The sequence below is a fragment of the Nelumbo nucifera genome, chromosome 2 (genome assembly GCF_055504915.1).
Source record: "Nelumbo nucifera cultivar China Antique chromosome 2, China Antique-T2T, whole genome shotgun sequence".
NCBI lineage: Eukaryota > Viridiplantae > Streptophyta > Magnoliopsida > Proteales > Nelumbonaceae > Nelumbo > Nelumbo nucifera.
The window spans coordinates 254,411-374,756 of record NC_142650.1 but is presented as its reverse complement, the minus strand read 5'-3'; the positions used below and the strand labels follow the sequence as shown (position 1 = coordinate 374,756).

At 38.7% G+C, this 120,346-nt stretch overlaps 3 protein-coding genes and 1 long non-coding RNA gene across 5 annotated transcripts; 1 reads left to right on the top strand and 3 right to left on the bottom strand.

Moving 5' to 3' along the window:
* The first annotated feature begins 15,345 nt into the window (after nt 1–15,345).
* LOC104588378 (large ribosomal subunit protein uL16-like) lies at nt 15,346–26,476 on the top strand. Its single transcript, XM_010246281.3, has 4 exons — nt 15,346–15,505; nt 22,114–22,615; nt 26,024–26,105; nt 26,202–26,476. The coding sequence occupies exons 1-4, from the start codon at nt 15,496–15,498 to the stop codon at nt 26,268–26,270; spliced, it is 663 nt and encodes a 220-aa protein (XP_010244583.1). The 5' UTR covers nt 15,346–15,495; the 3' UTR covers nt 26,271–26,476.
* A 10,563-nt stretch (nt 26,477–37,039) lies between these two features.
* On the bottom strand, nt 37,040–39,070 carry LOC148801855 (uncharacterized). Its single transcript, XR_016082085.1, has 2 exons — nt 37,399–39,070; nt 37,040–37,217 (listed from the first exon to the last, which is right to left on the bottom strand). It is a non-coding gene; the product is annotated as an uncharacterized LOC148801855 (long non-coding RNA).
* A 2,718-nt stretch (nt 39,071–41,788) lies between these two features.
* LOC109114073 (AP2/B3-like transcriptional factor family protein) lies at nt 41,789–43,894 on the bottom strand. The gene is given in 5 exon segments (XM_019196144.2): nt 41,789–42,558; nt 42,976–43,010; nt 43,013–43,181; nt 43,295–43,454; nt 43,545–43,894. Coding segments are annotated over 5 exon segments (627 nt in total). The 5' UTR covers nt 43,595–43,894; the 3' UTR covers nt 41,789–42,345.
* A 6,450-nt stretch (nt 43,895–50,344) lies between these two features.
* Nucleotides 50,345–105,253, bottom strand: LOC104588379 (cycloartenol synthase 2). 2 transcript variants are annotated; one of them, XM_010246283.3, is made up of 19 exons: nt 104,956–105,253; nt 104,477–104,687; nt 83,718–83,903; nt 83,542–83,631; nt 83,163–83,357; nt 82,953–83,037; nt 81,108–81,274; nt 75,520–75,708; nt 74,521–74,634; nt 74,254–74,376; nt 74,019–74,141; nt 73,839–73,937; nt 67,336–67,392; nt 57,958–58,004; nt 57,732–57,875; nt 57,279–57,456; nt 53,173–53,253; nt 51,390–51,473; nt 50,345–50,603 (listed from the first exon to the last, which is right to left on the bottom strand). In XM_010246283.3, the coding sequence occupies exons 2-19, from the start codon at nt 104,672–104,674 to the stop codon at nt 50,490–50,492; spliced, it is 2,274 nt and encodes a 757-aa protein (XP_010244585.1). In that variant the 5' UTR covers nt 104,675–104,687; nt 104,956–105,253; the 3' UTR covers nt 50,345–50,489. The 2 variants fall into 2 exon arrangements, 1 of the variants encoding a protein (XP_010244585.1); XR_016082958.1 differs by lacking the exon at nt 57,279–57,456.
* Between the last annotated feature and the right edge of the window lie 15,093 nt (nt 105,254–120,346).

The following is a 120,346-nucleotide window of genomic DNA, read 5'->3' as shown; positions in this document are numbered from 1 at the left end:
TCACAAAGACTGGATTTGAAGATGTTCACGTGAAAACGATTGGTCCAAAATGGTACCATGGGGTCTATAGGCTTGGTTGCTCATGGATAGGGGTGTCAATGGACCAGTTTTGGATTGAATCCAATCTGATCCAAACCTTATCAAATCGGATTTGAACGATCCATTATAATTATTCAACTGGGCCAATTCAAAATAAATTGATTCGAATTCTTATAGGTCTGAATTGGATCTAAACCAAATTTTCAATAATCTGATCTTGGGGCCAAACCCTTGTTCAATTTGAAACCGATCAAAATTGAAACTGGTATAAAATCACTTTTAAGAAAGTACATTTACAAAAACACTTTTACAAAAGCATTTTTATAAAAGTAATTTTATGAAAGCACTTTTACAAAAAATACTTTTAATGAAGCATTTTTACAAAATTACTTTTATGAAATCACTTTTACAAAAGAACTTTTATGTAAGTACTTATCTAAAAGCACTTTTATGAAAGAACTTTTACGAAAGCACTTTTATGAAAGCACTTTGATGAAAGCACTTTTACAAAAGTGCTTTTGTAAGTACTTTTACAAAAGCACTTATATAAAAGTACTTTTGTAAAAACACTTCCATGGAAGTACATTTGTAAAAATACTTTTATGAAGTACTTTCTTATCAAAGCACTTTTACAAAAGTGCTTTTTCAATGCCAAAAGGGTATATTTTTGTAATTTTCAGATTTTCTTCATGTTAATATATTTTTGTAATTTTTATATGTTCTGTTTTTTATATAATTTTTGATATTTCATTTAGTTTGAATTGGATCCAATCCAATCCATTTACATTTTAATGGATTGGATTGGATTTGGACTGGATTGGGTCCAATCCATTTGTAAGTGGATTCACAATCCAGTCCAATTTACACCTCTACTCATGGGATGCTCTGTGACAGGAGTGAAGACTAAGGCTGGGGATCACTCTCCCCAGCAAGTAATTTCATCTTTTCATCCTGCGTTTCTAGTATATACTGGCTATTAAAAGAATAACCCGTATCTGTTTCCTTGTCATTTTCTCATATTTCTTCATTTCTTTCAATTTTCTTTGCATGAAAACCCTGTTCATTCCTGTTGACTCTTCCTTCCAACTGCTCCATTTTGGCAGCTGGGTTTGGCTTTAAGATTTCATATCATTATTAACTTGCACTTATAAGTTCTTGGTCAATTTGATTGAATCTTTAAGTTTAGATAATTTGTAAGTACTTAATGAACTTTCACAAAGTTTTAAGTGTCAAATCTAATTATATTTATATTAAAATCAGAGACAGCAGAACTCAATGTAAGACTAAATACATTGAATGGAAGATGATATTTGAAGTAAAGGCAATGAACCCTACTAGATACATTCGATGCACCTTAAATAATGCTAAACGATGGCCAACCTCTCTCTCTCTTATTTCCTAACTCTTTTAATTATCATTCCTCATTAACTATTCCATTAATTCAATCCTTCCACTAATTCTCTCTCATTTCCATTACTCCATTAACTTGCCTAAGATTTATTAACTTTATCTATATCTAATATATAATTTTATATACATTTCAACAAGGTTTTTAAAATCAAATTGGACAACGAACTGGTCAGGGGTCTAGTTCATGGGTTGAATGGTTCGACCATTCGAACCAAAAGGATGGCCCATTTTGACAAAAAAAAATAAAAAATGGCCAAAACCATTGGATGGTTCGAAAGGTTTGACTGCCTAGGTCAACGGTTTGCTCACCAAATCAACAGTTTTTGGCGAAATAACGGTTCTAGGGTAAAACGGAACCGGTCACTTGACCAGTTCCCGGTTTTTCCAGTTCAACCATCCGATTTTGAAAACCATATATTTAGATATATTTACATTAAATTCTAATTATTAATAACGATTAATTATATTCAAATGGAGATATTCAATGGTATATTATTAGGCTAAATAATATATTTCCATTCAAAAATTGACTTGGAGGCTGAATAGTTTTTGCCTCTAGGTCCCAGGTCAGCAATTCAACTATTCAGGTTGGACGAGTCAAACCATGGCATGTTATCCATCTATATATGTAGAATATAGGGTTTATTTGTTTTTAATTTTTTTATAAATATAAGAGCCAAAAATTAAAATTTGATACCAACAAATAAGGTTTTTTATATGGTGGAGCTACAAAGATCATGAAAAGTTATCCAAAATTAAAAAAAAAGGATTACTCTCAATCAAATAACTTAGCACAAAGTTAAATTCTTCAAAAGTTTTCAAAACATTGCATATTGTAACATGTGAGTATGTGACCTAATAACTGGGTCAAAGGGGTCAATGGTTCAACCACCCAAGTCTTTCACCCAAAAAAAGACCCACCTAAGTCGAACATGATGGATTTTCGAAAACTTGAAATTAAAAATTGGGTCGAGTGATGGTTTGAATGGTTAAATTGTTTGAGCCAGTGACAAGTTAAAAACATTGAATAAAACATCATAAAAATTATAATCCATTTATATTCCACATGAAAATAATAAAAATAATTTAGTAAGATACTTAAAATAGTATAAAAATAATCATTAATCATTAATTATTATTATTATTATTATTATTAATTTTTACTAATTTAAAACCAACATAAGTTCTATTGAAAAAATAAAAACTTAATATAGTTAATTAAATTTAATAAGGAGTAATAAGAACAAAATTAACAAAAATAGTTAATTTAAAATCAATTTAAATTCCACTTGAAAATAGGGAAAATTATAAAAAACTCTTTAGCTTTTCTAACAATCCTATGAAATTCCCATATGTTTTGACCTTGGCAAAAACTTCTCCTATTGTTTTGAAAAAAAAGTGCAAATGCCTTTCTTTCGCTAGCATTCTAAATAAAAATGCTAATGTAATGCATTCATTTTTTAAATACCAAATTTACCCTTAACTAACTCCATTCACATGTAAAGTTGCTAAAATATTTAAAAAAAGATTTGCTTCCTTTTACTTTACTTCAGCCTTTTTACCTTATTTTGTCCAAAAAGATTAGGGAGAATTGCTCTTTAAAAGTTATCTAGCAAAATAAATTAGTGGAGGGTAAAGTTGAACTTTAAATTTTGTATGATAATGCCTCAATAATGATAAGGATGTTTTGGAACCTCAATGTCTTTGTTACTAAAAAGCCAAGGGTAATAATGTATTTGCACCTTTTTTTCAAAACTATAGGAGAGACCTTTTGTTAAGGTCAAAACACAATGGTGGTTTATATAATTGTTATAAGAGGAAGTTTTTATAATTTTACCTAAAAATATTATGAAAATAATAATTAAGCAATAAAATTACCATTAAGATACAGAAATAATACAAATATATCTAGAGCATATCAAATTGACCAATTTCACTAAAGCGCAACTTAGATTGTAATCAGATAAACTAGACATAACCCAAAAAGTAATACTTGAATTGGACTTAAATGGACACCACTTAATTGGGAATATCATATTCGTCCTCAATTTGCTTATAAATAAAGGTCACAGATTGCACGGATCTTGACCAATTAGGTGGTATTCATCAAAATTCACAGGGTGCTTTGATTAATTAAAGCTCTTATGGAACCATGTCTTTAGGATATCATAGGTTTTCCCATTAAACAAAATACATAAGAATAGTTGCATGCATGTTCTCGGCAGACTGAGTTCTTCCTTGAGAGAGTTGAATCAGTGTGGTGGTAGACTTCGACTCTGAGAGAGTTGAATCGGCAAAGAGAAGTTAAGGTGCGATTGAGTTCTTCTTGTTCGTTCTAGAATGAAAATGAGCGGGTAGAGAGAAAATGCGTGCGGGAGGAAGAAAATTGCATCCCTGCCTTTTTTCTTTCCTCTCATTATTAGATTTTTCATTTGCATTCTCAACCATTGATTTTAATTCAAATCAATGGTTCAAAAAAATGATATATCTTAAAAGTCTAAAATTACATTAGTGGCGCTTTAAAAGTGTTTTTAATGGCAAGTTTATAAAAGTCACTTAAAACAAAGATATAGCGGCATTTTATACATGCATTTTATGGCAATTTAAAATCAGCCACTAAAAAAATATATTTAATAGCAATTTTTCTGCATATATAATGGCAATTCTTAAAATCTCCACTAAAACTAACATTTAGCACTTAAATAAATGCTATTATAGAAAACTCCTCTAAATAATGATTTTCTTATAGTGTAGGGGTGATCATGGCATAACACACAGGCTTGGTGTCGAAGTAAAAGCCCGTGCCTAACTCTACAAGAAATCTGGTGTTAACATTACCGGTAAAGTGCATGTAAACTGTGGTCGTAGAACAATTCTGGGGAAATGCGTACGTTGATGTTAATTGAAATCGTATCACATTATCTGTAAACTGTGGTCGTAGAACAACTCAGGTTCCCTGTGAAATGCGAATACGTCGATGTTAATTGAAATTTTATCACATTAGTTAATTTTTTATTTCAAATACAAACATGTTGACATTTTACCAGGGTTACTGAGTTATCGCTTGGTATTTTGTTTGGAAAGGTCGTAATGATTATTTCTTTAATAATGCCAATAAATCAACTGGTTGGGTTTTGAATTCAGTTAACAAACAACATGTCAAATGATATAAATTGTGATTTTGCTGGAAACTTTATTTCATTAGATGAAAGATTACGAGATTCAGGTCAAAGTATGGTTATTCAATGTGATAGGAGTGTTGCTAACTTAGGCAAGATTACTATAGCCTTTGTACTTTTGATTGCAATAAGAATTTTATTATGGCTACAGGTAGTATAGGAGGCACGATGAACGATCAGTGGTGGCTAAATTAAGATCTAGAACAATTTGGAAAGCTCTTCTTCTCGCTAAGGATAATCAATGGACATTCATTTTAATTTTATCTAATGCAACGAATGTTTTGGATTCTCTCTGATGGTAGACACATAATCCGGTAGAATTGCAGCCTGGAAAAAGAAGTCTTGAATAGGATGTTTGCATGCATTTAAGGGTCAGTTTGGAAGGAGTACAAATACAAATTTGTAGAGTGCTAAACCTTATTATTTTATATATATTTGTATTTGCACTCTTTGAAAGAAGTATAAATAGAAATATATACAATGCAAATACATAAAAAATAATACAAAATACAAGATCTTGCACTCTGCCCAAAGAACAAATATTTTTTTGTGAGGGTGAATTACAAGCAAAGAAGCATCAATGAGGAAAACAAAAGTACCCATTCCTCCTTGCTCCTCCCTTGCTTACTTTGGAAATCAAAGTTTTGGCTTAATGTAGCATACTATACCAACATCTTAAAGTGTAAAAGCCATCTAAATTAAATCATCTCACGTCCACCTACAATAACCATCTGGCAATCCCTTACTAGTTACCACCATCTTGCTCAAACTCCAGAGGATAGCCTAAGGTAAAAAAATGAGAGCAAATATCTCTATTCTTAGAGCCATCGTCCCCAAGTCCAAATGAAGCAATATAAACAAGAATGATCTAATCCTCCAACCTACATAAGCACAACCAACTTCTAAGTGTTGAGTTTCCTAAAGAAACCTCTTCATACTGTTAGGTTTTATTTGAAAATTTAAAGTACAATAAAGCGCAAAAAAGATAGTTCTGGAACTAAGAAAAATTACACAAGTCACATGGCATCACATGGTACACTAATGGTAGGAGAGGATTTTGTCCATTATCAAAAAACTTAAGAGTCTTTAAATTATTATTGAAAACATTAGGATAAGTTTTTGTCTATTTATTAAACCATAGGGATACTTTAAATATTTAACCCTATTTAATATGTATTTATATGATATAATTTATAATATATAATATTTATTACATGCGCCACAATATCAAGTAAAACATATAATCATCATCATCGTTCGATTCCATGAGTCCTGTTTGACCATTTCCTTTTGTTTAATTTTATGCATTGTTAAATATGTAATATTATAATATACATATATTGTGAGCCAGACCGGGTTTAAACTATTGGGCTTGGGCCAACCCATGAAGATAGGATTTCACATCTGCGCCCCACCAAGGGCACCCCAAAATGCCCCATGACTATTCTCAACCGTGTATTGGGAACATCTTCCAGTGACAACTTCAAGAGATGTTTCCAATACACCTTGAGATGTGCATGTGGAGCACAAATGTGATATCATCATCGTTAACCTTGTTGATGTAACCGTTTCTGGTCACGTACCAATTTTTTCAGATGTACCAATTTTTTGGCTAAGTACCTCGTCACTTGACCTGCTCCCAGGTGGCCTGTGACTCAGAGGATGGTGGAGCTCCCTAGTGACAAACTGCCTGGTGATGAGCTACTTGGTGGCGAACTACTTGGTGACGAGCTCCCTAGTGGAGAGCTACCTGGTGACGAGCTCCCTGGTGGAGAGCTACTTGGTGACGAGCTCCCTAATGGTGAACTACCTTGGTGGACTCGTCATTTGACCTGCTCCTAAGCGGCCTGTAACTCAGGGGATCGTAGAGCTCCCTGGTGTAGCGCAACCCGACTGCCCTCTGCATGAGGTGATCTCCTCTCCTTTGTAGGCGGCGGGAGCCGAGGGACCTGCAGAACTGAATCAGAGGACCCGGGGGTATTTTCCCGGCGGGGACTCTCCGATGCCTAAGTTAGCATTCTGATTGTAGGGAGCTTGGAGAGAAATGAGAGAGCTAGAGAGCAAGGATTACCTCCATTTTTTCATTCTCTCCCCATTGTCTTTGGGGGTCGGAGTCCTTATATAGTGGTGTCTTGTAAAATCAGGCATAACAGCCTCTGTCAAGTCAGGCGTAACTGCCTTTGTCTCTCTGCCGCAGTCGTTACTCTCAGAGCTAAGGTGGCGGGTGCAGGCGGTTGCTACGGAGTACGGCTCTGCTAGTCAAGGGACAACTCTCAGGATTGGTAGGCACGGCGCCGCCTAGTGAGAGACGTGGGCGCAGGTCTCCGGATCTGTCAGCTACAGTTGTCAGGCAAGAGATCTTCCTGCGATACGTCGAGCTGCCCCTAAGTGCCGAGCTGCCTGTAAGTGCTAAGCTGCCCCTAAGTGGCGAGCTCTTCGTAAGACGTCAAGCTGCCTGCGGAGTGGCCAGCTGCCTATGCCGAGCTACCTATAAGGTGCCGAGCTGCCTGAGCTGTACCGAGCTGCCTATGCCGAGCTGCCCGAGCTGCCCAGTCGTCAAGAGGCTGCACTTGGTTTGCAAGAGGTGCCAGGTGTCACAATTTCACTAGAGGGCCAAATCCACCCTCATCATTTGCCCCCCACTCCCGAGCTGAGAGTAACTCAGCGAAGGGAGTAGATTTTTTCTTTTGGCCCATAAGTCGATGAGCTAGTAAGTGTTGATCCAATTCCTTAGGCTTTGGGAGCTGCCTGCCAATGGCGAGCTGCCTGTAAGGTGAGGAGGTCTCCGCCAGTTCAGTAGTGTAGCCCTTAGCCTTGGAAGGCTCGACCGGTAAGGGCGCCTATGTAGTTTGTTGGCCGCCAACTCCCGCGGAAGCCACGAAGAGCTCATCTTTGTAGGGGGGACCTTGCAAAGAGGACCGATGAGGCTTTATCCAAATTGAAGGTAAAGTTACTTAGTCTGTTAGCTCCCTGCATGGTTTTGAGTTCATAAAAAATGTAAACTATAGAGCGAGAGCTTCATTTCTAAAAAGTGAGGACTTAGCTTTCTGGGAGAAGAGGACTTAGCTTTTGTAAGATGAGAACTTAGCTTTTGTAGGATGAGAACTTAGCTTTTTGTAGCGCGTTCCCACAGACGACACCAATTGATGTAATCGTTTCTGGTCACGTACCAATTTTTTCAGATGTACCAATTTTTTTGCTAAGTACCTCGTCACTTGACCTGCTCCCAGGTGGCCTGTGACTCAGAGGATGGTGGAGCTCCCTAGTGACAAACTGCCTGGTGATGAGCTACTTGGTGGCGAACTCCCTGGTGGTGAGCTACTTGGTGACGAGCTCCCTGGTGGAGAGCTACCTGGTGACGAGCTCCCTGGTGGAGAGCTACTTGGTGACGAGCTCCCTGATGGTGAACTACCTTGGTGGACTCGTCATTTGACCTTCTCCTAGGCGACCTGTAACTCAGGGGATGGTGGAGCTCCCTGGTGTAGCGCAACCCGACAGCCCTCTGCATGAGGTGATCTCCTCTCCTTTGTAGGCGGCGGGAGCCGAGGGACCTGCGAGAACTGAATCAGAGGACCCGGGGGTATTTTCCCGGCGGGGACTCTCCGATGCCTAAGTTAGCATTCTGATTGTAGGGAGCTTGGAGAGAAATGAGAGAGCTAGAGAGCAAGGATTACCTCCATTTTTTCATTCTCTCCCCATTGTCTTTGGGGGTCGGAGTCCTTATATATTGGTGTCCTGTAAAATCAGGTGTAACAACCTCTGTCAAGTCAGGCGTAACCGTTACTATCGCACTGTCGCAGCCGTTACTCTCAGAGCTGAGGTGGCGGGTGCAGGCGACTGCTACAGAGTATGGCTCTGCCAGTCAAGGGACAGCTCTCAGGATTGGCAAACACGGCGCCGCCTAGCGAGAGACGTGGGCGCAGGTCTCCGAATCTGTCAGGTATAGTTGTCAGGCAGAAAATCCTCCTACGATACGTCGAGCTGCCCCTAAGTGCTGAGCTGCCCCTAAGTGGCGAGCTCTTCGTAAGACGCCAGGCTGACTGCGGAGTGGCCAGCTGCCTGTGGCGAGCTGCCTATGCCGAGATACCTGTAAGGTGCCGAGCTGCCTATGCCAAGCTACCCGAGCTGTACCGAGCTACCTATGCCGTGCTGCCCGAGCTGTACCGAGCTGCCTATGCCGAGCTGCCCGAGCTGCCTAGTCGTCAAGAGGCTGCACTTGGTTTGCATGAGGTGCCAGGTGTCACAATTTCACTGGAGGACCAAATCCACCCTCATCACGTATATACATCTAGGGGCTTCAGTGAGTTTTGAGTCAGGGAAAATTCTTGATTGGTACCTTGTACTCTGGGCCTATTGCTACTTTGGTCCTAAAACTTTAAAATGCGACAATTCAGTACCCAAACTTTCAAAACATGCCAATTTACTTATTGTCAACTAACCATTAAGTGGCATTTGAAAAGACACAAATACCCTTCAAGTGTTATCTAATTTTCTTTATCTATCATCTAAACGTTGACGAAAAAGGAACAATCCCAAATCCTTGGCTCTTTTATTTAAGAAAGTTGGGGTCACTAGAATGCCCATTGAGATGTTGACAAACATAAAAAATTGGGACTATTCCTTTTTTGTCGGTGTTTTGGATGGTTAATAAAGAAAATTAGAGGACATTCGAAGGACATTTGTATTTTTTCAAATATCACTTAATGACTGATTAACGGTTGTACTAAATTAGCACATTTTGAAATTTTAGATACTTGCATTTTAAAGTGGCAATAGGCCCAAATTACATGTTACTAATCGAGAATTTTCCCTTTAATTTATTTATGATTGTAAGTCATGTCCAAGATTCAGACCAGGCTGTTGATTTAAATATGATTCCAAATTTCTAGTGCCTATAATAAAAGATGTAGCTTGAAAAGCGATTTCATTTTTTATGGAATACTAGTTCATGATTCATCAAAGATGGAGAGAATCCAATACAAACCAACGCAGACTGAACATAATACTTATGTAGATGTGGAAGGGATTGATCACCGGTGGAAATAGTTGTCGGTGAAGGCATTCGTCGCCGGAGAAAGTCATAGCAGAGGTCCATACTCAAGGGTTTGGAGGTTTTGAGCGGGAATAGAGAAATGAAATGAAAACGGATTGGGGACTTGGGGAGGCCGAGGGGGAAGAGGATTGCTAAGAAAGGACGATAACGTGACATCCGTCTCATTGCTCTCAGCCTCTCATGCGGAACGGGGTCTGCTCCACACACTTGGGCGCCTCACATGCACATCCACCGTGCACTGGGAACATCTGCCATAATAATAAGTACGGGAGATGTTCCCAATGCATGGTAGGATGTGCATGTGAGGCGCCCTGTGTGAGGAGTAGATTCGGCCTCCTCTCATGCATGGGTAGGGTAGGTAGGTCGGGCGCGTGTTATTGGACACGCGGCACTCAGTGCCCTTGCAGCATGTTGGGATGGCATTGGTAGTAGATCCAGACCCAACAATGACTGGCTTGGAATCTTTCTGTTAAACTTGAACCCATATCAGTGACAGTGATGCAGCATTCTCTCTGCGTCTTAATAATGAACTACATCTATAAAGATGAGAAATCTCTGAGCATAAGATGTTCTAGAAATGACAGAAACAAAGATTTCGGGGCAAAACCATTTGGGGTGTAACGTCTTATACTTCTAGGATTTAAGATCTCCATGGTGCTAAAAACCTTGGACCTTATAGGTATGCTGAGAGCCCAACATCGGCCAACATAAATGCAAGTGCACCGAAGTCTCTGAAAGAATGATCCATCGTATGGATGCCAAAAAGATTGTGGAATGGGTGGGCGAATTTCAAAAATTTTCCTACCTTCTTCAAACTGGGAATCATATTCCCTAAATTTATAATACAATATTCAAAGATCCTACATGAACCATAATCGAACCAGATCTGAACCAAAAGATAAGGGAGGAATTATACCTGATCCAGAGAAGTAGTATCTCCCAAAGTTGGTGTTCACGCCCAAAGAGAACACCAAGATCCGCTCCTACTGAAGATGACATAGCAATCTATGGAACGGAACCAGCAAAGTGCGTTCTATACACTGAATCCTTCACAAGAATTCTCTGGAAACACTAAGCACCGAATCTTCTCAGTTCCTTTTGCAAAACTGATATCAAGAACTGATTTCTTGATTTCTTTTCAAAGATCGAATCTTTTCAGAGAATGGCAGCGGCTGGAGGAGAACTCCTGAGATGAAGATGGCGAAGATTGCTTATCTTCTCTCTGGAGTGTATGAGATCCTATCTCAATTCGCAGTAAGTTTTCTTGCTCAAAATCCTAGGTTCGAATTCTGTTAATCCTCTGAGGATTTCTCCTCTTTCTTCTTGATTAAGAAATCTCCTAATCCTATTAGGAGTTATCCCAATCCAAATTAGCATCTAGATAGGGGATGATCTTAATCATATCTGCAGATTAGATTAGCTTATTCCTGTTCTTATCAGGAGATTACCATATTCAAATCTGATTCGAATTTGGTCTCCTGGAGTGGATTAGGTTAAAGGCCCAATTTAATCTCAGATCTGCCCCATAAGTGGGTATCATATCAGCCTAGTCCGAAATGGGCTTTTGGCCCATTAAGTAATCAGTGCTCAATTGGTTTCCAATCTGCTGCCCAGTTGGGCTTCTTTGTATGGCGTGGGACCCAAGCATTGATCTACACACCAGCCACATGGGTTCGGCCCAGCCTTTATTACAAGGCCTAGCCAAATTCACTGAGAAGCCCAGTGAACCCCTGAGCCCATCACGTGGACCCTATGGGCCCAACACTTACATTAAGTGGTCCCTAGGCCAAGCCATCTTATAAAAGCCCAGGGACTGTGGGCAGGTACAAGATTAGTCCATCAGGTATTATCCTAAATGGCCTTACACTTAACCTCTCAACTCATAATGATCAAGCACTGCCCGACAAGAGAGGACCTCTCCCTCGGCTGCAAGGAACAGTACTACACTCTCTACTCTCATGGATCCCGGGAATTAAAACCATTTGCAAACATTTTGAAACCATACTTAAATATATATCATATATATAAATTTTGCAAAAGCAAAATTCTAACGATTGAAATAAACTGCCGGCAGTTTGGTTTCCTTGGGTCTTACCCTGGTGGCCGAGACAGACCATCCCAACACTTGGCAGCACACCAGTATCAGCCTTGGTAGGATAAATCTCCCCAGACTTATCCAATGGCTGTGAACATTTAAAACTAACACAAACCGAAAAAATATACTTTATTTATTTATAGTAAATGTCAAAAATACATCAAATCAGATTGAAACTAAGGACATACAATACTCTCTAACAATCTCAACTCTCAAGTATTGAACTACCATTTGTCTCAACTCTCAAGTACGGAACTACCATTTGGACAACAGTTCGAGCCGAAGTCATAACTCATAAAAAAGCAATACGAAGCTCCCTCGGAGCATCGTAATACTGGACCACTGTAATTGCCGCTAGCATCATAAAATGTCCAATTAATCAGGCTGGACGTTGACCTTGGGTGCAGCCGTGCGGCTACGCTAACAGAAATCTACAGCTAGAGGTCAATTGATCAAATAAAGCCCGTACCAAGTAAGTGATCTCCGATTAGCCATCAACTTTTAGAACTACCTGCACAAGACAACGCCATCCAAACGAGAAATATTTCATCCCTGTTTCGAATCTCCTATTCATATGTTCAGTTAGTAACGCCTTGAGCAGAGATATGGAAAACCAATACAGCTAAAATTTTCAGGCCATGGACACGTAACAGAGGTGGCTCGGTGTTGGTTGCAAATTCAACCAACGCGGTTGACTAAATCGACGAACCGGAGGCGCTAATGCCCTCCTCAGAATCTCTCGGTCAGCACAGCAGCGACACCTTCTCATCTTCTCCCCAGCTACTGCGAACTTTATGATGACTACACTAGAAGGAGCCAGCATGATTGGACCGTGGATGGTGAGCATGTGCATATGGGCCGTGGTCGAAGAGGAGAGGGTTTTTCTGCCGCTGATTTGGAACGCTTCAATGAGGTAGACAACACTTCGACCTGCCCTCTTCCGAATCTCTGTAGCCCTCCACCTTCTGCAGAGGAAATTACGGAGAAATTTGGCCTTAAATCCGGTCTCTGGAAGGTATTAATTCAGGGTTGTGTTTAAATTAAAATTTCTAGTTTCAATAATACAGAGAGAAGTCGTAACCTCATATGATAAGTCAACATGCCTAGGGGAATCAATGAGGTTTATAAGATACTCATTCCCTTGTCTTTTCACCCTTGTAGTTCTTTATAGATTCATCATTCATCAAATAATACAGAGAAATACTAGTAGTTCTTTATTGATGAAGCAGAGCGTATCATCAATCATCAAATAATGATACGCTCTGCTTCATCTTTGCGTGTATATGTCATCCGAACATCTCCTGCAACTTCCTGAGCAATGATACTAGCTACAACCACAAGTGAATAGGTGAGTGTAAACTTCCCATGATCAACACGAGCAATCACAAGCGCATTAGGGATGGTGTGTTTCGGCCTTTCAGGTCCATAATCCTGTGAAGCTCCTGTACTGTAAACTTCACCATCTTGATGGATTTTTGTTATCACCCTTTGAAGAATCTGGAAGGAGGACTAGATTTGCTCCTCGGAACGATTACACCTAGACGACCATAGGTAAGAGAGAGAAAAATAGAGAGAGGTAATAGAGAAGACAGGAAGGGGATGAGGGAGGGGGTGATATTAGGTTTTAAAAGAATTTTAAACAGTCACATGGTCTCACGTGTATGTGAGTTTTGACGGAAATTAATAGGGTAGAGTTAATCAATTGTCAAAAATAGTAAAGTTAGTGTTAGTCAATTTTCAAACAGCAAGAATACACTTATCAATTAACTAAACCATAAGGGTAATTTAAAAAAGGGCAAATTTTTTAAATTACCCTTATGATTTAGCTAATTGATTAAGTATACCAATATTGTCTAATGCTACCTCTACTGTTTTGAAAAATTAATATTACTGTGGCAAGGCTGAAATACCCGTTTAGCCCTTACATGAGAGCTCATTTCTTCTTCATCTTCCTGGATGCCTAAGCCCCTCTCGCCCCTGTTTCATCACCGCCTCTGCTGTAACCTGTAGCAACCAACGGTGGACCCCCCCACATGCTCTCTATCTCTCTCTCCGTCCCCTTTGTTCCCTCTCCCTCTCGCCCCTGTTTCATCACTGTTGTTGTTGTTGCAACCTGTAGCAGCAATGGCAGACCCCTCTACACAACCCTCTCTATCTTTGTCTCTCTCTCTCTTGCCCCTATTTAATTATCTTGAGCTTAATCCGCCCACCACCAGCACCACCATAGTCCTCCTTGGTAGTTGTGCCACCCTTACTACCATAACTCCACGGAATTGTGAGTGATGACCAAGAGTAAGCATCGCCACCCCACACATCATCTGGAAGACTTATTTATTAAGCAGCAAGCGCCTCTGCCCCCATGCCCTCCACCAGCCCCATCAATACCTTACGAAGTGCCACTTGTTTGAGCAGGGGAGCTCCAACCGAAGCTGTAGTATTGATTTTGGAACCGCCAAGTAGGCTCACGTTGTTTGCTTTCAAAATAAATGTTCCGTCACAATAGATGCATTCTTGCCTAAACTAAAATCTCCACTAATGTTGATGGTAATTGAACATCCAGCAACCAGACAACTGAAGGATTTTTAAACTGCCATTCCCTTCTTTGTAGACATCATCCTCGAGCTGCAAGTCGGTAACGAGCTACAAGTCAGAACTATTAGAAGTAACAACTGCATCTAAATCTTCTCTCTGAATTGTCGGGCCCCTCAATGTCGGTTCACCGCTGCTGCGCCCATTTTCGTTGCAACAGCGGTGGACCAACTGTGACAAGAGAGAGAGAGAGAGAGGGAGAGGAAGAACGAAAGAATAGAGATGCATTTGAGCCGCCGCTGCTAGAAGTTGCAGCTACAGTTCTTTGTTCATCGTCAAGACAGAGATGCATTTGCAGGTCCTAGAAGAGTTCCATTTCTTTGAGTGGCTGAAAATTTGAGAAGAGCAGTGAAACAAGGAGCTCTGCAACTCCCAGATCTTCTTCTTCCTCCACCCCTTTCCCCTCTTCGTTCTCCCTCTCCATCTCTCTGCAAGCTGGTAGATTAGTTAACCTGACTTGCATTCGAATCTAAGGAGCAAAACAAGGAGTTCTTCTCAAAAAAGCTTCCGAAAGAACTTGCAGATTCTAAGTAGAGGTAAACATATTTTTCTTTATGTTATTAAGAGGGTTAATCATCGTTTTCTCTTCACCACATAGGAGCTTCAGGATTTTAATCGACAGATTGGCAAGAGGTGCCAATGGGTCTCTTGAAGAAGAAGGTGAAGAAGGAGAAGAAGGGAAAAGAAGAGAGATGAAAGGTAAAATTGCACTTTTAAAAAAATAATATATCCCATGTGACGAAATACAAAAGTATACTTAATGGTCGTCCGTGAATACGTTCGTCGCCAGAGAAGAGTCATATCAAGCGTCTAGGATTTGGAGGTTTCGAGCGGGAATGGAGAAAAGGGATTTGGCAGGGGAGAGGATAGCTGGCGGGAAGGACGATAGCGTCCATCTCTTTGCTCTCGCACATGGGAAGGTCGGGCGCGTGTTATTGGACACGCGGCACCTCTCATTGCATGTTGGGACGGCACTGGTAGCCATCAAGTTGGTAGCAGATCCGGACCGCCATTTCGCATCTCTCTCTCTCTCTTCGATCGTATATATAACGGCAACAGGCCCCTTTACTAGGGCTTTATTTTCGCTGTTCGCTTTCGTTGCAGAACCTCACCGACCTGAAGATTTGACCATGGGCAGAAGTAAGTATCATGCCACCATCTTTTTTTTTGGCTACTTTTTCAATCCATTCTTACAGATCTTCCTTTTTCTCATCTTCGCCGAATTTGGGTTTTAATTTCCATTGGCTCTTGGTCGATTTTCCGAATCTTTTATCCTCTTTGTAGGTGATCATTTATCTCGGATTCGAATAGAGTACGAAGTGAACTATCTATAAGAATTAGGTTCTTAGATATGGAAGCCGTTGTTTTATTTTTAACCTATCAGGGCTCTCTTCCTTCAGGATATAGCATATTCATGATTCTCCGCTCCTAACCAATTATATATATTTTGATTCTTCTATGGATATTAGCGTTCTTTTGTCCTAGGAACAGATCTCCTTGTGTTTCACCAACTTCTTGATAGCCTCTTTGGTGAAGATTGTGTTTCCAAAGAGGTCAAAGGTGGGGAGGTAGAGAGATCTGCTTGTGGTTTTTGTAGGTAGAGACATCATACCATACGTGGAAGTTTTACAACTCGTGGAGTCTCTGAAATCCTGAACTCTCGATATCTGCTTGTGGATCTGCATGACTGGTTTGTGGTGATGCATGTTGCAAGTTTTGTAGGTCGACACATTAAACTTACGTCAAGGTTCTACAACTTATGAGATTCTAATTGAAAACTGGAATCTTAATATACGTACTTGTAGTTAATGATGCCCTGTAGGTTGGTCTTGAATTGGCATATTTGTGACTTTCTGTACGGTTATTTGCTAATATTTTTGCGGGACAGGATGATAGGGAATAGAGGTTAAGTTTCCATCTTAAGAAGTCATTTTTTCTTGGATTTTTGTAATATAAATAACATAGTTCCCTGAATTAGCAGATTCTGTTATGGTTAAAAAATAATGGGTAGTTATCGATAAAGAAGTATAGGTGGTAAGAAATTGGGGTTATTCTTTGTGGGAGGGGAGGAACGTGCTAGCAAATGTACTTATTCTGAACTAGAACAGGAGAGGATAAGAAGTCTTAAAACTGATTCTTTGGGGCCAATTAACAGAAAGGAAATATGTATTGAAAGGTTTAGAGATGAGAAGTTGAAGATTATTAAGGTAGAATGGTTAATTGCAAATGTATTTTATTGTGAATATGCTGATTGCGTGGAGAACGTGCAGGGTGGGAGTTGTGTTTTTGTGTTTTTTGATGAAGAATTAGGTTTTAAGGGATGAGTGGGCTCAAGGTTCAAGGTTTTTCTAACTACTTTCTGTTGGGCTTAGGTATCAGTAGGGCCGTAGGGGATGATGAGATTTGAAAAGGGTTTCATGTGGGGCTGTGCTTGTGAAGTTGTATTTTCTTTCCTTTTTTCTTGTTAATGAATTTTCATTTTATATACTGTAAAAAATAAGACTGGTTATCCTATTAATAAAAGGGGGATCCACTGTCCCCGTTTTTTTGATGAATGAATAAAAATTTATAAGCCAAATAGATAAGAATTACAAGCAACCCAAGGAAAGGCACGAGATGCGGATCTTCCTTCAAGATTGATCACAGATTCTCAAACTCAATTGGAACATGAATTACATGTAGCCCAAAATAAAGAATCCCGAGAAACTCATTGTTTAGAAAGTGAATCAGCCATCACATTTGCTGATCTGCCCACCAACTGAACTCTAACTGTCATATTCCTTGTTAGCCATTTAGCTTTTTAAAGGAGGTCCCTATAGCTCCAAACCACAAAGTTGGATTCAGCAACCACCCCACAACCACCTGAGAATCACCTTCAATAAGCAAATGCTCTATCCCTATCTGGTTTCCAAGTTGCATTCCTTGTACAACTAGTGGTTTAAAAGTGCAAGGCGCAAAAAAAGCACAAGGGCCAATTTGCGCTTGAGGCACAAGGCGAGGCACAGACCTTTTTAAGCAAGGCATAAATTACAAAAAAAATCTAAAAAAATAAAAAAGTCGGAAAATTTAAAAAAAATGCCAAAAAATTTTAAAAGAATGCAAAAAAAAAAAATAAAAAATATTAAACATAATGTTATTAAAAAATATAAACTTAAATATCTTCTTAAAAGGCAATGAAAGTTATAAAATCATTGAAGCTTTGAGGCAAGCCTGCGTCGCTCGCTCACTGTAGCTCCGAGAACCCCCTATTTGCTAATGTTGTTCATTCATTCATTGCAATAAAATATCTTCTTAAAAAGGCAATGAAAGTTATAAAATCATTATTTTTTATGTGAGAAATAAGAATTTTAGACCCTAACATAGACTTATTCGAGCTTGCCTCAAGGGGCGTGGTCGGGGGTTTGGGGTCTCCGCCACCGACCCAGCCGTTAGACTAAAAAAAAAGCAAAAAGCAAAAAGCGCAAAATTTTAAAAAGGCACATGCTTGAGTTGAGGCGTAAGGCGCATTAGGCGCACCAAGCGTGTGCCTTTTGAAAGGGGTGCACTTAGGACCTGGGCGAGGTGCATACCCCAAAATGTGCCTTGCCTGTGCACCTAGGCACACCTTTTAAATCATTGTGTACAACAACTAGTATCTCAGCCCTTTAGGGTCTCCCAATCCTATTGGGCCTGAAAAAAAAAGATATGATTCTACTACCCTTATTTCTTAGAACTCCTATGCACAAAGGTCCTGGGTTACCTTGGCTACTCCCATCAAAGTTCAACTTAATAACATCCTCCCTAGGTGACATCCACTCTACCATAATTCTGTTCTTCCTAATAGATGTATTAGCCACTGGTAACCATTCTCCTCCAAAGATCATCAAAGGAGTAAGTGTCAAAAAGGTTTAAGGTTTTCATCCATTGAGTTGCCCTTGTTAGAACACAATCCTTAACTTTAGAAAAGCTTCTTTCCTTTTTTTTTTTATCAATAAAAGCTTCTTTCCTTTCCTAAGAAGATTCTGACATTCCTTTCTTCCCAAATGGTCCACAAAAGAGTTGCTATGATACACTTCCATATAATTCTCCCTCTTTGTGTGCCAATCAAAGGTAAGACTGATTAAACAGCATTCTAATATCAGATGGCAAGTTCGACCTACATTCAAACAGCATAGAGATCCATTTCCATAAAGTTGCATCCAAGGACAAGAATAAGTGGTAATAGTCCTCATTCTAAGCTTTACAAATTACAAAGAACAGAAGTAGGGCCGAGGGGATTTAAAAAAAGAGGAGCAAGTAAAGGTACTTTTTAGAAAAGGGGTCTAGACTCTTAAGTCAAGTTTGACGGGATCCAAGAAAATAGACTCAAGTGACAATAACAATTTAGAAACACAAGCAAATTCGTCATCCTGTAACCCTCCATGGAAACCGAAATTCTAGTTTAATGACAAAGGAAGAATCAGAGAACAAAGAAACTTATAAATCAACTTTTTTTTAAAGGAAAAGAGAAAAGAGAAAAGAGAGGGAAAATGGTTTATAAGAGGTTAGTTGTCCATCCAAATGTTTTCTCAAAAAAGAACATTATTTCCAAAGTAGACATCATATCATACCAATATGAGGAAATGAAGAAGGATCCCATGTGTATGTAAGAGTCACCCATTGAGATACCTTAGCATTCCAACCATTCTCTAGCCATGAATGCTAGTCACCACCTTGTGCCACAACCTCTCTCCAAAGAATTTATAAAAAAACCTTTCTCTCCAAAGGCCATCCCCATAACCACTTCCCTAGTAAAGCTTCATTCTTATGAACTAGGTTTCCTAATCCTAGACCCATATTTTCCTTACTTTTGCTAACTATCTCCCACCTAAGCAAATGATCCTTCTTTACTTCTTCGTTTTCAACAAAAAGTCTCTCATCATCTTTTCTAACTTAACTTGCCTTGGAGGTATCCTTAACACCTGGAGGAGATAAATTAGAAGATTGGCATGTGTAGCCCTAATCAAGGTCACTCTACCCCCCAAGGAGATGTAATTCTTTTTCCAAGTTGCCAGTCTCTTTTCAAATTGTTCCACAATTGGATACTAGAAGCGGCTATCTTTTGGCTTTAGTACCTAAAGGAAGAGCTAGTTAGGTGAAGAGTCAAGGGGATGTGGAACGGTCCAAGCAATTGCAATAGCCTCTACCTCTAGATCCTCCAAATTGGTTCCAACCACAACATTTTTCAAAATTAAGTGTCAAATTGGAGGCACACTCAAAGGAGTTTATAAGATTCTTAAGATTTTTCACCATCCAAAGGTCACTCCCCTCATAGACAAATTGAAGATGGGTCACCAGAACACTATTCTTGCCTATCCTCTAACCACTTATTAAATCCTCCCTATCCACTTAAGAAATCATTTTACTAAACACATCCCCCACAAGTTTAAACAGGAAAGGTGAGAGTGGATTACGTTGTCTTAACCCTATACAAGTTGGGGAAAAATCCTTGACCACTCCATTAACTAAAACTAAATAATGACAAGAAGTTAGGCTTCCATTCACCCAATTGCACCACTTATCCCCAAACTCGCACCTTCTTAACACTTGAAGCTCCAAATCTCCAATCTACCAAGTCGTAGACCTTCTCAATATCTAACTTGCAAACAAAGCCTTTATTGCTCAAACAACCAATGACATGTTTGTTCTCAATCTTTGGGATGTCTTCTTTAATGACATTCTACAATCATGAAAGAAGTTGTGAAGCCATTTGGTCCAAGAGCCTTAGATCTATCCATGGAAAAGACAACTTGTCTTATCTCCTCTTCTTTAAAGTTTCTTTCCATCCATCCCCATCTGAATCATTTAAACTTGGCCACTCCAAATCCTCCACTCTCAATCAACTCTCCAGAGGTCTTTTTAGAATTGGTTTGAAATGGGCTACAAAACAACTAGCCATCTCTTTTTTTCTTTTGATCAATACTAGCCATCTCCTCTTGAGAATCAATTTCTACTCCATCAACTTCATTTTTAGCCACAAAATTTGTTCTTCTCCCATTGGCCACAACATTAAAGAACTTGGTTATCCCATCTCCTTAAATCCATTTATACCTAGATTTTTGTCTCAAAGAAATCTCCTCTCTCGAAATGACCTCTTCTAATTCTTTCTTCCAACTTCCATCTCAATTCTCTTTCCTGTGCACTAATAATCCTTTGAGACTCCTTTCAATCTAAATCCTCAATTTGGGTTGACAAAAGTGGCTTTTAACTCCTCCAGTCTTCCGAATTGCTTCCTATGCCAATCTTTTTATTTGGATTTCAATCTCTTTAATTTTTTGTGGAACACTTCACATCCCTCAACAGAAGGTGGTTTGAGTCCCAAAGGGACCATTACTTGCTATGGTAAACTCTTGTGCTCTCAAGCATGAGAAGGTGGTTTGAGTCTGAGAGGAGCTACTTTGTGCAAAAAAAAAAAAAGCCCAAGGTTAGGACTGTATCCAGTCCACTCCTCCTAAAGCCCCACATAGTTGGGACTCAAACCAACATTGGGTAATGGCCATTCCAGTGCATAGGCCTAGTTTCTTCCTTGGACATATGGTACATTTTTTTGATAGCAAGAAGAAAATATCATAAGATACAAATTCCTACTTGGATTTCTTTATCTATAATCATATTTATCTCTGCCTTTTTATCTGAAATTGTAGTTTTATTAAACATAATATCTTTGTCAACACCTTATTTTTATTAAGCTAGCTTTAAGCATTCTTCAATCTAATCCCAAAATCTCCCTCAACTTCATCAGGATCCCTTCTATTTGGTATGGTTCTGTAACTCCTTTTCCTGATCAAAGGTTCTATCCTTAAGATGAAAACACTGCTTTGCATGCAGTGTCTGCCCTTCATTTTGCACCTGTTTTAGGATTCTCATCTGTCTTATAGCCATTCATCTCCTCAAGTGCATTTCTTCTTGGTTGCTTCATCTCCTCAAGTGCATTTCTTCTTGGTTGCCTTTAGGATATGACACAATACCCAATATCACCCCTAGCCTCTCTGTGTCTGCAGGGGTAAGGTTGCATACATCTATTCCTCCCCAGACCTTGCATTGGCGGGAGCCTCCTCGTGCACTGGGTTACCCTATGTTGATACCTTTATCCTCTGATAGATATTCTTTAACTGTTAATGCCAAACTCCCTTGTTTAGCTTGTATTGATAGAACCCCCATCATCATTCCTAGTTCTACCCATCTCCATGCATAATCTATCAATATTTATATCAAAATAACCTTTGCGATCTAGGTTTTGATACCCTGACTGTTGCACATTGATAATTTATATCAAAATAACCTTTGGCACTAATGTTACACAATAAATTGAAGACTTTTATCATTGATAATTGATTGGTCTTCTATCTTTCTATCCTCTTGTCAGTCTATATTTTATAAGAGCCCTATGTTACAGTTAGGAGATTTGCAATGCTTGAATTATGAATGAAGTTTATTTTTCTATTGTATTATTTCCTTTTCCTTTTCCTTTTCGTTTTCGTTTTTAAGTATATAGTCACACTATGCATCTTAAACATTATCTTAGAAAAAAAATCATATTACCATCTAATTTCTTCTTCACATTAAAATCCATTTAAATGATCTTTAGTAGAATTTCTAGGTGTATGCTGAGGAAGAACTTGTCTTTTTAATTAATAGTCAGAAAAAAGATATAGTAATATTTTGTTTCTGAATGCAATGCATATTTGTAATGGCAAATTGATTGAATTAGCTTATTTCTGCCCATATAGGACCAGCAAGGTGTTATAGACAGATAAAAAACAAACCATACCCAAAGTCACGGTATTGTCGTGGTGTTCCTGATCCAAAGATCAGGATATATGATGTGGGAATGAAGAGGAAGGGAGTAGATGAGTTCCCCTTCTGTGTCCACTTGGTGAGTTGGGAAAAGGAGAATGTCTCAAGTGAAGCTCTGGAAGCTGCTCGGATTGCATGCAACAAGTATATGACAAAGTATGCTGGCAAAGATGCTTTCCATTTGAGAGTCAGGGTGCATCCTTTCCATGTTTTGCGGATCAACAAAATGCTTTCATGTGCTGGGGCTGATAGACTCCAGACTGGAATGAGGGGTGCATTTGGGAAGCCACAAGGTACTTGTGCAAGAGTGGCCATTGGTCAAGTCCTTCTGTCTGTTCGCTGCAAGGATAGCAACAGCAGTCATGCTCAAGAGGCCCTCCGTCGTGCCAAATTTAAGTTCCCTGGTCGCCAAAAGATCATTGTCAGCAGGAAGTGGTAAGCATACATTCTTTTTGCATAGTTGTTTAATGCACTGTATTTGCGTCTCTTAAGTGTTGCATTTCCTTTCAACATGCATAAATCCCTGGATTAAATTAGATTTTGGTGGTATCAGGGCATTTGGTTGCCATTGCATTTGAGGCACAATCAGGAACACAACTCCTTTATTCAATGTTTGAAAAACGTGTTTATAAAAGCATATGCTGACTAGGCAAATATTTTTCAATAGTTTTTTTTTCTTGCAAAAACAATAAAACATTTAGAAGCTAAGCTCCTTTTTCAATTCACCAATATGTCACCTTTCTAGGGAGCATTATTGTAAGGCCCTAGAGTGTAGAAATGTCAATTTGATGATTCTACAATCGTTAGGGTTGCAATTCGGTCGGGCAGACTGGTCCAAGTTTATGGTCAACATAGGCCCAACTCTAAGAATTGGGCCCAAGGCCTGTGCCTGGACCAAAGCCTGAGACCAAGCCTTATCTACTAAACTAAGGCTCGTCTCAAACTAAATATTTGCACACGGGGGTTGGGCTAGGTTGGTCAGGTAGGTTCAGACAGGCTTATTGGGCTTAATTTGTTAAAAAATGCCCCTAAACCTATTTATCATCGGTAATATAAACCATTAGATTGCTATATTGTCATGCCAGGTATGGGCCATGCTAGGGATAGTCTAGGTTCAGGACAGGCTGGAGCCAAGTTTCAAAGTATCTACACCCCCGATGCAGCGGGAGGGATGTACTATGAACCTTCTGCCTTTACATTTTTTTTTAGTTTCTTTTTCAAAATATTATAAAACTATAACAGTATATAAACTTCATTTATTAAAAAATATTTCTCAAAACTCCCTTTAAGTAGGTGTATCGTATAAATACTCTGAACCCTGGCTGGAGCTACCTAAGGGCTATGGGCCATGGTAGGGATAGTCTAGGTTCAGGACAGGCTGGAGCCAAGTTTCAAAGTATCTATACACCCCCGATGCAGCGGGAGGGATGTACTATGAACCTTCTGCCTTTACATTTTTTTTAGTTTCTTTTTCAAAATATTATAAAACTATAACAGTATATAAACTTCATTTATTAAAAAATATTTCTCAAAACTCCCTTTAAGTAGGTGTATCATATAGATACTCTGAACCCTGGCTGGAGCTACCCAAGGGCTATGCGCCTGAAAATCTTAAAAACTTAGGGTTTTGGGCCCAGGTTCAAGCCATGTAAATTTTTGGGTTGGGCCCACCCAAGTTGCACTCCTAACAATTGGCCTTCTCCATGAGACTCCCATGGTTTGGTGATGTCAGTGGTTCTGCATAAACAGGCATATTCAAACATCAAATGTGCTCCATGCCTGTTTAGTGTTTATGCAGAGAAACTCAAATGGCATTAACTGATGAATAAGTGGTAGATTATCAGCTTGGTACCAGACATCTTGGGATGTTGATTTCCTGATTATTCTTGGAAGCAAGGTTCAAAGTATTGACACGTATCAGGCTGTATTGGCTGATACGTATTGTATTGGGAGCTTCCCGATACACCCCTACAGAGGTGGTATTGGGGTTTCAACCGGTTCAGGGGGTGGACAGTTCTTAAACCGGCCCCTCTGAACCAGATTTGAAAAAAACTAAAAAAAATAAAAAAAGCTATTGATACTACTGCGTATCGATATTTTGAACCTTGCTTGGAAGAAAAAAAATCACAGGGCTTGGACTAACACTTAATACTCTTGATCTCTTGACTAACCAGGTAATGGAAAATTTTGTCCATCTTGCAGACCCTTAAATGGTGTCAGTTTAAATAAATAAATGTGCGTGTATCAATTAAAATTGTTTATAGAATTCCCTACAAGATTCATTAGCAAAATTGGGGGTTACAAAGGATGGAGGATATCCTGAGCTGGGTGCTGAGTGTTAATATTATTTCTGGTTTCTTCAGGTTTCTTCAGTTCATGGGGTTGAATAGCTAAATGCTATCTCTTTGTGCCCTGCTCGTTAGTTTTTGTTGGGCAAGGATTTCTTTCTTAAAAGAAGTTCTTTTTCTTGTTGATGAAAAAAATTCAAGTGATTATTCATAAAAAAAAATTCAAGTGATCTGATCAACAAAAAAAACCAAGTAAAAAAGAACATACAGATCATTTTTTTCCCGGTTTTCTGCACTTCCACATTTGTATGTAAATTCTCCTTTCACCCTTAAAAAAGAAGAAAAATTAAAAACAAAAGTGGGCATCAAAGGATCAGACTGTTCTGGACTGGTGGTCTGGTTTTAGTGTTCTGTTGTCCAACAGCTATTGCTACCCTGATCATCCACTGGTTTTCCTTTGTTCTTTTTCAATATCTTGGATTATCTCCATTGTCTAGTTTATCCTAATAATTATTTATTGGTTTTGCATATTCATGAGAACTGCTTCACCTTTTTGCTTTGAAAGACAGGAAACGGGGACCTCCTTTTGTAGTGAAACTGTTGTGTGAATGCTTATTCTATATGTTTATCCTACATTAATGTTATGTATATGATAAACCAGTTTGCCAGGTATTGGTGCATGAAACATGGTAAAGTGCATAGAGATCAAATGAGTTCTTGCACCTGCTTTGGTTATTCGAGCTTTGGTTCACAGAAAGTGTTAGGATCAACCTTGAGCTCGAGCTCAATTCGAGCTAGAGACTTGAGCTCGAGCTTGGCTCGGTTCAAAAGCTTGCAAGTTAAAGCTTGGCTTGGCTTGAGCTCGGTTCAAAAGCTTGGCTTGGCTTGCAAGTTAAAGCTTGCAAATTGTACATATAATTTTTTATTTTACATACAAAAAATAATTATAAAAATTATTTTTACCCTCCCCTAGTTTAATCTACCATGTACTTTGAGAAAACAGGAATATGTAGGCCAGGTTTGGGCCCACAAAATCAAACCAGCAGTTTTTCTGATCATTACCGGAATATAAATTTTCTTCTTACCCTCTTTCGTCAGGAAGAGAATTCTGGTGCAGGTTCAAATTTCCCCAGACTATCACGAGCTATTCAAGCTCGACTTGTGATTGAGCCTATTAAAATATAATAATAATATTTTTATTTTTATTTCCTGACGAAAGAGGGTAAGAAGAAAATTTATATTCCGGTAATGATCAGAAAAACTGCTGGTTTGATTTTGTGGGCCCAAACCTGGCCTACATATTCCTGTTTTCTCAAAGTACATGGTAGATTAAACTAGGGGAGGGAGATAATTTAACATGCACTAAAGCTCCTGTCTCCCTTCCTAAAAAGCAGCCCCTGAGAGCATGCTTTTCGTCCAAGGTCTGGTGCAACTCTGCCTAATCGATTAACTCAAGTCCCAATTTTTTACTAGGTTACATTCGCATGGGTGGTACTCGTATTAGCGTTATCATTGAAATTTCTATTATGACTTGCCTTATTTTTTGGTATTTCAGGGGTTTCACAAAATTCAGTCGTACAGATTATCTGAAGTGGAAGTCAGAGAATCGAATCGTGCCAGATGGTGTCAACGCTAAGGTCTGTTTTTCTGCCAATATTATTTTTCTTTCTGCTAACCATGCATGAACCTACTTAAAAGTCCAAGACACTAATGAAGTCTCTTTGAAATTGCAGCTTCTTGGTTGCCATGGACCTCTGGCGGATCGTCAACCGGGAAGAGGCTTTTTGTCAGCAACTGCTTAGAAATTCTTGTTGCTTAAAAATATCCAGGACGTTTCTTGAAAATTTTGATGGCATCTCAGTTCGTATTACATGTTCTACCACATACATTTGTAGGCTTTTTCTCCTGTTCAGTAATATCCTTCGGAGTGTGACTGACAGTTTGAGTAGGATGTGTACTCTGGTGGTTATTTGGATCTTGTTTAAATTGAATACTTATTAGTAGCTTACGTGTAGTACCATTTAGGGCCACTAAAAGATCGGATGGAATCGGATGTAGGCAGATCCAAATTTGATTGATTTATATTAGATTCGAATATATTCCAATCAGAATATTATTTATGAAATAAACTGAAATATGAATTGAAAATAACTTGTGTGAAACTTGATTCTATGACTAATTAGTGAAGGTACAATTGTTTAACAAACTTCACCGATAGATAAGATATAAATTTGGCTAATACATAAAAACCTCTACAAAAACCTACCCTGATCTCAACAAAAACATTTGACTGATGCATTATTTGTTTTTCAAAATATCCATTTTATCTTATTGTATATGATTAGAGATTGAATTTTACTAAAATAACCTTAAAAGAAAATTTAACTTGAATAACTTATTTGTTGTCCTCATCTCTTTCCATCTCCTACCCCCAAAGCTCTATTGAATCAAGAAAAGAAGAACCAATCAGCCACTGTAGCGTAGAGTGGTGTGGCCGTCAAGAATAAGGGAAATTGCAGTCACCTTGATGCACTTGCAAGTAGAAAAGTGTTCGCTGCTCATGTAATTTTATGAACCGATCAAACTGAATCAACTTGATCCAAAATATTCGGTTTTATAAAAGAGTTGGTTGGTTTTGGTTTGTAAATTCTAGAAACCAATAAATTGGTTTGGTTGTGGATATATATCTTTGTAAACCTAGAATTACATAAAAAAAGCATGGGATGCCAAATGTGGGATTTGTGGTACATATCCCAAAAAATTTTAATTTTTCCCATGATTAATTTTCTCTCTCGTGTCTGACACCTCTTCTCCTCCCCACTTAGCGCATGTTTGTTTCCTCTTAATTCTTTTCTCTTAAGAGGAATCTTCTAACTTTAAGAGAAAAATGGTTGTTTGTTTTCTTTTAAAGTGCAATCATGCAACTTTTTATTTTTCAATGATACATCCAAAAAGACGAACAAAAACTCTCATATATGGAGTCAAAATGGATATTTGGTAATTTCAAAATTCAGAATTCAGAATAACATTCTTTGCATTTGTAGAGTTCAAAGGAAAGAAAAGTTCATCAATACCAATATACCTCTTAATATAATTATTACACTTTCAGATGTCATACTTTAGAGCAAATGAACATGCCCTTATTGTCATCTCAATTAACACGTCTTAAATCTCTCATTAAGTAAAATGTAAAACCCAAAAGCCACAATTAAAAAGTGGTCTATTGATGCTCTTAACTCTAAAATCTTAATTAAATAAATTACTTGATTTAAATTTGAATAACAAATACTTTTGGTCGATAACTTTTTAATTGAAAGTAGGACCAACAATACTGTACCATCATTATTACAAACGGTCAAAACAATTTCTTGGGAAGAACAGACATCCATCTCCCTTATTCGGTTAACAATTAAATCGACTAATGTGTAAAACAAAATTTCAATCAATTTTATCTCTTTTTTGATCGGTTTCGATTGATTTAATAGTCAAGCCTATAATAGCAGTTCGGTTGGCATAAATAAATGAAATCAAACCGAACCGACCCATGTACAACCCTAACACTTGTGAAAGTACCATGCTTGGATTTGAGTGGAGAACCAGGGATTCATGGAATTGGGATTCCTTTCAGCCACCAAGAAGCCACTTCTTCACAACCAAATTGGCGGGTTTTTGGGAGGTAGGACCAAAGGTGAAAGAGAGTCTTCTCCTTGTGTAGTTATTCCGAAAGCATTATTTAGAGAAGAGGAGCTATGTTAAAGCCTTTCAATTTCCATAGTGGAATCTAATAGTAGGGACTCCTCAACTTATTGATTTGAAGCTGGGAAGGTTGCCTGACCATAGAGATGCACAAAATCGCGAATCTTCCAAAGAAAAGCTGATCCTATGCACAACAAGTTCAGCTATACCTACAAAAGAGCTCGCGTGATGAATTTGAATTCTTAGACTCCCTGTTCCAAGTTCATGGTTGTGAAATGGATATCAGTTCTTCAAACTTCAAAGGACTACCAGAAGGGACACAAAGTTAGTGAGGCTCACTCTAAAACTACTAAAGCTATCATGAATGGAGTTGAACAAAGGTTCTCTTGTAGCAGGTTGGTCTTCTTCCCTTCTGGACTTCAGTTTGAAGTAGCCTTATTTTTTCCTAGTTCATTTTGAAGTTACTTTCAGTGAAATGTATTTTTTGCTATTTACCTTTGCTATATTGAATTTTCTTAGATCAGGCTCTTTTAACTAGTTTTCATTTTCTTTCTATTTGTATGTTTTCTTTTTCACATTTTTTTCTTGGGGGTGGGGGTATTCTAATCACTGTTTTTGGGGTAGGGGGTATTTTAATCACTTCACTTCCAAATTTTGATAATGAATTTTGCAGAAATCAGTTATTAAATTTGATCAGAACATAAACTCTTTTGGCGTCAAAAAGATTGAACCTCTGCAGTACGGTGGCACAATCTACTTTTTGTTAGTTCGATTCTTATTAACGGCATAACATAAACGCAGCTGTAATCACAGTTGTTGTGAGAAGATCTTTTTGTTATCCAGGTTTCATTTGCTTTCTAAATTCGACGATAGTAATAGCAATTGTTGTAAATGCCTTGCAAGCCAGATTGAACGTCCAGGTTTCATTTGCTCATAGCTGAATGCTTCCTCTTTTCTTCACTGGAGTTTCAGGGGTGGGAGATTGAAAGAGGACAATAAATGGGTTATTCAAATTAAAGTTTCTTTTAGGGTTATTTAAGTAAATTTTTATGTAAAATCATATGCAAAAGGATAAAATGGGCATTTCGAAAAAATGCATCAGTCAAACGTTTTCCATTTGAGTTAGTGATGGAAGAGAATTTTTCGTTGACTTTTGCAAAAAGTTCAAGAGAGGTTTTTGTTAAGTGAAACTTGAGGGGTGGTTTTTATATTTTTTCTATAAATTTTAATTATATATTATGTATATTTAAATTGAATTGCTTGATTAGCTTTTTTGCTGAAGGCTGCAATGTAGATCAATGGAGTTCAATGCCGATTATCAATGGAAAACTCAACCGATGAGAAGGTTTACAAACCTTACATTGAAAAAAAGCGTGTAAAAATACAGATTGGATTTGGAGTTTTATATCGGTCTACATTCACTGAAAACAAATGCGATCCGACAGTGGAATTTTACGCCGATTTGCATTTATACGAGAAACAAACACAGCCTAAGGTTTTAGATACAACCTATTGCCGAGGTTATTCTACATTTTGGTTGTCGTGTTTCCTTTAGAGAGAGAGATAAAAGACTTAAACCTCCCTTCAAATTTCTACCTCCCCTCATTTTTCAACATAGATTAGGACTTCCCTTGTAAGATGACATCCTCAAACAAATACCTCTCCTTTGTTAGCAATTTGTGAAGAATCGTTTGTATATGACATCATCAATGGGTGAACTTTTTTAAATCCCAAATTACCCCTTCAGGTTATATTGGTTTTTATCTCTTGAGTTTCTTCCTTCTGAGATACCAATCTCTATATTTTGTTTCTCATTTGCCTTCTCTACTAAAAATCTAATATGAGGGAAATTTTCATTCACGGTTTTTGTAGTTGGAGCTACCTCACTTGTAGGTAAGAGAACCAGTGTTCTTATTAGTCCACTTCTTGGTAGCAGGGTTGAAGAAGTTTTCACCCCAAAGTCTCTTCATCGTCTTTGCCTAAAAACACTGATTTCAGATACAGAGTTAAATAGAAATCGCACACACAATGAGCGAAGATTGTATTGCTTATATAGGTTTACAAGTGATTGAGTTTGAACTAGATATTTACATCAGATAAGGAATCGTTGTACAATAGTTATTAGTGATAAGGATTCTAAGGATAAGATATCGATGGCCTAAGAGTTATCCGAGAACTCTTCAGATTTATCCTTTACATCCCCCCGCAAGGTCAACGGGGTAAGGTTGAGCCTGAAATGCAACTGAGTGAAACGGGAAGAGGACAACCCTTTGGTGAAGATATCTGCCACTTGATCATGAGAGTTGATATACCTAACATCCAACTGTTGATTGAGGACCATATCACGAAGAAAGTAGAAGTGCACTTCAATGTGCTTTGTGCGGGCTTTAAACATGGGATTGGCAGCAAGGTACGTGGTGCAATCATTATCACACTAGACGGTGGGAGCCGATGAGAGAGAGAACATGAAGTTCCTTCAGAAAAGAGGTAAGCCATATCAGTTCTGTAGCAACATTCGCAAGCGCCTGTAGCTCAGATTCGGTGTTGGAGCGAGCCAACATCGGCTGCTTCTTGGCACTCCAAGGTAATAAATTACCACCAAGTAAAACACAGAAACCTCCTATAAATCTTCAGCCATCTCGGCAGCTAGCCCAATCGGCATCAGTGAAGGCAGTGAGAGAGGAAAGATAAGAGCGGTTGATGACAAGGTTTAGTGAAATGGTGTGCTTCAAGTATCGTAAGATCCATTTGACAACCTGCCAATGCATCAAGGTGGGTTGATGGAGAACTGACATACCTTGTTGATCGCAAATGAAAGGTCTAGTCGTGTTAATGTCACATACTGCAGTGACCCAATAATGCTCCAATACAAGGTAGGGTCATCAAGAGATACACCATCAGATGACGACTAGGAGGCATTTTGGGGAATTGGTGTGGAGATAGGCTTAGAGCCGAGCACTTCATCCTTGTCAAGTAAGTTGAGGATATAGCGCCGTTGAAATAAGAAGAAACGATCACCATTGGCATGTGGACTGTAGTTGGGCTGTAGTTGGGCCAACAAATGATCAATGGCTGATTGAGAGTTGGATGTAAGGAGTATGTCATCCACATAAACCAAGGCAAAAATGGTGACAAAATCCTTATGCAATATAAACAGGGATCTATCACATGTAGAAGTAGTGAACCCTTTCTGAAGCAAGGAGTATAGGTGAAAAAACCAGGCCCGATGAGCCTATTTCAGTCCATAGATAGCCTTGTGAAGACGACAAACATGGTGGGGATGATCCGGGTCCACAAAACCTGGTGGCTGGTACATGTACACCTTCTCACGAAGTTCGCCATGAAGAAAGATATTCTGAACATCAAGTTGGCAAATGGGCCAGCCATGAGAATGGGCAATGGTAAGAATCGTTCCGATGGTGGTGGGCTTCACAACCGGGTTGAAAGTATTAGTGAAGTCAACACTGGATTGTTGAGTAAACCCTTTAGCTATCAAACGAGCCTTGTACTGTTCAAGGGAGCCATCAACCTTCTTTTCAATTTTATAGACCCATTTGCACCTAATAATGTTACCATGAGAGGGTGGAGGTACTAAAGACCATGTACCATTGTGCAATAAGGCGTTAAATTTTGTGGACATGGCATTACACCATTCAACAGATCTGTTAGTTTGAGAGAAACAACTGAGTTCAGAGAGGGCACCAGTGTGTTTGGCAAGCAATGCACTAGATAGGGGATGACGAGTGGAGAGTGCATGCTGGTTGGAGCAAACAGATATGTGAGAATGTAGTGGAGATAGAACAGGTGCAATATGATCTAGGAGTTCCTGAACGGAACACATGCCATGTGGTGGTGGTGGTGAATATCTTGCATCAAATGATGATGGAGAGCTAGCAGCTGAAGTAGTACCCAAAGGAAGAGGAGAGGTAGAAGAGGCATCAGTCATGTTTTCCTGCGACATAGTAGTACTCCTACAAACACTCATGAGAGCCATTAGTATCTGAACCAAAATCAGATGTGAGAGGAGGAAGAGGTTTGAGTGGAATAGCAACATAAGTATCAGTGGATCATGCAGGAGGGGAAGAGGGAGGAGGAGGGAGAGCATAGGGAAACATTGTTTCATCAAAGATGACATGGCGAGAAATAAACAAGCGGTTAGAGGATGTATGATAGCACTTATACCCTCTATGATGTGGGCTATAGCCAAGAAAAATGCATGGTTTGGAATGACAATCCAATTTATGCTTATTATAAGGACGGAGGAGAGGATAGCAACGACAACCAAAGACTTTCATAATGGAATAGTCTGGAGCCGAGCCAAGGAGCCTTTGAAAGGGAGAAATATGATGGCTTATTGGTGAGGGAAGACGATTGATGAGAAAAGTGGCGATTTGGGTAGCATCATTCCAAAAATGGAGGGGAAGAGATGCATGGGCTAGTAATGCAAGAGTTGTCTCCATTAGGTGCCTGTGCTTCTGTTCAACACGCCCATTTTGTTGGTGGGTGTGAGAACATGAGAGACGATGTTGGATGCCAAACTCACTTAAGTGTTTAGTGAAGACACGATATTCCCCACCCCAATCACTTTGGAAAGCCTTAATGGTAGAAGAGAACTGATTCTCAGCAAGTTTCTTGAACTATAAAAAGGCATTAATAGCTTGAGATTTATGAGTAAGTAAATACACTTAAGAGAAACAACTATAGTCATCAATGAATATAACATATATAATAGCGAAAGCCATTGCGAGAAATCATAGGGACGGGACCCCAAACATAAGAGAAAATGAGATCAAGCGGTGCTTTAGAGCAATGTGGAGAACGAAGAAAAGGTAATTGCTTACTTTTGGCCAATTGACATGACTCACAAATTGTAAAATATTCATTAATAGAAGGCAAACCATAACAACTAAGGACTCTTTTAACAATAGACAAAGTTGGATGCCCAAGATGAGCATGCCACTTAGACAGGGACACTCTTTCACCAATAAATGTCTGAGGTGATTTATTGGAAGAAAAGGACTGAGCATCTTGAACGGAAAAAGAAGCAGGCAGCTGGTAGAGACCATGTGCACTAGGTTCTCAAAGGAGCTCCATCCCCATAGGATACTTCACAACAAAATAAGAGGGGTGAAATTCAAAAACCACATTGTTGTCATGAGTAAACTAAGAAATGGATAATAAATTTTTAGAGAGAGCAGGAACATGCAGAATATTGTGTAAATAAAAGGTAGAACTATATATTATGAGAGAAGCACAAAGAATTGATATGTTGAATACTCAAACTTGTACCATCTCCTACACGGACTTGGTCAGTATCAAGTACAATGAGCGATATTGAAGATTATTGACATCGGGAGTCATGTGATTTGTCGCATCGAAATCAGGGTACCATGCAAGATCATTTGATGAAGAAGCAGTAGAGGCTTAGTAGGCTTGCATGGGAGTAGATGCATCAATTTCACTGGTATAAGAGATGTCAAAATGGCGACGACAAGTCTAAACTGCATGTCCTGGCTTCAAGCACAACTGACAAATAACTTTTGGTGTATTATTATTGGAAGTACCAGGAGAATTGGAACCAGAACGTCCACCTCTACCACCACTGCCACAACCTCCTCGAGGATTGTATCCACCACGCGACTAGAAGGACTAATTCTGATGTGGACGTTGCTGCTGCTATGGTCGAAGGGCAACCATATTAGTTGAGAGCAATGAATCAGAGGTTTGATTCTGCTTCAACCAGATTTCATGACTTATCAGAAGGCCATGAAGGTCATCAATAGAAAGATCATCAACATTCATATGGGTAGTAATAGATGTCATGAATGATTCATATTCTGGCCCGAGGCCAGCAAGAAGATAAAGTAAGAGATCCTGTTTTGCGACAGGTTCAAAAACTGTAGCAAGGCATTTAGCCAAGGATTTGACATTTTGGATGTACTCATTTATTGATTGAGCACCCTTTTTTATGGTCTGTAGTTGACGCTGAAGTTGCAAAATACGGGCCCGAAAAGGAGAGTCATATGATCGGCTAGGGATTTCATGACTTATCAGAAGGCCATGAAGGTCATCAAGAGAAAGATTATCAACATTCATATGGGTAGTAATAGATGTCATGAATGATTCATATTCTGGCCCGAGGCCAGCAAGAAGATAAAGTAAGAGATCCTGTTTTGCGGCAGGTTCAAAAACTGTAGCAAGGCATTCAGCCAAGGATTTGACATTCTGGATGTACTCATTTATTGATTGAGCACCCTTTTTTATGGTTTGTAGTTGACGCTGAAGTTGCAAAATACGGGCCCGAAAAGGAGAGTCATATGATCGGGCCAGGGATTTCCATACTGCTGCAGCTGTAGATAAGCCAACTACTTGTGCAATAACACTTTCACTCAAAGAGGAAATAAGCCAACTGAGAACTAATTGATCATACCTATGTTAGTTAGAGTAGGCCGGATTTTGTACCGTTCTTGTATTATCTAACAGATCAAGGATCTCTCTTAGTGGAGGAGTGATAGATCCGTCCTCCAAGCCCATCAATTCACATGAGTTGAGGAGAGGATAAAACTGAGCACGTGCACCAAATGTTGTAATTGTCTCCATTGAGTTTGATGGAGAGTAGCTGAGTTATACTGGGTATTGAAGTGAGATTTAGCGAAAAACCAAAGGTTGATGCAGATGCTACCAAGGGGATGTTGCTGGACATATTGGTGTTGTTGTTGGAGGCCATGAGAATTGAGCTTGGATCTACCAGGAGCTCTGATGCCATGAAAACACTGATTTCAGATATAGAGATTAATAGAAATCGCACACACAGTGAGCGAAGATTGTATTGCTTATATAGGTTTACAAGTGATTGAGCTTGAAGTGGATATTTACATCAGATAAGGAACCGTTGTACAGTAGTTATCAGTGATAAGGATTATAAAGACGATATCGATGAGCTAAGAGTTATCCGAAAACTCTTTGGATTTAACCTTCACATTGCCTCATCTACACCAACTTGGAAGCATACATCTTGGCAAAGTTGGCAAGTGTAAAAGCCCAGGCAGAAAGTGCAATTGTTCCTTTCTCTGGGTAAACCTAAACATCGCCAAGGAGAGGATCTTTGAAAAGTCTGATAAGCCATAATCACATTGGCATTCTCAATCACTCTTTGAAAAGTCTGATAAGCCTCTTCCTATCAACCTGGAGCTCAAGGAAGCACCTGTACATCTTGTTTACAGTCACGAGAGGACTAATCCTCTCACCAAGAGCCTGTCGGAGGACAGCACCTGGACACATACACCCTCAACACAATCATCCACCCCCAGCGCACCGTATGGAGAGTAGTCGTGACCTAAAATGAGAAATCAACATGCCCAATTGGTGGTTCTACTTGAGGCAGGGAGGCAGCACAAAAACCAGATGATTAGTCCTAAAAGTAAAAATTCCGTGTTGAATTATCAAAATAGATTTCTTTGTGTCATTCAGTGTCATTCAGCTTCAATGGAGGTAACCACCCATTCCCATCCTCTTGACCCCCTAAACTCTGATAGCAACAGGATTTGATCCTACGTCTCTACTACGAATTAGAGATCCTCCAACTTGGTGATAGTTTCACGAAACCAAAGCCTTTGATATATTAACAAGCCCCATCTTGAATGAGACAAAATCCGTATCCAATCATAGCAAAAGCAATGTGATAAAAAAAGGTCCATATCCAATTGTAACCAGCATCATATTAAACGTTTTAGTTTATTTCTCAAGCTCAGTTGTTTTAAGGACATTGGATCCTAATTTTAACAAGGAACCAAGACAAATTCGTGAAACTATGTTGTAGTGGAAAAAGTGATTTTTTTTTTTCTTTAAAGTGGTCCTTTTAATACTTTTTTATTTTTAATATCTCACATCATGTCAGGAAAATCGGCAGTGGCCAGTGGGGCAGAAAAGGGCTCGCGCAAAGAGTCATCGGTGCCCTTATTGGAGACTTGCACCGACTGAATCCGGTTTCCACCTACCCATATTTGCAACATTTTGAATCATCGCATTATCGGCTATATACAGATGTAATCAAAGCATATGTTTGACTTGGAAATAAATATTTGCTTTGGCTTTTTGCTAATAATTCTGATAAGGTGCCCAGCGTACCGCACATTTTAGATTGCATTGGAAATAAATATTTTTAATACTTACTATTGGAAGATGTTATCAATACATACTTGGATTGTGCTGTGGAGCACGTGTAGAATATACTTTGTGACGCGCTCATGCGAATTCTACTAATAGCAGCCAATTCCCCTAAAGTCTATGATCTTCGGTTAAGGTTGCCACCAGAAACGTAATCAAAATATGATATTATGCTACTCCAAATTTTCAAAATTCCTAATTTCTCCTTGGATTAACGAAGCTTGAGGGATGAACAAGGCGGAGAAGAATTGGTTTCATTCTCCAACTTGCAGCTATAGGTACTCACAACCGAACCGTAGGCTTATTTTTAAAACTAAATCAATATTATCAATTTTTGGAAAATCAGTAATCAAAACTAATGAAGCTGGTTGATCGATTTGGTTAACCGTCAATTTAGTTCATTGGTTTTTCAGTTTTGTTATATTTATAATATATTATAAAATTTATATAAATATATAATAAAAAGCTAGAAATATATATAATATTATATTTTAAATAATAAATAATATTATATATATATATATATATATATCGGTCAGTTCAATTACCATTGGTTTTTTATATTGGTTAACCAAAATCAAATCGATCAGTTTGGTTAATTAGGCCTTCTCTTTTGTAACATATCCAAGGTGTTAAACTTCCCATGTACTACTTCCCAACACAAAGCTCTCACTTTAGGTGGAATGGATCTACACCAGAACTCTTTAAAGGGAAAAGAAGGATGATCCCACGGAATGCAAAGAGTCTTGAACAAAGAGGTACAAGAGAACAGACCCTTAGGGTGGGGAGCCCAAATATGCTTTTCAGACTTCTCAAGGTCCAAACTAACATTTTGAAGGATTTGTAACAGATCTGAGCAAGCTGAGATTACACTATCTCTTAGACCTCTGCAGAAAGCAAAATCCCAATTGAGGTCCATAGGGAGTACTAGAAGAACAATAAAATTCGAAACACACTCTTTTATACATGGAGACTAAATACAAAGAAGAAAAAAGATCTTTCAACGGACAAGAGACGCTCCATGTATCCTCCCAAAATTTAACAGAGATCCCAAAGCAAACATCATACCTGATAGACCAAAGTAAAAGAAACAAGGTGCAGTGGATGGCTTTCCACGGAGAGGTCAGTGTAGCCCTGTTAGATACTCCTACATCCCAACCATTTCCTAACCTCCCATATATGCTAGCAATGACTTCGTGCCACAGTCTATCCCTTTCTTTCAGTCACCTTCATACACAACCTCTCATTTAACCAAATGGTCTTTCTATTCATCACCCGGATCCCAAAGGAAACCTCTCATGATTTTTTCAATTTTTTTGTCTCCTTTTGAGGAATCCTAAAAACTGACAAATATAAATTGGTAGGATGGCAAGAGTGTATTTGATCAAAGTAATTATTCCGCCCAATGTTACATAATTTCTCTTCTTAGCAGCCAGTGATAGGCTCTAAGTGACGAAGCTTCTTTGAGGGAGCTCTTTCCTCCAAAAACAGAGTTACGAGAGGGAGAGAGAAGATGAAGAAGAAGAAGAGAGAAAACTAAGTGGTTATGCTTTTTATGCTGATTCCGTTCCACCCGTAGGCCTTATATAGGCTTTTCTCCTAATAAGCTCATCATGACCACACGCTTATGCATGTGGGTGGTTAAGACGTGGCCTGCGGTTGTAAACGAATCGCAGGGGAGGCTTGCAATGCTTTGCATGTGCCGCTCCTGCTGCTGCATGGACCTCACGACCCACATGGGCCTGGCTTTCCTGACCTACATGGGCCTAGTGACCCAATGGCGAATTACCTACTTAGGTTCTATCATCCCCCCACCCTTAAGAATGACCTTGGCCTCAAGGTCAAGATGGGGAAACTGCTCCTGCAACTTACTGAAGTCTTCCCAAGTGGCATCTTCTGTGGGCAGGTTCGTCCACTGAATAAGGGCTTGCTTCACCACTTTGCGACCAATCTTTATCCAGCGGATATCTGAGATGACAGTGGGCTCAACAATCAGCTGCCCTTCACTACTAAACTCAAGTAATAGTGGCTTCACCAAGGCTGCATTTGTTCGACAAGGCTTGAGAAGCGAGACATTAAATACTGGGTGGAGGCGGGCAGTACTCGGCAAGTCTAATTTGTAAGCCACTGCTCCCGCTCTCCCTGAGATGTAGAAGGGACCAAGGAAACGGGTGATAACTTCTGCCGGCTTCTTTGCACACCTTTTGACAACTGGATTCCAGAATCTGTTTTCTCTAGGGTTTGCTCCTAAAGAAAGGCCAAAGTAGGTCAAGGACCAACTAGTTATGGAGCACTATAAGATGTCGGCAACAGAGTTTGTTCCCCTTCCTCTAAGTTGATGCCCGCTACAAAGCTTTTCTTAAGGTTGAATTTCAGGTTAGAAACAAACTCAAACGTCACCGCCTCCTTTAGGTTCCTCGCTACACCTCCCCCCCTCCCCCCTCACAGATAATGAAAGATAATTTTATCAACAAAAGATGAGAGCACTTACAAGCAACCTAGAGAGAGGCACAAGGTGTGACTTTCCTTAAAGTGCAAAGATTATATCAAAGCACTAGAAGAAGAACATAACAAAGTAGCCCAGTACAGATGTTCCCTCATAACCGCTTGTTTGACAAGATAATCAGCCAAAGTGTTTGCTGATATGCCCACCCAATCTAAGCTAACATTCATGTTCTTGTTAACTAGGTAGCTTTCTTTAGGATGTCCTCATTGCACCAAATGGCAAAGTTCGAATCTGTTAACCAACTCACAACTTTAGAGTCTCCTTCAATTAGTAAATTCTCCACACCAAATTGATTTGCAATCTGAATACCTTGTAAAGCCACTAGTAACTTCCGTCCATCCACATGATAAACGAATAATTTTATGGGAAACCAATTTGAAGCTAGGTCCCAATTCCCAATCTTCTTACAGATGTCAGCTTCAGAGGGCACCTCATTGCTGTCATGACAAGGGAGTGTTCTCAGTATAGCACGCCTCTTTCTACTTGAAAAGAAAACGAATAAAAAAAGCCTATGTTGGGATTCACATGCAAAGGCCCATATTAGAAATTGGGTAAATGGTGTGCATGTGTTTGTTTTAGTGGTATAAAAGAAAGTCAAAAAGGTATAGAAAATGGTAGTAAGGAGCACTTTTTTTTAACATTTGTGCTTAGAGTACAAGTGTGGAGGTGAAGACAAGTTAGATGGAGGACAGCTGCTTGTCGCTTCTTTCAACATGATGAAAGAAGGTATCAGTGGTCTCTCTCATTTTAAAGCAACTTCCTTTTTGTTCAATTATTTCCTTAGTTATATGTGGGTAGTCATCAATATCAATCCTCGGCAATGCTACTTCTATCTCTCAACTTAGAAAGGAGCATGTTCGACACTCAAAGCATTTTTATTATTTGGCATAAAGTTTAATAGAATTCAGATAAGTATATTTAAAAGCTAATTTATTCTTTGCAATATCTTGAAAATGTTGTGATTCCCATTATTATTATTAAGGGTAGATTTTCTCCTTTCTTGTGAAAGCCTCATACGTTGATTGCACATTCGAGCCTGTACTGGATCCAAAGTTTGCATGTAAAAGAGGTTTATCTTTGCTTTCTTTGGAATGTTAAGCTTGCTACTTCATTAATCCTTTAAGCGCTCTAAGTGTTTTCCTTGTCTTCACAATCACAACTAAATCAGTCAGTCAATGTTTATCTCACCTCAAAATGCTAAAATTGTAACCAAAGACCATGTATTTTGTTTCTTTGCCTTGCTATACTCACAAGACATCCTCTTAAAGCCATTTGGAACTTTGAATCACGATAGCAATGCAATGTTCTCTAACAAAATTATAAGACCTAGTGAATCATACCACTTCAGCTGCTCGGGCTGTCGCCATAGCTACCTCCACAACTACTACGGTTGCTATTTGTGGCAAAGTGGCAATGGCATGGTAGTGGCTGCAGCTGCTGTTACAGCAACAAACTTCTAGTGGGTTTAATTTTGTTTCTTCATCTCAAGCAGAGTAGCTCTGGAAATTTGAGAGCACTGTTAGCATTGTAATTGTTAGCGTATTCTATCAAAATTAGTATTCTATCATTATCTTCTTAATTCTGGGAGAGATATTTCTAATCTAATTAGTTGTACATATCTTATTTCTTTCCTTTTTGTATTCTAATTTAGGTCGCCAACCTTGTTTCCTGATTGTATCCCTAGCTCTATTATAAATAGGTTGTAGCCTATTGAATTCAATATCAATAAATATTATCTGTCTCAGGCCAAGTATACCACTGATTTTGTTTCTCGTGTAGGACTCACTGATACTAAGACTGTTAACACTCCGGTTGAGCCTAATGCCCATTTTTCAACCACTGATGGTACTCCTCTTAGTGACTGCACCTTATATCGGCAACTAGTTGGCAGTCTTATATACCTTACTGTTACTCATCCTGATATTGCGTATGTTGTCCATATTGTGAGTCAGTTCATGTCTGCCCCTCGCACTACTCATTATGCTACTATGCTTCGTATCATCCGTTATGTCAAGGGCACTTTGTTTCATAGACTTCACTACTCCAGTTATTTCTCTCTTCATTTGATCGCATATTCTGATGTTGATTGGGCCGGTGATCCTACTGATAGACGCTCCACTACTGGTTATTGTTTCTTTCTTGGAGATTCTCTTATATCTTGGTGTAGTAATAAGCAAACGGTTGTCTCTCGTTCCAGTACTGAAGCTGAATATCGAGTTCTTGCTGACACTACCTCCGAGCTATTATGGTTACGATGGTTACTCCATGACATGGGAATTACTCATTCATCTGCAACCCCTCTTTATTGTGACAATCGTAGCGCCATACAAATTGCCCACAATGATGTATTTCATGAGCGCACTAAGCATATTGAGACTGATTGTCACTTTATTCGTCATCATGTGCTCGAGGGTACTGTTCGCCTTATTCCTGTCCCTTCCCATGATCAGTCTGTAGATATATTTACCAAAGCTCACTCTCCTCTTCGCTTTCGTGTTCTAGTTGGCAAACTCCAGATGACTGATGCATTACTATTTTGAGTTTGAGGGGGGATGTTAACGTATTCTATCAAAATTAGTATTCTATCATTATTTCCTTAATTCTATGAGAGATATTTCTAATCTAATTAGCTGTACATATCTTAATTCTTTCCTTTTTGTATTCTAATTTATGTCGCCAACCTTGTTTCCTGATTGTATCCCTAGCTCTATTATAAATAGGTTGTAACCTATTGAATTCAATATCAAGAAATATTATTTTCTCCATTTATCTTTTTTGTTTTTTCGTATCAGTAATGTTGGGAAGAGCCGAAGAGGAGCACCATTTGGCGGAAAAAAAAGGAATAAACATAAGAAAATGGGTATTTTAGTCATTTTCTCCTTCCATCATTGGATTTTAATTTAGACGTGTCAATATGTTATTCAGCTTTTTAATTGGGTTAAGCCCAATAGAATGGCTCAAATCATATTAAAAACTGGACCAAACCATGATAAAACGAATGATTGACCCACTTAAATTTCTATAATGACAGGTTTTGACTTGGTCTAAGAAAATTCTAGACTATAATTTATCGGTTTGATCTAATATATTCTCCAAATTGAACCAAACCACGCAAACATCCTCATATTCAACAATAAGAAAATGGTCAGGCAATCACATCCAAAGGTATCATATGATTTTGTAGGCAGTATATCAGAATTAGACAGTTGCTATGGTTGCCAACCATGTTAAGAAATATGTAAGGTTTTACAACCAGTAGGTATAAAAAATCAGTAAACTCTTGCTTTTCTTTCTTCTTTTTTATCAAAACAAGTAAACTACCTAAAAAGCTTTTTTTCTAAATAACTTTGTCCAAGGACCTCTCTTCCTAAAGAGCCTTGTAGGACCACCTTGTTGGAGACTCCGAGGACTCGAATCTTTGTCACTTGCAGCAACCTCTAACCAGTCTTCTGCCTGAAGCCTTCTAGAATCATATTCATTGTCACTCTTGAAAAATCCTACTTTCTTTGCTACTTCTTTTGGAAATTCTGGGGAGAAGATTGTGCACCATTCTCATCTACTTCTTCGGCTTTCTTCAAGTTTCTTGAATATTTTGCCTTAGAATAGACTTTCTCATTTACTTTCACAGCATTCTTTGCTGAGTCTACTCTAGAATTAACTTTTCTATCAATTTCTGCAGTGTTTTCTTGCTTCGGCTGCTTTGAGGCTTTCACAATGTAAACCTACAATAAAACCAGTAAAATCCTATTGATAACTGAAACAAAACTATTAAACAGCAGAGATAATAAAATGGACAACCATAGATGAGAATCTATTTAATATTGTTTTATGAATATTGAAACAGTAGGAAAGCTTCCAATAAAGAAAATCTTAGCATTCTACAAGGACATGGACTGTTCTTGTAACTCAATTCTTCTATAACCCACAAACTTTTATGTAATACTACAATGGTTGTTAAGTTACCAACATCATTTTATTCCATGCATTATTATTTTCCAGAGAATAACGTTTTTGCCTTTTGACAATACACTGTTCTACTAAACCAAGAAAGCTACCAAGTAACTCAAGAAAAGTAACCGAGCAAAAACCAAATGGCAAGCATAATCATTTTTGAACGAATATATTTGATAGGGTCTTGCCTTGAATCTTGTTGGCTCAATCAATTCAAAGACAAAGCATCTCCGTCATCCAATTTATGATCCAATGCAAAACCTCTCCACCCACCACTAAGGCCTGATCTACTTCCAATGTAGATAGCGTCATACTCTGAGCCTTTCTCATCCTCCAATACCATCTTCAGCTCCTTAGTGGGAAGATGGTTCTTGCAAAAACTTGACGGAAGACCCTAATGATTATATCAGATTTAAGCAACAATTTAGTAAAAGTAGTCTCACATGTACCATCCAAAAATAAACTTTTACCATACATTATATATATATATATATAGCAAAAACTCACCAGCCAAAAGCAGCTATACACATGAAACCGAACCATGGATTTAACAAAAGATGGACTTCCCGATGGCAAATTAGTTCGAATCTTTTCTGCAATTTCAATAGCATGGAATCGTTCCTCATACGATGCCATTTTTACTTCATCAAAAGGTCTAGCGAGGTAGCTGAAATTAAGTTGGATTTAGCAAGGTGTAAAGAATCCAACCACCAAAAATCAAATTAGTAGACAGAAATCATTGAGCAAGAAGCCAAACCTCTTCCAAGAATTTGACCTTGATCTCTTAACGCAAATTTGGAGTGACATCGCCGACCTGATATAAGTAAAACAAATTTCGGAAAATAGAAACCTCTAACACTTGGGTTTGTTTTGAACCAAGTCATGAGCAAAGTAGCCAAACCAAGAATTAATGCTAAGAAAGTGCAAAGAGTCAAATGTTATATCGTCATAGCAGTATTTTGATTGTGTGTACGAGCAAAATGCATAGATGGCACCTAAGAAGCAAAGAGATCAATATATGGTGTGGTATTGTTTGAGGGGTGGGCACGTATTAAAACCAATTGGCATTTTCTTATGCTGAAAAATAAAAGAGAAACGCTAGGACCACGACCCTGTATCTGTTGTAGACCTTGGAATCAGAAAGAACAGATATAGACACCGACGAAATCTCTCATTATACCTACCCCCGTAATAGACGCAAGGCCAAGTATTGCAACACTAGTACTAGATTGATATTATAAATCCATCCAACGAAGCAATCCGAGCGCTTGATTTAGTTTCGAGAATTGAAATATCAGGAAAGGCGTATTAATATGTCATGTCATGACAGTTAACTGATTACCAAACCTAGGTCAAACCATGCAATCAATAAAACACAAAGTGCCTAATGCTCTTTTCTCTACTATTCATTATTACCCCCTTTTCACCTTGATTTTTCGTCCCAGCAGAATTTGAGTGATATTCATGCTTACCTCTGAATACAAATATCTAGACAGGGAAGAAATCCCTATTTATTGGCACAAGATTACCTTCATGGATTACGATGATTGAACGAGTGGCAATAGTGTTAAGACAGTTGTATGCCCTTAGGTTCAATCAGAATGATGTATATTATGAATTTATTGTAAATGAATAAAATACATATTTGATTCATGTTCCTGTGGTGTGTTTCTGTGTAATACCCTTAAACTTGACACTTATGAGACTTGTGTTAGTTTAGAATGTTCACAGCCGTTGGATAAGTCTGGGGAGATTTATCCTACCAAGGCTGTCACTGGTATGCTGCCAAATGTTGGGGTGGCCTGTCTCAACCGCTAGGGTGAGACCCAAGGCACATGCAGTGTGAGATTAATTGAATCTTTGAATCAGACCAGATTTCCAGTATTGCCCTGGACCTTGGAGATTGATGGGCAAAACTGGAAAGTTACACCTGACCCCTAGACTCGATTATGATACTACACTAGGTGTCGGATTTGGTTGTCTTTGATATGCCAATCAATGAGATCCTTAGCGGGGGTCAAAACCTAGGTATGTTGGGACAGTCTGAGAATTCATCTGAGTGGATGATCATAGTGACAGGATCGGCTCCTTTGTCGGACAAAGGTAATGATTGGGGATGCACTCTCTCTGACGGAAACCAAGACTACCGATAGCCGATTTCAATCGTTGAGATTTGTTTTGCAAAATATATTTTATATGAGATATAAAAGTATATATATTATGGTTTCCAAACGTTTGCAAAAGGTTTTAATTCCCGGGATCCATGTGAGTAGAGAGTGTAGCACTGTTCCTTGCAGCCAAGGGAGAGGTCCTCTCTTGTCGGACAATGTTTGATCATTATGGGCTAAGAGGTTAAATGTAAGACCATTGAGGGTAATGCCTGATGGACTAATCTTGCATCTGCCCACAGTCCTTGGGTGTTACAAGGTGGCTTGGCCTAAGGACCACTTAGGGTAAGTGTTGGGCCCATAGAGCCCATGTGATGGGTTTCAGGGGGTGCACTGTCCATAACAATGTATTCGTCCAAGCCTTGTAACAAAGGCTGGGCTGAACCCATGTGGCTGATGTGTAGATCAATGTTTGGGTCCCATGCCATACAAGGAAGCCCAACTGGGCAGCAATTTGGAAGGCAAAGTGAGCACATAACCTTAATGGGCCTAAAGCCCATTTCGAACTGGACTGATTTGATCAGTTAAATAAGGGGCGAATTCTGAGTTTGGATTAACTGATAGGGTAGGGTCTTAACCCTATCCACTCAGAGAGTCCATATATAATGTGATTCAGATCTGGAAACCTCCTAATGAGATTGGGAGAAGACTGATCTAATCTGCAGATAAGATAAGGGTCTACCCTTATCACTTAAAGGGAATTCTGATCCAAATCATATTTGGATCAGCAACTCCTAATGGGATTAGGAGCTGATCCCTTTAAGGTTATAAAAGGAGGAAGGGGCAGCAGCCTTTATACACACAAGATTACCACCTATCTTCAGAGCTAAAATCACAGAAGAGAGAATTCAGCACATCTGCGAAAATTCTCTCTTGCCACCTCCTCCTGCCGTTGCCTCACCTGCCAATTCGATCTCCAGTTCAGTTGGAGAAATCAAGATTGGATCTTGATATCAGTTCCTTCTAAAGGGACTGATAGGAAGCTGTGCTCACGTGCCGTTCTGCTAATTCTTGCGAAGAATTAGGTTCTTGGGAAGAACACTGTTGATTCTGCTCCATCCTGCGCTACGTCATTTTCAGTGGAAGCAGTCTTTAGATCCTTCCTTGGGCGTGAACACCTTCATTGGGAGATATTATTTTTCTGTATCAGGTATATCCCTCTCCTACTATTTTGTTCAGATCTGGTTCGGTTCTTGGTTCAAGATTGATCATTGAAAAATATGATTTTTCTAAAATAGGGAATTCGATTCCCAGTAGGATGTAGAGAAATTTTTGAAATTCGCCCATTGTATTCCACAAGATTTGGGCGTCCATACGATGGATATCTCATCCCTTCAAATAGAAAACTATTCTAATCTGACATCTCTGGCACAAGATTACTCTTTGGTGTCATTCAACGCACTATAGATGGATCAAGCATTGTCCCAACTTGACATTCCTGTGGGAAGGGATCCAAGACTTCACATCACTAAAACAGTTGCACATTGAAGATTGTCCCCATTTAACAACGAGATATAACAGAGACAGGTGAGGATTGGAACAAGATTGCTCATATTCCAGATGTCCACATGGACATGGATTAATCCAAGGTTAGTCCATATACATATATCGTTTCTCTTTCTCTTTATCTTTCTGTAATTAATTTATTTGTATGTTCTAATTTCTTTTATTTCTATAAACTTTTTCTAATTTAAACAATATAATTAATTAATTAATCTTATTGTTCAAGGTGACCCGACTTTATCCCTTCCATGTAATTTTATTTTTTAGATGAACTACCTTTTTCTTTCTAGATACTCCCTCCCCCCCCCCCCCCCCCCCCCCCCTCTCTCTCTTTCTTTATTTTCAGCATCTTAATAAATTAGTAAATTGCAATCATTTCGCCAAATCATTACTTTACTAGCTATATCTGCCCAAGTATCATGATTAAAAAATAAATTAGAGTTTGGTTAATTAATTTAATCATAGTCTTGGTTTTTTATTTTTTTCCTTTAGTAGTAGTATATGATATTACCATGCATTGATGGTAGAGAGCAAAAACTAAACCAGCGTTTGAAATTGAAACCCCTCATCAACTTTATGACCTTAATAAATAGGATTTAGGAGTCACCAACACACCAATCCGATCAAAAAAACTCCAACCTTAATTAGGCCTACTTAGTTTTTGGTTTTCTCAAAGGTTCTGTTTTTTTTTTTTTTTAAGCCATAACGCAAGAGCACGAGTCTTCAGTTTAGAAACAGGGTGCAGACTATAGGCCTATTTATCTGCCTTTATCTGAGTTTATTGTGGAATCCTTCATCTAAATATTCACTTCACACTAATAAATATTTGATTTTCCTAACATAATTTTACATCTGATGTATCTCCAGGGCAGAGTTAACTCGTGTTTGTTGTGTAATGTCTATTATTACTATAAGTAGAATTGTGTTGTGTTGAGAGACTTCGATCCAATAATTCAATAAACTTAATTAGTGGAATTTTCAAATTTCAAGGTACTATTATTGCCATATCATCTCCAAATTGATAGCACCTCCATATATATTGAAATACACAAATTAAATCAATTTCTTAAATCCAATTAAAGCTATGCAACTCTCTATCTATACTATCAATAAAAGAGAGAATGCTCATTCTTTATGGAATTTTCATTGGACACTTTCTATTTTCCTTGTCTAATAGTATATAAATGTTAGTAACTATATTGTATGCAAATGCACATACATATTTTCTCGTAATTGTTTTTTGGTGTACATCAGAAATAATGAAACTGCTTCTCTCTTTTGCCTTATAAAATGAAAGAAAGAATTAGTGTGGCTACATATGTCATGTATCAGTACCATGGAGGAAATGAGGACAGCTTGTAATATAATGCATTGATTGTAATAGTAGTAGAGGTTGTATTATGTGTGAATGTATGCTTGCTTTCATACAAGACTTGAAGATCATCGTCAGGTTAATAAGCATCATTTATATTGACCATGCAAACCCAAAATCTGTTTGATCTTCTACCTATGTACCTAATTTATTATTTCTGTCCTGTATTCAGTCAGAATAATCTTGATGATCCATCATCAATCAAATACATTTTAATGGGTCTATTGTTGCAATGGAGATTCAGTGATTCAATATTCACTGGGTGCCTTAAAATTAGCTTGGAATGTGATTATAGTTATATATGTTCTTAACTTTGCTGAATATCTATGATATGGATAAGACAAGTTATTAATTGTTTTTCAATTTCTATTAATACAATAACACCCATGTGATGATTTTCTTTTGGTAAAAGACTTAAACATACTCCGAGTCTTCATAAATCGACTTAAACATACTTTGAGTTTTTTAAAAAGATTTAAAATATTTTATGACTCTTTTATCTTTTATTTTCTTTTAAATTTTTAAAATATATCTTGAATTTTTCAAATTTGTATGTGATGGATAGATCGTCTCTCTCCCTTCATCTCAACATGATTCTTACTTGTATCTCTAAAATTTTGGTTAGACAAAGCCATCCCCACATCAAGGGGGTGAGAAAGGCACATAAATCCTTTTTTTTTTGTTCTGTGTGAGTGAAGAACTACCGTTTTGTGAGGTTTCTGGTTCAGCACTTAGACCTATTTTTCCTTTCGATTTAGAGTTTCGTAGCTACTACCCCCAAAACCCATAAAAAGTAGTAAAAACTAAAACGAGAGAAGCAATGAGGGCAAATAATTGTATAAGGCTTGCTTCTTAATTACAGCGCCATCTCTCCCAAGAATCAAGTAAGTTCTCATCCATTACAACAGCAATCTCATTTTAGTTTTCAATGAATTTAGTAAAACAATTTCATATTATTTTTAACTAATTTTCTTACTTTTGACACAGTATGCTGTTTGGATTTTTTTTTTTTTTGAAAAAAATGTTATTTCATGCTCTCATTCTGAGTAAGCCCCACAGTGAAGAATTAAAAAAAAAAAAAAAATCAGATGAGGCCCCTCTTGTACTATAATTAATTTCCCTTTTCAGACGATAATTATAACTAGAATGAATATTTGCATCAAGTGAGAAACCTCCATGTATAAATCAAGGGAGAAAAAAAAGAAAGGAAAGAACAAAGAAGATCATGAGAGTGGAAAGATTATATATATTTGTTTTTTGCTCAATCACGTTTCAGTCAAAAACCATTGATATGACAAGTTAGATCAATGAATCAATGAAATGAATTTTTGTGGCAAAGGAATTGTGAGGCCACCCAGTGAAGGATGGAGTCAATTTTTGTGGCAAAGGAATTTTTGTGGCAAATGAATCAATGAATCAATGAAATGGTTCAAGTAGGAATGTATGATACCAAAATATATCATGAATTCTTTTGTATCTCTTTGCTTTCCTTTGTGGGGAATTGGGGCTTAACCCAAAAGGGCAAAATTGAATTTTAAAAAACTTAAATGAGTTCACATGTGTCACTTTATTGATAAAGGGTATTTTTAAGTCCCATGGAGTCAATTCATAAGGTATGTTTAAGTTTATTCGAAAAATCCAGGGTATGTTTAAGTTAATCTATGAAAACTAGAGGCATGTTTAAGTCTTTTACCCTTTTTTTATAGAAACCCTTTTTCTATTGTGTGAGCCCTCAATTTGTACTTTATAGTTTGTGTACTTTGCAACGTAGGAATTTTGCAAATAGCTCCCCCAGATTTTTTACCCTATTTTAAACCTTGTGTGAAACTATTCACAAGCAGTAGCATACCTGGAAGTCTAGAGTACTGATTTATATGAGCATGTAAAACACTATGGCTGCATTTGGCATTTTTAACGACTTATCTCCTTTTTGCACTTAAAAACTCAGTATTCCTTAAAATAAGGACTGCCAAATGCAGCCTAAGAAGAAATGCCTCTAATTGCATCTCCGAATATACATAATGTCTTTTATTTTCTTTTCCTAAGACAACTAAGAGATATATTCCAGAATTGTAAGACTTGAACCGGAATGCCCCACAAGATCCCAATTTTACTGGTTAACCGCTAGTTTGCCCATTCGAACTGTGAAAACTGTCGTCTAACCGGGACCTGAAAAAGTGAAAAGGCCATCTTTTCCTGGTTTTCACGGTCAAACCATCCAGTCCAGGCCAAGTCTTAAAACGTTGATATATGATGTATCCCATCTCATATGGGAGAGTGAATTAGGCTGTATTTAGATCAGATTGGAAATGGAATTGGTAACAGAACTTGATTCATCGATTCCACAAATCTCTAGAATCTGTAGTTTGGCTCTTTTCATAGCTCCCTTCATGGAGTGAAAGTGTGGGATTTGGAAGATGCACACAGGAAAAGGACAAGGGGTGTCATTCAATTCCAGGGAATCAAGTGGGAATAGAATCCAAATCCAACCTGCGATCCAAATTAAGCCAAGAATTTGTCTCAAACGTTACGTAAAACGATGGTTATTTTGTAGAAGTAAACAGAATGTTCACAAAAAAAAAAAAAATGACATATATAAAGAAAATTTAAAATCCAAAGTGGTCACAAGTTGAAAATGGCATTCATAAATATAGATATTTCAATGAGCCTGAAGTACACGAGAGCGGTATTCTCCTAGTGCCCATATTGGGAAAATATTCCTGTAGGCGGCATAGGTGATCATGCAATTCCGATTGAAGACACCCATGATTTCCTGTAAGTGAAAAAAGGGAAAAAAATAGTTATATACCAGCAAATATCACCAGGGGTTTTATAATTGCTAAGCAGAAGATAGGAAGACATACGAAACTCAATAGTCTTACAATGGCTTATTCATTTCAACAAGCAAATGTGCTATAAAATATCGTACCATAAGGATTTAGGTATTAGGTAGCAAGATCAAAGAAGTGGAAAATTAAGCTACACTATTTGTGTATAAACAATTACGTAATTGATACTTGATACAGTGGAGTGGAAGTATTTTCATGGACCTAAACACTGAACTAGCTGTTTACCAAAAAAAAAAAGAAAAACAAATGAACTAACTGGCACTGGGTTTCTGTTTTTGGGACAGTCTCCGTATTGTGAGGCCAAGGTAAAGTATTGGCATTAAATATTAAAGATATCGAGATTCCTATAGGAATTGAATGTTACACAAATTAGTTCAGAAAAGAAAATCTATTGGTCCATTCTAACATACAAAAGTAGAGATTTCAAATTAAATGGCTGAGTTACAATATGAGAATTAAATAAAAAGTAAATAATCACAATCTTAAAAGTAGCATAGGCGGAAATATGGCATCATATAGATGCACGTAAAACCAAACTGCAATTGGAACACATTCAAGAATATCAGATATTGCATTTTAGACTCTACCAATATGACCCTATCATAATAACAGTATGCACAAATGAAAATTCAAAAGCAACATTTGAAGTAGAACTTGATGTAGGTATTAACCAAATCATGCATGCTGCATGGTATGGCTCAGAGAATTACCTCCTGTGGAAAATCACCATTCTCCATTTGGGAATTTATCAATGATCTTGCTGCATGGTGCAATGGTATTGGGTCTCTCTCAGCCTACTCAAATTTCAATTTGAAGAGAAATTAAGAGGATGTCCAATGCAAGAAGTACAAGATCATAAAGATGTATGAAGCGATGCTTGAAAAATTCTTTGGCACAATAATTTCTCAGTGTCCTTGGAGACTAATGTTGTAAGACTCAGACCTGACTGAACCATGGGACCTCAGACTTGGGAACCGATGGGGAATCCAGTTTTTAGTTTTCTTCAAAAACTGTCTGACCCACTATTAATCTGGCTAAACAGTCAAAAACTGTCCAGATTTAGTAACCCAGCCAGTTTTCAACAACCTGATCGGGCCATTGCTTCATTGTATGTTGTAAAATGACACTGAGGGGAATTGAACTCAATTGTATGTTATCAATGTTACCAATAAGCTGCAACACCATTTATTTCTTTTTTTTAATGTCTATATTGACAAAATGTAGAAACTACTTGGTGTAATGGTAAAACCTTGGGCTGGGAAGCATGAGAATGCGGGTTTGAGTCTGAGAAATGCCAGATAGCCAGGACCAACATTGGGTAGTGTTTATTTATTTATTTTTTTTTGTATGACTTGAACCTAAACCACTTAAATTAAAATCAGCAAACTTACCATTAAACTACATAGTATATATATGCTAAAATATATAATAATAAATATATGATGTGACAGGTCACTAAGTCAACCCAGTGCTCAGACTGCTTGACCTGTGATCAGTGGCCCCTCCAGTTTGGTATACTATCTGAGTTTTACAACACAATTTGAGACTAAAAAACATTAAACCATGCAAAAAATAACAGACTGAAATATCTAAATACCTGTTAATTCATTTTACCTTTTATTTTTGAATTGGGGTGTTTGCTTAAATTAGAATTAGAATTGAACTTCCAATAACCCCCCCCCCCCCAAAAAAAAAAAAAAGCAAGAATGGAACTTCCCACTCTAAAATAAAGTTGCACAACTTTTCACTGACACATGGATGGCATTGCTTGAGTGGGACCAAATATGATTGCCAAATGGTCGCTCCAAGGCAGGTCATTTGGTGAACAGAGTACCAACTCAGGAACTTTCTACATGGTTTCCTGTTTACATTCCTGTCTCCAGCCAAAAAACTTAGCCACGTGTTGTAAATAAAACCTTCTTTAGTTCTTTATGGGCTTTTCCTAACTAAAAAAGATTTAAAAGTTTGATAGGTGGGCCTTGGAACAACAGTTGGGTCGCTCCATTGTGACCTGGGTGACCAGGGTTCAAATCTTGGAAACAGCCTCTCTGTATGTCCAGGGGTAAGGCTCCGTATATCTGTCCCTCCCCAGACCCCACATTGGTGGGAACCTTGTGCACTGAGCTGTCCTTTTCTTTATGGCCATTATTACCCGGTGGACAGTTTGAATCAGCAGCAAGGTGCTCATGTTGTAATGTTTGGTGGGGTTGTCTAGCAAGGTGCCCTAATTGATTTATCTAGGAAATATCTTAAGAAAATAGATTCCCCAAGCAGCACATAAATAAGCAAAAAGTTCTTCTGCAGAGGATAACTACATTTTTCTACATTTTTTCCCTTTTAATATTCTTGTTCAGTTCCATCTCCTTTAATATAATGGCCTTGGAGAAAAAAGAAGATAAGATTCAAGAAGCTATAAATTTAAAACTTTAATGGTTCAGGTAAAAGTTTTATAGCTTAAGATCACATATTGCAAAATATTGTACTTGTACATACCTGGCCAGCATCGATGAGAGCCAACATGGCCCATCCAGTATTTACTATGTGTGCTTTGTTTCCCCCAAGATTTGTGTACACCTATATGAGCAACATTGAATTGGTCTTTCATACAAGAATTGAATGATAGTAAAGCATCAAACTTTTCATTAATATTCTATAATTCATTAACATAATTGAACAAATCTGCTTTTATGCCATCACCTAAATTCATGCCCAAAAATAGTAGCACAATTCTTTGTCATCAACATAAAACTTAATTTTCTTAACTGGCATAGTCTAATCCTGTGATTAAAATCATAACCATCATCATTATTGTAAGAAATTGATAGACTCTTGTGACATTGATGACAAGCAAACTTGATTAGCCCTTTTTTTCTGGACTAAGGTTATAAAATTTGGATGAATCTGGTAATCTATACAAAAAATGGAGCTTAGTTATTCGGGGACTTTGAGGAAGTCTGATGACTTAAGCACGTTGGATTGTCTTGGGGTAAAGTTTGATTTTAACTAGGAATCTTCTACCCACTTTCTACAACTCTGATTTCTCCACTGAGTAAGTTTTAGTTTTGGTACATTCTTATAGAAGTCATGTTACAGTTAAGTGCACCTAGTTGGATATTGTTTACCTCCTTATTGCAAGGTTGTTCCCTTGTTGGGTCATGCCAACACCATGGCTTGGTGTTTGTCTTTTTCTTCTTTTCCACTTGCAGTAGATCACTTCTAACCTTATCATTGATAAAAAATGCAAAGGGCAAAGAAATACGTGTATTTAATTGAAAAATGGAAGTTGTCTAATGCATGCATTAAAGTCTAAACAACTTCACTGTTTTGAATAGAAAGAATGAAACTATGTTTTTTTTTTCTATTTTATCTTTTTTATTTTCCGATAGTGAAGTTTTAAGCAGCATATTTTGTTAAAATGGTCTCTTTATGATTGATTGATCCCATCGGTTCTAATGATAGAGAGGCTGTACTCTGCTGCCTGTATTTCTGCCCTTCCTGTTGCACTCTTTCTGATTCTTTCCAGTATTTTAAAAATGGAACCAAACCTACTGCTAGATCTAGTGTATAAGGTCCGGAAGATTGATGTTCAAGCCAAGAATTTAGAATGATATATATTATTGGTAATTGACCTTCTTTATTAAATTATTTGAAAGAATTTGTGATATATACAATGTAAATGCCAAGCATCCGATGTTGTGGGCTAGCCATGCTACCAAACCCATATTCCTTTGTCCTTTTAAATTACAATGTAATCATTTCCCCTAGGAATGATCCCCCAATGTGCTCTGGTGATTCCTTGTATAGCCAGACATCTGCCATAAAATTACATATCTTTGAATCTAAGTGAATCTAGCTTCCAAATTTCTAGCTAGATGTCTGGTTTCTCTCAGAATATGACTATATTGCCAATGCCCCTGACTATTGCCTTTTTTTTGTTTTTTAACCCGCTAAACAAGCACAAAACTCTTGGTTATTGCTTTTGAGCCATCCTACCATAACCTTTGAATCCCCCTCTACCTGCAGCTAGTTGTAGTTGAGGTCTCTCCCTATTCTTAGACCTTGGAATACAGCCAAGTTCTGCTCTTTATCGAGTTCCTGTACCCTATTGTTTTTGAGTTTAATGCTGCTAATATGCCACATGGTGTCTAAACACACCCCCAATGCCTGATTAAAATCTCATATTAAGAAAAATTAAAAGAACTTAGAATGATATGATTAATAAGAATTGTTGAGAAAGCAGTTATTATTTATGTTGTTTGTATGTTTATTCTAATTTAGATCTCGGGTGTATACATATTTTCATTATTACTTAAATGGGGTAGTTTAGGAAACACAACAATTTCATAAACAGAGGTATTATTTCATTTAGATCTCAGGTATTTACATCTTTTTATTATTATTATTTTGATCTCCTTTTATTTTGATATTTTCTTCTACCTGTTTCTTCATACCATATACAGAATCTGTACATGGTATCAGAGCAGGGAACTTACCAGACTGTCTGGACTCATCTCTGCTGCTGCTGCAGTCTACTCTTTCTCTATTTTTCTTCATTTACCTAGAAAACTCTGAGAAGTAGATCAGACCTGAGTGGCTCTCAGAGCAACCAGTGATGGTACTATCCATCACTACAACTGTTGTAACTGTAGCCAAGTGATGTATTGCCCTCTATTGGTACAAATCGGGAGTGATTACGAAGTTATTTGTTGAAAGACTTGATTGTGAGGGTTGATTTTGGTGAAGAGTAGCAGGCAAATAGACCTGTACATTGATCTTTCTTGATTTGGGAACATGTGAGGAGAGTAGCAGGCAAAGACTTGATTAGTAAACATTACTTGTGTTTACTAATTATTTCAGTCATTCTTTAATCTACAACCTAGAGATAATGAGAACTAGTTAGAGATGATGGGACTTTGTCAGGAACTAAATGTCAATCTATCTATTATCTCAGACATTATAGTTATGGAACAGTAGGAAAAAGATGTGGCAAAATTTTTATTTATGAATTAAGTCTGAAACTCTGAATATGAACTGGTATACTCTCAGTCTCTCAGATCTAAGGCAGCCTAGCTTTGCCACATCTACACAGCTCAAAGATGGCATAGTTACTATTTCTAAGGAGGAATATAAATGTCACCCTTTCAAAAAACTCTCCACCGATTCCGGATAGCAACCCTTGTGAGCAAACAAACTGTATACTTTTACCCAAATGCTATAAGAGAATTTACAATGTAATAACAGGTGATCAACTGTCTCCTCCACCATATTACAGAGGACACAAACTAAAGAATCAACTCCCAAACCTCTCTTTATGAGATTATCCTTAGTCAGGATCTTATTTGAATAAGCTAACTGTAAGTACATGGACTTAGACCCAAAGGCACTGGGACAAGCGCCTACAGCGCACCACCCAACACTGCCAAGCTCCAGACTTCTGCACGAATAAAAGAGGGACACACAAGTCTGTGCATATGATAAACTCAGGCATCTTTGTAACCCACGCCAGCGCATAGCTTTGCGCTCACACAACATTCGCACCTGGAATGGATGTGACTACAAGCATGGGTGATCTATCTTTAGTTATGGCTCAGCAACGAGGGGTCCCTGAGATCAGAGTTGTAGCTAAGTTTGTGCTCACAAGCAGACCTTGGAGAAGAGGCATAAGCCTCTGACCCTGAGACCCCGTGGCGAAACTCTACTCATGAGACCCCTCTTCTTATCCAACCTACCCATAGACTCACCCTAACAAAGAAGATCTCCTTCCTTGACACAATTACCTTCCCAGTCGAACAAGAGACTCTACACCTATAAATAAGGTGAAGACCGAGCTTCCCAGGCGCTCACGTCTTTCAGAAGAGAGTACCGTCATTTCACGTTTCGGCACAACCTTCATCACTCTCTACCCACTGCAACTTCCTTGCATCACCCCTCTTCCTCCCAGGAAGGCCATCCTCTGTCCTTCAGGAGGACCATACTCCCATTGCCTTAACCCCCCCCCCCACTGACCACACGAAAAAAAACTTTATATCTATCCTTTTTGTTTGATTGATGACAAATCTCATTAAAAGTCAATAGAATACAAGAGGCATGCAAAGAGGGATACAATGAACAAGAAATTTTGATTAAGGGTTGCTACTGCCGCTCGTTGTGGGTTATGCTGGAAACCATCTTGTGAATGATTTTGTACAGTGTATCATGCATAGGGCTGGGGTTTGGCTAACTTTTTTTTTTCTTTTGATTGGAAAAAAAAATCACTTGTATGCATGTTGTAAGTTTTCTTCTTCCAAAAAAATCTTGAATGGAGTATAAAAAATTACAACACAATGGTTTTCTTTTCAAATCCCTCTTCTTAGTTGAGCTATGATCATATCAGTTATTTGCTAAAAATTTTAGAGAACTTGTGGATTTGGTTAAAAGGCAGTTTCAGCATCTGAGAATTTCCCAAGATAAAAACCAAAGATACATCCTTACAATGCAATATGCTGGCAATTCACAAATTAACAAGAAGGGAACCATTCACAATTCACATCCAACATTGAACATATCTTGGATATTAAAAAAAGGAAAAGGATATTGGCAAATAACATGAATAAATTAACCTTGTTCTGACAGGAAAGGTAACTCTCTCCCCAGCCACCTGAAGCAAGCTGTTTAGACAACAGAAAATCACAAGCTTTACGAATACTAGAGTTATTTTTGAAGGTTCTGCCAGCAGCTATCAACCCTTTTATCCCAAACCATGTTCCATAGGTGAAGCAGACTCCCCAAGAACCATACCTATTGAAGGATTCATCAAATGAATCATGTAATCTAAAATTGGAACAACCTAACTTTCATAGGACATTCACGAGAATAAAAAGTAATCAAGTTTTAGCCACTTGAGGAACTTAACTAATCAAACTTGATGGAATAAATAAATAAAATAAAGATAGCATCCTTTCTTTTTTGATTGGCAAGTATAACCTTTACTAAGATGGAAGAGAGCAGCCAATTACAGCATAGAAACTAACAACCTCATTTTATTCAGCTAAAGAAAAGAAAGAAACACAGACCATGAACCATCACTTGCTTGTATCCCTTCAAGGAAGTTAGCAGCTCTTTTTATACAAATTTCTATTTCTTCTTGCCGATGCCTTGGATATAATTTCTTGAACAATGTCAATGCTTGAATTGCTGCTGAGGTGCATTCTACATAACTGCAATCCAACATGAAAACTCTCCATCAACACATAATGAAGTTTACAGATAAAATTAGAAAATGAGATACTGGTGTCTTACGGGTAATCAATAACAATGTCACCAAAAGTTTCAGCTGGGTTGATTAACTGAAATTACAAAAAGAAACAAAGTAGGATTACATTCCCAGTAAGGTAACTGTAGTAAGCTGCAACAATTTCAATAAACAAAAAGAAGATTTAGGACATTTTAATCAATTCACTTTCAGAATCACAACCCAACAAGAAATATTAATTGGGATAAGGCTCTGAAGATGGATTTGTTCAAAACATGGATCTTGATAGAGCAAAATGGCAAGATAGGATTCGTATGCCCAACCACAAATAGTTTGGACCAAGGCTGAGTTTATTTGAATTGGGTTGATGAGGATATGAACATGACAAGTACATTGTTTTCTTTTTTTTTTTTAATCAGTGACTTGACAAAATTTTATTAATAATAATTATTTCAACAACAAAATCTCATGGAGCTATCCCAGCACTGCTCCCCGCCTCCCCCACTGCAAACCAAAGAGACCAAGTAAAAGTTTAAATTAATGGATATCCAAGCCACTTCAACCAATGTCTGCTTACCTTGTTATGGACCAGTAAACCAACAAGAGAGTAAGCAAACCAAGGGATCCAAGAAGAATCAGCACCCGATGTATGAGACAGATATCTTGTCTCTCCAATGTGATGTCTGACATTCCATGGTCCAGCCATTTCACTCCACAATCAAGCTATTATGGTAGTCCTTTCAACAGTCAAATCACTAAGACCTGAAGAGTTTGCTAATCTCAATCAACTTTTTATTCTGGTCTGACTCACTTTCAAATTCCTTTTAGCCCTGAAAATGCCAATATAATGTTTCCTTCATGTTCACAGAAGACTCTTTGAAGACACTACCAATGCCTGATTCCCCAGGATTCCTGATGCTACAGCTATCAAAATTCAATTTTATCCTGTTCCGAGGAAGGAGACTTCATGATATATAGTATTTCTGTAACTAATGTCAAAGCCATCATTTCTCATCCTTTGATAATGTTGTTCTAGTAAAACAGGAGAGCTCTTTTGTCTTCACCCAATGGACAATACCAATTTCAATGATTCCAATAATTGAATATCTCGATTGATGTTTATTTATAAGATTCTGAGTTCCAGTTTTCCCAATGAAGCTCTGTTGGCATAAGTTAACACTAACTTCAAGCTAATGGATCCTGTGAGTTTGGGTTGAAGATGGGAGCAGTAATTTACTCAATTCCCAAACCATTTTTGATTGGCTACCCACTTTCTGAATTTCACAAGTAGGTCCTTGTTCAGTTTGAGATGTGAACACCATAGTTTGTTAGCTTAGTTCAAAGTAAAGGGTCTTTCATATCTTTGACGGAATACTTTGGCAAGGATAGGAAGCATATTGTCTGTTTCCCAGAGGGAAGGAAAGGTCAGGGTTGAAAGGAAGTTCATGGGGTATTAAGTGAACTGCTGCAATAGTTGGGTGCTAAAAGAGGAGAAAACTCAACATTAAAGGGAAAGACAAACAGTACTACTAGCTAGGTAGAGGATAGTAAGCAAGAGGCTCTAATAATGACAACTGGGGTAGGAAAACACAGAATGGGAGCAAATCTAAAGAGAGAAGACTGGTGAAATAAACTGATAGTTAAAACATCAACCTGTTATGAAGACTGGAGGAAAGTTGCAGAGTTGTTAACAACAAGGTTGAAGTTGAAGAGAATGTTCATCTTAACCCTCTTTGAGAAGGGTAAGGCACTGCGGATTTGCTTGAGAACAGAGTAGAAGTTGAGGCTTTAAACATCCAAGCCGAACTTGGGAATTTCACAATCTCAAGATGGTGTCCAGGGTCAAATTCCAGAGATTTCACTTGTGGAAGCAAGAAACTGCTGAAGCCATTGCACTGATGTGTGGAGGGTCACTTGGTGATGTTTTCTGGGGAGACCTCTACTCGGCTGCTATTTTACTAAATGGAGTAAAGCCAGAGGAGATACCACAGAAGATAAGAGGTGAGAGTCAAAGGGCAGTTCTATTCAGTTTGGCTGGCTTCATCCATTGAAGCTTTGCTCTGGAAAGAGGCTTATAGGGAGGGAGATAAGAAGGTTGAAGAAGAGCTGCGTGGCAATAAGGGATTGGCTAGTTCAAACAAGAATAGCGCTTACACTAAAATGAAAAAACACCCGTTGAAGAGACAAAAAGGTAGTAAACAGGGGGAAGGTTTTATGTATGCATGCAGAAGAAGAAAACAGATTGAAGGGTAGTTGGACTTTTGCACAGGTCATAGCTGGTGCCAATATAGAAGATTTAAACAACGAGGAGGTGTCGGTTCAGGGAAGAACCAAACCCAGGTCTGACAAAAACCAAACCGGGTGAAGGGCTGAACTCGTATGACTCCTTTAAAAGTCACGTGGCATCGCAGGTCCTTAAATCCAGGCCAGGAAATAAGCAAAAACCCATAAATATATTTGGGTTGAAGGCCAAAGGATTAAAAGGAGCCCACGAAAGCTCGATTAAAACGAAGTTAGAGGAACGCGTTAATCACTTAAAACTCACGTGTTTGAACAGGGGGGAGCTTTGCTAGACAGGACGGTGAGTCTATCATCGTCCTCCTCATGCCCTTCTGCTGGCTGCCACTTCTCAGGAGTGAAATCTACTGGAAGATTTTGTTTGGGGTGGATCAATTAATGATGATCTTAGAGGGGAAGCATACATTGTTTGGGATGGATCAATTAATGATCAGCAATCAACTGGGGGTTATTGTGTGTTTGACAGTGGGAACTTGGTTATATATAGAAGTAAACAAATTGTAGTGGTGAGATTCACACTGAAGCAGAACACAGGACAATGACACATGAGGTAGCTGAAGTTTCACGGATTTTCTTTCTTTGACATAGTTAGAAATTTGCTAGCCCTATGTCTCTCTGCTATGATAACAGGGAAGCAATTAACAATGCTCATAGTCTGATCTAACATGATAGAACTAAATGCAATGAATGGACAAACATTTCTTTCATGAGAAGCTGTAGAGGGCTAAGATTTTCTTCCTTTTGTAGCTCCAAAGGAGCAATGACTAATATATTTACTAAAGGGGTGTCTGCCAATATGTATGATTTTGTTTTTCAAAAGAAAAATAACTTAAACAAAATCATATTGTTTTTTCCGATATGAAAGTTGTAAAACAAAATCATACATATTGGCAGACACCCCCAAAGTGTAAATGGCTTGCATCATGCTAAATGTTGTGACAACTAGGATATGTATGATATATATACCCCACTTGAGGGGGAGTAGTTGTAAACCTTAGTGATATAGATGCAGAGATATTCCAGTCACTAGACCTTTTTTGACATTAATAAAATATAGTGTGTGGATCTGTAGGGCTCTGTCACTCACTGATTATACCCCAACTTTTATATCCTTTCACTGTTCTCTCTTTCTCCCCTACATTTTACATGAATACCCATAACATCAAACAGGTATTATTGATGATAATAATCAAGCTTAGGCTCCTAACATTCAGCTTAGTTGATTTGATTCTGCACATGTAAATAATTGCATGTTGTAGAAATGCAGAGAAATAACTTGTGCTGTTAGTAATTTATTGTGGTCCCCACTGCTGCTGTTAGTTGATTTTATATTTGTTGTCAGGCTGTTGTTAGGATGCTGTTAGCAAAGTTAGTTTATTAGTTATTATTTGTTATTTACCTATGTAAGCAGTAGGGACTTAAATGTGATTATCATCTTTTAATGTTATTATAAATAGATGAGTGGGGCGGCAGATATAGCTAATCACTCATTCTCTCTTCTTTCTTCTTCTTTCTTCCTCTTTCTTCTTCTTCTCTCTTCGCCAGTTCTCTTTCTTTTAAATCTGCATCAAGAATTGGACTGATCACAGTCCAGAATTGTCTACTTGGTATCAGAGCAAGATCTCGGGCTTGTCATGTGAGTCTAATCCAGACGACCACATGAGAATTGGCTAAGGCTGGAAGTTTAGAAAGATCATTCCTTTCAGCTGATTCTTGGAGGTTACCAGAAGTTTTTAGCAGCTGTCCAAAGATTGGAGAGTGTTCTTGGTGATCAGGAAGAATCAGAGAAGGTTAAAGGGATCAAGATTGAAGGTGGCGATCAGATTTCTGGGTAAGTTTTTCATCTCTTCTTGAGGCTGGCAGCAGTAAGAGATAAGTTGAACCTATTTAGAAGGGGCGGTTGAGCTTCCTTTTATTTTCTTAGTTTTTTTTAGGGTTTATTCTTAACTCTATGACCAGTTTTGACTGTGAACATTATTTGGAGGGTGCGGCTGAAAAAAATCTGATTTTGAACCTTTTTTTTGGAGGGTGCGCCTAAAAAAACTGACTGTGAATCTGTTTTGGAGGGTGCAGCTGAGAATTGCTGTTGTTTTCACAAGGTTTTCTCCAAGTGTCCTTAACCCTAAGACCAGACCTGATCTTTGATTGGTTCCTAAACCTGTTTTATCATTAAAAATTGTCTTCTGAGTGAATTCTAGACTTGTTTTCAGCCTCCGAATCTGTTTTTGAGGAGTCCCTTTACTGAGAACTAGTTTCTCTTGGTAAAACTACTACAGAAATGGCAGGAGCTGAGATTAAGACTCAAGGGGAAGGTTTTTTGGGGGCTGGAAATGTGAGGGAAAACAATTTTCAGATAACTACTGTTAAGTTTGATGGTTCTAACTACTTGGAATGGGCTCAGTCAGCCATGATGGCAATTGGGGGCAGAGGGAAGTTGGGCTATGTGAGTGGAGATGTAAAAACACCAGCCAAAAAAGACCCTTCATATGCCAAATGGGTTCAAGAGAACTATTTGGTCATGACTTGGCTGTGTAATTCTATGCAGCCTCATATTAGCTGAAATTATTTGTGGGCAAAAACAGCAAAAGAAATTTGGGAAGTGATGAAGGAAACCTACTCTTAGCCTCTCAATGTTGCTAGGGCCTATGAACTGAAATGTGAAGTAAATAATCTCAAACAAGGGGAGAAGCCGATTTCAGTTTACTTTTCAACTTTGAAATCATTATGGCATGAAATTGACCATCTAGAAACTATTGAGTGGGAGAGTCAGAAGGATGCACAAACCTATAGAAAACAAGTTGAGACCAATAGGGTTTTTGAATTCCTAGCTGGTCTGAATTCAGATTGATATTGTGAGACAACAATTACTCACAAGGGAGAGTGTGACCTTATCTCAGGCCTACTCTTTAGGGCATAGTGAGGAAAGTAGGAGGAAGGTAATGTTGCAGTTTCAGCCCATGGAATCAGCCTTGACAGCCGTAAAACCGAAATTTGGGGGTGACAAGGAAAGGGACACAAAGAAGAAAGATAAGAAGGACCTAGTTTGTGACCACTGTAAGAAGCCGAAGCACACCAAGTATACTTGTTGGAAACTTTATCCTCATTAAATACCAGCAAAGATCATAAATAAAAGGGGGAATGCCAATATGGCTATGACTACTGATGGTGCTTCCTCTTCCAGCACAAAAACCACATCCCTAGACACTCTAGCTGCTGTCCGGGCTGCTCTGACTCAATTAGAAAGTGAAGTTGGTACTTCAGCTCCGTCATCTCAGCCACTGATTACTCCCACCTCGGCATTTGCTCATTCAGGTACACGGGCATCAGCATATCATCTTTCAAGCCCAGGTAATAATGGACCTTGTTGGGTCATAGATTCAGGTGCATCTAACCACATGACAGGATTATCTTCTCTGTTTACTACTTATTGCTTATCCTCTGGCAGAGATAGAGTATCCATTGCTGATGGATCTCTTGTTCCCATTTCTGGGAAGGGAGACATTAGATTATTGGATGCCATCCCCTTGTCCTCAGTTTTGCATGTTCCTAAACTTAGTACTAACCTATTGTCAGTTAGTAGCATCACTAAAAATCAAAATTGTTTAGTGACTTTTTTCCCTAATCGATGTGTTTTTCAGGATCTAGAGACAAAGAAGGTGATTGGGACTGGTCGTGAGACAAATGGAATCTACCTGATTGGAGGGTGTCTACATGGGGAAGATAAAGAAGTTGGAAGGTCGTTTATTTCTCACTCTATGAGTCAGATTATGCTTTGGCATGATAGGTTGGGTCATTTGTCTTTTAAGTCTTTAAGAAGTCTGTTTCCCAGTTTATTTGAGTCAGTCCAGATGTCTAGTTTAAAATGTGAAAGTTGTGAACTCGCAAAGCATTGTAGAACAACTTATTCTTTGAGCAATAAAAGTACTATTCCTTTTGAAACTGTGCATACCGATGTTTGGGGACCATATCATGTCACTGCTATGGGTGGGGTACCGATACTTTCTACTGTTTGTTGATGACTACACTCGCTTTTCTTAGGTTTATCTTATGCGCTCTTGAGATGAGGTCCCTACTCTGACTCGGAACTTCCATCAAATGGTCCTAACCCAGTTTGGAGTCAAAATCAAGGTTTTCAAATCAGATAATTGCTAAAGAGTATTTTGCAAAACCCTTAACCTCATATTTCCTTGACCATGGGGTTGTTCATCAGAGCACTTGTCCCCGCACACCTCAGCAAAATGGGGTTGCTGAGAGAAAGAATAGGCATATATTGGAGGTAGCTAGAAGCATTATGCTAAACTCCAATGCACCTATACACTTCTAGGGGGATGCCATCCATACAGCTGTGTACCTCATCAACAAGGATCCTTCTCGGGTCTTAGACATGAAAGCTCCATTCAGCCTTTTGTACCCTGATAAAGACTTATTCACTATTCCTCTTAAAACTTTTGGATGTACTTGCTTTGTTCAGATTCTTGAACCTCATCATTCTAAGTTTGACCCTAAAGCTTCCAAATGCATATTTCTTGGGTATGCACAAAATCAAAAGGGATATTGCTGTATGAACCTACGTCTGGGAAACGGTTTGTTTCTATGGAGGTGACCTTCTCTGAGGATGTTCCCTACTATCACAGAGTTTCTTCTCAGGGGGAGAGTAGTGAGATGGGTTTACCCACATCAGAAATTCCTTTACTTGTCCCAATCATTGAAGGGGAGTGTAAAGAGGAGGATTGTCAAAAGTGTAGGGAGTTCAAAGTGTTTCATAAAAGGTGGAGACAGGTTGATTTCGGTCCTCAACAGTCCAAGCCAGCTCCAGTTTCCTCTACGGCTCCAAATCCAGGTACCATAGCTCCCTTACATCCTACTTCAAATGAGATGCCTCCTACTACTAAGCCTTCACCTCCTTTGGAAGATCTTGATCTTCCAATTGCTATCCGGAAAGGGAAACGCCTTTGCACTTCATCTACAACACATTGTATTTCTCAATATCTGACTTATGATCATTTGTCACCATCCTGTAACTCCTTTTTAGCATCTACCTCTGCCACTCCCATTCCTAGGACAGTGCAAGAAGCCTTGTCAATACCAGAATGGAAGGATGCCATTAAGGTATTGGTTGATCTTCTAAAAAATAATACATGGGAATTGGTTGATCAGCCAAAAGGGAAGAAACCGATTGAGTGTAGATGGGTGTTTACAGTAAAACATAATGTTGATGGTTCTATTGAGAGGTATAAGGCCAGGTTAGTTGCAAAAGGGTTTACACAGACTTATGGTATAGACTACTTGGAGACCTTTGCACCGGTAGCCAAGATGAATACTATCAGAGTGCTATTGTCCATTGCAGCAAAATTCTCTTGCCCATTGTTCCAAATAGATATTAAAAATGCCTTCCTCAATGATGATCTGCAAGAGAAGGTTTACATGGAGTTGCCTCCCGGATTCTACAGTATAGAAGCAGGGAAGAAGATTTGCCGATTGAATAAATCCTTATATGGACTAAAACAGTCACCAAGAGCATGGTTGGACAGATTTAGACTAGCTCTTGGAAAATTCGGCTATGCCCAAGCCCAATCAAATCACACCCTTTTCATTAAGAAGACAAACTCCTCCTTGACTTTATTTGCTATTTATGTGGATGATATTGTGGTGACAAGGAGTGATACCCATGAGATTGAATCTCTTAAACAACTGCTTCACAAAGAATTTGAAGTCAAAGACTTGGGAGAATTACGTTATTTCTTGGGTATTGAAGTAGCTCGGTCCAAACATGGAATTTTTGTCTCTCAAAGGAAGTATGTTCTTGACCTTCTTGAGGAAACTGGAAAGCTAGGGGTTAAACCAGCTAACACACCAATTGAACAGAACCACAAGGTTAGAGCTTAAGGTGGAAAGCCTCTTGAAGATAAGGCTATGTTTCAGAGATTGGTAGGGAAACTGCTTTATCTATGCCTCACCCGACCAGACATTTCTTATGCAGTCAGTGTAGTTAGCCATTACATGCATTCTCCCACAACCACTCATCTTCTTGCAGTTGAGAGAATCCTTGCTTACCTAAAGAGATGTCCAGTCAGAGGCATACTCTTCAAAAATAATGGTCACATGAAGATAGAAGTATACACGGATGCTGATTGGGCGGGGTGTATTGATGACAGGATGTCTACTTCTGGGTATTGTGCTTTTGTAGGGGGCAACCTAGTTTCTTGGAGTAAAAAACAAAGTGTTGTAGCTCGTTCCAGTGCTGAAGTAGAATACAGATCTATGGCACATGGTATGGCTGAAGTATTATGGTTGAAGTCCTTGTTTGAGGAACTGTGAATTACTTATGAGAAACCCTTGATGCTATATTGTGATAATTAGGCTGCTATCAACATTGCCCACAATCCATTACAGCATGACAAAACTAAACATATTGAGGTGGATCAACATTTTATCAAAGAGAGAGTTGCCTCCCAAGAAGTGTCTTCCATATATTGCCTCCGATATGCAACTTGTTGATCTCTTCACCAAGGTAGTTACAAAAGCTAAGTTGGAAACAGATTTACACAAATTGGGAATGATAAACATCTATTCCCATCTTGAGGGGGAGTGTAGAGATGCAGAGAAATAACTTGTGCTGTTAGTTATTTATTGTGGTCCCCACTGCTGCTGTTAGTTGGTTTTATATTTGTTGTTAGGCTGTTGTTAGGATGCAAAGTTAGTTTATTAGTTATTTTTTGTTATTTGCCTATGTAAGCAGTAGGGACTTAAATGTAATTATCATCTTTTAATGTTATTATAAATAGATGAGTGGAGCGGCAGATATAGCTAATCACTCTTTCCCTCTTCTTTCTTCCTCTTTCTTCTTCCCTCTTCGCCAGTTCTCTTTCTTTTAAATCTGCATCAAGAATTGGACTGATCACAGTCCAGAATTGTCTAGTCATGTGATAGATTAGATGATGCTAAAACATACTAATTGTTAGCATCTGAGTGTTTCCATGTGTTTGAGGGTAGGTGAGCAGCTTGTGACGAGTGTCACCTCTGTTTATTAAGTAAACCTATGGAGCAATTTCTTGCTAAGATAGGTAACAAAAGACAATAAATTAATGACAAGCATGGTAACGTTAAGTATTAAAAGGAAAAGCTACCTCCAACCAAGGGTAAGATCTTGTAAGCTCATAGGTTGCAAAGCCACCATGTCCATTCTGCAGCATTACCAAAACAAGGAAATATCAGTGAAATAATTACATGTTTTTACCTCAAAAAAATGACTGGAAGCTCAAGAAAGTGACATGACATGAGGGAGGTAAGAGAGAATGCAGGAAAAAAATAGAGCAAATTAACAGAATTTCCACTATAATATATGTATATGTACAGTTGTAAACATGCACTTAAATCCTATTAGTAGAAGAAAAGAGGAGAAATAAGGAAGAAGAAGAGAAGAGAAAGGTTTGGAGAGTTCTAAATCTGTTTGGTGGTGCCAGCTTATATTATTATATATAGGGTGACCATAATAAAAAGGGAAAAGACCCTTATGCCCCTATTGTAATCAAAGTACATAAACAATGATAAAAAAACTATTTTAACCAGACCAAACAGACCCTAACTAAGAAGAATAAAAGCATAAAATGTAAAGTAACATTCCAACACTCCCCCTCAAGTTAGGACATAGATGTCAATCATGCTCAACTTGTCACACCAATTATTATGCCACACATGATGAAGGCCTTTGGTGAAGATGTCTGCAAGTTGTTCTTCTGAACTGACATATGGAGTTCACACTTCTCCATTCACAAGTTTTTCTCTAATAAAATGCTTATCCACTTCAATATGTTTTGTTCTATCACGGAGGACTGGGTTAGCAACAATGTTGATAGTAGCTTTATTGTCACAATAGAGTGACATAGGTTGTTAACTGCAAAACCCAATTCACCTAACAAGTTTTTTATCCATATGATTTCAGCAACTCCATGAGACATAGTTTTGTATTTTGCTTCAGCACTAGACCTAGCCACCACACTTTGCTTCTTGCTTCTCTAGGTGACTAAGTTTCCTCCCACAAAGGTACAATACCCATTCGTAGACTTTCTATCATCGATTGCTCCTGCCCAATCAACATTTGTATACACTTCAACCTTCAAATGCCCATTTCTGGAATAGGCAATATTAGGCCTGGTCATAGACAAATATAAAAGTCTCCCTACAAGTCTCTGGAACTTCTTCACATCTTTCAAAAACTCCCCATGATTGTCTCCCAGCTGATGGTTGGGTTCAATGAGTGAATCAATTGGCTTCACCCCTAACTTGCCTACATCCTCTAATAGATCTAGTACATATTTTCTTTGGGTCCTTTTGAGAGCGGGCGACTTCAATCCCAAGGAAATAACATAAGGGGCCTAGATCTTTCACCTTGAATTGAGTGGCTAAGAATTTCTTCAGCTTATGTATTTCACTCTTCCAGTCTCTTGTGATCTAGGTCATCAACATACACAATTAAAGCTGCAATTTTCCCTTCACCTTTCTTCACAAATAGATATGATCTGGCTGGCATTGTTTGAACCCCATATGCTGTACAACTAAGTGAAACTTACTAAACCAGGCCCGAGGAGATTGTTTCAACCCATATAATGATTTTTTTTAACCTGCACACCTTCTACTCACTACCTTTGACACAGAAACCTAGAGGTTGAGTCATGTACACCTCCTCCTCTAGGTCACCATTCAAGAATGCATTTTTAATATCCAACTAGTGAAGTTCCCAATCAAGATTAGCTGCCAATGAAAGGAGGATTCTAATAGAATTCATCTTGGCTACTGGAGCAAAGGTCTTTGCATAGTCTACTCCATATACCTGTGTAAATCCTTTGGCCACCAATTTGGCTTTGTACCTTTCTACCATACCATCAACCCTATGCTTCACTGTGAACACCCACTTGCATAGTCGACATGTAAGGCATTAATTTCTTCCTTCATTGCATATATTCATTCAGGTTTGGATAAAGTTTCTGCCACATTCTTAAGAACAGAAACACCGTCAACGAAGGAAAGGAACACACGATATGAAGGTGAAATCAAGGTTCAAAGTATTGACACGTATTGGCCCGTATTGGCCGATATGTATCGTGCTGATGGCTTCCCGATACACCCCTACAAGGGTTGTATCGGGTCAAACCATGATTTAGAGGGTAGCCAGGACTTAAACTAAACCCTCTGAACCGGTTTTGAAAAAATAAATAAATAAAACAATAAAAAAAAAGCACTGATACATGTCGATACGCCCTACCGGCGTATTGGCCTGTGTCGATACTTTGAACCTTGGGTGAAATATGATCATAGGACACAAAGTGAGAGATAGGATGATTAGTAGTACAAAATCTAACACCCTTTCTCTTAGCAATAGGAACATCAGGATCATTAATAACAAGGGGATCAATATCAAGAGGTTCAGGCATATCAATGGGAACAAGTGTACCTAGCTGATGAGGAGGATCTGCCTCTAGAGAGTTTGATGATGTTGGTTGCATAGTTTCAAGTTCCACGGCTCATGAACTCCGTTGGCTCTTATGGTGGCGGAGAAATATACGAAATGGAGGAGGATCAAGAAGAGGAGGTAATTGAGTCTGAGCCTGGGTGTGTTTCTCCTCCTCAACCCTACTCCCCCCTGAGGAGAAACCGAAAAAAAATGTTGACTCTCAAAGAAGGATACATCCATGGAGACATAGTACTTGCGTGAGGCAAGATCATAGCAACGGTAACCCTTTTGAGATAAAGGGTAGCCAAGAAAAACACAAAGAATGGCACAAGGACCAAACTTACCGAGAGTAGGGGACAAGTCATGAACAAAGCAACAACACCCAAAGATACGCATTGGAATAGGGGACTGAGGAGCCATAGAAAACAAAAGTTGATGTAGGGCCTTATACTCTAGTAACTGAGATGCATACGATTGATGATATATGCAGCACACATAACAGCATCCATCCAAAAACATTTTGAAACATTCATATGGAGTAATAAACCACGAGCTACTTCGAGAAGATAACGATTTTTCCTTTCAACGACACCGTTTTGCTAGTGTCCTAGCACAAGAGCTCCGATGAAGAGATCCACACAAAGCAAAGAACTCTATGAGATCACTATGGAAGTAAAAATATGAATCTCAATTTGGAATTGAGTAAAAATCATGCATTGAAAATCTTTCACCATCTTTGGCACTTCATCTCTAGATCGCATAGGATAAACCCATGTATATCTAGAGTAGTCACCAATCAAAGTAATGAAATACTTATATCTAGTCTCAAAAAGTAGAGTAACAGGGCCCCAAACATCAAAATAGACAATATGAAAAAGAAATTTAGATCTTTTATTTCTTAAAGGAAAAGAATTTCTACAATGTTTGCTCAATTACATGTTTGACACTGTAACTCACTAACTAACAAAGACTTAAATAACTCAGGAAACATAAGTTTTAAAGACTCAAACGAAATATGACCAAGACAACTATGCCATAATTAGGCATGACATCTCACTAGATGAACTTAAGGACTCTATAGCCACAAGATCGGCTTTATTCTCCAACATGTAGAGACCATCCACTATGCTTCCTCTACCAATCGTCTTCCCCGAGGCCAAATCCTGAAACACATGAAGGAAAGGTCACTGAACAATTCAATGAGTGAGTAATACTATTAATGGAAAGTAAATTGATAGGTAATTTAGGAACATGCAACAGATTAGAGAGGGTAAGACCGAAGGGAAGGGAGATGGTTCCTTGACCAACTATGGTGGAGAATGATCCATCAGTTGTTCTCACCTTATCTCTCCCGGAGATGAGGTTATATGCCTGAAATAAAGTTGACTTACCAGTCATGTGGTTTGAGGCTCCAGAATCAATTATCCAAGGGGAATTAGATGTATGAGATGACACATGGAAAGTAGTGGCAGTGTTACCCATTTGGTGAAGTGTCCTACCATATAATTCCAAGTGGTCATGAAAAGAGTTGATAATCTCTTCCTTGGGGTCAAAACTAGAGTGTCGCTCCTGGGGTACCATGGGACTAGTCTCTTGAGATGCCACATTTGTTGAGTCATATTTCTTTTGACTCTGTTGGGTTGGCTTCTTACTCTGATCAAATGCTGGTTTTTTATTCAATTCCTGAACCCATTTAGGCTTGCCATGGAGTTCCAAACATGTGTCTCTAGTGTGTCTGGACTTCTAACAATGAGGAGTGCACCAAAGCTTGTCTTTGTTATCCACTCTCTACTATGAATCACCCTTCTTAAAGGAACCTGTGACATTTGAATTTGTACCTCCTCGAACTGCTAGTGCAACCGGCTCCCCCTCTGTACAAATCATCACACTTCTACTCTCTTCAGACTGAACTAAGGCATAAACTTCCTGAACTAAAAGGTAAGTTCTTACTTCCTAAGATTTGTACCCTCATGGACTCATATGTAGGATTCAGCCCCAAAAGAAAAGCAAATACTTGTTGTTGGAAGGCAAGTGATTTGTAGGCCTTTGCATCTTCATCACACTTCCAATTCATATTTTGACAATGATCCAGTTCCTTCCATATTGATGTCAGATCTAAGTAGTACACTGAGAGACACTTCTCCCCCTACTTGCAAGTGGAGGATTCAGCTTGTAATTGGTATATCTTTGCATAGTGCCTCTGCTCTGAATATGTAGGTTTCACTTGTTCTCATCATAGTTTTCAAGGTGCCAAGGCGAGGCTAGGCGACTGGGGGGCGCCTTGTTGCCTAGTCGCCTAGGCAATGGATTTTTTTATGTTAAAAACATAGATCCTAAGGTAGTTCCCTAGGTACCATAACCATATTTCTTTAATAATTATTCATGATTTTCATAAGTATAAATTTCATATTAAAGTATAGAAAATCAACATATTCATGAGAAGAAAAGGAAGAAGGAAAATAAAATTCAAAAAAATAGGGGCTGAACCCTTATTTTTGTTATAGGAAAAGAAGGAAATAAAAAGTATTGATAGTAGTAGTAGTAGTAGTAGAAGAAGAAGAAGAAGAAGAAGAATATATGGAAGAGGAAAATGTGCTGATTAGATAAAATTTTTAGTTCTTCCTTACTTATTGGTGCAGGTTTTTAAGTCTTTGAGGTTTCAATACAGCATTTAGCAATGTTTGTGTTGATTAAACCCTAATAAGTAATAAAATAATAAAAAGAAATTAGTATACAAACACACAAAATGATTATTTTAGTTTAATAATGTCTATTCTATAATTATAATCTCAAAAAAGAATGAATAAAAAAGTATTTTATAGTAGGAAGTAGAAAATTGTTAGGCGATTAGGAGAGGCGAGCCTCAAAGGGCATCTTGTTGCCTAGGCGTCACGTTGACAACTATGGTTCCCATATTTCACAAGCTGTTCCAGCCCGCATAAACGTCTTCCTTACTTGTGGCAGCATGGAAACCAAGAGATATGACATCACCATACTATTTTCTTGGTCCCCACCTGTCATGTTCGGCACTTCCAATCTTTGGTTCCTTCACTTTACCATTAATATACCTTATTTTCTCACTAGAAGTAATGTAAAGTTTAATTCCCCTAAACCATTCAAGGTAGTTTAGTCTATCAAAGGGAATTATAGCCATGGGGAAATTCATATCCACCCCCCCCCCCCACTCATTCCATTTTGACCTCCTGAAATGCCAAAAGTTGCAGAATTCTCAAAGGACATGATTCAAGCACGTTTCAGTTTCAACACACACCTTACGATCTATCCTGATTCCTGACACCCAAAAAGGTCTTAAAAACACATTAGAGATGCAGTCCACATGCACACACTCTGGTCTGGACACAATCTGAACAAAGACCAGCCCCAATTCTCCAAAAGCAAAATATTTTTTAGGTTGATTTCAGCACTGCACAGGTTTAACAGTTGAATCACAGTCACAGTCTACCAATTTTCCAGTCATCTAAACACACCAACTACTAGGAGAGATCATAAAACAGTTGAGTCACACCAAAACAAGGTAAAAACAGGTCATTTGTGACTTACAAGTATCCCATTTTCAGGTACAGGATCACACAATCCACAGAAAAAAGGCCTGAACTTCACAATTCCTCTGACAGCATTAAGCAGTTTTGTTTCATAGGGTTTTTTTTCTTGGTACACGACCAAGAGAAAAGAAAAAAAAAAAGGTAAAACAACCTTGTACCAGTTGTAGGTCAACTTCTCTGATATCGTTGAAGAAGACAGCAAGATAAAGAAGAAAGAACTTGTTCAATCTGCTCTCAGACCCAGTAGAACTGCTCTAATACCATATTAGCAGAAGAAAAGAGGAGAAATAAGGAAGAAGAGGAGAGAGAGAGAGAGAGAGGAGAGGAGAGAAGGGTTTGGAGGGTTCTAAATCTATCTCGCGGCACCAGCTTATATTATTATATAGGGCGACCATAATTAAAAGGGAAAAGACCCTTATGCCCCTGCTGTAGTCAAAGTACATAAACAATGACAAAAAAGCTATTTTAACCAGACCAAACAGACTCTAACTAAGAAGAATAAAAACATAAAATGTAAAGTAAACATTCCAACAAATACATATTAAATAATTTTTATGCATTTACAATTATGCTGTTAATAATTCATTGCATTCTTATGTACTGGAGCTGAAATCACCTGTAGGGAGAGAATGACATTTACAGCATCATATAACCGCTTTGCATTTAATGGTTCACCAACAATTTCAGGTGGAGATTTTGATAATAAGAGAGCAGCCTGGAAGAGTAGAGAAAATAGATAAGGAAAAGGGTCAGTAAATACAATATTCGTTTTTCTTCATTTTGTTAAATAGTATACCTTCAATCCTTCTGCTGTGCAGTCAGAGATGGGCCATCCATGATCAGCAGTTGAAAAAGGCCATGCACCTTTAGAAATATGACGATACCAGTAACTTAGATCACCAGGGCAGTCTTCTAGAACCTTTAAAGAGAAGGAAAATACTGATAAGACAAGGGGGAAGAAAAGGAAAAATGAGGAGGGTTATGACTGAGATATTAGGAAGTGCTGTCTGGAGAAGAAATGCACATAAAACCTGTGAATTTTTAATGTATTCATGTGCTTTTTTAAGGGTTGGACCATATTCTTCTATAAGGCTAGATGAGATAATTGCTTGAACAGCAAAAGCGGTGTCCCATAATTGACTTCCATTGTAACCCTGTTTTATAATAGACATAGCAGTCAGAAACTAGAATCTTGATATTCTCTAAAAAAGCAACAGTACATGGTTATAGATTCCAAAGGCTTTGAATTTCAGCCATCCTAGAAGGAATGGGCACTCCTAAATAAGTCATGCCTACACCTGCATTTTCATTCCGTCCTCAGCAAGCCATAAATAATCATAGATTCTCAGGAGGTGCAATTTGAATGCCTCTGAGTTTGGATCTTCCACCCAGCAGCAAAGCATATTTAGCACCTGCATATTGCAGGATATGGGGAAAAAGCTTAATGTAATAGGACTGTTCATATCAATTTATCAAATAGATGGGAGAAGAAAATATATTCAAGAATTATTGTTTTGCATGCTTAGGAAGAGAAGTGGAGGATCTTCAGAACATATGACGTAATGATTAACAAAATAAATTTATCTAATGCTACTTCTTAAACAAATCAGTTGTAAGGCCAGCTATGCTGTATGGAGAGTGTTGAGTAGTCAAGAAACAACATGTCCAAAATGAATGTGGTAGAAATGTAAATGGTAAGATGGATTTAAAGGAAAATTAAGAAGAACAGGATCAGAAATGAATTCATTTACCAGAACCTAGGAGTAGCTCCAAATGAGGGAAAGTAGACTAAGATGGTTTGGTCGCATAAAGAGAAGACCATCTACGGAAACACTAAGAAGAATGATCTGTAACAAGTTAAAGGGGCTAGAAGAGCTGGGGTGCCAGGGGCAGGCCGAAAAAGATATGGGTTGAAGTAGCCCAAAAATGATTTTAAGAGCTCAAAATTTTTACAGTGGATATAACACTGAACAGAATTGAATGACAAAAGAGGATTCATGTGGCCAACCCCATATGGTTGGGAGTTGGGACAAGGATTAGATGATGATGATTACAACTTCTTAACCAAAGCAATCACATTGTTCAGATAGTAAATGAACAATATATGAATACTCTCATTTAATAAACATAAGTAAACAATAAACAAGCTATGATACCCAAATACCAGTACATAGGTGTCATGTTGTATTGAATACTTCAATTTTTAGTCTGAATTTCAATCTTACACCTTGTTGTGCCCCAACTGTATCTGTGTAATAATGCAAAGAAATACAGCATAAGTAGCTTTCCATGCATACCTTGTTTACAGGTCCTATACATACATATCGTGTATTATCATCTTCATAGTGTATATGTTGAATTGCAGTCAGAAGAGCCTTCTCTCTCAACCTTTTTCCTGGCCAACACTTGAGAATGGGCTCAACAACCTTGTGAAGAGATGCCCATAGAATGTCTTGTACTAGTGGATGTGGGTAGTACAGATCCTCCTGCAACATTAATGTAATGAACCCTTATGTATAAACAAAAAGAAATCAAGAATCATGAAACAAACGTGAAATTAATTCTTATGAGGAAACATATGATATCAATAACTATAAAAGAGTGTGTAAGGTCTAGGGACAGAGGACCTGTTGACAGGGGGCCCCATAATTTTCTACCTGTCCCATGTTACAGTAATCAGGAAAAAGCATTAAATGAAAACATTGGGTATGCTCAAATCAACATAATGTGATCTACAACCATCTGATTTCAGCTAGGGATGCAAACAGATCGGATCAGATCAGATTTGAATCATGGTATATCCGAATCCAGTCAGATACTATGAAGAGCAGATCCAATCCGGTCCAATCCGATCTCACAAACAGGGATTTGAATTCGAATCCGATGATGAAGTCAGATATTCGGATCTGATCCGATCCGATTAATTTTTTTAAAAATTAATAAATTATTAAAAGAAAAATAAAATATAACAATTTAAATAAAGAAAAACAAAAAAATACAAGTACCTTTTCAAATATTTTCATCATATATATACATGTTTTTTATAAAAAAATAAATAATATAACAAATTTACAAAAATGCAATATAAATAATATATTTATAAATAAATAACATATATATCGGATCAATAGGGGTGATCCAAATTCGATCCGCTTTCTGATCAGATCCTATTATCTGATCCGATCCAAAGATCCAAAATGGGGATATCCGAGTCCAACAAAATGAATTCAAACTTCAGGTTGGATCAGATCACAATCTGATCCATTTGCACCCCTAATTACAGCATCATTGTTCAGATTCCTTTTAAGTTTGAGAGTAACTTATCTCCATTTTACAATCAAAATGAGTAAAATTTGAAAGTTATAATCTTCTCTTCATGCCAATTTTTGGCCCAAGTGTTCTACCAGGTAGAATCCATCCATAGTAGGCCTGAAACATGAAACAGGGGCCAGGACCCAGTCATGGAGCCAGACCCATATATGGGTCCTATGTTCCCAAGCCCAAATTTTGGTCTTTCCTCAAAGTATATCAAACCATCAAAAGAGAATGAATATTATTTTAGATTGCAAATAGAATTTTAAAAACATTCATGTAATTATGTATAATTGTAGCTGTTTAAAGGTGTTAAAGTGATTGCCTAGCCAACAAGGCATCCACCAAGATAATATTTTTATGTAAAATACCTATATCAGCTGTTTTCATAGTTTTTTCTGAAGCTGCAAGTGGCAAACATTGAGAAAAAACTAACATGAAATCAAACATTATAAGAAATAAATGATAATTTGGAGGATTGGGATAACGTAAATAACTTGGATGAAGATTAAGTTGGTTGGGAGTGTCCAGCATCAAGATAGGTCGAGAGGAGATGGATGGGAATGAAGTACTTGTGGACAAGTTTTGTTAGTTAGGGAAATTGTGTTCCTATTGGAGATTGAGATAAGGCATAAATTGGAAGGGTACATTCACTGAACAGGAGGATGTAAGAATAGTGTTGACAAGAAAAAGGCAATATGTTATTTGTAATTTTGTACATGGGCTGCTAGTTAGGCACCTAATTAAAGGAACCTTTGTAATTTTATCATTTAAGATAAAAAAGTTAATGAAAGAAGGGTATGAAATGAGTGACAGAATTCTGACACCCTTTTATCTCTTCTTCTTTCTCCTTCCTTCATCTTTTCTATTATTTTCCAACTAACTTTTTGCAAATATTTCACAACTAAAAGGACAGGAGGAGGTAGAACAGGAACACAAAGCATTTCAATAAGTTTCATTTCTTTATTATTTATAATGAATTTCAAGGAGATGTTGAGGAAGAGGGAACTCGAAAGGATATTTTAATGATTCTTGACAGTAAGGCCGACTAGAAATAAGAGAGAAAGAGAAGAGAAGAAGAGAGAAGATAGAAGAGAAGAGGAGAGATTGGCGACAATAGAATAGTGCTGGCAGCGCCAGCTTCTATTAATCTTTATAGGGCGTCTAAAATAAAAGGGAAAAAGACCCTTGTGCCCCTGCTGTAAGTGAAGTACAATAACTGAAAATAAAAAGGCTTTAAATCAACCAAACAGACCCTAACAAGACAGAAAATAATAAACAAGACATAAAATAAACTATTTCAGCACTCCCCCTCAAGTCGGAGCATAGATGTCAATCATGCCCAACCCCAACATGTCACACAAAACATTATGCCGCACATGTTGAAGACCCTTGGTAAAGATGTCTGCGAGTTGTTCCTCTAAGCTGACATATGGAGTGCACACTTCACTCACAAGTTTTTCTCTAATAAAATGCTTGTCCACTTCAATGTGTTTCATCCGTCCTATCATGGAGGACTGGATTAGCAGCAATGTTGATAGCATCTTTATTGTCGCAATAGAGTGACATAGGGTTGTTAACTGCAAAACCCAGTTCACCTAACAGGTTTCTTATCCACATGATTTCAGCAACTCCATGAGACATAGCTTTGTATTCTGCTTCAACACTGGATCTAGCCACCACACTTTGCTTCTTACTCCTACAGGTGACCAAGTTGCCTCCTACAAAGGTACAATACCCACTGGTAGACTTTCGGTCATCGACTACCCCTGCCCAATCAGCATCAGTATATACTTCCACCTTTAAATGTCCATGTTTCTGGAACAACAAACCAGCTCCTGAAAATTTCTTGAGGTATCTAAGGATTCTCTCTACAGCTTCAAAGTGAGTTGTCCTAGGGTTGTGCATGAACTGACCAAGGACACCCATTGCATAAGCAATATCAGGTCTGGTCATAAACAAATATAAGAGTCTCCCTACAAGTCTAAAACTTCTTCACATCTTTCAAGAACTCCCCCTGTCTGTCTCCTAACTGATGGTTAGGTTCAATTGGTGAGTTAATTGGTTTCACCCCTAACTTGCCTGTATCTTCTAGTAGATCAAATACATATTTCCATTGGGAAATAAAGATGCCCTTTTGAGAGCAGGCAACTTCAATTCCAAGGAAATAATGTAAGGGTCCTAGATCTTTCACCTCAAATTGAGTGGCTAAGAATTTCTTCAGTTTTTGTATTTCGGTCTCCCAATCTCCTGTGATCACTATGTCATCCACATACACAATTAAAGCTGCAATTTTCCCTTCACCTTTCTTCACAAACAGAGTGTGGTCTGACTGGCATTGTTTGAACCCCATCTGTTGAACTGCTAAGTGGAACTTACTAAACCAGGCCCGAGGTGATTGAGTCATGTACACTTCCTCTTCTAAGTCACCATTTGAGAAAGCATTCTTAATGTCTAACTAGTGAAGTTCCCAGTTAAGATTTGCTACCAATGAGAGAAGAATCCTGATAGAGTTCATCTTGGCTATTGAAGCAAATGTCTCTGCATAGTCTATTCCATATACCTGTGTAAAACCTTTTGCCACCAGCCTGGCCTTGTACCTTTCAACAGTTCCATCAGCCTTATGCTTCATTGTGAACACCCACTTGCATCCCACTGGTTCCTTCCCTTCAGGAAGATCCACCAATTCCCAAGTGTCATTTTTGTGCAATAATTTCTTCCTTCATTGCATCTGTCCATTCAGGTTTGGATAAAGCTTCTACCACATTCTTAGGAATAGGGATACTATCAACAGAAGAGAGGAATGCACGATATGAAGCTTCTGCCACATTCCATGTCTTTCATATCGTGTCTAACCTAGGCAAAGCTGGCAATCTCTTCCCACTTTCTCAGCAAGTCATCTAGAGTGAAATCAGTGAATAAACCTGAGGACTTTAACCATTGTTTCGCCCTTAAGTGGATCAAAAAGAAATTTCATTAAAATGAAAAAAGAAGTACATCTCAACATCATTGGTTGTCAAGTTGACACACCAAGAACACATTAGAAATCAAACAAAAAAAGAGTCTTCAATACAAGGTTGTAAATCAAGGGTGCTCCAGAATATTTCCACCAAGTCAGCTTTGGATCTTTTTGAGCTATTCTATTACCAATTTGGAATCTCCTTCAATGATCAAACAGCTAATGTTTAGCTCCTTAGCCCTTTTTACACCTTCCATAACAGCCAAAATTTCAGCTCAGAGTGAGTCCCCTTCCCCAATTGGGCCTGAAAAGATAGCAATAACCCACCTTCTACACCATAAAGTATTTACTAGATGGTTCTATTGAAAGGCTTAATGATAAACTTGTAGCAAAAGTGTTTACTCAAACATATGCTGTTGATTTGGCTAATATTTCTTGTGGCTAAAATTTCATCTGTGAGTTGGCAGATTTGTTGTCTAAAGCTCTAAGTAAACCAAGGCTGGAATTTATTGCTAGCAAGCTGGGATTATATGATGTATACTCTTCAGCTTGAGGGGGAGTTTTGAGAATAGTTGGTAGATGGGACAGAATAGTATGGGCCATGGGTAACTAAGTCTTTTATTACTGTAACTTAAAGAGGGGTGGGTTAGTCACTTTATATTCAATTGCTAAACAAGGGTCCTACTGTAATTTCATCATGATTCTTATGATCCATGAGTTTAATATAAATAATACCCTAGCCAACTGGGAGATCATTCTTTTCTCTCCCAATCAGCAGTGGTGTTTTTACTCTAAACCTGCTGCCACTTTTTCTCTCTATTCTGCACAACCCATTTTTTGCACAAATTATAAATTCACAATTCATGTCAAACTTTTTTCTTAACAGCTCAAGGTTCTTTAGTCACATATTACGAATCTGATAGTCATGTTGATTTTGGTGTTCAGACACATACAAATGGGTTGTTTACCCATTTTAGAGTTCCCATGTAGCATAACTCCAACCTGAACTTTATACAAAAAAGGTAATTACCCAATTTTGGTCCCAGCTAACTGGGGCCTTGGGAGGGGGATTGTATAAGAACCTAAACTTTGACAATTTTTTTAAAACAAATTGGCCATTCTGGGACACAAACCTGCAATTTTATGCTTGTCAACCCAAAATTTTACCATTACACCAAGCATTGGCCCCTACCCAGAGATGTTACAAAAGGCCATTATCTATGAAGCACAATGATGAGCAATCAGGAAATGTGACAAGCATGACTAAGTTGACAATGTTGATATAAAAGTCTATAAAGATATAAAGGGATAATAATATCAGAAATGAATATTGTGAAGGCTAAACGGTTCAGTAAATTAAGATGGTGGCCATGTGCGCAAAGATATCGCACTGTCAAGTTTGATTTGGAACAAGTTGAATGCTCTAGGACAAGGAAAATCTGTAAAGGACATGGCATGAGACAGTGAAAACAGTTTTAAAAGAAATATTCTTTGACAAAATTTATGAACCTATAAAGACTAATATTGTGAAAGATTTATTGGAAGACCAGAAAGAAAGATATAAAAGCATTAAGTTATAAACCCTTGCTTTTGCATGTGCTAGATATTACAAACCTTTGCACATAGATTGCATGCTTGATTCCAATCTACTTCATGATAGGGTACAGTATATAACTCTTTTCTCAAAGATAAAACTGTTGGTGTTATTGGACCAACAAATCTCTTCCCATATAAATATGACATTGGCAAATAAACCATCCGGCAGTGACACCACATTCTTCCTGAATAACATAAAAAGACAAAAAATAAGAAAAAGAAAAAGCATTTAAAACTGGTGCTATAAATTAGATTGTCAGATTCACGTATAGAACTAGAAGCTAGTGACCAATTAAGACACCACGTTTGGTTGCATAATACATGAGCAACATGTCTGTTGAGGACAACACAATGAACGCTGCAATATTTCTTAAAGGAGAAAATTGCCACCACTACCAAACCCAAAGCTTCTGTATATGTGGTGGCAGTTTCTGTATCTAAATGCAATAATCTCAGTTACCCTGTCACATTCCCATTGGATAGGAAGAGTTCGCTCTTTCTAAAATCAGTATCAAACCAACTGATTCAAGCAGTACTTTAAATCATCCAAGGAATGGTTAGTGCTCAACCACAACTAATAGGCAGTGATAAGATTAGTTTATGGTCATGAAAAAAAAAACTCCAGTATTCTTTATTTAGGGACCTTGATGGGATGCTTTAAACACCTATTTGTTTCCAGTAAAGCCATCGGGCAAATTTGCCAAAGGTTTTTGCTCAGAGGTTGCACACATGTGAAATTAATTAACATCATGACATGCTGCAGTACAGGTGAATGACAATGACAATTATTTCCATACATGTGCATAGTGTCAAGAACAGCTTCATCTGCTTTAAGTAATTAAGCTACTGAGATAGAGATGTATTGATGCTTTTATTTTACAGAGTGGGAGATGTATTCATGCTTCTATTTTACAGGAGCTTCCGGGTTCTTAATTCATGATTTACTCTTAGCAGGTAATATTTCCACTTTCCAGTTTTTTTTATTCGTAACTTTGAACTTTATTAAATATGTAAAAGAATGACATATACAAAGTGTAGGGCAGATTAATTAGGCTAGCAGAGCTGCCACCTACCCTTTTCCAGCTGAGTAGATAAATTCAATTGCATTGTTGTCCCCAGTAGAGATTATCCCTATTCACTCTGTCTTGCAAGTAAATCAGCTAAACTACTTGCTGCTTGTGTCCATGGCCGTGCTACTTCCAAATCTCTAGCCATCACAACTTGGCTTGTCTTAAGGTATACTTGTGCTGCCATGTTACATTGAAGTTGTTTTTGAACCATCTTATCACAGATTTGGAGTCTCCTTCAACCTCTGTATTATGCAGAATTAGACTCTTGAAAATCTTTAAACGTTGAAGGACAGCTTGCATTTGAGCTCTTGTGGCTCCCTCTCCTATTGGGCCTGAGTAGAGAGATAAGAAAAAAACTGAACTATCTCCACTTTCCAGTTTCATTTGATGTAAATCATTGCTCTTGTGGCACATTTCTAGTTATTTGGTCTTGCCTGTTTCTTAATAATTACCTTTATTTTTTCCCTCTTTGATTATTATCATGTCAAAATTCACCATTCTAATTAAATCCTTTAGCTTCATAGTTTACTGAACTGACATGATCAACTATCCACTTTTGCAAACTCCTGACCGAGTACAAATATAATTGACATGAAACACATTGTATACTTTGAATTCTCCTTGCTGATTTCTTATGACCAATTCTTGTATTCTCTTTTTTATTTTTTAATGAAATTTTCATTTACCATGAAAAAAAGAAAGTGTATATTAGATATTTAAGCAAAATCTCTGTTTACACTAGATTCAAAGAAATGAAAATTGAATGCAAATCAGAGAAAAATTCACTACACACCTGGATGGAAAGGAAGAAAATAAGGGAGCAGCCATATCTCAGGAGGTAGTGGATTGTTCCCAGACCATTCAAATGCTCCAAGTACCTAATATCATTATAGAGAAAAAATATACATAAATGCCCCAGAATACATGCTAGCATGAACACAACTGCTCAAGACAAATATCACCACCACCACCAACGGCAAGAATAAAAGGTTTAGTTTTTTACAGAGAGCCACATTTTCCCCCATGAAGTTATTGCAGTGACACCACCATGGTCAAGAATCCATTTGCGCCCTTTTTCCATCGCTCCTTCTCCATCATCAGTCCCTTCACCAAGCAACCTCAAAGTAACATAGTTCAGAGCAGTACCAAACATGGTGCTTGGGCCCTCAATGTGTAAACCCCAACCACCATCTTCATTCTACAATTCACAAGTCCCAATGTTTAGAAAGGGTTTTGTGCTTCAATGTACAAACTGTGTGTGTGTGTAAGAGAGAGAGAGAGAGGTAAGAACCCTAACAGACACTAGAAACCATATAACATTAAACAGGTGTGTAAAAGAGATGCGCAGGTTGCAACTTCAAAACTGCAGGAGTTTATCTTGCCTGATGATTGTAAAGATAACGGCACATCTCACGTTGATGTTCTTTTGACAAGACTGCATTCAGTGCTCCTGTTATATATAGGATAATTATCTGTTCCATTAAATGAGAAAAACAGCATTAAAAATTTACAAGAAACCAAGGAGAGGAAAGAAATCTGTTTAAGGTTCAATACTTACCAATCCAGGTAATAGAAACATAGGGCCACCATAGTCCCCTGGCCAGTGTCCATCATGTGCCTGGATGGTCGAGTAGAAACTGATAGCCCTTTTCAAAGTGATTTTCACAGCCTCGTCAGTAACATCTTCTGAATCTTTTACTTTAACTTGAGGTAAGATTGTGCTTTGCGGATTCTCCTTTGCAAACTAGGGTTTTAAAAATCAAAGGGTCAACATGAGAGTGTAACATGAAACATCAGAAACATTACCTAGTCTCTTTTCCATATTTTACATTGAGTGAAAACCGTAATAATATATCAAGAATGTAAATTCCTTTTTCATTCCTAAATCTGAAGAGATGTGAATTCTAATGCAAAATGAAGTACATAGGATAAATTATGAACACAACTGCTTGCTATTTTTTCCTTTCTATTTTCTAGATTTTCCTGTATTTGGGCAACAGGATTTTTCTAGTATTTGGACATCAGACCCATGTGGAATCCATGGGTATGTTTCTTTTTTTTTTCTGAACAAGTATAGTATTTGATCATTATGGGCCATGTACAGTGAGAGACTATACATGCATATATTAGGTCTGTACATTAGTCATACCAAAAACTGAGCTCCTAGAACAAACAGCAAGCCCTCTAAGAAAATACTAAACTTTGTTCAGAAAACTTATGTCAAGGAATGCCCCAAAACTTAACAACATCAGATAGCCAAGAATGAAGAGTTATAACAGCCCTCTGTACAATCTCTTCGTGAGATGCAGCCTTGTACTCAAAGGTATTCCAGAGGATTTTGTTGAAGTATGTTTCTTTTAGTTCATATTTAATTGTTTTTGAGTCACTGTATCAGCTGTCCAGTTAGCAGGCCGCTTACATGTCACTAGTTATTACTGTAATGAGCAGTTTAGTAAGTTTACTTGCTAATAAGGCAAGCCATGACCATGAGTCCATGACTATAGTGCTTCCTATTACAGAGATGAACGAGAATTTGAGTTTATTGCTGCTGCACCACCTTGGTTTTTGTGATGTTTTCTAACACCTAACAGTAATTCCTAGTCAAGGTTATTTTCCATTTTATGCTTCTTTCTATTACTTCATTTATGGTTGCTGCTTGCTACCGAATACCTGTTTGTTAAACGAAAGCCTAAGGATGTTGTGAAACTTCCACCACATTTATCTCAACTCTGGATATTTTTTATTGTTAATAATGGTAGCTGTGGCTAGCCTAACAGTGTTGTGCCTAGGTTTTGTGTCCAGACCCAGCCCAGGCCTGGTACAGTATGCATAATATATATAAGGTTGTACCATTGTAGGCCCACAGTCCATTCCTGCCTGGCCCATGATCCACCCTACTGCAACATTGAAACTCCAAAACAGTTTGGAAAGTCTTTCTATATCTTTTCTAGCAGACTCCCAATGAATGCAGGTGTCTGTTTTATTTTTGACCTTTAGTCCTTTAAACACATGTTTGAAACCCTTCAAGTCCAATTAAGGGGCCGTTTGATAATAACTGAAGTAGTTGAACTGAATGGCTCATTGCTTTGACTTTAGTGAACAAGATGGTGATTTTTTTATAATAAATAAAATTTCATTAAAAACAAAAAGAAAGTACAGGGGGAAGGTAATGAGAAATCATCCAAGAGAAGAAATAACAAACCCAACAACAGGTACAAAACGCTCACACCCAACACAAGACCCACACAAACAGAAATGACTCGGAGAAGCAACAACTCTCAGCCACTCAATTACAGAACAAAGCAAACAAAACAACTCCAGAAATTCCTCAGAAACAAGATCATTCCCCCCTCCCATCGAGTTCCTCTTCCTGACTGTTGAAGATTTAGTCAATTTTGTGTTGTTTTAGGAGTAGTTGTTTTATGTTAATTGTTAGATAGGAAGTGGGGACCACAGTAGTTATGTTGGGTCCATTATTTATTATTAGTCTTTTATGTGCTTTTTAGTGTTTTCTGCCCTATAAGGGCATATTAGTCATTGTATTCTTCTTATATTTCTTTATAAATATTAAGTGAAGGGGGCAGCAAGATATAGCCCTCTTTTCTTTCTCAAGTTCTCTTCTTCTTTTCTTCTTCTCTCTTTCTTCTCTTCTTCAAGAAAATATTTTTTTCTTTCATAATTTTTTTAATTCAGCAGATTTCTACTTGGTATCAGAGCTTCAGCTAGATTTCTTGGACTTTTCTCCTGCAGTCCTAGATCGGCCGACTGCATGAGGTGATAAAGGGCTGATCAATCTACTACAAGTTGCCCAGTTCTTGGATTTTTTGGTGAGATTTAGTCATCCGGAAGGTGATCTACTTTTCGGCATCAAAATCAGGAAGAACTGGAGTACAGGGAAGAGTCCTAGAAAAGTTGGACTCTTAATTTTTTATCTGATCTTGGGCGCTTAGGTATCGTTGGATTTCTCTTGTTTTTCTGTAGGGGGAGGTTAGGTTTCTAGAGTTTTCTGGCCTCCTGGAGTGGTCGATTCACTTTTCTCTCTGGTGGGAGACAATGGGAGGAGAGAGATTTCTCTCCGGATAGGGTTTTCTTCTTCTGGAAGGGTTTGTTCCTGTGTGTATGAGATCGAATTGCTCTTGGAGGCTCTCAACCTACTTTTTTTTCTTACTGTTGAACTGTTTGAAGTAAGATGGAGAGTTGGTGTACCGAACTGAAGTCCACCGGTACCATGGGGTTGGGCATTGAAGGTAGTAGTGATATTTTTTGGTCTAGAATCATTACTATAGTGAAGCTTGATGGTACAAATTATTTAGAATGGGCACAATCAGCCAAGATAGCTATTGGTGCCCGTGGAAAATTAGGGTACATCACTGGGGAGGAGAAGAAACCTGATACAGATTCCTCTCAATGGGTACAAGAGAATTACATGGTGATGTCCTGGTTGTGTATTACCTCATATTGGCAAAAATTTTTTATGGGCTAATACTGCAAAGGAGATTTGGGATGGAGTGACTAAAACCTATTCTCAGAAGCAGAATGTAGCCAAAGCCTACCAGTAAAGGAATTAGGTGATTAGTATAAAACAGGGAAATAAACCCCTTGCCATGTATTTCTCCATGCTAAAAACCCTTTGGCAGGAGATAAATCACTTAGAAACCGTGGTGTGGGAAAGTGTAAATGATGCAGCAACCTATCAAAAACTAGTAGAGAAAAATAGGGTTTTTGAGTTCTTGGCATGGTTAAACCCTGAATTCGACATCGCTAGGCAGCATATCCTTTCTAGAGAGAGTGTGACACTCTCTCAAGCCTATGCCTTTGTTTCTGGAAAGGAGAACAAGAGGAATGTCATGCTGAGACAGCCTAGGATTGACTAGTCTACTATGGTTAGTACAACCAAACCTAAGCCAAATGGAAACAAGGGGAGTAGTGAGACTAGGAGGGAGGATAAGAAGGACTTGGTGTGTTATTATTATAAGAAGCCTAAGCATACCAGAGACACTTGCTGGAAGCTCCACCCACATCTCATACCTGCTCGAATCAAGAACAATAAGGGAAATGCAAATGTGGCCACTACAGGAGACTCTTCGGCCCCCTTTCCTAAACTGATTGGGAGTCTATTGCAATAGCAGCAGTTAGAACAAAATTGGAAAGGTTTGGACAGCTTATGAGTAAGAAAGATTCAACTAGTTCTAGCCCTTCAGATGGACAACAAAGTGTAGGAGCCAACTACACCACCTCTTTTGCTCATACAGGTAGTTCATATGCAACTACAAATCTTGCATCCACTTTAAGTAAGGAGGGACCTCCTTGGATTATAGACTCGGGAGCATCTGAGCACATGACTAATATACCTACCCTTTTTAGTTCTTATCAGTTGTGCTCTGGTAGAGACAGAGTCTCTACAGCAAATGGTTCACATATTCCCATTGTTGGGAAGGGGATAGTTAGAGTGACCAATTGCATTACTTTACCTTCTGCCTTATATGTCCCTAGACTTCATACCAACCTTCTTTCTGTTAGTTCTTTGACAAAAAATTTGAATTGTTTAGTGACTTTCCTTCTTGGTAATTGTGTTTTGCAGGATTTGGAGTCAAAGAAGATGATTGGGAGTGGTAGTGAGGTGAATGGAGTCTACCTTCTAAATGAGATCCCGAGAGATCAGAGCTACCATGTTAGCAGCAACAGTAGTAGTGGATCAAAGTCAATGAGTTAGATTATGCTCCAGCATAATCGGTTAGGTCATCTTTCTTTTAGTTCATTAAAATTCATTTTTCCAAAGTTGTTTGAGTCTGCCCAGTTATCTACCTTAGAGTGTGAGAGTTGTCAATTGGGAAAACATTATAGACATTCTTTTAAACCAAGTAATAAAAGAAGTGCTTTTGCTTTTGATGTTGTTCACACTGATGTATGGAGACCATATCATATCCCTTCCATGGGTGGCTACTGTTATTTCCTCTTGTTTGTGGATGATTAGACACGGTATTCTTGGACATATTTGATGAGATCCCATGATGAGGTTCCTAACTTGGTACGGCAGTTCCACCAGATGGTTCTCACACAATTTGGAATGAGAACTAAGGCCTTCAGATCAGATAATGCCAGAGAATATTTTGAGAAGGATTTGACCACATTTTTTGGAACATGGTATAATTCATCAGAGTAGTTGTGCATATACACCGCAATAGAATGGAGTAGCAAAGAGAAAAAATAGACACATTGTAGAGGTGGCAAGAAGTCTTATGGTGTGTGATTCAGTTCCTATTCATTTCTGGGGAGATGCATTTCTTACAGCCATACACTTGATTAACTATGTTCCTTCATGTACTTTGGGGTTTAAGGTACCATTCAATCTTCTTTTTCCGGATAGGGAGATGTTTCACATACCTCTAAGGGTTTTTGGGTGTGTTTCCTTTGTTCACATTCTTGGCCTTCATCGCAAGAAGTTGGATTCTAAGGCCAAGAAATGTGTTTTCCTTGGGTATGCTCAAAACCAAAAAGGGTATTGTTGTTATGACCCTATATTGATGAGCAGATTTGTCACTATGGATGTTACTTTTTTTGAGCCTACCTTCTTTTTCTCGAGTGGTTCTCCTCAGGGGGAGAGTCTTGGGGAGGAGAACTCATAGTCTGTTCCTCATCCTGTTTCCTTTATGCCCCCAGTTTTACCATCAGCACCTCCATCAGTTCCATTACTTGAGCCACTACGAGTAGCCTCACAGCACTACCAGCGCCACCAGGCGATGGTTGACTCCACACATGCTCAACCAGTAGAACCCGCACCACTCTCCAATTGTTCTTCTGAGGCTCCAGATTCAGCAGATACAACTCCAAGTATTCCCCTTGAGCCTGCACCTGTTATTTTTTCTAATGATAATGTTCTTGTACCTAACACTATTCTTGTAGCTGATCCCATTGACCTTGATCTTCCCATTGCACTTCGCAAAGGGAAGAGAAAGTGTACAAGCCATTGCATTTCACACCATCTTTCCTACAATGCCTTATCACCCTCCTACTGAACTTCCCTTTCTTCCTTGGATTTTGTGTCTATAACCAGGAATGTTACTGAGGCTCTCTCCAAACCTGAGTGGAAAACAGCCGTGCAAGAAGAGATGGAAGCCTTGGTTAAAAACCAAACTTGGGAAATAGTTGATCTTCCTCCAGACAAGGAGACAGTCAGATGTAGATGGGTATTCACTATGAAGATAGGGCCGATGGCAGGATAGAGAGGTACAAGGCAAGGTTGGTTGCAAAAGGGTATACTTAGACTTATGGCATTGATTATCTGGAAACCTTTGCACCTGTTGTTAAAATGAATTCAGTCTGTACCCTCTTGTCTCTAGCAACCACCTATTCATGGCCCCTATTTCAGCTTGATGTTAAAAATGCATTCCTCAATGGTGATATGCAAGAGGAGGTATATATGGACATTCCAACATGTTTTTATGAAAATGTTGGTAAAGGAAAGGTTTGTAAACTGAGAAAATCATTGTATGGCTTGAAAAAATCACCTAGGGCTTGGTTTGATAGGTTCAAAGGGGCACTTACACGTTTTGGGTATACACAAACCCAATCTGATCACACCCTCTCTATGAAGAGGAGAGATGCACTTGTGTCAATTCTGATTGTGTATGTGGATGATATAGTGGTTACAAGAAATGATCTGAAGGAGATTGATGCTCTCAAAAAATCATTGCAGCAAGAATTTGAGGTCAAAGATCTTGGTGAGCTCAAATACTTCCTGGGGATTGAGGTTGCAAGATCCAAGCATGGGATCTTCATTTCTCAGAAAAAGTATGTACTAGACCTACTGCAGGAGGCTGGGAAGTTGGGAACCAAACCAGCTAACATTCCTATTGATCCTCATAGAATTAATGTTGTGAATGGTGAGTGGCAAAGGATGTGGGGAGATATCAAAGAATGGTGGGTCGACTGTTATATTTGTGTATGGCACGACCAGATATTTCCTATGTTGTCAGTGTTGTGAGTCAATACATGCATGCACCTCGGGTTCAGCACTGAGAAGCTACTGAGAGAATACTTGCATACCTGAAAAACACCCCAGCGGAGGTATCCTTTTCTCAGATCATGAAAATCTGAACTTGGAATCATATACAGATGCAGACTGGGCAGGTTGCTTAGATGATAGGAGATCTACATCAGGAGTATGTACCTTTGTAGGTTTGATCTCAAGAGTAAAAAACAGGCAGTTGTGGCTAGGTCAAGTGTAGAGGCTGAACATACATCCATGGCTCATGGTGTCTCAGAACTACTTTGGGTTAGATCTTTATTAAGCGAGATTGGGGTAAAAGCAGAGGAACCTATGATGCTATACTATGACAACCAAGCTGCAATCAATATTGTCCATAATCCAATTCAGCATGACAAGAGAAAACACATTGAAGTTGATAGGCACTTCATAAGAGAAAGGGTAACAACTAGAGAAGTTTGCTTACCTTATGTTTCTTCAAAATTGCAGTTGGTTGATGTCCTCACTAAAGGGGTTGCTAAAAACAAGCTTGAACATGATTTACGCAAGTTGGGAATGTGTGACATTTACTCCCGACTTAAGGGAGAGTGTTGAAGATTTAATCAATTTTGTGTTGTTTTAGGAGTAGTTGTTTTATATTAATTGTTAGATAGGAAGTGGGGACCACAACAGTTATGTTGGGTCCATTATTTATTATTTCTTTAAGTCTTTTATGTGTTTTTTAGTGTTTTCTGCCCTATAAGGGCATATTAGTCATTGTATTATTCTTATATTTCTAATATAAATATTAAGTGAAGGGGGCAGCAAGATATAGCTCTCTTTTCTTTCTCAAGTTCTCTTCTTCTTTTCTTATTCTCTCTTTCTTCTCTTCTTCAAGAAAATATTTTCTTCTTTCATAATTTTTTTAATTCAGCAGATTTCTACTATTCTCCTTCAGTCTTCTCACCCCCTTCCTTCATAATTGACTTTTTACATCTCTCCCTACTTTTCTCAAATTATTTGAAAGCTCTTGTAGTGAAGGCCTCACCACCCAAGAAAAATAATCCTAAAGTCTTACTAACCCCCACATCCCTATCTGCGAGTATCTTCACATACAAACCTCCTTCATGCTTTGCTTCCAAAAACTTGCCAACCTCTAGTTCCTCATCCACAATAAAATTAAAACCCACACTACCTGAACTCCTCTTCTCCATTCCTTGAACCAAACCACCATCTCTCCCCAAAACCTCATTCCTTTCCTCCTTTCCCTTATCCCAAGAAACCAAACTCCTTTCCCCCTCATCTTCAAATTGATTCTTTGCACACACTTCCTTGTTGCTATTTCCATGCGAGGCTAGAACCTCCTCAACCTCACCCCTTTGACATGAATTCTTCAACTTTCTCCCCTTTCTCTTTTTTTTTTGATAAATCTTTCTCCCATTTCTCTTATATAATCTTTTATGTTTATTACTTAGACCTACCCCAACTAGGCCTTCAATCAACCTCAAACCTTGGACACATGAACAATTTGAAATTTGTTTGACACTCTATTTTTAGATCCTCTTCAATGTCATAGTGAGCAACTTTGTCAAGCTCCTTCCTCCTTTGACCCAAATCAATCCCAAGCTTTCCAACAACAACTTCGGATACCAACAATTCATTCCTTTCAAAAGCATTTACTTCTAAGTTTTCCACCCCTCGATCTCTTTGGTTGAAACACACTTTCCCTCCTCCACATCTTCATTTTCAACAACAAAAACCACCCCCTCTTTGTCCTCCTCAGCCACCATAATGCCACTTTTGATAGATAGACCAACGTTTGATACCTCAACTTCCCCTTTTTCACCTGTCTCACCCTCCCTAAGTAGAAACCCGCTTCTGCATTTGTCAATATCTCAAACACCCTATCTTCTTCCCCTTTCACCATGCCATCCCCTTTATTCACTTGTTTGAGAGTTGCCTCTTTTCCCTTACCCCCTCCCCCTCCAAATGCTCAGGAGAGACAAAATCTCTACATAATCAGTGGCTGGGGTAGGACCACAACTTATTTAGCTTGTTCCAATCTTCACCATTTGCAATCTCCAACCCTTCAATCCTCACACCTGACTCAAACTCTTGCCCATGCCGAGGCTCCTGCTTGTCTTCACATAAATCAAAATGGTCTTCAACCCCTTCCGAGATTTTCTCGACCTGAGCATCTGAATTAGGCTTCTTGTCTTCACATAATACAACAAAATATTCAGCAATAAGGATCAATAAAAAATATTTTAAGAGAGTAGACATTCAGGACTGCTATCAGTCTTGAACCCTAATGGATTTCAGGTTCGAAAATAGAGGAAAAGGTATAGATAAGAGAGGAGAAAGAGAGAAGAGAGAGCAATAGAACACAAAAGTTGAAAGGAGGAACAGAAGCATAATGTTCTGTCGCCGCCACTTTATTTAGTATTTATAGGTTATGCTCATTACATGGAAAGGACAGATCTGTCCTTAGTATTTACATAACAAATAAAATAAGATAAGACTGAAATAAATAACAACCGACATAACTAACTGACCACCAGCTAACCCTAGAAAGACAAGAACACCTTCTACCCTACGAACACAGTGGGACCGTAGCTGTGGGGCCCACATCAATGTTCTTTACACTCCCCCTCAAGTTGGGAATAAATGTTTATCATTCCCAACTTGGATAGATCCGCTTCTAGCTTCTTCCTTGGTACAGCTTTGGTGAGGATATCTGCTAGTTGCATGTTGGAGGTGATGTACGGGAGACACACTTCTTGTGATGAGACCCTCTCTCGTACAAAATGTCGATCAACTTCAATATGTTTGGTTCTGTCATGCTGCACCGGATTCTGTGCTATATTAATAGCCGCTTGACTATCACAATACAGCATCAGGGGCTTCTCATACTCAATACCCAACTCCTCAAATAGTGATCTCAACCATAGAATTTTAGCCACTCCGTTAGCCATTGACCTGTATTCAGCTTCAGCACTAGATCGGGAGACAACACTCTGTTTCTTACTCCTCCAAGAGACAAGGTTAACTCCCACAATGGCACAATATCCAGAGGTAAACCTTCTGTCATCAACACTCCCAGCCCAATCGGCATCTGTATAGACCTCCACCTTCATGTGGTCATTGTTCTTGAATAGTATACCTCTACCCGGGCATCTCTTCAAGTATGCTAATATTCTTTCTGTTGCAAGAAGGTGCGTGGTTCTAGGAGAACGCATGTACTGACTGACAACACTAACTGCATAATTGATATCTGGCCAAGTGAGGCAGAGATATAGGAGCTTTCCCACTAATCGTTGGAACATAACTTTGTCTTCAAGTCCCCACTCTCTGCACTAATTCTGTGGTTCTGTTCAATGGGTGTATCCGCAGGCTTGACACCTAACTTTCCAGTTTCCGCCAACAGATCTAGAACATATTTCCGCTGAGAGACAAAGATCCCCTGTTTAGATCTAGCAACCTCAATACCCAAAAAATATCGAAAAGCACCAAGATCTTTCACCTCAAACTCTTGATGAAGGAGCTGTTTGAGGGACTCAATTTCATGGCTGTCATTTCCTGTCACCACAATATCATCAACATATACTGCAAGTAGTGTCAGAGAGGACTCCACCCTCTTGATGAACAGTGTATGATCTGACTGGGCTTGTACATAACCGAACTTCCCAAGGGCTAGTCTGAACCTATTGAACCAATCTCTAGGTGACTGCTTCAACCCATACAATGCCTTAATGAGTCGGCAGACCTTCTTACCTGTCTCTGTATCATAGAATCCAGGAGGCAACGCATGTAAACCTCTTCCTACAGGTCTCCATTCAGAAAAGCATTTTTAACATCCATTTGGTACAAAGGCCAATTGTGGCTTGCTGCAAGAGATAATAAAACTCGAATGGTGGTCATCTTGGCTACCAGGGCAAATGTCTCCAAGTAATCTATACCATAAGTCTGGGTGAACCCTTTTGCAACTAGTCGAGCTTTGTACCTCTCAATTGAGCCATCCGCATTGTGCTTCACAGTAAATACCCATCTGCATCCAACTGGTTTCTTTCCTTTGGGCAAATCAACTAGCTCCCAGGTATTATTTTTCAACAGGGCATCCATTTCGACTTGCATTGCACCTCTCCACTCCGGGACTGATAGGGCTTCTTGCACTGTTCTTAGAATAGGGACATTAGCAATGGAAGTAAGATAGAACCTGTAGGAGGGAGATAGGCGATCATAGGATAAAAACTGGGAAATGCAGTGGGCTGTAGATGTGGTGCAATGTCGTTTTCCTTTACGGATGGCAATGGGAAGGTCAAGGTCGTCTGCAGGGGGTGAAGTGGAAACAATGGAAGATGTCTCTATGGGACCTGGGACTGTAATACCTGGACTTGGAGCTGCAGAAGAGGTTGGATTTGGCCTGGACTGCTGATGATCGGGATCAACCTGCCTGCATCGCCTGTGATAGACTCTCAACTCCTGATCCCTCTGACCACCCTCACTATTGCAGCCCTCATCACCCAATGGAATAGGTAAAGGAACAGCCCCAAAAGTATTAACCCTGCCCTCACTGCGCTCCCCCTGAAGAAAAGGACCCAAACCCCCACTCTCACTGCTCTCCCTACAGGGGGTGAAGTGGAAACAATGGAAGATGTCTCTATGGGCCCTGGGACTGTAATACCTGGACTTGGAGCTGCAGAAGAGGTTGAATTTGGCCTGGACTGCTGATGATCGGGATCAACCTGCCTGCATTGCCTGTGATAGACTCTCAACTCCTGATCCCTCTGACCACCCTCACTACTGCAGCCCTCATCACCCAATGGAATAGGTAAAGGAATAGCCCCAAAAGTATTAACCCTGCCCTCACTGCGCTCCCCCTGAAGAAAAGGACCCAAACCCCCACTCTCACTGTTCTCCCCCTGAGGAGAAACCCGAGAATAGTAGGGTGTCTCCTCAAAGAAAGTGACATCCATGGAGACAAAATTCTTCCCTGAAACAGGATCATAGCAGCAATAACCCTTTTGAGTTTGTGCATAACCAAGAAAGATGCATTTGGAGGCCTTGGGTTCGAACTTGGAGTGATGGGGTCCGAGAAGCTGAACAAAACATGTACAACCAAATGTTTTAAGGGGAACAGTAAACAACTCATCATTTGGGTATAGAAGGGAAAAGGGAGGTTTCATATCAAGAACCCAGAAAGGAACCCGATTAATAAGATATACCGCTGTGAGAATAGCATCACCCCAGAAGCGAATAGGGACATTGGAGGTAAACATAATACTTCTAGCCACCTCCAAGATGTGCCTGTTCTTCCTTTCTGCAACCCCATTCTGCTGAGGTGTATGAGGACAAGTGCTCTGGTGGATAACCCCATGATGAAGAAGGTAAGATGCCAATGGCTTAGCAAAGTACTCCTTTGCATTATCAAATCTAAGAACTTTGATCTTGGCATCAAACTGAGTTATGATCATTTGGTGGAAGTTTTGGGTCAAGGCGGGTACCTCATCTCGTGAACGCATAAGATAAACCCAAGAAAACCGATTATGGTCATCAACAAATAACAAAAAATATTTGTACCCACCCATAGAAGGGATGTGATATGGCCCCCAAACATCAGTATGCACAATATCAAAAGAACTATTACTCCTTTTATTACTCAATGAATAAGAGTTTCTACAATGTTTAGCAAACTCACAACTTTCACATTTCAACTGGGACAACTCAACTGACTCAAACAAAGTAGGGAACAGACTCTTATCCACTGACTCTTCCCGATAAGAACTCTCCCCAAGCAGATAGATCCCATTTGTCTCACGGCCAGTCCCAATCACCTTCTTCGTCTCCAGGTCCTGAAAAACACATCGGTCAGGGAAGAAAGTTACTGAGCAGTTCATATGTTTGGTAATACTACTAACTAAAAGAAGGTTAGTATCAAGTTTAGGAACATGCAAGACAGAGGACAATGAGATAGTATCTGATAGTTTGATGTCACCCTTGCCAGAAATGGGGACAAGAGAACCATCAGCAATAGATACTTTATCCCTACCAGAAAATAAATGATAAGTGGTAAACAATGAAAGCAAGCTAGTCATATGGTCAGATGCACCTGAATCTATTACCCAACAGGGTGCAGTAGCACCTGGAGCTGAGGCATGGTAGGCTAAGGCTCGAGTACCTGAATGTGCGAAAGCAGATGTGGCAGGGGCTGATGGTGACTGCGGTGACTGAGCTGAGTTGCCAACTTCCTTTTCCAACTATATTAGAGTAGCCCGAACTGCAGCTAAGGTCTCTAAAGGTGTGCCTCTTGTACCAGACGAGGATGTTGAATCTGTAGTCACTGCCATATGAGCATTACCCTTCTTGCTTCTCAACTTTGTCGGGACCAAATGAGGATGCAGCTTCCAACATGTTTCTTTTGTGTGTTTAGGTTTCTTACAATGCTCACATACGACATCCCTTTTATCTTCCTTCTTCCTGTCCCTCTTTGAATCACCCCCTGATTTGGGTTTAACAGCTACAAGGGTCGGTGTAAGAGGCTGATGTTGCATCATGACTTTCCTCCTAGTCTCTTCACTATGCACTAAGGAGTATGCCTGAGAGAGGGTCACACTATCTCTGATCAAAATCTGTTACCGCACAATATCATACTCTGAATTCAGGCCTGCTAGAAACTCAAACACCCTATTTGTCTCGATGTGCTTTCTATGGGTCTGTGCATCTTTGGGACTTTCCCATTCAAAAGTCTCTAAGTGATCAATCTCATGCCACAGGGACTTCAAGGTAGAGAAGTAGACCGAAACCGGTTTCTCACCTTGTTTAAGGGTATTCACTTCACATTTCAATTCATATGCTCTTGCAACATTAAGGGGTTGGGAGTAAGTTTCTTTCATAACATCCCATATCTCCTTGGCTGTCTTTGCCCACAAGTAATTGCGGCTAATATGAGGCTGCATAGAATTACACAGTCATGTCATAACCAAGTAGTTTTCTTGGACCTACTTGGTATACATGGGGTCTCCCTTAGAGGGTTCTTTCACATCTCCCAAGAGATACCCTACTTTACCCCTTCCCCCAATAGCCATCATGGCTGATTGGGCCCATTCCAAATAGTTTGATCCATCAAATCTTACGGTTGTAATCTGAAAACCTGTCTCAGAAACACCACCATTACTGCTGTTCCCAAAACTACCTTCTGCCTGATTCTTAAACTCCATTTCGGTCAAGAACCAGTAGTCTCAAAATTAGGGTTACTACAGTCAAAAAACTGCACTTGGACTATCAACCACAATCACAAAATCAGTATAGAACCAATCTGTATTCACGGCAGATGTGCATAAAACAGGTATAAGTCTGATCTGAAACCAATTATCAAACACAACAACAACAGTCCGTACAGTTTTCACCCCTTACAAGAGTTCGAAGTCCCCAAAAAGAAATCTGAAAACAGCTTGGAGAACAATCTGATATGCTGAAGCAGAATTAGGGTTTTAACCAATCCTTAAAAGCAAATTCTCAGCCACACACTCCAGACAGTACCGTACGGATCACACTTGTAGTAGGGTTAATATGAAACCCTAAAACTGATCACACTTAAGAAAAGTTTCACAGATAGATCACAAGGTTCAGCCCAGTATTAGGGTTTGCCACAGGGTTAAGACAAAACCCTAGAGAATAGAAGGAAGAAAACCCTAGAGTGGTTCGGCCACCCTTTCTAGATAGGTCCAGCCTATCTTCTCTGATAGTACTTCTCTCAGAAAATAAAAAACTTACAAGAGAATGTTGTTCGCTGCCTTCCAAGGTTACCCGAACCCTAGCCTTCTCTGATTCTTCCTGATCACCAACACTCTACAACCGTGACAAATCTTCAAACAACTGCTAAACTCTCTGGCGATCTCCAAGAATCAGTCAACGAACTCTACTTTCTCAGCTTCCAGCCTTAGATGGTTCTCATGTGGTCGGCTAGATTAGACTCACATGAGAAACCCTAGCTTTGATACCAAGTAGACGTTCAAGACTGCTATCAGTCTTGAACCCTAATGGATTTCAGGTTCAAAAATAGAAGAAAAGGTATAGATAAGAGAGGAGAAAGAGAGAAGAGAGAGCAGTAGAACACAAGAGTTAAAAGGAGGAACAGAAGCATAATGTTCTGCCGCCGCCACTTTATTTAGTATTTATAGGTTATGCTCATTACATGGAAAGGACAGATCTGCCCTTAGTATTTACATAACAAATAAAATAAGATAAGACTGAAATAAATAACAACTGACATAACTAACTGACCACCAGCTAACCCTAGAAAGACTAGAACACCTTCTACCCTACGAACACAGTGGGACCGTAGCTGTGGGGCCCCACATCAGTGTTCTCTACAAAGGGTATAGCAATAAACACAAAAAGTCATTCAGCCATTAAAGATCTCACAACCTACTTAATGGCTTACTCACTAAAAGACCAAGCAATAAGCCATTCAATTAGCCACTACAACCATTATCAAGTGGCCTCTAAGATGACAGAGATGACAGGCTTAAGCAAATCTCATCCACAAAGAGAGAGCCTCTCTAGTGGAAACTGCCTACTAGAAAGGCGTTTTCAAGAACACCACAGAGAACACCTTGCTTATATCAAAACAGTAGACCACCAAAAATTTTATTCCACAATAACTATGTAAATGGAATAGAAGGATATTTAAATAGTATGCTTATGCACCATGCCTTTTCTAAAATCCTGAAGCACTTTAAAAATGCATGTCTGTTGTGACTGGCTCCGTGGTGTTGCATTCCCATTTTGACTCCACATAAGCACCACATAGTCAATTTGATTTTAAACATATTTGGTTGGGCATATTTAACTTCAGATGGTCCCACCACACTTTGTATTGGGTTACGTGCATGGGGGTGCTGGGGGAAATGTCAAAAAGATGTTTCTTGTTTTTGAGGGGTATTCCCAGTTTCCCACTTCTATTGTCCTATGTGGCATCTAATGGTTCCTATACATTTTTTTGAGAAAGAGGTAAAATATTGTATTAATCTTTACTATAGAGATCAGAATTAGAAGTGTAACCCATGTCTGCCTCATGTACAGCCAACAACTATACAGAAAAATGAGCAAGCCAAGAAAACAAGTTCTCCAACCAAAACAACAAAACTTCCAAATTGTGTAGCTATTTAAAAAGGATGCTGTGTTCAAAAAACCAATGATGCGGGATTTTTCTGAACAGGTCCTTGGTTGACAACCAAAAATGAAGCATTACAAGCATCCCAAGGAGAGGTGCGAGTTGCAGCCTCTTCCAAAACTCTATAACAAAAAAAATTACAATTGAGCCCAATATAAGCAGGCCCTGTTCACCCCTTGTTTGGCTAGTGTATCAGCACAAGAATTAGCCAACCTTCTCACCCATCATATTCTTAATGTCATATTTCTTGTAAGCCATTTAAGTATCTTCATTTCATTTCTATAACACCAGATTGCTGATTCTAGCTCTTTCAGCCATCCTACCACCAACTTAGAATCACCTTCAACTACCAAATTCTCCATATTTAGCTCATGTGTAATCTGAATTCCTTGCAAGACCACCATCATCTCAGCCCTTATGAATCTTCCACTCTCATTGGTTCCAAATACAAAGCAACAATGTGTCTTTCAGCCATCCTACCACCAACTTAGGACTTGTGTTGCTTTGGCTGCTACCATCAAAATTCAGTTTCATGAATCCTTTGGAGGGAGGCATCCATAAGGTTGGTCTTTCCTTTTTGGCAAAACTCCTTGCCACTGCATACCAATTCCTCCAAAGATCATCAAAGGAGAAGAGTGATAATGAATCAAAAGTTCTGATCCAATGTATTCCCAGAGTAACCAGACACTCTTTTATCATGTCCTTGCTTCTCTCTTTTTTTTGGGAAGGTTCATGCATTTCTTTCTTCCCAAGCAATAATCAAAGCTGCTCTTATATACCTCCACATTATTCTTCCCCTTTTTCTTGGGCCAACTGAACACAAACAGGTTAAACAAAAGGCTTACCTCTGTTGGAAAAATCCACCTGCACCCAAATAAAGAGAAACACCAATTCCAAATGTCAGCAATAAAAGGATAGGAAAGTATTCCTTAAATTTTAATGGAAGTTACCGTTTCCCATAAAAAAAAAGGATAGGAAAGTAGGAGGTGAGAACAACTCTCACCATTAGACCAGCAGAGGATGCACCAATTTGGGGATAAGAACATCTCTTTTTCAATTCCCAAGGAAGAGCAGCCAACAGAGGCAGCTCTTCCCTGGGATAAGAACATCTCTAAATCAAATAATAAACTATTGCTAAATCTAGTGTCCTGCTTTTCTCCAAGAAGATCCTGTTATTCCTTTCTTCCCAAACCACCCAACAAATTGCTGCCTTCGTAGCTCTCCACATTATTTTCCCTCTTTTCTTTCACCTACAGTCAAATAGAACACAAGAAAAAAAAAAAAACACCCAAATTTGATGCACAAAGGTACAGGAGAATAATGAATGAGATAGGGCCTCACCACTTTCCTTACAAAGGGAGAACATGTGAAGAGAAAGGCAAGCATAAGGCCTTCTTTGCAGCATATCACAAGTATTTACCTTACCAATGAAGATTTCCCAATAGAGGGCTAAATTTTTAGAGGGATAGGCTTACTCCATATTTCTTTCATAGGGAAGTCTCCTACAAGGAGGTTAACCAAGGCAAGTACTCTGAAAAAAGAGGAACAAGTGAAGAGACCATCCAAAGAGCCTAACCAAATTCTAGAATCCTCCAGCGACAGGTCTAGAAAAACTTGCCCTAACAAGTCCAGCAAATGGATTAAGGACTCACATTCATTTTCCCTTAAGCTTCTCCTAAAACCCAAGTTCCTTTTTTTTTTAATCAGCAAAGGTAACTTTTATTAATCGTAATGTGAAAATTGAGCTTACAAATTATGGGTAGTTTACTTACACCCATATGGTAAACAGATACAACTAAAAATGCAATCCCCCAAAATCAGCCTTAAAGTTAGGGATGGCAATTCCACGGGAATTTTTGGGTATCTGACCCGTCCCAACCCTAATAGGACCCGTTTATCAAAACCCTATAGGGTTTGGGACAGATTTGGGATTTTAGATAAAAACCTATAGGGTTTGGGACAGGTTTGGGTTTTGACTTTAGGGTATCCGATACCCGATACCCGGGATGCATAAATATGAACCTATTATATTATATATCATGCACAAATTTATAATTTTTAAGTACTAAGATAATTATTCTATTACTAATATTTTATTTGTATAAATTTCTTGGGATTAAAATCATCATTTGATGTAAATTTGGATTTGATAGATTGTTTATTTCATTTAGTTATAAAATGCTAATTTTAAATATTATTTCTTTTAATTTTTAGTTGGAATTGTTAATCATATACATGTATTGATTGTTTTGATGAACACAAAAGTTAATAAAATCTATTTTATTTCATTAAATAACAGAAAAGGTGAGATGGCTTAGTGGCTTAAAGTAGTGTTAAGAGATTTGGCGCTATCATTAATTGATCCGGGTTCAAGTCACACTATAAGCATTAAGAAAATTTTTTTAGTAGAAAACATTTGGTCAAGGGGTTTAACGGGTGGGATGGGTTGGGACAGGTTTAACGGGTTTGGGAAATTGAGAGGAAAAGTTTGACGGGTTTGAGACAGGTTTGGAATCAGGGATACATAGGCGGGTTCGGGAATGGGTTTGGCAATTTGCACGGGTACCCTACCCATTGCCATTCCTACTTAAAGTTTAGCCCAAAATAAGTGCTGCCTGTTTGCCGGTTTGCCCCCTGTTTAGCTAATGTATCTGCCATGCCATTTGCAGTTCTTCTCACCCATTTAAATGTAACACTCAGTCCCCTTGTTATCATTTCAATTTCTCTAATCCTTTGCCTGTACATCCAAGGGGTTTGGCAATGAAATTTTGTCCAGGAAATCACCACCTGAAAGTCTCCTTCCACTTCTAACCTTTGGAAGCCAAGCTGTTTTGCAAGTTTCAGCCCTTGAAGCAAAACCATTAGTTTTGCTGTCAGTGAATCCCCTTGCTCTACAGCACCTGAGTAGAGCGCTAGTACCCCACCTCCTGTACCTCAGAATACACCCCCTAACCCAAGTTCCAATTTACACCGTTTGACAAGGTGTTCCCAAAAAAGACATGGTTTCTCACTTAAAGTTTAAAAGAGCAAAGAGTTCAGGAATTGGTCTTTAAGTGGGGCTTCCCCTACCCATAGATTTTCCCACAAATGTACTTTATTACCCCATCCCACATCAAAATGGATGGGACTAAGGAAACTAGGGTAGACATGTTGTTAGCCATCCTTTGCACCCACTGAATTTTAATATCCGCTGATCCGCTCCCCTGGTTATCCATTTAAACTTTTTGAACTCATTGTTGTATATCCACAAATGATTCCCTTTGTTTAAAAGCTACTTGATCACTAGTGTTTTGAATCTCCTTCAATAATCAATTTATGCACACTCAGCTCCTTTGCTCTAGTTACACCTTCCAAAACTGACAACAGTTCAGCCTTTGAGGAATCTCCAATAGCAATCAGACCTTAAAACAGGACCAGCACATGCCCTATTTCATTATGGAGTGCACCTCCTACACCTGAAGGCCCAAGGTTCCCTCTACTGCTGCCATCAAAGTTGAATTTTATGTACCCAACCTCCTAAATGAAAATTTTCTTTTAGACTCTTGTCTGAAAAAATAAAATTGTATCAGGGGAAAGCACAGCTGTATTGGAGGCTTTAAGCATAGGATAGATTGTACTGTTCTTATACGATGTATTTGGTGCTATGCACATGGTTTTCCTTATTTGAGTTTGTCATATGAAGGTATGTCTTTAACTTTTAATTTCTCATTCATCATAAACAGAACTCTTCTTCTACGATGTATTTGCTGCTATGCACTTGGTTTCCCTTATTTGAGTGTGTCATATGAAGAAGGTATACCTTTAACTTTTATTTTCACATTCATCACAAATAAAGCTTCTTTAATAATGTTACTCATAAAAAAAGATCACATCAAGTTCAAGGGATGTCTTCAAGTTTGAACTCTCCAAACTTCTTTTTCTTTGATAAATAAAAGCGATCTCTTCAATAAAGCTTCTTTTTCTTTTTTATATAAAATTAAAAAAAAAGCATAGTGCATTTTTTGTGCATTTGTTCTACATTTGCACTACCATATTCCTTGTAGTGCAAATAATATAATATAAATATTCACTTATGATAAAATACTCTAGGCCTGGCAAGCAAGAGAATGCAGCTTGAAGTCTGAGAGCAGCCACTTTGTGAAAAAACAAAATGCCAAAGGTTAGGACCATATCCAGTCTACACCTACCAAGACCTCAAATAGTTGGGACCAACATTGGTAATGGTTTTTTACAATACTATACTTGCCATCATCATCACCCAAGCCTTATCCCAACTATACTTTACTTACCAATAGATAGATAGATATCATTCATTAGAATGGATAGTAAATAGCTAGGATAATCCTCAATTGAGTACATAAGGTGTTCCAAGACAAAAACTTATGGAATATCTTAAGACATCCTAGAAAATTGCATTACTAACTTGCACTTTCAAGATGTTTTAATTAATTTATATATTTAATTTCAGAAAAGAAACAATAAACTGCAAAAAAATGGATGACCAAAATATTAATTACTATGAATTAAATTACAATCACTTGTTACATTTTGAGTATGGGGTTTCTAAATTTATACTCCTTGAATGAGTTAGAGAAGAAATTTGAATTCTACTTAGAGATGCTGATCATATCATTAATTCCTTATGTGTTGTTTCTGGCAGCTACTATTTATATGGGAAAAGGATAGAAAATTTTGAAATTTTTGCATCATATTTATACAATTTTTAATTTTATTAAAAATAAAAATAATTTCAATCTGTTCTACCTGGTTGCAACTCTGAACCTGGTATTAGAAATTTTAGAACCTGAATGATAATGATTAGTAAACGGATAAAATATAGCAAAATCAAGTAAGCTTGGAGTATGAAAGACTTGGGTTTTGGGTGGTAGAAGGTCTAGTTGGCAAGTTAAACGAAGTATGAACTCTAGAGCATGTCTAATTCTCTTTTTGGAAATTCTATGACCATTGACACAAGCTGAGATTACAAACAACGGTCAACAACAAACAAAGAATACAATTTCCTAGTCACATATCTAGTTAATTTATAGAAAATTATAGAAGGGCGGATAACCAGGATTAAAGAAAACACGTCTCCAATGCCTTAACGTCACGAGGCTTCTTCCTAAAACCCAAAAAATGAATAAATAAGTAAAAGCAGTTCTCTTCTTTCTTTCACCTGAATCCTCATCAGAAGGTCTGAACTATGCTTCTTCTCGAACCGACGCTTCTGGAAACCTTCTCGAGCCTTCTCAACCTCCATAATCTCCTCCGGCGTTCCAAGCTTGGGGTCGAACTCCCACACTTGTCTTCCGACGTGATTGTTTGTTGTCCGAAGCCACGAGTTTCCTCCTTCGGCGATTTTAAGCCTCCACATTATGATCAAATAACTGAAAAATCCAGTAAACAGCAATGCAGTTGCTTTTAACTAAAATCAATCTCAAAATGTAAATCCAACAACCGAAAAGGCAAAATCTTCTGAAATTCCTCGAAATCAATGAAAACATGGACTGCATTATGGTAAAATATTGTAAGAAACAGAGAAACCTGTTCAAATCTCCTGCTCTTTTCTTGCTAAAAAAAAAAGCAGTTCGAATTTCAGTTCAAGGTTTTCTCCAAAATCTGCAATTGAATGAAAAACTACGCGATCAATTTTACCTTCGTGATGATGAGATTTATTTCTTCTTTCTTCTTTCTTCCTGCGCGAACTCACTCACAGAGTTACAGCAGCTTCTCCGACTTCATATGTGAAGCATGTGGCAACAATGGATTTTAATAATCAAATAATAAACTATTGGTTATTTACTAAAATATTCCTATAAATTTACGTTTTGTTAAATCTTGCCCTAAAGTTTACGTTTTCAATTCCCAAGGAAGAGCAGCCAACAACTCTCACCATTAGACCATAGAGGTGAGAACAACTCTCACCAATTTAGGAATAGCAGGCAACTAATGTACGGTGGTAAGTAAGCTACCTCTTCATTTATTTTCTTATACTTTTTTTCGTAATATTTACACTTGTGACCTTTGCTATCTACTCGCTACTCTATCAATTTGACATCTCCTTGAAGCGAGGAGTTCAGGAGGCCAAAGAGAACACCCGAAAGCTTTATCGCGAGCTGGACCTAGCTCAGGGTGAAATTCTTAGGACAAAGAAAGAAGCTCAGAGCCAAGAGGAACTGATTCTGCTACTAATGGAGGAGAAGAAGAAGCTTAAGGGGGAGAAGGAAGCTCTCCGTCGGGAGAATGAAAGCCTTGAGGCAATGATCAAGGAGCGCACCGAAATCTTTGACACCGCAATTCAAGAGAAGAGGATTTGGGAAAGAGATCATGCCGTCAAGGAGTTCAAGAAGTCCCCCGAGTTTCATGACCTCCAAGTCGAGTACAGCTCCAACTCGTATCGATCGGGCTTCAAGCTTTGTAGATGACTGGTGCGGTGAAAGTTCCCTGAGTTTGATCTCAGATCCATTTCCATGTCTTCCGTTACTCCAGAGATGGAGAAGGAGACCGACAAGGAACGTGACTCCTCAGAGGGAGAAAGTGATGATGAACTCCTCGAAGTGAGACCGTTAGAGAAGGCAGGCCGAAACGACGTGGAGGAGGACCACATGGAGACCGAACTACCAGATGGAGGAGATTCTAGAAAGTCCGATGTCTGAACTTGCCTCTTTTCTTGGACCCTCTTGTAGTTATGTGCATATCCCGAGCCTTCATGCTCGATTGAAACTGTAGTTAGTTTTGTATTTTCTTCTTCTTTCTTTTGTTTTGCTATGTACTTTCAAATCTTTATTTAATGAAATACAAAATTTCAAAAAAAAATCTTTCTAAGTGTTGGTTATCCCGAAGTGCCGAGCTAGACCATATAGGAGCAAAATTTTTCCAAGTATAACTCACTCCCGAACTCGAGGTTACTCCCAAACTCAAATAGGTATTCAATCGTTATTGAATGTCGGGGTGGGGGAAAACACTGTAGGGTACATATGCCCAACTTGTCTGTACCTTAGCCCTTATGTGGTGCCGAGGTCTTTTATCAACTTGGCACCTTAGCCCTTAGGCTCCTAGGAGTGACTTAAAGTCCACTCTCCTTATCCTTGATCTTGCACATGACAAAGAGGCGACTGAGTCCCATGTGGTGCCGAGATCTTTTGTCGGCTTGGCACTATAGACCTTAGGCTTATAGGAGTGACTTAAGGCCCTCTCTCCAGTCCGTTGTCCATAGGATCAGCTTGGTGATCTATGGACTTAGCCGTTTGTTGAGATTTATAGGTAGTATCTCCTTAAGTTGTTGTTGTTCCAAGCTCGAGGTACCTGTTTTCTTTCCATGGTCTTGAGCTCATAAGTTCCTTTTCCAAACACCCATCTCACCTGATAGGGGCCTTCCCAATTTGGACCGAGCTTTCCCACACTGGGTTAGGGTACCATTACCTTGTGAAGAACCAGATCGCCGACTCATAATAGTTACTTCCTGACCCAGGCGTTATAGTACCGAGCTACTCTCTGCTAGTAAGTCGTTGTCCGAATGTAGGCCAAGTCCCGTATCTCTTCTATCAAGTCCAGGTTGGTACAGAGCTCGTCATTGTTTGCTTCCTCGTCGTAAGCCTCGAGTTGCAACGTTGGCACCATCAATCTCTATTGGGATCACTGCCTCTGTACCATACGTGAGGTTGAAGGGTGTTTCTCCAGTGGCGGTCCTGATAGTGGTTCGGTATGCCCAAAGGACATTGGACAACTCCTCTACCTATAATCCCTTAGTTCGGGCCAGGCGAGCTTTCAGTCCGTGGAGGATCGCCCTGTTTGTCATTTTAGCTTGTCTGTTTGCTTGCGGGTGTGCTACCGAGGTGAAATTTTGCTGGATTTCCATCTTGACACAGTAGTTCTGGAACTTGATGTCTTTGAACTGCTTGCCGTTATCGGATATCAACACGCAACGTAGTCCAAAATGATACCCTATGTTTTTCCAGAAGAAGTTTTGCACGTTGAGGTCCGTAATGGTTACCAAGGGCCCGACCTCTACCCACTTCGTGAAGTAATTTGCTATCACGACCAGGAACTTCCTTTGCTCGATTATTGGGGGGAAAGGTCCGAGAATGTCTATCCCCCATTGAGCAAAATGCCACGAGCTGGTGAGGTATTTCAAATCAGCAGTAGGTAGTCGGGGGATGTTGGCATGCCTTTGGAAGTTGTTGCACTTCTTGACGAGTTCAAGGGCATCTGCCTTCATGGTAAGCCAGTAATATCCTTGCCTTTAGTGCCTTATGGGCAAGTGCCCTGCCCCCCAGGTGTCCTCCGCAGAGTCCCTCGTGGATGTTGCGCAGTACTTGATCTGCTTCTGAAGGCCGCAAGCAACGTAGGTAAGGGAGCGTGAATGATCTCCTATACAGCCGTTCATCGATCAAAACGTATCGGGCTGACTGTCGCTCTACCCTCTGAGCTGCATTGCGTTCTACTGGCAGGGTCCCGTGGAGCAGATAATCGACGAGTGGGTCGATTCAACTCAGTTCTACTACTGACACGGGAGCGACCTCTTCTGCCCCCCCCCCCCAAGAATGCTAGGGCGAGGCAGGTCTTCAATATATGTTGTCCGCTTCGTGGTGTCGCTAGTACTGGCCAATCGAGACAGGGCATCGGCCTCAGCATTCTTGGATCTCGGTATCTGCCTGAGGAAGCAAGAGTCGAAGTTCGGCATAATCGCTCTAACCTTGAATAAGTATGCTGCCATGGTCTGGTCGCGAGCCTCGTAAGCACCATTAACCTGGTTTACCACCAATTGGGAATCGTTGCATATGACGAGGTGTTTGGATCCCATCTCCTTCGCTAAATGGAGTCCGACGATTAGTGCCTTGTTGTTCAACGCTTTGAATCTGAACCGGAGGACGTACTCTAGCTTCACCTCGCTTGGTCCGTGCAGGATCAGTCCAACACCGCTTCCTTGTAGATTCGACGAGCCATCTACGTGAAGGATTCAAAGCTCCTCGTCCCATGTCAGCTTAACCCTGGCGTGGACCAATGCCGCACTGGTCTATTCCTCCAACATACTGGTGGGCTCAATCAATTCCGAGATCGACATGCTAAACGTGCATTCTGTGACGAAATCTGCTAAGACTTGAGCTTTGATCGCTGGACGGGGCTCAAACCGGATATCATATTCGCTCAGTTCAATGGACCATTTTGTTAATCTTCCATATACCTCGGGCTTGAGCGAAATCTACCTCAAAGGCCTGTTGGTGAGGACAACAATAGTGTAGGCCTAGAAGTACGGGCGTAGTTTTAGGGTTGCTATGACCAGTGTGTACGCTAGTTTCTCGATCTCAGGGTACCTGGCTTCAGCATCTTGCAAAACTTTACTAACATAGTAGACGGGCCATTGGACCTGGTGTACTTCTCTGATCAATACCGAGCTGACTACCTCGTCACTCGCAGCGAGGTACATCTATAACTTATCTCCTTCTTCAGGTCGGGTTAGAACCGAAGTGATACTTAAATATTTTTTAGCCCGTCAAACGCGACCTGGCACTCCTCAGTCCATTCGAAGTGCTCGTTCTTTTTTATTGCTTTAAAAAAGGGCAGCCATCGACCCACCGACTTAGACATGAACCGGCTTAGGGCTACTACTTGACCGGTCAGTATGTGGACTTCCTTTATTTTCCAAGGTGGTTTCATATCTAAGATGGCCTTAAACTTTTTTGGATTGGCTTCGATGCCACGTCGGTTCATTATATAACCTAGAAATTTACCCGATGTGACTCCGAAGACACATTTTCTTGGGTTCAACTTCGTGTTATACTTCCTTAGAATTTGAAAAACGTCATTCATATCACTTAACAGAGAGCTCGGAAGTTGGGTCTTCACGACCATGTCATCAACATAACACTCAATTTTATTGTCAATTAATGCTTCAAAAACTTTATTTACAAGGCGCTGGAATGTTGCCCCAACGTTTTTCAACCCAAAGGGAAAAAACTTATAACACTATAGCCCAAGCTCTGTTACAAATGCGGTCTTGTCTTGGTCAGCAGGGACCATCCTAATATGGTTGTAGCTGAAGTAGGCGTCCAAAAAAGTCAGCAACTCATGCCCCAAGGTTGCGTCTACTAGGCGGTCAATCTTGGGCAGTGGGAAGCTGTCTTTTGGGCAGGCTCTGTTCAGGTCGGTGTAATCGACGCACATGGGTCACTTGCCGTTGGCCTTCTTCACTAGAACCGGGTTGGCAACCCAACTCGGGTAATGGACTTCCCTGATGAAGTCTGCCGCAAGGAGCTTCCTAACGTCCTCATCGATTACCCTCCATCATTCTGGGGCGAGGTTGCGTTTCTTTTGTCTTATTGGCCTGACTAAAGGGTCGACATTAAGCTTGTGAGTTGTTATTTTAGGGTCATTCCAGGCATCTATGTCACAGACAAAGCAAAAATATCTAAATTATTAAGTAAAAAACTTATTAGTTGAGTTCAGAGTGGCTCGCTGATCAAGGCACCGATCTGAAGAGTTTTGGTCGGCTCAGTCTCGGAAACCAGTATATGGATCGTTTCTTCTGTTGGGGCAGCTCGCTCCTCTGTATGTTCCGCTGGTTGTTCGAGCTCAATATCTTCCACCAATTTCGCTTTTCCTTTCAGGGTGGCTACGTAACATTTTCGGGATTCAAGCTGGTCACCTCTCACGACCCTCACACCATAATCAGTTCGGAAATTCATTGCTAAGTAATAGGTGGACACTATCGCACGTAGAATGTGTGTGATAGGCCGACCTATGATCGTGTTGTAGGGGGATGAATTCCCAACTACTAGGAAAATGTGCTTTAATCGTTTGATGTTCGGCCATGTGCTTGCTTCTATTGGTATTGTGACCTGACCAAGGGGTCTGACCTCTTCTCCGCTAAATCCTACCAAGGGTGCGTCTGCTGGCTTTAGGCCACTCCGTTGTAACTACAGCTTATCGAAGGTCTCCTTGAAGAGGATATCCGTCGAGCTGCCCAAGTCCACCAGGATCCACTTCACTTCAAAGTCATTGATTCTGAGTTTTACGACTAAGGCATCATCGTGCGGATACTGAATCCCACGTGCATCGTCTTCGGTGAAGTAGACAGGTTCTTCGAGCCGAGGTCACTTTGGCGGGTTTTCACCTTCATTCTCCAATTCCCAGACCAATGTCCTTCCTGCTGCCGAGGTGTACCCCGCAATAATGGATCCTCCGGTGATCATATTGATCACACCGAGGACTGGTCTATCTTTTGGTAACTGTCGATGTGGCTGCTTGTTCTGTCTACTGCCTTTTGGGGCATCTTTTTTCCGATCTCCCTATCGGTCCACTTGTCATTTTCTTCAAGCAAAATGTACTTCTTCAAGTATCCACGGAGGATTAGCTCCTCGATCTCATCGCGGAGATTTCTACAATTTTTTGTGCTATGACCATGGTCCCGATGAAAGTGACAATAAACATTCGGGTTCTGGTCGTTGCGTCTCCCCTTAGCTTGGGTGGCCATCTAACAATGGAGGAATCTTTGATGGCCATTAGGATCTCTCCCCTCTTCGCATTCAGGGGAGTATAGTTGGTTCTCTCTATGGGCGGGGTCCTAGAACACCGACCCGACCTGTAGCTTCGCGAGGGGGATTTACCTCTTGAGCTTGGGGACTTACTTCTTCGCTTAGGAGAGTTGCTTTTTTTTTTCTTTTTTTGCTACTCGTTCCTTCTTTTTCTTTCTTCCACTTTTCTCCTAGCTGGTTGTCAGTTTTTTGGTTTATCTCTTCTTCTGTACTGATGAACTGGTCGGATAACTTGAGGAACTTGGTGATGTTCTTCGGTTTGTTGGCCATGACGTGCCATTTGAACTCTTTGTGAGTGATTCCTTTTCGTGCTGTGATGAGACATACTGCTGGGTCGAGGTCCGGTATCTGCAGGCATGTCTTGTTGAAGCGCTTAATGTTGTTTCGAATCGATTCTCCTTCCCTTTGCACCACGTTCAACAAGCTCTCCTGTGACTTCAAACATTTTTTACTAGTGATGAAGTGGGCCATGAACATGTCCATGAACTGTGCCCAGCTTCTGATGGAACCCAGCGCGAGCTTTCTATACCAGGTTCGAACTACTCCTCTGAATGTGGTGGAGAAAGCCACGCACATACAAGTCTTGTCGGCCCCGACGAGATGCATCTGAGACTGGAACGCGTCCACGTGATCGTTAGGATCAAATGACCCATCATACTTGTCTAGTGACGGTACCTTGAAATCTTTCGGCATTGGGGCCGCTAGGAGATCAGGCGACAGGGGGGATGGCCGACTCAAGAGAGCAGGCGCTGTTCATGTGGCCACCGAGCTCACCTCCTCTTTTTCTCGACCTTGATCAGTTGGATGGAAAGGCTTCGCTAGTGGATCGTTCTTTGCTGATGAAATGGCGAGTCTTATGGCGTCGTCGTTGCTGCTTCTTTGGTGTGCAACATTTGTGCTGCCAGTCTTAGTATTGTCAGGTACTTCGATCTTACTCTGAATGGTAGGGCGAGGTGGTTCAGGGGTTTTCCTCACCGCCTCTTCTTCGTCACACGTTCGGCGCTAGCTATCGCGGGGGACCGAGGGGTCTCTTCTCAAGCTGGCACCTCGGGCCCCGGGCTAATGATCCATATGTGGATTTTTCTAATTGAGCCTCTCAGGCTGGCTGGGTTCGGCTTTCTCTTTGGGAAGCAGGGGGTATTCCAGTCACCTGTTGTGGGGGGGGGGGGGACTGGCGGACGTTCTGGTGGGCTCGGTGTTGACTCTGGTTCTGGAGTTGACCTTGACGATGGTTTATCGGCTGGCTTGGTTGCAGAGGTGGGAACTGCTACTGATATTGTTGGTAAAAATAATATTGTTGAAACTAGTGGATCTGTTGTGTTTGGATCTACATCGTTCGAACACTCTGGACGAGATTGTTGAACTGGGAGTGCTCGACCCCCGGGGGAATCACAGAAGGCTTCGAGAATGTGGTGCTCACCTGGGGGAGCGGTACACTCGCCTGTTAGGTAGTGTACAGCACGGACAGCGACAGGACCCCGGAGGTGGTCAGAGGGATGGTGAATTGATCGATAGTCGCCGAGGATCCTTAGGGAACAAATGCTTGCTGCTCTTTCCCCTCAATGACGTTCATGTTGCTTTTTTCGTTGTGGCTGGGTGATGCCATTGAGGTTGAAACTGAATCTGAGACTATAAGTAGAATTGGGATGACCTTTCAATCGTTCCCACAGATAGTGCCAATTGATGATGTGCGATCTGACTACTCCTAGTTGGAAGATGACTTGGAAGCTAGTGGCATAGTGAGCTGGTTCGAATTGCAAGAAAATAGATCAGAGAACCCAGGGTGGAAGACCTTGTGAGGTCGCTCCGATGCTTAAGTTAGTAATGTGCTGTGGCTGCGAGCTAAAGCGTTGGATGCTAAAAAGTTTGAATGTAAACAATCACGCATACCTGGGCTTTGGAGGGGTTGTTACCCTTATATAGATGAGCTGTCGTGGGTCTTACGAAACGGTCCTGAGATCTTTAGCCTGAGTAGATGAGATCCGTTTCCGTTTTAGTCGGGGAGTAACATATCAGTTAAGGAGGTCTATTGTCTCCGCTTGATCTGGGCGGGGAGAGGATAATGCTTGCCATTATGCGGCATGATTCCGTGAGGTTCGAAGTTCATTGGGCAACTTCTGGAGTTAATGACATGTCATTCTGGGTCTTGAGCCCCAAACTAGATTTGGTGCCGAGATGCCTTTACGCCGAGGTGACTGAATACCCTAGCTCTAACTTTTGTTGATTAAACTCTTTTCACTGAATTGTCATCCTTCGAACATATCGCGTCCACTAAACCTCTACTTACTAAGTCATGCTAAATTACCCTACATCACACACACATATATATATATATATATACATATATATATATATATATAGTTTAAAGCTTATGACGATTGATGAGGGTCAACCTGGACCCAATAACTTCCATTTGTTTGTTGGGCCCAATAATTTAATGATGAGGCTCAACCCAATGACTCAAATTTGTTTGTTGGGCCTAAAATTTAATGATCTTAATTTAATGACGAGGGTTAGCCCAAAAACCCACAACCCAATAACTTAAATTAGATTTCGTTTAAAACAACTTCACTTAACTTGCATGGTCAACCAACTAACGAGTTAACGTAAATTAATTAAATTAGAGATTTTCTTAACTTAGGTATTGTACTAATTTATAACAAATTTAATAAAGTTAGATTAATAAGTAAATCCCATAAGTTAATTAATGAATTATCTTAGATTGTCAATTATTTAAATTAGATTTCAACAAACTAAAATTACCTTATAATTATTTTTAAATTTTATTAGTAAAACAACAATTATTAATTTTAGAATTATTTTTTAAGTCCATTTAAAAATAAAATAATAATTGATAACTTTATAAAATTTAATTTATTATTAAATATTATAAATTATTAATATTTAATTTATAATCATTTATAACTATCAAATTTAATTATTAATGTACATTAAATATGTTAAATCCATTTACAATTGTTTAAATTTGATTAAATTTAATTTTTTAAAGTTCTAAAATTATTTTTAAATTTTATATATACAACAACAATTGTTAATTTTATAATTAAATGTAAAGTCATTTAAAATTAACAAAAAAATCAAAATAATAAAAAAATGTTAATTGGGATGACTTGATCTGAGATGGGGAGTGAAGTCCCCACCCCAAAATTGTTTCCATGCATTGCACGGTATTCAAAACCCCCCAAAAAAAAAGAATGCGTAAGTTTGATTTACATAGGCTTAACTCAATGAAGAATGTCATAGGGTTCATTTTAATTATCTGACTAGACTTTTCATATTGTTTCTTTTATGATATCTATATCTTGATATGTCAAAATATTTCTTGGAGATTGTATAATACTATTTAGATGATTTACTAATCAGATAAAATTAGAGGTGTAAATCGGATTGTGCCGCCCATGGATCAGCACGAATTTGGACCGGCTTGGCACGAGGCGTGCAGGCCGTGCTAGGCCCGACATGGTCATGTGGGCAGTGCTGGGCCTATCTATCTATCTATCTATATACTATATACTATATTTATATATAATATATAATATATAATATATATACTATATGATATATTATATATAGTATATAATATATTAATAAAATAAATAATTGTTTTCAATTTTATGATACTATTTTATTTAATTATTGTATGTACAAACAATCGTATACACCAAAATTCATATAAAATAAAAATTTTAAACTTTTTTTCAATTTTTTTAAATAAGCCTTTCATGGCTTTGGCCCAGCCAACGGCCCGGCCTGGCTCAAGGCACATGGCACATCATGGACCAGCCCAGCCTATGGCACATCATGGGCCCGCACAAGTTCGGGCCATGGGCCATGTCAAACCAACCCCTAAAATATCCCAGAAAAGGGAGACACGACCTACGGTCTAGCATGGCATGGCCTATTTTACATCTCTAGTTAAAATGGATATTGCATATTTGTTAGGTTGTTTATTGGGTTCATCTTCGGGTAGCTCTGGTTCTATGTAATTTGGTCTAAAAGCCTTCTATAGTTGGTGTTGTATGCTACATAGTGGCTATTAATTTGGTAACTTAACGTTCTTTTTTTAATAACACTTTCCACTTTGTGGTCCACCTAATCCTATAAGCTTTTGCTGCAGTAAATGTTGATCTAATTGATGTTGCCAAAAGTATCACTGGGTTGACCCTTGAAACCATATTAGACCAACAAGTTTTGTCATCCTCATCAATTAGCCGATAATTAATAACCATCTATGCTTTTTGTTTTTTTAATTGTAAAAAAAAAAATGTTGCATGGTATTATTATTGAGCCATCTCCAACTTTATTGGTATTTTAAACTTTAAAGGGCTCTCTCTTATATCCATTCTTTAACAAGTACGAATAAATTGAGTTATTTATCCCAAAGAATGAGGTAGCACAGAATTAGTGTAAATTGCTGAAGTTCGATTTTAAATTGAAAATTATATCAACTTTTTCCTTTATTTTTAATCTCCCAATTATTCAATAAAGAATTATTCAAAATTATTTCCTTGCCCCTTCCCATTTGCCAGTGCTTAGCACGGGCCCTTTTCGCTAGTCAAGCTTTTAAAATAAACCAATATTTGATTTTCAAATTTATCACACAATGTTTGGTTTCAATACAATGTAAAATGAGAGAAAATAGTGCATGTTATTAGTTTGCAACAATGTTTTCCTTCTTCAAATAGCTTTCTTGAATAGAAGAGACAAGAATTTGTGATTGTTCATTTTTTGTCAATGTCTCGATGGTTGATAAAAAAAAAATAGACGACACTTCAACAGCATTTGTGTCTTGTCAAAATGGCACTAGGCAAAATATAGGGTACTAATTGGGAATTTTCCCTAAAATTGATCAAAAAGATTTATTGCCTATATTTTAGAAAGGACAAGAATGACATTTTCATTAATATTTTTTTAAGATTAAATTGATACCAACTAGACCTATTTATGAGCTAGGCTTGAATTTGGTTTTTGCCAAAATACTAATGGGTCCAATCAGAAGCGAGCCTTAGAACTGAGATGGTGTAAAGTTAAACCAAAGCCCGACTCGTAAACAAGTTTAGTTCCAATAGACATTAAAGTCAAAAATGTCATTTTCCACTTCAATTAGGCTGATTAAGAAATCAATTGCAAATAGGGCTGTTCATAAGAAGACCCAACCCGATCAAACTGACCAACCCGAGTCAGCCGGGTTTTCTTCAATACCGGTCGGTTTCAGGTTGTAAAAAATTATAAACCGATGGTGTGAAAACCAAAACTGACCCGAACCGAACTGACTTAGTAGTTAGTAGTTACAACCTACTTGGTTCCTACTTAACTAAGTTGTCTCTATCCTATTTACAACCTAACTTAATTTCTAGTCTTGTAGTTAGGAATGACATTAATGGCAAGTATTATAAGACAACTAGACAAGAAATTTTTTTGGAAAAGTTTAAAGAAAAGAATCAAAGGATCCTAGTTTCTATGGTCTTTTACACTAAATAGGCAACCAATTACAATTATAATTAAGTGTCATTTTTTACTTAGATTAGAATGCTTCTTGAAATATACAAATTTCAGTATTCTTTCTCTAATACAGTTTGACTTTCTATTTTCTTGATAACTTCTATTCTAACTTGGTCTGCCCCCCTTAGCCCCTCAACTCAAGCACAATTTTTAATACAATTTGACTCTCAAGAATGGTTGAACTTAGAGCCGAAACCGACCCAAACCAACCCAACTTGACTCAAACTGATCAGATCGATTTTGCTTAACACAGGGTCAATTTTAGTTTCAATTTTAGATAACCCGACCAGGTCGGATCGGTTGAAAAAATCTCAATAAACTGACCCAACCCGACCCGTGAACAGCCCTAATTGCAAACCACAAAGGGTGTTTTAATAAAACATAAATTTTAGTAAGTTTTACTGAATCCATTAAACCATAGGGTGCTTTACTAAATGACCGACATGGTCTCACGACCTTTTATCCCAAAAATACTTTGCCACTGTTCATCATCTTAAACCTTTTCCAATACGAATCAGAGTGAGTTCACATCAGCGCTGCAGAGGAGTGTCAATTGGACTATCTCATCCAGTTCAATATGAGTCCATTACAAAATGACCAGGTCCAATACAAAATTCAGATTAATTCTAACTCAAACCTGGTCCATTGATACCTATATTTTTATCTTTTAAGTGAGTTCAATCTAACCCAATTCAATATAAATTTATTATGGATGAATCGGGTTTGGTTTCAATGCAATATAAATTCTCTATACCCACAAAAATCTCCATCCCCATCCCTGTCTCCTCCAATGGGGGCAAGGTTATCACATCCCCATCCCCACGGGGATCCCCACTCGTGATTTTTTATAATATCAACCATTTTGTTTTAATTTATTTAAAAAAATTAAAAATAAAATAATTAAAATTTATAATCCTATTAAAAAAGATTTAAACATATTCAATCATATATTTAAAAATATTAATACATAGACATATGTGTACATATATATACAGAGAGATGTATGTGTACAATATATACATATATATTAGCGGGGATGCCACGGAACAGGGATTAGGGTCCCCATGGAGCGGGGAGATCTTGCTCCATCCTTGCTGCATTCTCACCAATGGGGATGAAAATTTCCCCATCCCTGTCCCCATAGGGGAAAATCATCCCCATCCCCCCATTTGGGGCGAGGCCACATAGGATCGGGGAAATGGGGAAAATTGCCATCCCTAGGTCCAATCCAATCCAATGAATATTTTGGACCATTAAGTTTGGACTAGTCTGATCCAATTCAATATATCTTATTGGTCCGTCTAATCCATCCAAATTGATTTTGGTTTGGATTGGGTCCAATCCAAAACCAGTCCATTAACACCCCTACCCAAGTTTTTTAAAACTAGACCAAAGAAGGAACCATTTTGGGAGCGGTTCACAGGTCAAATTATCCGACCGTCCGGTCTGAACAGATGGCTTATTCTAACAAAAAAAATGACCAAAAACCGTTGTCTGGGTTGGCGGTTCAATCACCCGGGTAAGTGGTTCGTTGACCAAATCAATGGTTTTTTTTGCCAAAAAGCAGTTTTGGGGTGAAACGGAACAAGTTAAGTGACCGATTCTTAAATTTTCCAGTATGATCGCCCAGTCCAATCTGATTTTGAAAACATTACCCCTACCACAACACATCCAATTGAATGCGTATCAACACTCCACACACGCTCCCTACAGCCCATCCCAACCGTGTAATTGGAAACACCTCCCCATCACAAATACGAGAGATGTTCCCAAAGCCTGAGATTAGGGGTGCAACTTGGGCAGGCCCAACCTAAGCTTGAATTGCCCCAGCCCAAAATTTTACACTGGCCGGGCACGAGCCCAAGAAGTTGGGGTTTTTTATTAATTTTTCAGGCTAGGCTTAAGGTGGGTTCATTTAGAGTTGTAAAGCAAGCGGGCGGCATGGCACGACACAACACGACAAAATGTGAACTGTGTTGGGCACGACATGATCATGCAGGTCATGCCAGGCCTGGAGTTTCAGGTCCATGCATCAGCATGTCATGGCATGACTGAACAAGCCGTGTCGCTCGTAGCTTGCATGTCGGCACGACCCGGCCTAGCACAATCAATATATATTATAATATAGTATATAATATATTAATAAAATAAACAATCATTTTCAATTTTACTATACTATTTTATTTCATTATTGTATATATAAACACCTGTGTACATCAAAATTCATATAAAGAAAAAAAATTAAGATTTTTTTTTTTAAATAAACCTTCCATAGCTTTGGCCCGTCCATGGTCTGGCTTGACCAAAGGCTCGACCCACGGGCCAACCCAGCCTGTTGCATAGCATGGGCCCGTACGTCCTCGGACCATGGGCCATGCTGGATTGACCCCCAACATATTACAGGGGAGGGAGGCAAAGCCTGCAGGTCGGCACGGAACAGCCCACACTTTGCACAGGCTACACGCGAGCCGTTTCGTGTCGACCCAGCATGACCTACTTTATAGCTCTAGGTTCATTGACTAACCTGAGCCCGAGCTCAACCTGAGTGCATCAAATTACAGAGCAGGTTAGGCTCGAGTTGGGAAGATCAGGCTTGACCTCGGGCTTGGTCCGGGCTGGGGCCTTAAGCCCAAATTTTAGGTTCAGGCCCAGGTTGACCATAAACCCAACTTGCACCCATGGTTCAAAGTATCGGAAACACTATGCGTATCGGAAAGGTAAATTTAAGAGAAGTAATGGGATACACCTTTGATACACATGGATGAGATGAAAAATTAAGATACATATGAAAACACATGGATTATCATATTTTTTAGGCCACAATTATATTCACATTCAAATTATAGATTATCATGTGAAATATATCATTGCCTTTTATTTTGTATTTTTAAACATTTTTAAATAATACTAAAATTTCTTTTTAATTGTTTTAAACATTTTGCCAACTGTTATCTAATCCAATTAAACAATTAACAATTATTGAATCAAATAATTATGTAAAATTTGTAATTATTGAACCAAACATTTTTCTGTATTTTTTAAATAATTATTTATTTTTATTCAAATAATTATTTTGCATGTTTTATTCTAAAAATTAAACAAATATTTTTTTGAATGGCTACATGGACATTTATTATTTTTATTCTAAAATTAATAATTATTTTGCAATTTTATTCTAAAAACTAAATAATTATTTATTTTTATTTAAATAATTATTTTGTATGTTTTGTTATAAAAATTAAATTAAAATTAAAAAGTAAATATTTAACAAAAAATTAAATGGATTTATGGAAATAATAGATGAAATACTTATTTTGCATGTTTCATTCTAAAAACTAAATAATTATTTATTTTTATTCAAATAATTATGGACATGATAGATCATCCATATATTTACTGTAAATATTTATTATTAGAATTTAAATCATAGAAAAAATTAGAGAAATAAATAAATATTTCTAAACTAAAAATAAAAAATAAAAAAAAAACAAATTAATTTTTTTCACATGATATTTCAATATATTGATGTCAGCATTAGCTCTACAACATACTCAACCTATAGGGTTAGATCACATAAAATTGAAGAAATTATCTATATATTATATATTATTCCAAAAATAAAAAAATAAAAAATCAACTATTTAAAAGAAATTTCAATTGATCTATGGACATGGTAGGTCATCTATAGATCTACAACATAATCAATTTTTAGAGGTAGATCACAAGAAAACCTAAAATTTTCATTTCTTTCATATTTTTTTAATATTCTGGGATATTTTTCAAATATTCACAAAGATATACTTATAGAAGCAAAATAAGTGGGATTTTTTGCACAAGAATAGCATACCAACATACACAAAGATGTTTCTAAGCATCCAAACTAAAAAAAAAAACACAAAAGCATTTGGTGAGATTGTAAAAAAAATAAAAAAAAACATACTATTTTCACTCATTTTTAACTATCTTGAAAAACTTGTTGGATCTTGCAA

Coding starts and splice junctions, on each gene's coding strand:
- LOC104588378 (XM_010246281.3), top strand. Junction 22,616..26,023: donor ATCATTGTCAGCAGGAAGTG/GTAAGCATACAT, acceptor TTGGTATTTCAG/GGGTTTCACAAAATTCAGTC. Junction 26,106..26,201: donor CAGATGGTGTCAACGCTAAG/GTCTGTTTTTCT, acceptor TTGAAATTGCAG/CTTCTTGGTTGCCATGGACC.
- LOC104588379 (XM_010246283.3), bottom strand. CDS start 104,674: ATGTGGAGGCTTAAAATCGCCGAAGGAGGAAACTCGTGGCTTCGGACA. Junction 67,393..73,838: donor ATGTCATTCTCTCCCTACAG/GTGATTTCAGCT, acceptor GTAATGCTGCAG/AATGGACATGGTGGCTTTGC. Junction 57,457..57,731: donor CAAGCAAGTGATGGTTCATG/GTCTGTGTTTCT, acceptor ATCCTTCAATAG/GTATGGTTCTTGGGGAGTCT.